The 141,021-nt window shown below is 50.4% G+C and overlaps 8 protein-coding genes and 1 long non-coding RNA gene across 12 annotated transcripts in view; 3 read left to right on the top strand and 6 right to left on the bottom strand.

The window, feature by feature from the left end:
* LOC122370207 (nascent polypeptide-associated complex subunit alpha, muscle-specific form-like) overlaps positions 1–12,943 on the bottom strand; it is a 40,367-nt gene extending 27,424 nt beyond the window's left edge. The window contains exons 1-2 of the mRNA XM_043345607.1: positions 12,683–12,943; positions 7,222–7,318 (exon numbers count right to left, since the gene is read on the bottom strand). Of these exons, the coding sequence (XP_043201542.1) occupies positions 7,222–7,318; positions 12,683–12,688 (103 nt within the window). The 5' untranslated portion in view covers positions 12,689–12,943. The remainder of the gene's footprint in view (positions 1–7,221; positions 7,319–12,682) is intronic.
* Positions 12,944–43,883: 30,940 nt separating this feature from the next.
* LOC122370217 (transcription initiation factor TFIID subunit 4-like) lies at positions 43,884–49,644 on the bottom strand. Of its 2 annotated transcripts, XM_043345631.1 has the most exons (7): positions 49,572–49,644; positions 48,994–49,216; positions 48,393–48,540; positions 47,469–48,139; positions 46,998–47,125; positions 46,198–46,276; positions 43,884–44,697 (listed from the first exon to the last, which is right to left on the bottom strand). In XM_043345631.1, exons 1-7 carry the CDS (start codon positions 49,577–49,579, stop codon positions 44,521–44,523), a joined length of 1,434 nt encoding a protein of 477 aa, XP_043201566.1. In that variant the 5' UTR covers positions 49,580–49,644; the 3' UTR covers positions 43,884–44,520. The 2 variants fall into 2 exon arrangements, with proteins under 2 accessions (XP_043201566.1, XP_043201567.1); XM_043345632.1 differs by lacking the exon at positions 46,198–46,276 and having other exon boundaries at positions 43,892–44,697.
* A 1,119-nt stretch (positions 49,645–50,763) lies between these two features.
* LOC122370218 (exonuclease 1-like) lies at positions 50,764–56,449 on the top strand. 2 transcript variants are annotated; one of them, XM_043345633.1, is made up of 3 exons: positions 50,764–50,831; positions 53,024–53,810; positions 54,179–56,449. In XM_043345633.1, the coding sequence occupies exons 2-3, from the start codon at positions 53,376–53,378 to the stop codon at positions 55,937–55,939; spliced, it is 2,196 nt and encodes a 731-aa protein (XP_043201568.1). In that variant the 5' UTR covers positions 50,764–50,831; positions 53,024–53,375; the 3' UTR covers positions 55,940–56,449. The 2 variants fall into 2 exon arrangements, with proteins under 2 accessions (XP_043201568.1, XP_043201569.1); XM_043345634.1 differs by having other exon boundaries at positions 50,766–50,836.
* A 210-nt stretch (positions 56,450–56,659) lies between these two features.
* LOC122370215 (translation initiation factor IF-2-like) lies at positions 56,660–59,771 on the bottom strand. The gene is made up of 4 exons (XM_043345629.1): positions 59,710–59,771; positions 58,993–59,209; positions 58,353–58,642; positions 56,660–57,029 (listed from the first exon to the last, which is right to left on the bottom strand). The coding sequence occupies exons 1-4, from the start codon at positions 59,769–59,771 to the stop codon at positions 56,660–56,662; spliced, it is 939 nt and encodes a 312-aa protein (XP_043201564.1).
* On the bottom strand, positions 56,724–68,530 carry LOC122370214 (cytosolic carboxypeptidase 2-like). Its single transcript, XM_043345628.1, has 14 exons — positions 68,358–68,530; positions 67,788–67,940; positions 67,175–67,422; positions 66,722–66,871; positions 66,224–66,368; positions 65,208–65,318; positions 62,864–62,974; positions 61,683–61,852; positions 61,093–61,252; positions 60,517–60,744; positions 59,710–59,815; positions 58,993–59,209; positions 58,353–58,642; positions 56,724–57,029 (listed from the first exon to the last, which is right to left on the bottom strand). Exons 1-11 carry the CDS (start codon positions 68,457–68,459, stop codon positions 59,771–59,773), a joined length of 1,623 nt encoding a protein of 540 aa, XP_043201563.1. The 5' UTR covers positions 68,460–68,530; the 3' UTR covers positions 56,724–57,029; positions 58,353–58,642; positions 58,993–59,209; positions 59,710–59,770.
* Positions 68,531–70,036: 1,506 nt separating this feature from the next.
* On the bottom strand, positions 70,037–75,611 carry LOC122370211 (succinate dehydrogenase assembly factor 2, mitochondrial-like). 2 transcript variants are annotated; one of them, XM_043345625.1, is made up of 4 exons: positions 75,369–75,611; positions 73,246–73,472; positions 71,438–71,601; positions 70,037–70,377 (listed from the first exon to the last, which is right to left on the bottom strand). In XM_043345625.1, the coding sequence occupies exons 2-4, from the start codon at positions 73,452–73,454 to the stop codon at positions 70,244–70,246; spliced, it is 507 nt and encodes a 168-aa protein (XP_043201560.1). In that variant the 5' UTR covers positions 73,455–73,472; positions 75,369–75,611; the 3' UTR covers positions 70,037–70,243. The 2 variants fall into 2 exon arrangements, with proteins under 2 accessions (XP_043201560.1, XP_043201561.1); XM_043345626.1 differs by lacking the exon at positions 75,369–75,611 and adding an exon at positions 75,131–75,201.
* LOC122370210 (endonuclease 8-like 1) lies at positions 75,485–81,173 on the top strand. Its single transcript, XM_043345624.1, has 6 exons — positions 75,485–75,776; positions 77,866–78,235; positions 78,380–78,631; positions 78,987–79,305; positions 79,526–79,628; positions 80,208–81,173. Exons 2-6 carry the CDS (start codon positions 77,907–77,909, stop codon positions 80,600–80,602), a joined length of 1,398 nt encoding a protein of 465 aa, XP_043201559.1. The 5' UTR covers positions 75,485–75,776; positions 77,866–77,906; the 3' UTR covers positions 80,603–81,173.
* A 230-nt stretch (positions 81,174–81,403) lies between these two features.
* LOC122370212 (papilin-like) lies at positions 81,404–131,214 on the bottom strand. The gene is made up of 24 exons (XM_043345627.1): positions 131,092–131,214; positions 121,747–121,874; positions 98,363–98,479; positions 98,019–98,120; positions 96,432–96,546; positions 95,308–95,456; positions 93,993–94,907; positions 92,259–92,380; positions 91,693–91,963; positions 91,221–91,412; positions 90,882–91,076; positions 90,447–90,671; positions 89,361–90,021; positions 88,882–89,143; positions 88,467–88,701; positions 87,818–88,024; positions 86,116–86,328; positions 85,698–85,910; positions 85,343–85,545; positions 84,051–84,313; positions 83,781–83,890; positions 83,239–83,494; positions 82,740–82,882; positions 81,404–82,336 (listed from the first exon to the last, which is right to left on the bottom strand). The coding sequence occupies exons 1-24, from the start codon at positions 131,160–131,162 to the stop codon at positions 82,023–82,025; spliced, it is 5,682 nt and encodes a 1,893-aa protein (XP_043201562.1). The 5' UTR covers positions 131,163–131,214; the 3' UTR covers positions 81,404–82,022.
* Positions 99,284–104,243, top strand: LOC122370213. The gene is made up of 3 exons (XR_006254540.1): positions 99,284–99,329; positions 100,452–100,455; positions 104,188–104,243. It is a non-coding gene; the product is annotated as an uncharacterized LOC122370213 (long non-coding RNA).
* Positions 131,215–141,021: the final 9,807 nt, after the last annotated feature.

Raw genomic sequence — 141,021 nt, 5'->3', positions numbered from 1 at the left:
ATACAGTACTGGTGGATGAAAATCGTGATGCAAAATTGACAAAAAATGTGTATTTCAAAATTCCTTAAAATTTATTTTTCTTTTTACCTTAATGCATCATATTGCATATCATTCGACTCGGCTGATGAAGAAGAACACAACGACACCATTTTTGAAGCTCTAGCTTCATTGTCTGTCGCGTTATCTGCAAAAACGTAGTTTGACCCTAGTTGACCTTAAGTGACATGACTGGCTTTGTCTATGATAACATGTTTATTTTCGAAATTTATCTTTGATCTAGGTGTAAACCAAACCTGCTCAGTACCTATTATTTCATGGAAAACAGTGGTTTAGTGGCATTGCTCTCGGCTGGGGGTAAGCTTGGCCACTCGCCCGGGGTTACCCCAATATGCTAATTTTTATTTTAGAACAGCAATATTCGAAAAAAAATGTCATACTTAAGCCAGCCTGCCTCGTCACCCCTCACTACAAACACTTAAACGGTCCTTACATAACATTCGTATGAATATTAGTACTGTATGGTATAGCATTAACAGTGCAACATATCTCACTTTTTAGCTAAAAACCCTTAAAATATCATTTTTGCGCTATAACTTAAACAATATGCAATTTTTGTTAGCCTTAACTTTTTTGTTGGCGTTACCTTAGCTGCCACGCTGAAAGGACAAACAGTTGAGCGTTTTATTGTGAATAATTTAGCCGGAAACGGGGTGGCCGGGCTTCCCCCGCGCCCGGGCTTCCCCCGGCTTCCCCTACCCCCTCCCTGGATCCGCCAGTGTAAGAGACCATTGGAGCTGCAGTTGGGTACCTCAGACGTCAGGGTACGCCCTCAGATGTGTGGGACTCGCATGGAGACCTCTTATGCTATAGTGGACTGAAAGGACCCAAAGGAGCCTGTCTAGGGCTCCCGGAGATAGACGTGGGCCCTCAGGAGCCCGCCAGAGCCCCCAATGAGGGATAAGTGAGGGATACCAAGTGCCTGCAATTGCATATTGCATAAGCCATAACGCCTTTACAAATCAATATATTATGTATCAGTGGCAGATCCAAGGGGGCCACATGGGTCATGACCCCCTTGGTGCCCGGGGGCACCACAGGCCTGTCAGGGGCACCACCGGCTTAGCAGGGGCACCACCAGCCCGCCAGGGGCACCATAGGCCTAGCAAGGACACCACGGGCCTGCGAGGGGCCCCACAGGCTTGTCAGGGGCACCCCAGGTCTGTCAGGGACACCAGAGACCTGCCAGGGGCGCCGCCGGTCTCGCAGGGGCACCATGGGCCTGTCAGGGGCACCAGAGGCCTAGCAGGGGTACCACAGGCCTTACAGGGGCACCACCGGCCTTTCAGGGGCACCTTGGGCCTGTCAGGGGCACCACAGTCCTGTCAGGGCCCAGGGGCACCAGCGGCCTAGCAGGGGCACCACAGGCCTGCAAGGGGCACCACCGGTCTAGCAGGGGCACCAGAGGCCTAGCAGGGGTACCACAGGCCTTACAGGGGCACCACCGGCCTTTCAGGGGCACCTTGGGCCTGTCAGGGGCACCACAGTCCTGTCAGGGCCCAGGGGCACCAGCGGCCTAGCAGGGGCACCACAGGCCTGCAAGGGGCACCACCGGTCTAGCAGGGGCACCACCGGCCTCGCAGGGGCACCATGGGCCTGTCAGGGGCCCCACCGGCCTCGCAGGGGCACCACCGGCCTCGCAGGCATCACGGCATCAAGCAGGGGCACCTTGGGCCTGTCGGGGGCATCACGGGCCTGTTGGGGGCACTTTAGGCTTGTCAGGGGCACCACAGTCCTGTCAGGTCCCAGGGGCATCAGCAGCCTAGCAGGGGCATCCTAGGCCCGCCAGAGGCACCACAGGCCTGCCAGGGTCCAGGGGCACCACAGGCCTAGCAAGGGCACCACGGCACTATGGTTGGAAACGGCCTCACGGATGGCCGGGGGTCAACGCGAAAAAATGTTTTGCCCATAACTTGTTAATGCGTAGACCGACTGCGATGAAACTTTGCATAGGTATACCAGTGTCTTTCGTGCATCATACAGTAACTCAGAAATGACGAGGTCACGTCACGTCACGCGTGTGTGACGTCATCATTGCAAGTATGTTATAAGTCGCCTATGTCTTTCGTTATGTTATCGATATCGCGAGGCATTTTGAACATGTTTTGAATAGGTACTGCTATTACTGAATGGATATTGTTGTTATGCTTTAGGGCGAGAAATATCAACGTAGTGACGCACAGTGTCTTACTATTGGTCATAAAGGGTCAAAAATTTGGAGAAAGAGTATTTATGATTTTTTTAGATTGGGCAAAAAAAGTAAGAAATAAAATGACGAGTAAATGACAAAACATGCGTCAGATTAACCCGGCAGTTGCTGGGGTATTTCCCCATCCGCCGTTTGCCGGGGGGGGGGGGGGCGTTCAACGCCCCAGCCGATAACTCGCGAACAAATAGGCGCAGCGAAACGCACGAGGCGCGGCAAACGAAAGAAGAACGCGACGAGACGATTCACATAAATACTTTAAAGTTGAATTTCGAGGTTACAGGTCGGGTCAAGGTCAGGTCAAACACTTGAAATCGGGCTTTCAGTAGCATGGACTTTAGAACCTCGCCTCGCGTTTCGCGTTTCGATTATATCGTCATCAGTTGGTCCTAAATAAATTCAGTGATCAGTTGGTCCTAAACAATCTGTCACAACTGTCACAACTGTCACAACCCTTCATATAAGTGCTAAAAGAGTGTCAGATCAATGTAGGGGTCAGTCAAAAATAGGCCACTGGCCAGGGTCAAAGTCAGGTCAATCAGGTAAGCACATAACCCCGAAAATTAAAACTGGTACCTATTCGCAGCCCATGCATGACACATGTTTCATGGGTACTTTTGGGCGTAGAACACGATGGTGACATTCATTTTATCATACGAGTACGTGGCTGGTTGAAAAGAAAATCAATTTCAGAAATGCATGCATCATGGTCGTGAAGTAGTCACGAGAAATTGCCAACATTCAGTTCAAGATTTTGGAAACTGTAGAACGATGATAAAAACCATAGATAGCCATTTGATTTGCCATAGTATTGGCAGTGTAATGGCGTTTACAGCATGTCTGTATGTCTGCTCTGTCGGTGGATATCCATATCCATACTCCAGGATATCCATACACGTTTGCACGATATCCATACTCCAGGTGCATGGGCGAGCAGTTACTTCTTACGAGGGGTGCGGAGTCGAGGTCAGAGTCGGAGTCAGAGTCGGAGTCGGAGTCAGAGTCGCCCAGAGTCGTGGCAACGAGCCAGGAGTCGGAGTCGGAGTCGGAGTCGGGGTCGGTCAGGAGCCCGCAGTGGAGGTCGGAGTCGGTCCGAATCGGAACAGCTCCATCACGACTCCGAAACACTGGCAAGGGGTCCGGAGTCGGAGACAGAGTCGGCCGGAGTCATGGCAACGAGTCAGGAGTCGGAGTCGTAGTCGGAGTCAGATTTGGTGCCACCACGACTCCGCAACCCTGCTTCTTACCATCATTTATAAGGATAAGCGATTGCAAGACTGACGAGCCGACCTGGTGCTAACGAAGCGACGGGTAGGTACGCCTCGGGAGATGAAGCTTCACGGACGATTTTGCGCACAAGTGCGCAGTCTGCTTTTACGTTCCCCTTACGCAGAATTGAACAGAGATTTATTCTGCCAAAAAGCTCAATGGAGGTCGATGGAGAACTTTTTGTATGTCCAATGAAACATTAACGTAATTTTGCAAATATTGCTGTGGTGACACTGCAAACAGAATGCAATGCCGTTCCTGATTTTGAACACGCATGGGAAAAAGAGTCACTCCACTCGATAGCCAACATAACAAGAATTATTTTGATATATAATAATCCAGTTTTACAACGTCATGGAGGTACTCCATATGCTATCACCCGCGCGGTTGTTTAAACCTTTGACGGCGCACCAAAAAAGCCACTATCAGAAACTCCCGATTCCACGTACAATAATGGAGACTAAATGCGCAACTAAATAATTTTTTCTGCCCAATTCAAAACATTTCATCAATTTCCAACAGAATGACACCCCAAATATACATATATTCCGAAATTGCCCACGGCCATCCGTGAGGCCGTTTCCAACCATAGTGCACGGGCCTGTTAGGGGCACCTCAGGCTCCCGTGCCCCCCCCCCCCCCCCCCACGGATCCGCCAGTGATGCCACACCACGCGAAACACCGCCAACTACCAGCTGCCGCGCCATAAACACGTGCCAACAACAGTCTTTTTTTTAAGGTCGACTCCGCTCGCGCAACTTTTGACTGACCTTCAATGCTACCATATTGCTTCCATATTATGCTGTGGAAAGCTTTACTTCACCAAGTGGCTAAAAACCTCCATCAAGGTATATTTTCTTAGCAATTTTTCTGACGTTTTTTTGGGGGGGCAAACAGGACACTTTAGGCCTTTGGGGGGGGGGGGCATGGCCCCCGTGGCCCCCCTGGATCCGCCAGTGGGCCGAGGCGTGTGAAACTATGATTGAATTCCTCTCAGGCGCGTCAATCAGACGTTAACGGCGCGTCGCCGACACCTTTTCGCGCCCCTGTCCAACTGACCTCCGCGCCTGGCGCCTCATACGGGGAGCGGTCCGCCAGGGCAGCATAGCAATGCTCTGCGGCTGCAGATGGTACCGCGCGATATACTGTGGGACGGAGACAGACGATAGACATCTGTCGATGCAGTGGCAGATGACAAATGTTTGTATGTACACCCGTGCAGTTATGCACTCCCGTATTAGCACAGCTTTTCTCCGCGCGGGCACTGTCAGTGTCAGGCACTGGAGGTCGCAGAAGGTGCAGGGTGGCCACCGTCCCCTCCAAAGCTCATGACCCTTTAAATACCACGTGACTATCCTAGCAGCACTGACAAAGCCCGGGACACCCGATCATCGGAACTCAGTTGTTGGCGGTTCCTCCCCCACCGTACCCCCAGCCCCAGCTGATACACGCAGCAACTCCAGTCTACAGACCGGATTGGGAATAACAGCACACGCAGTTTATCACCACTGACATGTAGGATCGAATGAGTCATACTGAGCCACTTAGAAAATCATTTGCGGCATTCGGGCCCCTGCACATTCGCATTGCTGCCTCCATTTTACGTCATTACGTGGACTTATATAGCTCGGCGGGTGAAGCTGAGCTTGCCAGCCGATACAGCTGAAACGTTACGACACAACTAATCCCGGACACCGGCCGCCGTCCAATCACAGTATTTCGACAGGCTCAGCGGGGTCGTGGCTGGCCGTCCGTTCAGTCTCGGCGCCCCTCTGAGCCCGGGAGTCCGTCCAGCACAGATCGCGCCCCTCTCAGCCCGGGAGTCCGTCCAGTCTATATTGTGCATCTTTGCCGATTGGGCGTCGGAGAACTTCCGCTCCGATAAGATGCGAGTTTTTTTTTTATAAATGTACCTGTTTGACTGTTTTCCCTTCGTGATGAGATAGCAAAATTGGGGTCCGTGGCCTGCACTTATCGGTTTGGGCACTCACAACATCGAGAATTGCTTTAATTCGGAGATATTTAATATCAAACTTGCAGTTTTCAGATTCTAAGGGGGCATTTTAATGCCCCTTTAGAACTTGTGACGTCAGCGCAGATCTAACGATTTTTAAACTTGATGCTAAAACCATCGTTAAAATGCGGTGGTTTATCATTGAAATCTATAATGTGGCTTATACTGTTTTGCGCGCAACATCTGACGCACTTTCAGGGTGCCAAATTATTGCTTCCAAATGACGTCGTAGGAACAGCGGAGGTCCCAAAAGTAAATAAAAGTAAAGGTCTAATAGGTAGGTATCTTGAAAACCAGTGCATTTTTCGGTGAAATTTGGTAGATATTCATTTTTTTATCTTTCTGAACCACGGGACATCACTTTTATGCCAATCCTTAACTTTGTTAAAGGTGGGAGGGTCCCTTTAACATAAGGATGTATTAAGGCGCAACTGGCCGTAATTGTTAGGTATGTACTAAAGATCCCATTTAACGTAATTATTCGGGTCCAGCGCTCTCTCTCTCTCTCTCTCTCTCTCTCTCTCTCTCTCTCTCTCTCTCTCTCTCTCTCTCTCTCTCTCTCTCTCTCTCTCTCTCTCTCTCTCTCTCTCTCACTCTCTCTCTCTCTCTCTCTCTCTCTCTCTCTCTCTCTCTCTCTCTCTCTCTCTCTCTCTCTCTCTCTCTCTCTCTCTCTCTCTCTCTCTCTCTCTCTCTCTCTCTTTAACGCGACCATTCCCGCTGACTGCATGCCATCTCTTTCTTATCCAACCATCCCTCCGTCCGATAAGTGCAGGCCTGTGTTCAGATTACTCCATCATTTACCACATGCCAACCGTGGAATCACATCTCGATACCCTAATCCTCTGGTGGCAGCCCGGTCAAGGTTAGCCAGGCTCGACTGTCTACATGTCATGATGTGTCAAACACGTTCCCTGCGGTGACGGCTGTTTCGAGCCGGCGTTTCACAACCCGGCAGGACCTGTTTTTCTCGATCACCTTGCAGACTGCAGCCCGCCCCAGTTAGCTCTGTGGGAGGCCTCAACCTCCTGTACTCCTATACCGGATTTAGCGGACGAGTGCAGTAGAAATAAACCCTGCGTATATTGCCTGGAGATTGTTATCATTGCCTTTAATTTGACATTTAAATTTAATGCGTTTTGCGTAACATAAATACCTAACTGTTGTTTTATGTTAAAAGAATCCAATCACAGTTCGAGCACTGCAGTCTTTTACAGGGGCGCGGGAACTACTTTCCGACTGGGGGGCACACCATAATAGAGATTAACCTAGGGTACCCCCAAATCTAGTTTTCTCACCGGTTTTAGGCCACTTATTTTCCACCCCTCGGCTTTTTCAACAAAAAAGAACACATTTGCAAAAAAAAGTGTGGTATTCCGTCTCAAAGCTGTGGGGGCACCGCCCCCACGGCCCCAGAGTTGGGGGGGGGGGGGCAAGCTGCCCCCACTGCCCCCCCCGGCTCCCGCGCCTATGGTCTTTTACTGTCTTGCTGCAATCATGCCTATTAATTTTGAAATAATTAAAACAGATCATATGTATGGCCTGCTGTAAACTGACAATTTTTTTTCGGCCGTCCCGTCGTGTCTCGAGGCATGCCGTCCCCGCTCCGTCCTGTAGATATGTGTGGAGTGGAAACTGGAAATACACAATTGTGCCCATATGAAAGTCGTCTGCTTACCAGGCCGGGAGAGGAGCAGTTCGTCGACGAACTGGTCGATGTAGTCGTACGTGGACGTGCAGGATGCCAAGATCAGTAGCAGACACCAGGCGCGCACCTGTACGGAGCGCCGCCATGTCAGCTAAACACGCCAGATAGTAGATACCGCAAGGTGGGACTGTTTGAGACAGTAGAGCTATTTGAGACAGAAGCCCCGTTTACATAGGAGTTGCCAGATTCACATGCCAGCTCGATCTACTTTCAGGTGTTCGGCCTCCGCCATGTCGACAAATGCTGCGCAGCAAACACAAAATCTAGAAATGTGGTAATGGAGTTCTGGCCACCAAATAGAAAAAGCCTGCCAAGTTTATGATGCTCTTCATGTTATGTAGTTTTGATAATAAACGACGCATGGGCTTCAAATGAATTGTACGTCGTACATTTGGGCATCATATGAGTGGAATATTGCAAAGTTTTTACCCAACATTTAAGCATAAGACTAAGTTGTTTCCATGAAAGCGATGAAAATAAAGCTGATTGTTGAGTTCGATGCACTCCTTGCAGCTTATATTTAGTGGATTGCATTTATTCATATTCTGCATTCATTTATAGAAAGATCAAATATGTAACACCCCTTTTCCCGCTTACCTTCAACCTCTGAGCAGTGACATTTTCTTGATCGATTCAAAAGGCATGGAAACACCAAGCAGAAACTGAGTGCGTAAGATATTTGGTAGCAAGTATCACATACGCTCTAAATGACTTTCTAAGCAGATTCGAGAGTCAGTAATTACCTATTTAATCACGTTGCACTCATTCATCAAGTCAAACAAATACCTAAACCGATTGGTAGCGTCATCTAGGCGATCATAAGTGCCAAACTGCTAGTTGAAGACTTCTATTATAGATGGCACTGCTAGACAAGCCAGAGCATATGCCAGAGGATTTTACCACCGCCGTGAAAAATTCCTAACCAAAGGCGCACTCCGGTCCCCTCAACATAAAACTCCCGATATTTCTCTGACCAATCAGAGTAAGCCTTGCTCGGCGCTGATTTGCTAATCAGAAAATGACGTCATTAGGGAGCCACGGCGTTCAAGCTATTTTGTAGCGGTTCAGGTGATCCACTTAGAAGTCATATTTTGATGTTTTTAGAAAAGTCTGATGAATCCTTTTATATTTTCAGAAAAGAACCCTTAATGCTGTTGTTGATAAACCCAACTTCGCTATTTTTGCCAATAGTAATAAGACAGGAAATAATCTGTTGGTGGGTCTTCACGCTAAATCTACCACCCCCAACTACGTCATCATCGTTCCTAAGCATGCTGTACTTGGTCATAACTTCGTTGCCCAGCACTAGTTAGCCTTGATTTCCACCAATCAGAAAGCAGAGCTGTCTGCCGAGAGACAGCAGTACTCGATATTAGTGGTGGGCCAAATACTTGTTTTCTAAGATGTTTTTCTTTACAGCCTTTTATATCTTACTTTTGTTTATATTATATATCGCTTTATATTTTGTTTTTGTAAGGAATATCTGCATATATTGTGATTTATATAGCTTGATTTAGCTAATATGGCAAAGTGTTTACGAAGGGGTGCAGGGAGATATGGCAGCAGATATGGTGCTTGCAAGTAGTCTTTGTACGCATGAAATAGTACCCTTTTTTCGAGCCGAAAATAACCTATTTATTGCAATTTATTGATGTATCATGCCTGAATTCCGAAAAAGTGCTCCTCGTAGCACTGAATACAGTCACTTGTGTAGTTGCAAAAGGTCACTGGCCAGTTTTGTGATATCTCTAGGCCAGCTAGGGAAATGTCTAAATGCTATGTAAACAGAGTTAGAATGTAGTGGTTTAGAAAAATCGCTATCAAATGAAAACCATTAAATTTTTTTGTCATTTTTGTTCAGATTGGCGTGGAATCAAACGGGGAATTGCCTGAGCAAAAACGACAAATAATTACCTACATATATGACGGTTACCTATCATTTTAGGTATCACGATTTTACAAAACCACTTCATACTGTCTCAAATAGCCCTAATGTCTCAAAAAGCTCCACCTTACGGTACACAATAAGACCATTGGCATCATTCGATATAAATATCAAATATAGTCGACGGTCCGTTTCGATGTTGCTCCTTTCCGGAGCGCCGTTGCAACTTTGAGGAACAGAGAAACAAACACACCACGTAAAGAAATGAGCGGCAAGCGGACCGAGTAACTTTTGTTTATACATAGGTGTTTCCAAGGGTGTTTCCCTCATCTTTTACTAACTAGCCTGTTCCTCCGTAATCCGTTCCACCGTTAGGTAACCCGCACTCTCTTGAGCGAATACTACTGAAATGGGAATTTCAAAACAATTGGCAAAATGAAGAGTGGGTACGGTGCCCCGGCGCACCCCCCCCCCCCTGCCCCCCGTTCCGCCACCTATGATAGGTATTTGTACCTATTATGTATTGTCATACACGAAGCTCATCGGTGTGATCTGGGAGGGCCACGGACAGGACAGCGTGGTTACAGTTATTTATAACGTGCAACACAAATATTAATGTCACGAGGTTACCAACAGTAACCGCGGCTTGCCAGTTGTCACAATGTATACATTGTTGAATAATCGCATAACACAATTACTAAATTTTTATTATACGTTCTTCAATTCTGTTACGCTGAGTTAGTGCATTCTAGTCCAGTTTGCAATAAACTGGTTTGTGTGGTAACCTGTTCTCAGTGCTGACTCAAGACCTTCAACCAATTATAAAAATGCTGTCAAACCTGCCACTGCTGTTCTAAGGTCACATTAATCATGTAGAGTTCTGCACGGCTGCAATTTTCCACAGCCTAGCCGCCCCGCAGCCGTGGCTCCACAGCCACAGCCGCCCACAGCCGTGGCAAACTGTGGGCAGCCAGCCGTCAGCCGGCCGTGGATACTTTCAATGAAATGCTACCAAATAGTATATAATAAGTTGTTTTTAGTTGAAACATATAGCCAAAAGCACATTGCAATGGGCTATAGATTCTCAAGCTCATGAAGCATCATAGGTTAAGTGGTTGTGTATCTGGCTTTAGGCCGAAGGCCTGAAGCCTGATGCGCAACGCATGCCTACACAAGCCCTTGCAAGGAGTTAAGAAAGATGGGTAGGTAGGTACCTACATCAACAGAAAACATAAACAACGAACCAGAATAGAAGCACTAGCAGTGTAGACATCTAATGCCAAATCCTGAAGCATGGTTGTGGGACAGAACAACAGACCCTGATGCTTTTCATTATCAATGTTAGGTATGGAAAATGAAACTGAAGTTGATGGACTGTCAAACAGTGATTGTCTAGTCAAAACTCTTGCTTCTTTCTTACCTTGCATATTTTCTGGGGTGTGATATGCCAGACTTGAAGCAGCCTTCTGGGCAAGTCTCAAACTAATTTGATATGCAAGGCATCAAAACACTAGTGAGCATCCAAGAAAGAAAAACATTCTTCTATTTTGATTTTTCCAAATAATGATCTTCGCTCAAATCCCCAAGGACGTGCGAGCCACAATTACCTCTTTTAATCAAAAATTTTACTTGAGTTTTTAATGGCGTCAATAGCAAAGAAATGGCAACAAATTGTTTTTGTGTCACTATAAACAGCCATAAAAAATATAATTAATAAATAATAATGCTATACAGTTTAAAACTTGCTCTCAAATAAAGATTAAGTATCAAATTTTTACATTTTTAGAAGAAGACGTCATTTTATTAGTAAAGTCAACAGCTCGCGTAAGAAATATTGTGTTCAGGGTTTTCACCGTCATGTGAATTACGTGTTCAGGGTTTTCACCATCATGTGAATTAACCGTAAGTAAGGTTCATGTTCACTTATAATCTAATTCCATTGGCTTCGTTGATCAGCATTTTCTGTTAGCGGTCACTCACACACCAGTTAGAACATAAAGCGCCAGTTTTATATTATGTAATTATGTAACGTGATGTAACGGAAGTTGGACTTGCCGAAAATCCAGAAATACATCTAAGAGTTATTTTAGATAATATTTTATGAAGCATTTACCTGCCTTTACCTAGGCGTGATTTCTTTTTCTATTACCTGAAAGAATTTTTGAATGCTGTCTTCAATAGCTGTAAGGTGCTCTCCTAATGACCAGGTGAGATTGATTTGAGAGGGATGTGACAATGCAACATGCTGCATTTTCTGAAACTGTCAAGCTCTTGATGATGAAGGAACAATTGGTACCTATAATTAGTATTCTGTACCAGAGTGCAAACTCCCCTACAACAAATGGTAAAACCATTACAGGTTTTCAAAGGCTTCACCACTTTCAATGTTGCTGGGCATCCTTTGCATGATTTTTACAGGCTAGACTGCTTATCAGAATGTGAGATTAAGGATTTAAAATTTTATATTGGAGTACTTAAGATTGAGCTTGAAATCTCACAGCCGTGGCCACAGCCGTAGCCGTGTTCTTGGAGATATTTGCAGCCGCCCCGGCCCACAGCCGTGGGGCTGCAGCCAGCCGCGGCTGCAGCCGGCCGGTGCAGACCTCTACATTAATGCCTGTATTACTCCGATCAAAGATGATTTCACTTCAGCCGTGAACCTCTGAATGACACATCACACATATAGTTGATGTTATGCAGTAGGTAGTTAGGTAGCTAATCGAAGCCGGTCGCATGAGATATAATTACATACATGGATGCTGTTTGAAGATAAGCATGATGGACATAAACAAGAATGACAGCAGCATATACATAGATATGTGTAGCAAGGAGGCAAAAGTTTGCGCCCGCTTGGCCACAATACACACTTTTGCCAATATCATCGGCTTTACCCGTTTGGCAAGAGCATAGTCACTGATAGCTTCATCTTCAAAGACGTGGGAATTGCGATGAAGCCAAAACGCCTTTGCGTTTTGACGTCCCATAGTGACTTCTCATATACTTAGAGCATTCATAAAACATTCAATATTCATGCTTTTCTCAGTGCTATTGCACTTTTAGTCATTGGCTGTACAGAAACGATAAAAAAAAATCGATTCTCAATTAAATAGCATTTTTGTAGCGACCGTTTAAATCTTAAAGTATATAAGTTAGGTCGTCTGTAGGTAAGTCTCCAGACCTACAGCACCGGCCTCCATAGCCACAATATCTTTCAAATGAAGTGTTGATCTTATCATGCCTTTATAGCAATCAAATCATTATGCCTACTCGTGACCTTAACCACTCAACGTCACACGACTTGCCCTAAAACGTCTTGTCACAATAATTTGTACCTATATGCTACGTTTCTGCTGAAATGATACGTCTCTCTGATCCTTTGACTGCTAGAGGAACTATGATTAGCGCTTTACACACATTCAATGGGCGGCCGCGATGACATATTGGTCTGGCGTGACGTGCAGGTTTGCTGGGCTGGCCGCCGGACCGTCTGGCCAGTGCCGGTCTCACGTGGTGCCGCCCGCCGTACCGCCGTGACCCCAGACTCACCTGCATGGTGCGGCTGCGCGCGGTCCGACCGCCGGTCCCCGCTGGTCCCGCCGGTCCTCAGTGGTCACCACGAGTCCCCACTGGTCCTCACTCTGCACTGTGCAACGTCTCACACACACACACAGAGCTGCACGGGCGGCCCGTCGCCGCGCACACCTCTGCCCACCAGCGTGATGACCACTGGCGGCCGGCGCTCAGCCGCCGCTGCCGGCAGCTCGACACTTTCTCCCGGCGGCCGCCCCCGTGCGGCGCGCGCGCAGCGTCCGCCGCCCCCGCCTGACCTCGGCTGACCGCGCTGTGGACTCACCCAACTGGGTCATGACACGGCCTGACCCTGCCCCGAGTGGACCGAGCGCGCCCGGCCGCACACCCACGCATACCGCACAAAACCGACTGGCCGCGGGCGCGGGCGCAGTCGGCCAGATATCATCTGGGTCTCGGTTTAATCCGGCGAGTTTGGAGACGGGTTGGCACACTGGGCGTTGTCCCTTTCGTTTGCGATTCTCGGTTGCGCGAGGCGCGTGCTCGCGTGTAGCAGTAGGCGGTTAATGTCCATCGGGCGCCCGGCGTGGGGTAATGACGGATGTTGGGTAACGGTTCGGCGGAGGGCGCCATAGGACCGCCCCGCCGCGCCGGGGGGAAACTCCCGCCGCTCGGGATCCAGACGGATTCACAGCGACAGAGCTGCAGCCTGCACGCATCGCAATCTGGAACTCGTAAGGTCAGACCGTGTTGTAAAGATGTTGAACAAACCTCCCAGAAAGAAAACTTCATTTACAGTCTTCAGCGGCGACAGCAACCTGCATTATGCATGGCTCACGATGTTCAGCCTAATGTCCGGACAGATGTGCGCAGCTAGCAGCGACGTGGTCATAGTTCCAGCTATAGACTGGTCACATCAATCGTGTTTGTCGCAATTCGGCTCCCCTTGCCGTCCCCTTAGCAGTGTTCCATGGCTTCAGGACACATTAAGGGGACAATTTATTGATACCGCTGACGCGAAGACGAACGTCGAACTTCAACACGCAAAGACGAACAGTTGCGCGTCTCCGCTTCATGTTTTCGTCTTAAAACGTCACAAGGGTGCGTAAGAGTGTGCCATGTTATATACATAAGCGTTTGTGGGCGCAAAACGCTTCATGAGTAATGTATGTTCAATGGACTCTAATAGCAGCACTGCGCGAAGATTTCACCACGGGTGTGATGCGTGGGTGCTAACTGCCCCGGCAAAACAGTCGCGGCGGCGGCGGTTGTGCAAACTCGAGGTCCACCACTCCTATCGGAGTCGGGGCCTCTTAGGGCGATATGGTTTCCTATGGGGCAGACCTTATGGGGCCAACTTCCACTGAGGGGAGGGAGACAGCTCAGAGTCGCCGATCAGCTGCCAGATTGCGCCCTACGGAGACGGGAGTCTGGGAGATAAATGGCATGGCTCAAAATTAGGTAGGTATATCCCCTAAGTAATAACCCTCACCAGACAAAGTAGCTCTCTTCATTTACCCCGGCCAGTAAACGGGAGTGGGGACTTAACCCGCGCCCCGCTGGGCTATTCAGTATTCAGCCATACGCGCCCTGCTGGGGGGGGGGGGGGGGGCAGATTCTGCCCACCCCCTGTCTAACTTCCGAACCGATTGTCGTTGAAAGACGGGGAAAACGGCAATCGAAAGCTCTCAACAAGGCAGATCTTTAGAGCCAATTTTTTTTTGCTTAAGTAGGTCAGAGGTCAGGTCAAGGTCAGGTCAAGGGTACAAAATGCAGGTTTCTACAGTATCGGCCTTGAGCCGTAGTTTCCGAAGAATGGACTGAGACTGATTGCCCAAAACGTGTTCTTAGGCCACCAGGACAATATTCGTTGCATACGTCTGTCAAGACAGCCTCAGATTCAGATTCACTTTCAGAATCACATTCGGACCCCCTTAGATTTTCATAAAAACTGGTCCATGGGTACAGTTTTGGACGCTGATTCCAATGGTGAAGTCTGTTTTTCGCCACATATTATACTTTGGCCCCTAGAGGCATTCAAAGTTTTTTTGGGGCGAAGGGGGACCCCCTTAGATTTTCATAAAAACTGGTCCATGTGTACAGTTTTTGACGCTGATTCCAACGGTGAAGTCTGTTTTTCGCCACATATTATACTTTGGCCCCTAGAGGCATTCAAAGTTTTTTGGGGAAGGGGGACCCCCTTAGATTTTCATAAAAACTGGTCCATGGGTACAGTTTTGGACGCTGATTCCAATGGTGAAGTCTGTTTTTCGCCACATATTATACTTTGGCCCCTAGAGGCATTCAAAGTTTTTTTGGGCGAAGGGGGACCCCCTTAGATTTTCATAAAAACTGGTCCATGGGTACAGTTTTGGACGCTGATTCCAATGGTGAAGTCTGTTTTTCGCCACATATTATACTTTGGCCCCTAGAGGCATTCAAAGTTTTTTTTTGGCGAAGGGGGACCCCCTTATATTTTCATTAAAACTGGTCCATGGGTACAGTTTTGGACGCTGATTCCAACGGTGAAGTCTGTTTTTCGCCACATATTATACTTTGGCCCCTAGAGGCATTCAAAGTTTTTTGGGGAAGGGGGACCCCCTTAGATTTTCATAAAAACTGGTCCATGGGTACAGTTTTGGACGCTGATTCCAATGGTGAAGTCTGTTTTTTCGCCACATATAATACTTTGGCCCCTAGAGGCATTCAAAGTTTTTTTTGGGCGAAGGGGGACCCCCTTAGATTTTCATAAAAACTGTTCCATGGGTACAGTTTTGGACGCTGATTCCAATGGTGAAGTCTGTTTTTCGCCACATATTATACTTTGGCCCCTAGAGGCATTCAAAGTTTTTTGGGGAAGGGGGGCCCCCTTAGATTTTCATAAAAACTTGTCCATGTGTACAGTTTTGGACGCTGATTCCCATGGTGAAGTCTGTTTTTCGCCACATATTATACTTTGCCCCTAGAGGCATTCAGATTCACTTTCAGAATCACATTCGGACCCCCTTAGATTTTCATAAAAACTGGTCCATGGATACAGTTTTGGACGCTGATTCCAATGGTGAAGTCTGTTTTTCGCCACATATTATACTTTGGCCCCTAGAGGCATTCAAAGATTTTTTGGGGCGAAGGGTGACCCCCTTATATTTTCATAAAAACTGGTCCATGTGTACAGTTTTGGACGCTGATTCCAACGGTGAAGTCTGTTTTTCGCCACATGTTATACTTTGGCCCCTAGAGGCATTAAAAGTTTTTTGGGGGTAGGGGGACCCCCTTAGATTTTCATAAAAACTGGTCCATGGGTACAGTTTTGGACGCTGATTCCAATGGTGAAGTCTGTTTTCGCCACATATTATACTTTGGCCCCTAGAGGCATTCAAAATTTTTTTGGGCGAAGGGGGACCCCCTTAGATTTTCATAAAAACTGGTCCATGGGTACAGTTTTGGACGCTGATTCCAATGGTGAAGTCTGTTTTTCGCCACATATTATACTTTGGCCCCTAGAGGCATTCAAAGTTTTTTGGAGAAGGGGGACCCCCTTAGATTTTCATAAAAACTTGTCCATGTGTACAGTTTTGGACGCTGATTCCCATGGTGAAGTCTGTTTTTCGCCACATATTACACTTTGGCCCCTAGAGGCATTCAAAGTTTTTTTTTGGGCGAAGGGGGACCCCCTTAGATTTTCATAAAAACTGGTCCATGGGTACAGTTTTGGACGCTGATTCCAATGGTGAAGTCTGTTTTTCGCCACATATTATACTTTGGCCCCTAGAGGCATTCAAAGTTTTTTTTGGGCGAAGGGGGACCCCCTTAGATTTTCATTAAAACTGGTCCATGGGTACAGTTTTGGACGCTGATTCCAACGGTGAAGTCTGTTTTTCGCCACATATTATACTTTGGCCCCTAGAGGCATTCAAAGTTTTTTGGGGGAAGGGGGACCCCAGTCTTGAATATGTTTCAACGCTAACTTGAGAGACATTGCACTATGGTTGGAAACGGCCTCACGGATGGCCGGGGGTCAACGCGAAAAAATGTTTTGCCCATAACTTGTTAATGCGTAGACCGACTGCGATGAAACTTTGCATAGGTATACCAGTGTCTTTCGTGCATCATACAGTAACTCAGAAATGACGAGGTCACGTCACGTCACGCGTGTGTGACGTCATCATTGCAAGTATGTTATAAGTCGCCTATGTCTTTCGTTATGTTATCGATATCGCGAGGCATTTTGAACATGTTTTGAATAGGTACTGCTATTACTGAATGGATATTGTTGTTATGCTTTAGGGCGAGAAATATCAACGTAGTGACGCACAGTGTCTTACTATTGGTCATAAAGGGTCAAAAATTTGGAGAAAGAGTATTTATGATTTTTTTAGATTGGGCAAAAAAAGTAAGAAATAAAATGACGAGTAAATGACAAAACATGCGTCAGATTAACCCGGCAGTTGCTGGGGTATTTCCCCATCCGCCGTTTGCCGGGGGGGGGGGCGTTCAACGCCCCAGCCGATAACTCGCGAACAAATAGGCGCAGCGAAACGCACGAGGCGCGGCAAACGAAAGAAGAACGCGACGAGACGATTCACATAAATACTTTAAAGTTGAATTTCGAGGTTACAGGTCGGGTCAAGGTCAGGTCAAACACTTGAAATCGGGCTTTCAGTAGCATGGACTTTAGAACCTCGCCTCGCGTTTCGCGTTTCGATTATATCGTCATCAGTTGGTCCTAAATAAATTCAGTGATCAGTTGGTCCTAAACAATCTGTCACAACTGTCACAACTGTCACAACCCTTCATATAAGTGCTAAAAGAGTGTCAGATCAATGTAGGGGTCAGTCAAAAATAGGCCACTGGCCAGGGTCAAAGTCAGGTCAATCAGGTAAGCACATAACCCCGAAAATTAAAACTGGTACCTATTCGCAGCCCATGCATGACACATGTTTCATGGGTACTTTTGGGCGTAGAACACGATGGTGACATTCATTTTATCATACGAGTACGTGGCTGGTTGAAAAGAAAATCAATTTCAGAAATGCATGCATCATGGTCGTGAAGTAGTCACGAGAAATTGCCAACATTCAGTTCAAGATTTTGGAAACTGTAGAACGATGATAAAAACCATAGATAGCCATTTGATTTGCCATAGTATTGGCAGTGTAATGGCGTTTACAGCATGTCTGTATGTCTGCTCTGTCGGTGGATATCCATATCCATACTCCAGGATATCCATACACGTTTGCACGATATCCATACTCCAGGTGCATGGGCGAGCAGTTACTTCTTACGAGGGGTGCGGAGTCGAGGTCAGAGTCGGAGTCAGAGTCGGAGTCGGAGTCAGAGTCGCCCAGAGTCGTGGCAACGAGCCAGGAGTCGGAGTCGGAGTCGGAGTCGGGGTCGGTCAGGAGCCCGCAGTGGAGGTCGGAGTCGGTCCGAATCGGAACAGCTCCATCACGACTCCGAAACACTGGCAAGGGGTCCGGAGTCGGAGACAGAGTCGGCCGGAGTCATGGCAACGAGTCAGGAGTCGGAGTCGTAGTCGGAGTCAGATTTGGTGCCACCACGACTCCGCAACCCTGCTTCTTACCATCATTTATAAGGATAAGCGATTGCAAGACTGACGAGCCGACCTGGTGCTAACGAAGCGACGGGTAGGTACGCCTCGGGAGATGAAGCTTCACGGACGATTTTGCGCACAAGTGCGCAGTCTGCTTTTACGTTCCCCTTACGCAGAATTGAACAGAGATTTATTCTGCCAAAAAGCTCAATGGAGGTCGATGGAGAACTTTTTGTATGTCCAATGAAACATTAACGTAATTTTGCAAATATTGCTGTGGTGACACTGCAAACAGAATGCAATGCCGTTCCTGATTTTGAACACGCATGGGAAAAAGAGTCACTCCACTCGATAGCCAACATAACAAGAATTATTTTGATATATAATAATCCAGTTTTACAACGTCATGGAGGTACTCCATATGCTATCACCCGCGCGGTTGTTTAAACCTTTGACGGCGCACCAAAAAAGCCACTATCAGAAACTCCCGATTCCACGTACAATAATGGAGACTAAATGCGCAACTAAATAATTTTTTCTGCCCAATTCAAAACATTTCATCAATTTCCAACAGAATGACACCCCAAATATACATATATTCCGAAATTGCCCACGGCCATCCGTGAGGCCGTTTCCAACCATAGTGCATTGTAACAAATAGTAAGAAAATTAACCTCACTCTCATTCTATCTAAAAGTAAATTCCGGATTCGAAATAAAACAAACTTTTTGAGAAGCTTTCGGCATTGCGCCATCATCAGCTCTCAAGCTGATCTTGAGAGCTGATGATGGCGCAATGCCGAAAGCTTCTCAAAAAGTTTGTTTTATTTCGAATCCGGAATTTACTTTTAGATAGAATGAGAGTGAGGTTAATTTTCTTACTATTCGAAGGGGGACCCCCTTAGATTTTCATAAAAACTGGTCCATGGGTACAGTTTTGGACGCTGATTCCAATGGTGAAGTCTGTTTTTGCCACATATTATACTTTGGCCCCTAGAGGCATTCAAAGTTTTTTTTGGGCGAAGGGGGACCCCCTTAGATTTTCATAAAAACTGTTCCATGGGTACAGTTTTGGACGCTGATTCCAATGGTGAAGTCTGTTTTTCGCCACATATTATACTTTGGCCCCTAGAGGCATTCAAAGTTTTTTGGGGAAGGGGGGCCCCCTTAGATTTTCATAAAAACTTGTCCATGTGTACAGTTTTGGACGCTGATTCCCATGGTGAAGTCTGTTTTTCGCCACATATTATACTTTGCCCCTAGAGGCATTCAGATTCACTTTCAGAATCACATTCGGACCCCCTTAGATTTTCATAAAAACTGGTCCACGGGTACAGTTTTGGACGCTGATTCCAATGGTGAAGTCTGTTTTTCGCCACATATTATACTTTGGCCCCTAGAGGCATTCAAAGTTTTTTTTGGGCGAAGGGGGACCCCCTTATATTTTCATTAAAACTGGTCCATGGGTACAGTTTTGGACGCTGATTCCAACGATGAAGTCTGTTTTTCGCCACATATTATACTTTGGCCCCTAGAGGCATTCAAAGTTTTTTGGGGGAAGGGGGACCCCCTTAGATTTTCATAAAAACTGGTCCATGGGTACAGTTTTCGACGCTGATTCCAACGGTGAAGTCTGTTTTTCGCCACATATTATACTTTGGCCCCTAGAGGCATTCAAAGTTTTTTGGGGGAAGGGGGACCCCCTTAGATTTTCATAAAAACTGGTCCATGGGTACAGTTTTGGACGCTGATTCCAATGGTGAAGTCTGTTTTTCGCCACATATTATACTTTGGCCCCTAGAGGCATTCAAAGTTTTTTTTGGGCGAAGGGGGACCCCCTTAGATTTTCATAAAAACTGGTCCATGGGTACAGTTTTGGACGCTGATTCCAACAGTGAAGTCTGTTTTTCGCCACATATTATACTTTTGCCCCTAGAGGCATTCAAAGTTTTTTTGGGGCGAAGGGGGACCCCCTTAGATTTTCATAAAAACTGGTCCATGTGTACAGTTTTGGACGCTGATTCCAACGGTGATGTCTGTTTTTCGCCACATATTATACTTTGGCCCCTAGAGGCATTCAAAGTTTTTTTGGGGAAGGGGGACCCCCTTAGATTTTCATAAAAACTGGTCCATGGGTACAGTTTTGGACGCTGATTCCAATGGTGAAGTCTGTTTTTCGCCACATATAATACTTTGGCCCCTAGAGGCATTCAAAGTTTTTTTGGGGCGAAGGGGGGCCCCCTTAGATTTTCATAAAAACTGGTCCATGTGTACAGTTTTGGACGCTGATTTTAACGGTGAAGCCTGTTTTTCGCCACATATTATACTTTGGCCCCTAGAGGCATTCAAAGTTTTTTGGGGAAGGGGGACCCCCTTAGATTTTCATAAAAACTGGTCCATGGGTACAGTTTTGGACGCTGATTCCAATGGTGAAGTCTGTTTTTCGCCACATATTATACTTTGGCCCCTAGAGGCAGGAATCAGCGTCCAAAACTGTACCCATGGACCAGTTTTTATGAAAATCTAAGGGGGTCCCCCTTCCCCCAAAAAACTTTGAATGCCTCTAGGGGCCAAAGTATAATATGTGGCGAAAAACAGACTTCACTGTTGGAATCAGCGTCCAAAACTGTACACATGGACCAGTTTTTATGAAAATCTAAGGGGGTCCCCCTTCGCCCCAAAAAACTTTGAATGCCTCTAGGGGCCAAAGTATAATATGTGGCGAAAAACAGACTTCACCATTGGAATCAGCGTCCAAAACTGTACCCATGGACCAGTTTTTATGAAAATCTAAGGGGGTCCCCTTTCGCCCAAAAAAAAACTTTGAATGCCTCTAGGGGCCAAAGTATAATATGTGGCGAAAAACAGACTTCACCATTGGAATCAGCGTCCAAAACTGTACCCATGGACCAGTTTTTATGAAAAGCTAAGGGGGTCTGAATGTGATTCTGAAAGTGAATCTGAATGCCTCTAGGGGCAAAGTATAATATGTGGCGAAAAACAGACTTCACCATGGGAATCAGCGTCAAAAACTGTACACATGGACAAGTTTTTATGAAAATCTAAGGGGGTCCCCCTTCGCCCCAAAAAAACTTTGAATGCCTCTAGGGGCCAAAGTATAATATGTGGTGAAAAACAGACTTCACCATTGGAATCAGCGTCCAAAACTGTACCCATGGACCAGTTTTTATGAAAATCTAAGGGGGTCCCCCTTCGCCCAAAAAAAAAACTTTGAATGCCTCTAGGGGCCAACGTATAATATGTGGCGAAAAACAGACTTCACCATTGGAATCAGTGTCCAAAACTGTACCCATGGACCAGTTTTTATGAAAATCTAAGGGGTCCCCCTTCGCCCAAAAAAAATTTGAATGCCTCTAGGGGCCAACGTATAATATGTGGCGAAAAACAGACTTCACCATTGGAATCAGCGTCCAAAACTGTACCCATGGACCAGTTTTTATGAAAATCTAAGGGGGTCCCCCTTCCCCCAAAAAACTTTGAATGCCTCTAGGGGCCAAAGTATAATATGTGGCGAAAAACAGACTTCACCGTTGGAATCAGCGTCCAAAACTGTACACATGGACTAGTTTTTATGAAAATCTAAGGGGGTCCCCCTTCGCCCCAAAAAAACTTTGAATGCCTCTAGGGGCCAAAGTATAATATGTGGCGAAAAACAGACTTCACCATTGGAATCAGCGTCCAAAACTGTACCCATGGACCAGTTTTTATGAAAATCTAAGGGGGTCCGAATGTGATTCTGAAAGTGAATCTGAATCTGAGGCTGTCTTGACAGACGTTCGTTGCATACAATATCATGTAAAGGTCAAGGTCAAGGTCAGGCCAGGTCACCAAAAACAAAATATAGAAAAGGGCATGTGCGACACATGTTTTATGGGGCATATTATTCATAGAATTCAATAGACACACTCAATAAGTAATATGGACCACATTTGGATGAATTTCAGGTCGAGGTCAGGTCAAGGTCAGGTCAAGTGATATCAAATTTTGAAGTTGGTTAAGACCTAAAAAGGTGTCTTTCTGAAACCGTTTTTCACGGCGAATCGAATGTTGCTATTTTTGTTTCCGTACAAGGTCTAGAACTTCAAAAAAAATCATTAAAAAAATGTGTGTTATGCCGTCATAAAAATTTGAATAATTCCCACATTTTTGAACCGATTCTTCTAAAAATTGGTAGGTATGTAGATGCTTATAGACCACTTCTCTGACATATATTTCGTTTTTTTCCGATACACTCAAAATTTTGGATTTTATAATTATTTTCCTAAAAGTCAGTTTAAAAAAGGGCCAAAATCCAGTTTTCAAAACAAAACCGAGATTACCATTTGATAGACAAAGTAGAATCACGTATAACCTTTTTTGTTACGTCTTAATTCCTTTAAAAATGACGATGTTAGCGGTGTTTGAAGTTTTGCCGTTTTTGAGGCGAAAATGGCGGACATGACGTCACTTGAACGTCATTTTCTAAACAAAAATCCGACGGATTTCGCTCAAATTATCTGGGAACGTGTTAAATTGATGTATGATAAGGTACTGAAAGTTTAACGTCGCTGGCGTAACGGGCTTAGAAGTAATTGGCGAAAAACGGGAGGGGGCAGATTCTGCCTCCCCCCAGCGGGGCGCAGGTTAAAGTACCTACTCGTACATACGTACGTACCTATAGGTATACCTATGGCTCGCACAGGTGGGCTGGGCCAGATGGACCCCACTTCAGGTTATCACAAATATCTCGCGTAAACAGAGGCCGATCGGCGATCGCAACACAACTTTCACCATCCTCGATTTGATCAATTTTACACATGGCCTGAAAATTCCATGACCTTGGCCCTGATGGCTTTTGACCTATGACCTGTTCTAGAAGCCACGTCAGGTCAGAAGATTGTAATTCGACGTAGGTATGTCAGCACATAATCTGCATCAGGGCTGCGAAGTTTACGAATATTTTGGTGACTCCGACTCCGACTCAGACTCCAACTCCGACTCCGGACATTGTGCATATACAACGTCTGTCAAGACAGCCTCAGATTCAGATTCACTTTCAGAATCACATTCGGACCCCCTTAGATTTTCATAAAAACTGGTCCATGTGTACAGTTTTGGACGCTGATTCCAATGGTGAAGTCTGTTTTTCGCCACATATTATACTTTGGCCCCTAGAGGCATTCAAAGTTTTTTTGGGGCGAAGGGGGACCCCCTTAGATTTTCATAAAAACTGGTCCATTTGTACAGTTTTGGACGCTGATTCCAATGGTGAAGTCTGTTTTTCGCCACATATTATACTTTGGCCCCTAGAGGCATTCAAAGTTTTTTTTGGGGGAAGGGGGACCCCCTTAGATTTTCGTAAAAACTGGTCCATGTGTACAGTTTTGGACGCTGATTCCAATGGTGAAGTCTGTTTTTCGCCACATATTATACTTTGGCCCTAGATGCATTCAAAGTTTTTTTAGGGGAACGGGGACCCCCTTAGATTTTCATAAAAACTGGTCCATGTGTACAGTTTTGGACGCTGATTCCAATGGTGAAGTCTGTTTTTCGCCACATATTATACTTTGGCCCCTAGAGGCATCCAAAGTTTTTTGGGGGCGAAGGGGGACCCCCTTAGATTTTTATAAAAACTAGTCCATGTGTACAGTTTTGGACGCTGATATGAAGAAGTCTGTTTTTCGCCACATATTATACTTTGGCCCCTAGAGGGATCCAAAGTTTTTTTAAGGGGAAGGGGGCCCCCTTAGATTTTCATAAAAACTGGTCCATGTGTACAGTTTCGGACGCTGATTCCAATGGTGAAGTCTGTTTTTCGCCACATATTATACTTTGGCCCCTAGAGGCATTCAAAGTTTTTTTGGGGGAAGGGGGACCCCCTTAGATTTTCATAAAAACTGGTCCATGTGTACAGTTTTAGACGCTGATTCCAATGGCGAAGTCTGTTCTTCGCCACATATTATACTTTGGCCCCTAGAGGCATCCAAAGTTTTTTAAGGGGAAGGGGGACCCCATAGATCAGTGGTCGGCAGGTCATTCGGGGTCGTGCCCCCTTTTTGGGCGCCAGGCAGGGCCATTACCCCCACCTACCAGACCCCATTGCTGACACAACTAAGTTTACTGAAATTCCATACCGTCCTGGAACTCTTTGGGTATTTGTGCATTTCCAATGCATCAAATTTAAAACATGACACTTCCTCCACAAAACATTTAATGCCTTTATCCCAGTAGCGGCGGAACACCTTCAATTAAGGGAGAGGGGGGAGCACTGCCGACTTTTGGTCCCATTCTTTCCATGCAACGCCCATAGGGCTAATGTTAAAATGCAAAAATCAAAGGGTGCACGGTGCCCCGGTGCCCTCCCCGTTCCGCCGCCTATGCTATATCCCATTAACCCTTGTACGTATAGGGGCGGCGGGTGGTTTTTCGGTAAAAGCTCACGTAAAAGGCATTGGATCACGACCAAATTGTACCCTCGAGCCAATCTTTTTTTTTCGCCAGCCCGGAAAATATCATGACCTGAGACCAGTTTTACCAACAGAAAAATAACCGCCTGCCGGAATTTTTGCCTCAAGACCGCTTCACATACGGAGCGTAAACGCGATGGGCTCGTAAGCGGATAGGGCTTAACCGTTTACGCTCCATATGTGAAACGATCTTTAGGCAAAAATTCCGGCAGGCGGCTATTTTTCTGTTGGTAAAACTGGCCTCTGGACCCATAATGACCGTTGGCTTATGAGCTTTTCTGGAGATCATCTTGAGCCATAAAATCTCACTTCAAGAAGTTATAGCGGGTCCCGATTTTCTCGACACTTACCTATCATTGCCCTCTTGAATGAGACGGAATGACCAAAGACCTTAAAAATGGGCAGCAGCGGCTTCCTATGGTCACGGGTAGCACGCTCGTCTTTTTTATGCACAGCTCCATATCAGAGTCCGAGAGGCCGCGGGGGTCCGATCGACTCCTCCCCCTTACGTTAGCGGCTGTTGAAACGCCAACAGACGGGCGACGGTTAAAAGTTGCAGCTGCTTTTGAACGACTGTACGGAGGGGTGAGATGGTGAGGCGAGCAGGTACGTGAAAATTGGTATCTAATCAATGTGTGCTGTGCCTTTGGCCTGGGCTAATCTTTGAACCCTGGGATGCAACAGTCACGATGGCTCCATCACTGGAGCTACAAACTCTAAAAAGATAGGCTTTCTCAGAATCCCTCATTACCCCCACCGAAAGGGCTCCATTACCCCCAAAGGGGGCATGCCCCACCATTTGCCGACCCCTGCCATAGATTTTTATAAAAACTGGTCCATATGTACATACAGTTTCGGACGCTGATTCCCATGGTGAAGTCTGTTTTTCGCCACATATTATACTTTGGCCCCTAGAGGCATTCAAAGTTTTTTTTTAGGGGAAGGGGGACCCCCTTAGATTTTCATAAAAACTGGTCCATGTGTACAGTTTTGGACGCTGATTCCAATGGTGAAGTCTGTTTTTCGCCACATATTATACTTTGGCCCCTAGAGGCATTCAAAGTTTTTTAGGGGAAGGGGGACCCCCTTAGATGTTCATAAAAACTGGTCCATTCGTACAGTTTTGGACGCTGATTCCAATGGTGAAGTCTGTTTTTCGCCACATATTATACTTTGGCCCCTAGAGGCATTCAAAGTTTTTTGGGGGCGAAGGGGGACCCCCTTAGATTTTTATAAAAACTAGTCCATGTGTACAGTTTTGGACGCTGATTCGAATGAAGAAGTCTGTTTTTCGCCACATATTATACTTTGGCCCCTAGAGGCATCCAGTTTTTTTGGGGGAAGGGGGACCCCCTTAAATTTTCATAAAAACTGGTCCATGTGTACAGTTTCGGACGCTGATTCCAATGGTGAAGTCTGTTTTTCGCCACATATTATACTTTGGCCCCTAGAGGCATTCAAAGTTTTTTTTTGGGGCGAAGGGGGACCCCCTTAGATTTTCATAAAAACTGGTCCATTTGTACAGTTTTGGACGCTGATTCCAATGTTGAAGTCTGTTTTTCGCCACATATTATACTTTGGCCCCTAGAGGCATTCAAAGTTTTTTTTGGGGAAGGGGGACCCCCTTAGATTTTCGTAAAAAACTAGTCCATGTGTACAGTTTTGGACGCTGATTCCAATGGTGAAGTCTGTTTTTCGCCACATATACTTTGGCCCCTAGAGGCATTCAAAGTTTTTTTTAGGGAAGGGGGACCCCCTTAGATTTTCATAAAAACTGGTCCATGTGTACAGTTTTGGACGCTGATTCCAATGGTGAAGTCTGTTGTTCGCCACATATTATACTTTGGCCCCTAGAGGCATTCAAAGTTTTTTTTGGAGGAAGGGGGACCCCCTTAGATTTTCATAAAAACTGGTCCATGTGTACAGTTTTGGACGCTGATTCCAATGGTGAAGTCTGTTCTTCGCCACATATTATACTTTGGCCCCTAGAGGCATCCAAACTTTTTTTGGGGGCGAAGGGGGACCCCCTAAGATTTTCATAAAAACTGGTCCATGTGTACAGTTTTGGACGCTGATTCCAATGTTGAAGTCTGTTCTTCGCCACATATTATACTTTGGTCCCTAGAGGCATCCAAAGTTTTTTTTTAGGGGAAGGGGGACCCCCTTAGATTTTTATAAAAACTAGTCCATGTGTACAGTTTTGGACGCTGATTCCAATGAAGAAGTCTGTTTTTCGCCACATATACTTTGGCCCCTAGAGGCATCCAAAGTTTTTTTTAGAAGGGGGACCCCCTTAGATTTTCATAAAAACTGGTCCACGTGTACAGTTTTGGACGCTGATTCCAATGGTGAAGTCTGTTCTTCGCCACATATTATACTTTGGCCCCTAGAAGCATCCAAAGTTTTTTTAGGGGAAGGGGGACCCCCTTAGATTTTCATAAAAACTGGTCCATGTGTACAGTTTTGGACGCTGATTCCAATGGTGAAGTCTGTTTTTCGCCACATATTATACTTTGGCCCCTAGAGGCATTCAAAGTTTTTTTTGGAGGAAGGGGGACCCCCTTAGATTTTCATAAAAACTGGTCCATGTGTACAGTTTTGGACGCTGATTCCAATGGTGAAGTCTGTTCTTCGCCACATATTATACTTTGGCCCCTAGAGGCATCCAAACTTTTTTTGGGGGCGAAGGGGGACCCCCTAAGATTTTCATAAAAACTGGTCCATGTGTACAGTTTTGGACGCTGATTCCAATGGTGAAGTCTGTTTTTCGCCACATATTATACTTTGGCCCCTAGAGGCATTCAAATTTTTTGGGGGGCGAAGGGGGACCCCCTTAGATTTTCATAAAAACTGGTCCATGAGTACAGTTTTGGACGCTGATTCCAATGGTGAAGTCTGTTTTTCGCCACATATTATACTTTGGCCCCTAGAGGCATTCAAAGGTTTTTTAGAGGAAGGGGGACCCCCTTAGATTTTCATAAAAACTGGTCCATGTGTACAGTTTTGGACGCTGATTCCAATGGTGAAGTCTGTTCTTCGCCACATATTATCCTTTGGCCCCTAGAGGCATTCAAATTTTTTTTTGGGGAAGGGGGACTCCCTTAGATTTTCATAAAAACTGGTCCATGTGTACAGTTCTGGACGCTGATTCCAATGCTGAAGTCTGTTTTTCGCCACATATTATACTTTGGCCCCTAGAGGCATTCAAAGTTTTTTGGGGGGAAGGGGGACCCCCTTAGATTTTCATTAAACTGGTCCATGTGTACAGTTTCGGACGCTGATTCCAATGGTGAAGTCTGTTTTTCGCCACATATTATACTTTGGCCCCTAGAGGCATTCAAAGTTTTTTAGTGGAAGGGGTACCCCTTAGATTTTAATAAAAACTGGTCAATGTGTACAGTTTTGGACGCTGATTCCAATGGTGAAGTCTGTTCTTCGCCACATATAATATTACATGGACTATGGACTATTATATTACATATTACATGGACTAGTTTTTATAAAAATCTAAGGGGGTCCCCCTTCCCCTAAAAAAAAACTTTGGAGTTTGGATGCCTCTAGGGACCAAAGTATAATATGTGGCTAAGAACAGACTTCACCATTGGAATCGGCGTCCAAAACTGTACACATGGACCAGTTTTTATGAAAATCTAAGGGGGTCCCCCTTAACCCAAAAAACTTTAAATGCCTCTAGGGGCCAAAGTATAATATGTGGCGAAGAACAGACTTCTTCATTGGAATCAGCGCCCAAAACTGTACACATGGACTAGTTTTTATAAAAATCTAAGGGGGTCCCCCTTCCCCTAAAAAAAAACTTTGGATGCCTCTAAGGACCCAAGGGTATAATATGTGGCGAAGAACAAACTTCATCATTGGAATCAGCGTCCAAAACTGTACACATGGACCAGTTTTTATGAAAATTTAAGGGGGTCCCCTTCCCCCAAAAAAAACTTTGAATGCCTCTTGGGGCCAAAGTATAATATGTGGCGAAAAACAGACATCACCATTGGAATCAGCGTCCAAAACTGTACACATGGACCAGTTTTTATGAAAATCTAAGGGGGTCCCCCTTCCCCTAAAAAAACTTTGGATGCTTCTAGGGGCCAAAGTATAATATGTGGCGAAGAACAGACTTCACCATTGGAATCAGCGTCCAAAACTGTACACATGGACCAGTTTTTATGAAAATCTAAGGGGGTCCCCCTTCTCCTAAAAAAACTTTGGATGCCTCTAGTGGCCAAAGTATATGTGGCGAAAAACAGACTTCTTCATTGGAATCAGCGTCCAAAACTGTACATATGGACCAGTTTTTATGAAAATCTAAGGGGGTCCCCCTTCCCCCCAAAAAAATTTGAATGCCTCTAGGGGCCAAAGTATAATATGTGGCGAAAAACAGACTTCACCATTGGAATCAGCGTCCAAAACTGTACACATGGACCAGTTTTTATGAAAATCTAAGGGGGTCCCCATTCGCCCAAAAAAACTTTAAATGCCTCTAGGAGCCAAAGTATAATATGTGGCGAAACACAGACTTCACCATTGGAATCAGCGTCCAAAACTGTACACATAGACCAGTTTTTATGAAAATCTAAGGGGGTCCCCCTTCCCCTAAAAAAAACTTTGGATGCTTCTAGGGGCCAAAGTATAATATGTGGCGAAAAACAGACTTCACCATTGGAATCAGCGTCCAAAACTGTACACATGGACCAAATTTTATGAAAATCTAAGGGGTCCCCCTTCTAAAAAAACTTTGGATGCCTCTAGGGGCCAAAGTATATGTGGCGAAAAACAGACTTCTTCATTGGAATCAGCGTCCAAAACTGTACACATGGACTAGTTTTTATAAAAATCTAAGGGGGTCCCCCTTAAAAAAAACTTTGGATGCCTTAGGGACCACAGTATAATATGTAGCGAAGAACAGACTTCACCATTGGAATCAGCGTCCAAAACTGTACACATGGACCAGTTTTTTTTTAAATCTAAGGGGTCCCCCTTCCCCTAAAAAAACTTTGAATGCCTCTAGGGGCCAAAGTATAATATGTGGCGAAAAACAGACTTCACCATTGGAATCAGCGTCCGAAACTGTACACATGGACCAGTTTTTATGAAAATCTAAGGGGGTCCCCCTTCCCCCCAAAAAATTTGAATGCCTCTAGGGGCCAAAGTATAAAATGTGGCGAAAAAACAGACTTCACCATTGGAATCAGCGTCCAAAACTGTACACATGGACCAGTTTTTATGAAAATCTAAGGGGGTCCCCCTTCGCCCAAAAAAAACTTTGAATGCCTCTAGGGGCCAAAGTATAATATGTGGCGAAAAACAGACTTCACCATTGGAATCAGCGTCCAAAACTGTACACATGGACCAGTTTTTATGAAAATCTAATGGGGTCCGAATGTGATTCTGAAAGTGAATCTGAATCTGAGGCTGTCTTGTGCATATACATACCTAGGTAAAGAAAGTAAAGTTTATGTCGGAGAGCTTTCTATCTTGCCTAATATTGCGTCTGCGCGCTACAAGGCCTTTCATTGTAAATACGTAGATATTTCAAATCATATGCATGACTAAAAGCAGGTTCTAGCTAAGAGGCCGTCTTCTGCCTTTTTTTCAATGAAAACACTCGTCAAAAACAGGGGTACCTACCTATGGCCTTATGCGTTGACAAAATCTGATCTCCAAGGGTCAAAGAACGCAAAAGCCGTTTTCACGACGGGCTATCCGGCGAAAGCACCTAATCTGACCAAATCTGGACCTAACCTCTTTTACAGCAAATATCTTCATTTTATGAATTTATTTCAGTGTTTTAACCCTCGCATGTGTGCGGCGTTTGCCAGCTTCTAATGTGTAGGGGGGGGGGGTCGGTTGGACCCCCCCTTGCCGTTTGGCCCCTGATCGAGCTAGAGCTTCGCGGAAAAAACGAGCGTGTTGCCCGTGACGAGAGGAAGCCGATGATACCCAATTTTAAGGTCCTAGGTCATTGGTTGACCTTCCAGGTCAGGTCAATGACCCAAAGTCGGGAAAATCGGGACCTGTTAGGAAGTCGTAAAGTGTGGCTGCTAAGGGGTTTTTCGGGGTGCTGATCACGAATATCGTGTTAGTTTTGATCACAGATGATGTCTTTAAGCATTTTGACCAGGTCGGGTCAGGTCAGGTCAGGTCAACCAGTAGGGGTCGTGACGGGTATTCGTAGTACGTGTCAACCGCCTCTGACAGCTTCGTAACATGTTACGAAGTCACCAAAACTACTTCGTAAATGTTCAAATGGTTGCTAAAATCGAATTCAGCTCCAAAAACTAGCCTAGAAACATGTAAAACTCGAAAAAGTGAAACGAGGTCACCAAAGGTCCCTGACCTGACCTTCAGGTGACCTTGACACCCACCCTAATGCATGGGAGCAACATCAAATCACATGTTTGAACGTTTGAAACCACGAAAAGCTTGCAAACGCGCGGCTAATGCAAGCCGACATACGCGGAATCGCGATTCCGGCCAAACATGGTCTCGGAAAAGAGGTCACAGGTCAAAGGTCATTGGGGTCAGGGTCATGAAATTTTCAGGGTAGGTGTAAAATTGATCAATGCGAGGGTACTGAAAGTTTCGTCGCGATCGGACGCTTTTTACGCGAGTTATTCGCGAAAAACCATGGGGGGTCCATCCGACCCCCCCCCCCCCCCCTACACATGCGAGGGTTAATCGATGATACTCTGTGATATGACAAAGATGGCATATAAGCAATTAGTGCAACCCTATCAGATAGCTTCTAAGAGATGTGTACACTGCACCTAATTTGACCAAATCTGCACCTAATCTGCACCAAATGTGTACCACATGGCCGTGGTGAAAACGGCTCATATCGTCTAGCAAACAGGCGAAGGGCGTGCCTTTGAGCAATGTAGTGTCGACTCCGAGTCTCCGAGACCTGTTGAGATTCTGTCGTGAGTGATGTTAGGTTACATTTGTATCTTGATGTGTTTTACGATTTAGCCCGGTCGCCGGCTGTGCTTCTCGGCCGACATGTTGGCCGCTGTCTTGCAGTGTAACATTCCCCGCTGGAGAGGGGCTGTGCGGCGCGGACTCGCGCAGTTTGCAAGGCGAGGTCGGGTGGGGTCGCAACGGCGAAGGGCAGTCGGGCAATGGCAATTGTCGCGGCTGAGTGTGTTTGGGCTTCGAATGTCTGTCCGTTGCTGAGGACGTCGCCAGGCTCGTCTGTGGGCAGTCTGTCGGCTTACTTGGCGGCGCATACGAGTGGGCATTTGAGGGGCAAAATGTTCGTCTAGCTTTCACATACGCTTCTTGGCCCCGACCACCGATCGCACGGCGCCGTCAAATATGCAAGCCGTGACCGTCTGACGTGGCCAATTGGCGAGCGCATTTACGGAACTGTCCGGATCGCCATTAAAGGGACTATCCCACCTTTAACATGGGGTTTGAGTTGAGATAGCCAAGTTTGCGGCGAGGTTCAGAAACCACTATCTATCTAGGTTGCAACCCCCGCGGCCTCTTGGTGTTGAAGAAATTCGTTCCCTTCATTTGAAAATGGGCCTTGTACAAGGCCCTATCTTCAACATGGAGCGACCGTTAGTGTGACGTCACCTCGTTTAGTCATTCTGATTTAAATGGGTTTGTTCGCTGAAAAATCGCTTAAAACTTGGTCTGAACTTTGTTGTGGTGCCTACAGAGTAAAAAGAATCAGCTTTATGACAGTAATGTGGCCTGGGGAAGGAGGTAATTTTGGGCTGTGACGTCACATATTTGAAAGTTTGTGTTTGGAATATGGGAAGCCTAAGATGTTTAATGAAAAATAAATGCCAGAACCGCGTTCCTGGTCATCCAATCTATAAAGTCGGGCACAATTTAACTGGTTTTAACAACATTTTAGAAGGTGGGATAGTCCCTTTAATTGAGCGTGCCGTGTACGGGCGCTCTTTGTTACGGCCGTGCGACTAACTTAGAGGCTGGCGCTTGGGTAAAACACTTGTAAGTTGTAGGTGCTGTAAGTACCTATTGCGTAGAACAAGATGATAAGTTGACACGGAATTGGTTCTGAGTCCTGGGCCTCGTTTCATAAAAGGAATTACTTACGGCGTTGCGTTAATTATGCCAGATTTGGCGTATTTGATGCCAATTCGGTTTCATAAAGCCGGAGACCGGAGTAATTCACGCCATCGAAATTACGGAGCTTCATTTACGGCAAATGCTCGATTCCGGACCAATTGATGCCAGTTGGGTTTCATAAAACAACGTAATTAACGCCAAATATTTTATCAACAACAACAACAACAAAACACATTTATTAGACATAAAATGGAAATAAGTAAATAGTCCAGGTGGTGGTGCAAAAGCTGATGCTTAAATCGAGGCACCACCACCTGGTAACGTAAACAGAATAAATGAATATGGTACAATCCAGGGCCGCGGAGAGTCAGGTCGGCTGCCGCGACAGTTTGCATTGATAAGCGGTGATAGCGGGCCGGCGCCAGTCCACCGAGACGGGGCTATATCAGTCTGGAGGTGTTTTTGAGGAAGGATTGAAAGGCAAGGAGAACCTGAGGTGCGTTTTGCTTTGTCGTGTTGTGTCCGTGTAGAAGTGTGTCTAATTTCATGGTGTCTGATTGGTTGTTGAAATCAATGTTGAGGTGTGTGGATACTTGTGCAAATAGTGTGGACCTCGTCAGTGCGTAGTGTGGGCAGTGAAGGATGAAGTGTTTTGTGTTTTCTTGTGTGTAGCCACAGGCGCACTCGGGGCTTGTTACTTTTTGTATAGAGTACTGGTGTGCGTTTAACTTGGACATCCCCAGTCTGATTTGTGTGTGCAAAGTGTTTCCAACCTTAGTTCCTAGTGCGTTGTAGTGTGGGGGCTGTGGTGTGCCGAGTAGTAGTTTAATGCTTTGTTTGAATTTTTTCATCTCTTGGCAGTTTCGTATGTGCGTAGGCAATTGGTTCCAGTGCAGGGATGTTTTGGGAGTTAAGGATCTCTGGTAGCAGGATTTTGTAGTTCGCGGGACTGTGTGGTGGTTTTGATTTCTGAGATTTCGTCCTGCCGTGCGCCCTCTCTCCTCTGGGATCATGTTTGTAATGTAGTTTGGTATGCGAGGTGTATTGTCTATGATCTTTTTGTATAGAAAAAGCCTGTGAATTTTTCGTCTCGTCTTCAAACTGTCCCAACCGAGTTCGTCTCTAAGTTTGTCTGTGGATGTCCGATGTAGTGTGTTCGTCACGAGTCTAGCGGATTTGTTTTGTAGTCTTTCCAGTCTTAATTCGTCGTGTGCAGTGATGTGTCCGTCGTAAATGCAGTCACAATAGTCGAAGTATGGTCGCACGTAGGTCTTGTATATGGTGTTTAGTGTCTGTCGTGGAAGGAATTTCGCAATTGGGTAGAGGGGGCTGAGGGCGATGTTTATTTTTTGAATGATTGTGGTAACGTGGGTCTTGAAACGCAGGTCTTCTGATAGAGTTAATCCCAGATGCTTATGAGTGTCCGTTTTTGATATTAGTTGCCCATTGAATTGAAGTTGAGGTGAAGTATAGTTATTTCTTGTGCTGAATGTCTGAGTTATGGTTTTTGATGAACTGAAAGTAATGGCCCATTGCTGTGCGTACTGCTCAATTGTGTTAAGGTCTTCTTGAAGTGAAAGTCGTGCTTGTGTCATGTTGTCGGGTGTGTATGATGCGTATAATGATATGTCGTCAGCGTAAAATAGGGCGGTGTTTTTCAGTTGTCCAGGGAGTCCGTCAAGGTACAGGAGGGCAAGAAGTGGACCTAAAATTGAGCCTTGCGGGCATCCGGAGTTTAAAGTCATTGTCGTTGAGTATGAGTTCCCTATTCTTACTTTCTGTCTTCGGTCAGTTAGGTATGATTTCAGCCAGTCGAGAGGAGAGCCAGTGATAGAGAAGTCGTTTTCGCACTTGAACAGGAGACCTTTATGCCAAATCTTGTCAAAATATTTTGTCACGTCTAAGTAAACAGCAGTAAAGTCTTGTCCTTTGTCCAGTGATTTGTAGAGGCTGTCAGTCATGTAGGCTAGTTGTAGTTGCGTGCTGTGGTGAGGCCTGTACCCGCTTTGATTGTCAGAAAGAAGCGAATTTTCGATGAGGTGGTCGTATATATGTTTGAATATGATTTTTTCTAAAATTTTAGAGCAGCAACATAGAAGGCTAATGGGTCTGTAATTCTGTGGGTCAGCTGCCGATCCTTTACGTTTGAAAATTGGTGTGACATTGGCTTCCTTCCAAAGATTAGGAAATTTTGAAGTTCTGAGAGACATGTTAAATAATTTTGCTAATGGTTCTGCTATGAGAATTGCTATCATTTTTAATATTTTCGTGGGGAGTTGATCAGGGCCAGTAGATTTGTGTGGGTCGAGAGAATTTAATGCTGACAGTACCTCTTGTTCGGTTACGGTTATTTCGTTTAGTTCGGGTACAGGCCTGGTTCTCGTGTTTGGAGGTGGAAGCGTAGGTGTGTTGTGTAGTTGTGTTTGTGCGACAAAGTGTCTATTAAGGATGGTGGCTTTTTCGCCATCATCTGTCGCTACTTGTCCATTGTGTGTCTCTAGTGGAGGTATTTGTGTGCATGGCCTTGGTCGAATAGCTTGTTTAAGAATTTTGTGGTACTGGTGTGGATTGTGTTTTTGTGTGAGGAGCTGATTCACTTGTCGTTTGGTGTGTATGTCTTTGCAGTCTTTGTTCAGTTTGGTAACAAAATTTCTCTGAAGTCGCCAGGCTTCCCAGTCACAGCTCGAGTTCGTTCCTTTTGCGATTTTAAAAAGTTTGTCTCGTTTTTTCATGTGATATTTCAAATGTCTTGTTATCCAGGGTTTATCGCCGGGTTTAACGTGAATAATTTTTGTAGGAATTGTCTCACGGGCGGCTTCCAAGATTGCTTGTGTGAATTTTTCGGTGGCGGTGTCTATGTCATTGTTAAGTAACTCGTCCCAGTCTGTGGTCTGTATGAGTCTGGTCAATTTGTCTGCGTCGAGTTTGCTGTAGTCCCAGATCGTCCTAGATTGTGTAGGTGAAGTGGATGATGTGAGGCTAGTTGACAGGTAAATGGGGAAGTGGTCCATGTTGCCAAATGAGGACAGAATCCCAGAGCTTGTAACGATATCTTTGTTGTTGGTTATTGCTAGGTCTCTCAGGTTTGCGACTGTTTCTGTGCGTCTTGTTGGTGATGAGATAAGTTGAGTGAGTTCTAGCGTATCTAGTGTGTGACTAAACTTAGTATCAAAAGAGGTGATTCCACTGTGACGGATTAAATGGCTACTGTTTTCTAAAAATATATTTCCAGTGTTAAAGTCCCCGAGTATAAATATTGCTAGTGGTGAAAGCGAGTTGGCAAGAGAAACACTTTCGATGAACCTACAATTGAATTCGTCCAGTCTTTCGGCTGAGAGACCTGGTGGAAGATATACACTACAAACTACTATGGATGTTCCGTTCAGTGAAACCTTTGCCCAGACCCAGTCCTCCCCTTCTAGCTCTAAATTTGCTAGTCTCTTGACAGCCAGGTTTGCCCGCACATATATCGCCGTTCCTCCACCGTCTCTATTTCTATTGTGCAGGTAAGGCGTGTGAAAATCGGGTAATTCATAAAGACTAGGATGCACGGAGTCGTCTAGTTTTGTTTCACTTGTCATTAAAATGTCGATGCTGTTGTGGTTGACAAAAGCCGACAATTCGTCTATTTTTGATGGCGTACTGTTGATGTTCACGTGACATAAGTTTAATTGTTTGATGTTTGGTCCTGGATTTGTCTCGATACCGCTGATGATTAGAAGTAGTTTTGTTATGGGGCACAGTGCAAACAACTCCCATTGTTTAATTGTGATGTGTTGTAAAACATCAAACAATTAAGTTCTTGATATCAGTGGAGTAAACTACGCACAAAAATGTTGCGTGAATTTGAACTAATGTGAAGATTCGAAGCTAATTTTTAATATATTTTATCATATTGAGCCCAGTGAGGAAGAAAGAACAGCCAAAATGAGAAAAAGAAACTGCAAATCTTCTATACCAGTCGCTTTTTGTGGCCACTATCGGAATTTTGTTTATTCGCCGCGCCGCGCCACTTTCGTAGTTAGGCACTTCTGCTTAGCTGGCTTTCTGCTGTTTTCAATATATTGATTTAATAAAGGATGGTTATCAATATCAATTTCGTTTTTTCATAAATAATTTTTAAGATTTAAATTAAACATAATTGTTTTATTATTTCTCGTAAAAAAGTAAGTGTTGACATGAAATTGTAATTTGTAGGACGCTTGATAAATTACGGTAACTACGCAAATGTGCTTAGTTACGGAGGTGTAAACAATTCCAGTTGTGGCTTTGTGAAATGGCTTCATTTGCGCTCCGTAGTTTGAAAGGGTGTGAATTACGGAAAGGTGTAAGTTACGGCAGAGCTTTATGAAACGAGGCCCTGGGCCTCGTTTCATAAAAGGAATTACTTACGGCGTTCCGTCAATTATGCCAGATTTGGCGTATTTGATGCCAATTCGGTTTCATAAAGCCGGAGACCGGAGTAATTCACGCCATCGAAAGTACGGAGCTTCATTTACGGCAAATGCTCGATTCCGGACCAATTGATGCCATTTGGGTTTCATAAAACGACGTAATTAACGCCAAATATTTTATCAAGCTCTTGGCCTCCTTTCATAAAAGGAATTACTTACGGTGTTCCGTCAATTATGCCAGATTTGGCGTATTTTATGCCAATTCGGTTTCATAAAGCCGGAGACCGGAGTAATTCACGCCATCGAAATTACGGAGCTTCATTTACGGCAAATGCTCGATTCCGGACCAATTGATGCCATTTGGGTTTCATAAAACGACGTAATTAACGCCAAATATTTTATCAAGGGCCTCGTTTCATAAAGATCTGCCGTAACTTACACCTTTCCGTAATTCACACCCTTTCAAACTACGGAGCGCAAATAAAGCCGTTTCACAAAGCCACAACTGGAATTGTTTACACCTCCGTAACTAAGCACATTTGCGTAGTTACCGTAATTTATCAAGCGTCCTACAAATTACAATTTCATGTCAACACTTATTTTTTTACGAGAAATTATAAAACAATTTTGTTGAATTTAAATCTTAAAAATTATTTATGAAAAAAACAAAATTGATATTGATGACCATCCTTTATTAAAAAAATATATTAAAAACAGCAGAAAGCCAGCTAAGCAGAAGTGCCTAACTACGAAAGTGGCGCGGCGCGGCGAATAAACAAAATTCCGATAGTGGCCACAAAAAGCGACTGGTACAGAAGATTTGCAGTTTCTTTTTCTCATTTTGGCTGTTCTTTCTTCCTCACCGGGCTCAACATTATAAAATATATTAAAAACTAGCTTCGAATCTTCACATTAATTCAAAATCACGCAACATTTTTGTGCGTAGTTTACACCACTGATATCAAGAGCTTGATAAAATATTTGGCGTTAATTACGTCGTTTTATGAAACCCAAATGGCATCAATTGGTCCGGAATCGAGCATTTGCCGTAAATGAAGCTCCGTACTTTCGATGGCGTGAATTACTCCGGTCTCCGGGTCGGAAACACGGAGGTCCCCAAGCGTTTTCGTTTTAATTAAATGAATCCAATTAGTATCACAACATGCTATAATCCAACTATCTAACATTCCCTGCCAGTAAAATGCAACAGCTTACCATTTAAAGCTGGCAAAATTGACCCCAAAACACCACATGCCTCACCCCTCGCAACCGACGCTGACGCCATGCTGGTTACGGCGGATGAACACAATTTATAAACAATCAAGGCTGCAAAAATATCAGATGCGTTTCGCGTGCACAATTTTTTTATCGCAGCCAGAAATGACAAACAATACCAAGGTTCTCAAATTGTTATGTCTAAAGCGCGGACAACTTTAAATTTGAGAAAAGCGATTATTACTCGATGAAATTCAAAGAGGTGTCCTAACCTAACCTAACCTAACCTAACCTAACCTAACCTACTGATTTTTGCCTACCGAGCTTAAAGAAGCCTAACCTAACCTACTGATTTTGCCTACCAGGCATAAAGAAACCTAACCTAACCTAACCTAACCTAACCTACTGATTCTTGCTTACCGGGAATCCTAACCTAACCTAACCTAACCTAACCTAACCTACTGATTTTTGCCTACCAGGCATTAAGGAACCTAACCTAACCTAACCTAACCTACTGATTTTTGCCTACCGGGAATCCTAACCTAACCTAACCTAACCTACTGATTTTTGCCTACCAGGCATTAAGGAACCTAACCTAACCTAACCTAACCTAACCTACTGATTTTTGCCTACCGGGAATCCTAACCTAACCTAACCTAACCTAACCTAACCTACTGATTTTTGCCTACCAGGCATTAAGGAACCTAACCTAACCTAACCTAACCTAACCTACTGATTTTTGCCTACCGGGAATCCTAACCTAACCTAACCTAACCTAACCTAACCTACTGATTTTTGCCTACCGGATAAGGAAATAGTTACTTGCAGGAATAGATTGCAGGCAATAGTAAATCAAATATTTTCAGGTTAAGTGGTCATGCATCGGGCTTCAGGCCTTCGGCCTGAAGCCAGATACATAACCATTTAACCTAAAAATATTTGATTTACTATTGCCTGTAATCTCTCCTAAGGCATTGCCTTCGGCACTGCACTGCTTCGCCACGAGTTGGCCACCGACGAAAATATGCACAGTACAGGCGAAGAAATGTTGGACGAAGAATGAAAATATGTACAGACAAAAAAATGCACGGACCAAAAAACGAAAATAAAGAAAATGCACGAACGAAAATATTTACGAACGAAACATTTCTGAAGACTTTTTCAGAAAAGTCGCTATCATTCGTCGACAGATCTGGCGCATCTCGTGAGGCGCTTTACCGAAAAAGAAAATTACCGAATTCTCTTCTATTAAAAATTAAAAATACAGAACCGTTATGTAATTCCGAAATTATTTGTGTATATCTATCACTTTTTCATAAAAATAGTACCCCCCCCCCCCCACCCAAAACCCCGGTTTCCCACAGTTCCCCTAGTGTGTTGGGTTTTATGAAGATACTACATTTCTGCGTAATGGTATTTAACAACAATTGACATGTTGACAACAGACCGTCGTGCGGCTCCACCGAGATCGTGGTAAGAATACGATTAGTTAGCTTTTGGTCTTAAAATTATCGATCAGATAACTGGAAACCACATTATTCTTACTAAACATGAGTTTCTCTATAGAATGATGTCTATATTATAGGGATTAACTAATTTTTGAAGCGGGGACCTCCATGTGTACCGCCGGTCTCCGGCTTTATGAAACCGAATTGGCATCAAATACGCCAAATCTGGCATAATTGACGGAACGCCGTAAGTAATTCCTTTTATGAAACGAGGCCCAGCTCTTGATATCAGTGGTGTAAACTACGCACAAAAATGTTGCGTGAATTTGAATTAATGTGAAGATTCGAAGCTAATTTTTAATATATTTTATAATGTTGAGCCCGGTGAGGAAGAAAGAACAGCCAAAATGAGAAAAAGAAACTGCAAATCTTCTGTACCAGTCGCTTTTTGTGGCCACTATCGGAATTTTGTTTATTCGCCGCGCCGCGCCACTTTCGTAGTTAGGCACTTCTGCTTAGCAGGCTTTCTGCTGTTTTCAATATATTGATTTAATAAAGGATGGTCATCAATATCAATTTTGTTTTTTCATAAATAATTTTTAAGATTTAAATTCAACATAATTGTTTTATAATTTCTCGTAAAAAAATAAGTGTTGGCATGAAATTGTAATTTGTAGGACGCTTGATAAATTACGGTAACTACGCAAATGTGCTTAGCTACGGAGGTGTAAACAATTCCAGTTGTGGCTTTGTGAAACGGATTTATTTGCGCTCCGTAATTTGAAAGGGTGTGAATTACGGAAAGGTGTAAGTTACGGCAGAGTTTTATGAAACGAGGCCCTGCTCACATTTGGTCATTGCCTTTTTGATGAGACGAGAATATATTTGGCTGAATGTATTATGTATTTAACCCTCGCCCCGCTGGGAGTACCTACCTTCCCAGGCATCAATTTGACACCTTGACACCAAATTTCAAGTCTTAGGTCACCGTCAAAAGTGGAAATAGCCGCCCGGCTTTAGTTCGCCAGCCTTGTCAATAGATGGCAGTACCACAATATGGGCAGCAGATCGTGCAATTGACGTCAAATTTTCGTTACCTGCTAAGAATTGAATGGCGGATCTTTTCATGCAAGAATCAAGTAAATCGGTCCACAACTTTTCTAGCAACAGAGATGTGAAGTCAAACACCCTGCCAGAGCGGCGGCGCTGCGGCCGGCGCGGCGGCGCCGCTCCGCCGCCGGCCGCCGAATGGCGGCGCTGAACGGTTCCGAATTGGCACTGCACTAAAACCTGTTAACTGCTGGGAATAGTTATTACAGCAAAATTTTCATTCAAGTGAGGAATAACCAAGGGCAGGAAGTATGTATGCTTGTGTGCGTACTGTGTAAGCCAAGAAACTGCATTAGCAGATACTCGCTAATATTAGATCCAGCCAAGTCCAAACGCATCCTAGGGGATGTGTTTCTAATGGGTCAACAATATTTATCGTTCGAGGGCGGATACAGTTTTAACAATACAAAAAATATTTTTGCACAGCTCTATTCCTTGAACAATTCTCTTCAACGCCTCATTCCTAGTTAAGCGAATTAGCCCACCCTGGGGCCGTATTCACGTCGATCATTTTCGTAAGAATTTTCTTAAGTTTGACCTACTTCTTAAGTTAATTTTTTTTAATCACGTGAACTCCGTCGATAAAAACTTAAGAAGTGTCGACGTGATTACCAAATTATACTTACGAAAGAAAATCGACTTACGAAGTCGACGTGAATACGGCCCCTGGTTGAATAAATAAGGCGATTTCGCCACAAGGTCGCGGAAAACCGACCGAAAACGGCCGCGCTCAACGTTAATTTGGGCATGCAGACTCTTAAAAACTCGCATTGGGCGGATAGGGTTTCCCAGGTATTGGCTCCAAAACACCGCATTCGGCTCCCGAATACGTCCAAGTGACCCGCCTCGTTCCTAGTTAAGCTCTAATTAGATCAAGTGACTCATAAGGAGCGAAAAAAGCGACAAAAAGCATGAATTTCCCTATGGCGGCGGGCTGCCGGGTTGCCAGACGGCGCACCGGCTATTTCCCCTTTTGACACCCCATGTAGGTCAGGAGTTATTGAGGTCAAACTGAGGTCATGTTCGAGCAAAAATGAGCAAAAAACATGCAATCTTCAAACGTTAACCAAATCTACAGTTATCAAGCAATTTCAACTTTCTTTATATGATCATGTAGACAAAAAGCGGCGCTATAAAACTGCTATCTCGGATTCTCATGTTGACTTTTTCAACATTTTGGGAAGTGCCTACGGCTATCTCGGGAACCGATAGAGCTACAGCGCCGCAGAAAAGCGCATTCGATAGCCCTTTTACAGACCTTTCTGAGTAATGCTCTCAGATTTGACCTCAGGTCAACGGTTTAGCCTCCAGAGGGCAAAAACTCCAAAAATAGCCGTTTTTACGAAAACATGTTTTTTTCGGTAATAACTTTTGACTCCAAAGAGCCATGACATCACTTTTGCCAGCATCGTGTTTCTCTCGTCGAGACGCGTCGATTGAACTTTAATTTGACCTTGAAAGGTCAACTTGAATATTTGACCTCAGGTCAAGGTCATGACCTGACCGGAAAAAAGTCGTGTTGCGTATCAGTCGATCCGCAACGTCGAGCCGAACACATCTAAGGCGTTTTCAGCTCTCTAGCACGCTTCTATCAGAAGTTATTAGCGAAAAACTGTTAGATTCTCTTCGTGACCTGAGATGACCTCGAGGACATAACGAGGGGTCACTGTTGCCATTTTCCGGTTCAGTGTGTCAATTTTACCTACATCTCGATATTCATGAGAGTGTCTAGAATAGCGTTCGTGCAAAACAGACGCTTTTCAATTTTCTTCCATTGACTTATAATGGAGAGGCCGCAAAATTGACCTGACCATAGGTCACCGATATCAAAATTCCGAGATAAACATTTTATAGATAATGTTGCTCTAATCAATTGCTGTAAGTTTCAAGGCAATCGATCAATCGGTGTAGCTATGACGAGCATTCTTATTTTTTTCTGAGGTGAGGTCACTTGGCGTGACCTGGTGACCTGACCTAAGGCGACCTGGGTCTGAAATATTCACATGTGCGGAAAAGATGCACGAACAGGTGTGCCAAAAACAGCGGCGCTCCGCGCCGCCGTTGTTGAAATATCTGCGATTCACCGCAGGGGGGGGTGTGGTGTGTTCAAACCCCCCCCCCCCGGCCCGGCGCGGGTTAATAAGTTGTATGGATGGAAGGACAAATGGTGATTATCGTAAAAAAAAATATGACAACCTAGCGGCATGAAACTGCCTGCGAGAGGAGGTGGTGACAAAGGAAATCCAGCGCTACCTTTTTTCCAAATAAAATATTTGCGTATGCACCTGGGGGAGAGTTCAGAAGATAACTGCCTGTCCGATATTACCTACTGGCCAATATTACCCAACTTTCCCCTACTTTCGTCATGATTTTTGACGATCTTTCCTGGAAGACCATTGCTCACTCCCGAGTCGGGCACCGATCCGCGCCACCTCTGCAGCCCTCGACACGGGGGCATATAGACGGCACCCCGCCGCGTTACGCGCGCTCGGTACTCGACTTCCAGCCCCCTCGGAGCACAGTGAAAGTACTCATCCGCGGGCCTCCCGGCGTGACGTCACGGCTACGTCACGCGCCGCGCCGCGGGCGGCGCCAGGACGGCGGCCGGTCGGACCGAGGCAGAGCTGTGACAACAGGCCGTCGTCCAAATATCGGTATGTCTTGACGTCCATGATTCAGTGTCCCAGGTCCCACCGTTGAGATGTTGTGAAACATGTGCCTACTTTAGAAGTAAAATATATCCAAGGCTCGATGGTTAGCGATATGACAAAATACAACTTATGCTTACTGAATAACAAGTGCACTTTCCAGGAACTCAGTCCAACAGCCGACTGAACGGGACAAAGGATCTTTATACGCTACGCATTATACAATGGGAATGAAAAGGATCTAAGGTCACCAACACTCGACGGCTCTGAGGTCACCAAACGCTGCGGTTTACCAAACGCCGAATGCCAGCTGCATCACCAAACACTTCGCAGCTGTGCGGATGGGTGTATTGGTTAATGGAGACTGAAAAGATAATTCAATGATCATGCTTATGGTGATAATGTGAGAGGCGGGTAAGAAATGGGGTGTCAAGCACTCACGGTTAAAAACGAGCAATAATGCATGACGATGAGCAGCTCACTGGTAGCCGTGACACACAAATGAAACATTTTGAACAAGGTATGTGCTAAAATTAGGAGCCTTTTACTTATCTGTAAGAACATGTCGATGAAATGATAGCGACAAATATATGACAAGGCCGAATATATGACACAAGTAAAATACTGTCAAGTCCAAAATCACATCTCGCACGCTTATTGCCGAAGCATAAGAGGAGCTAAAGTCTGCTTATCAAATCTTGAAAGCCCGTGTCTTCGAACTGTCATCGGTTGATCCGAATCACGACTAAAGTGATCGGCTTCACGCCGACAAGTTTCTATCCTGAGAAACTTCCTGAGCACAGCTTGCTGAGCTGTGGCGTCACTGTCTCGAAGGTGGCGGCAGCTAGCGCTGAGCGGCGGTAGGAGGCCGGACGGCACTCAGTGGCCAAGGCTCAGCTCGCCAGGAGGGCACTCAGTGGCCGCCCAGCGCCGGGAGGGTGTTCAGTGACCGCCCGGCGCTGCCGCTCAGTGACCGCCCAGGGCCAGCGCGCGGCGGCACCGGTCGGCGGCGCGCCGGCCGGCCGCGGCCGCCGAGCTGCCGGCTCTCTTGGCGGTGCCGGCGCCGGGCGGCGGGGTGGCCCCGGCTCCGTCGGCGGCGACGTCAGCTTCGTCGGGGGTGCTGCAGAAGGCGGGTAGAGCCATCTAAGGGGACAGCCAGAGCGGGCCGCGTGAGCGCCCCGGACCGGGCACACGGCAGAGCGACAGAACGGAGAGAGCAGCAGACAGAGCGACAGACACAGCTATCAGACAGCAGAGAGCGACAGACAGCGTCACCAGAGGTATATGTGGAACATGGATAGCGCTAGACAACAGACGGAGCCAGGGAACCGGCACCAGAGAGCATAGAGCGATAGCAAATAGACAGAGCCGGATAGCGCTTACCAGAGGTCCAGAGTGCTTTAGACAATAGTCAATGCCAGACAACATTGCAACAGTGAAAGACAGTGTCATCAGAGCCAAAAAACACCGCCGCAGACAGCGCCGTAAGACATCACCGCAACAGCTGCGCCATAAGACACCGCCGCACACAGCTGCGCCATAAGACACCGCCGCAGACACCTGCGCCGCAATACACCGGCGGTAGGCAGTGTCTGTCGGCAATAAGGCGCCTTCTCCTCCCGCCGTTATGTCGTACTTCCTTTCAGGGCGGCTCCATCGCTCACAGGTGTCTCATAAACAGCGCCGGCTGCTGACCCGTGTCCGACAGCGAACAGCGCCCCTCATTACAGCGTGCCGGCCGCTGACGGACGACCCGGGCCGAATAGCTAATGCGCCACCAGTTCCAAGTGACATCTAAATAAGCGGCTTTAGAGCGCGCCGTGAAAGGATAGATGAAAAATAGGTCGAACTACGTAAAACTATGGATATTGTTTGCAATGTTAATTCATGTTCACATGATTATTTACAATTATTCGGTCAGCTAGCAACGACGGTCAATTTTAACACGCACCGGTAGACAATCTAGCCTGTACATTCACAAAAAGACTGGTCGGTTGTAGATACCGTTATGCTGCCGTAACAAAAATGCCAAAACGTGTCAGATCAGTACCGTCAGAAGCGGCGTGAGTAAGCGTTATCCCGGGGACTGCTGAACTGAATGAAACGGCTGCGGAATACCTCAGGAGAAGGGAGAGATAGAACGAAACGACTGTCTTGCCTTCCAGGTAAAATTGATAGGTATCGTAAGATACCTATGGTGACCAGCTTACCACAAATGTATTTTATCACGGGATTGCGGACATGCATAGGTGGGGAGAAATGGCTGCCCTACCTCTGTGTGATAGAACCCAATAGGTGGGGAGATATTAGCCGTTTTCACGGCGGCCATCTGGTACACATTTGGTGCACATCTGGTACAGATAAGATGCAGAATTGGTCAAATCAGGTTCAGTGTGTCTCTTAGCAGCTATCAGCTAGGGTTGCACTAATTGCTGATTGCCTGCTTTGTCATATGATCAGAGAGCATCATCGATTAAAACACTGAAATAAATTCATCAAATGAAGATATTAACTGTGAAAGAAATTAGGTGCAGATCTGGTCAAATCAGGTGCATTCGCCGGATAGCCCGTTGTGAAAACGGCTATTATCTGCCGTACTTTTGTGGGGAAGAACGGATAGAGGAGGCCCCCTGCCGTAGGTACCTCCGGTGAGAAGGGAGAGAGGTGCGACTCGGGCGGCGCCGGGTCGGAGGTCACGCTGCTGTCCAGGTCCCAGCAGGATCTGAGGACGCACAGGACAGGGTGGGTGGTAATGGCTTCAGCCGCCGATAGCGTGGCTGGCTGAGATCGACCGCCCGGTGTCAGCCAGCACCGGACCAATATAGCCGGCGGCAGGGGCAGCATTTCCACAGGGATCTCGGAATCCTCGTAAGTACAGCATCAACTCAGATAGAAGTATCAGTTTTCAGGTGCGTCTATGCGCATCTACCCTAACTATGCTCTACAGTGTTGCACATAAAGCCCCTATCCCATAAAATATCTAGGGCGCCGGTTATAAACGTTACCAATTAATTAAATGAGTGGTTATTGTTACAAAGTAACACTTGCTTGTATGCATAATAAGCCACGTCTGCAGTGTGATTTAAATGCGAGCATGTGAGCAAGAGGACGCCCACATAGGTATATGCATTATGCATGCGATGAGCATCGTTGCAAAACGCTTCTACATCGTGTTCGGGGAGATAGTACGGTCATGTCTGTGGCAGCGTCAGTCCGTGTTCCACGCCAGCCCTGCTGCAGGGCCAGGCCGAGCCCCCCTCCCCCAGTCCCGCCGCAGGGCCAGGCCGAGCCCCTCCCCAGCATCGCCGGCTCGTGTCACGCAGTGACAGGGCCAGCCCGTGTCCCCAACTCTGAATTCTGGGTCAACTAGTCCGGCCCAGCCCGGTGTCCCGTGTACCCACATATGGATCCTAGTGAACTGGTCGAGTGTACCGGGAACCCACCTCTGAATCCTGGTGAACTGGTCCAGCTCGGCCGGCGCCGACAGGGAGAGGGCGGCCCGCTCCAGCTCCTGCCAGGCGGACGGTCGCGACTCCGACGCAGTAGCGCAGTCCACCCATCCGCTCGACAGCTGCCAAAGGCACACAAGAGACGTGGGCGGTACATGCGTAATATGGACGGCAAAGACGTGATGTGGACAATAGTTATGTGATATGGACGGCACAGACGTGGAATGGAAGGCACAAATGTGAAGTGTGAACTGTGAACTAACCGTCTTAACGACAAACATTTAAAGCCGTCAAATGACTTATACGAATGGTGCATGCCCACAAAGAGCATGCTCAAGTCCCCTCCCCCCCTCGTACTTTGATCTTCAAACTCCGTGTGTGGGGTTACACCGGCGACAGAATCGTGAATCCCCTGTGCCCCCCCCCCCCACCCCCACCCCAAGTGAGGGTTCTCGTATTTCGTACCTCCAGACTGGGCAGCTCCAGACTGAGGTTCTCTTCGACGTCCGGAAGGGACGCGGCGTCCCCGGCGGACGTCCCGGCGCCGGAGTCTCCTCCGGCCGTCTCCGAGTCTCCTCCGGCCGTCTCCGAGTCTCCTGCTGTCTCCGAGTCTCCTCCTGCCGTGGGCCCTTTGTTTCCGCCATCCTCCACTCCGACCAGTATCGGCATATCGGGCCCGGGCCCAGAGTCCCCGCTGGGCCCAGAGTCCCCGCCGGGCCCGGACGGCGCCGCGGCAGAAGTAGCCGCCTCCTGCGGCGGTGCGGCCGTCGACTCGGCCTCCTGCAGCGGAGCGGCCGCCGCCATGTCGGCCTCCTGCAGCGGTTCGGACGTCGTCGACTCGGCCGCTGCGCCCGGCGCCGCCGCGGTCGCCGGGCTGTCGGTGGCGTCGTAGGCGTCGTGCAGCAGGCTGGCCAGCTCCGCTAGCTGGGCCTCCGTGGGTGTGCCGCCGGCCGTCGTCGTCTGGGGCGAGTCCGGGCTGCCGTCGGCGGCCGGCGGGCGCGCGCAGCCGCAGACGGCCCGGCCGTACACCTCCGCGACAGGCGCGTCCAGCGGGTACAGGCCGCGGAACAGCGTCTTGTACTGCTGCACGGTGAGCCGCGGCGGTGGAGGCATGCCGTCAAACAGCGACTGGATCACTGCCGACAGGACAGGGCAGGTCAGCGCGGTCACAGGGCGCCAGCAGCGGTCACACTCACAGCGGTGGCAGCAACGGCACGGGGCGCGGTCAGCGGCCACGAGGCGCGGTCAGGGGGCGCATGACTGAGTTAGTCAGTCATATAATATAGGCAATAGCCCACAGCTGCGATTCAAGATCAGCATTCAGACATATGTATATGACAGGTACGAGTACCCTCCGAGGCATTGTTCGGCGAACAGGCGACGTCGTACCGTTGTTTTTCATGTCGAGCAGCATGCCAAGCGCCCGCTCCAGCTCCAGCACGTGCTGCCGGGTGGCCTCCAGGGTGAGCGGCTTGGACCAGCGCGTCAGGCTCGGCTGGCGCGACTGCAGCACCGGCCGCAGCAGCGTGTAGCACGCCTGACCGACACGGCACACCGTGTCAGAGGGTGGGGAACGCGGCAGGCCCCCGTGTCAGGATGGGGTGGGGGAGGCACAGAGCGGCGGGCCCGTGTCACCCAGAGAGGAGGCCGGGCACCGCACCCCGTGTCAGAGCAGTGTGGACACCGGGGCTCGCTGTCAGCCAGCGTGTACAGCAGAGGGCAGGAGGTTCGCCGGCCGTGGAGATACAGCGGCGGCCGCAGGTGAGGTCTGGGAACTACAGCGGGGGGCAGGTGCGTCCGCCTGGGCAGAACAGCGGCCATTGAATACCGCGGTACCGGTCTCCGGCCAATGGTCTGCCTCTTAATATCGCCTCCCTTTATATCAGAGTTTTCATCAATGGTACTCAAGGGACCGGTAGAAAATCGCGAAACTCGGCAGAAAAGCTATTAATCACCAATGAATCACCTGTATGCTGGCGCCTATTCCCACCTGTATGCTGGCGCGCCACCTGGCGTCCGACTGGCGCAGTTTGGCGGAGAGGGCGCGCTCCCCGGCCGGGTGGAGAGACCCTCGTCCCCCGGCGGGGTGGAGGGAGCCTCGTCCCCCGGCGGGGTGGAGGGAGCCTCGTCCTCCGGCGGGGTGGAGGGAGGCGCCGCCGCCGGCCCGGGGGACGGACGCCGCCGACCGCCGACCTCTCGACGAGCCGGACACGCTGTAACAGAACACCGACACCAGCTCACCAACCGAGGCCTGCACGGCTCAGCAACACCATTGGTGACCCCGCTTCCGGTCAGCGGAAAAAACGAACATATCGTTTGAATACAGGTATTTTGCAGAACGAATGTATAATGTTCGATTAATCAACTGCAATAACAATCAAAGGAGCCCGGAGCCGTATGGAATATGGATGCAGATTGCAGACTAGAGCCGACTTCATTTTCCTATTTCTTGCCAATGTCCAGTGACTGATTCGATTATGACTTATGAGTCACATATACCATAAGAGGAGATTAACCAAGTTTGAATGGTCGTATCAGTAGTTCCATAAATCAAAATAATGTACCCACCTTGCCATTTCAAAATGTTCTTTTCGAGTACCAATTACCAAAATTTAAGTGAGCAGCCTGTGGGGAAAGGGGGCGAAAGACGTTCTTCCGGTCAATGATGCTATGTTCAATGCTTATCTGCATACGAAAATTAAAACCTGACACACTGAACGGACACATGCCGTGTTGGTTTGCCGCTGGAGTCGTGGAGCAGGTGCAAGCTGCAGAATGCAGAGTGCGGACGATACTTTTTGGTTTTGTTGTGTTTAATTAATTTCTTATGAGGTAAAAATAATAATACGTATACACATATTCCATATATTACGGATAGTTCAGGTAAGTCAAAGCGGTCCAAGTCAAGGTAAGCTGACGCAGTAAAAACGGATAGCAATAAGTGAAGAAAAACGGCACGAACTAGTCTCAGTGTCTACGTCTAGGTCTACTTGGTGTCTAACAACAGCTCCTTTGAAAATAAAATGTATGTAACACGGCGGCAACTACCGTTCAGGTTATGACTGGTTAGTGGTTACACTGATTATGACTAATGAGCAAGCTAATGAGCTTATAGGTTTCGACTTTCGATACGCAACGCCCTGTGACTAGATTCATTGCGACTCAAATTTAGCGCGATAAATAGCAGACAGCACGTTTTCAACGAATAAAAACTGAGTAACAAAGATAGTATTTTGTCTGATAATTTCATTTTAATAATATAAAAATTATTTGAGTAAATCAATTTCCACGTTTTGCATCTAACTAAAAGATATAAAAAATAATTTATTATAAAACTATCGTAACCGCTAGGCTCAGGACGTTCAGGCGACTCAGTAAATTGAGTAAACCGGTAAACATGCTCGCTCATGCGACATGACAGACTTTTTTGGCAGACCATAAATCGCTATAGCTAGGGAAAATTATTATACAGTCGTCTTCATGAAGACTTATTTAGGAAGTCTCAATGGCAAAAACATAGATATACGGGAGAAAAGGGAAGCCAGTGACAGGAAACTGCAAAGGAATTAATTTCAGAGTGAAAAGTGAGTAATAAAACTTTCATAAATTTTAAACTTACTTAAATCACATAGTATTTCCCTAACGACTTTCAATGAAACCTCAGAAGCGCTTTATAATTTTCGCGCTACATGACTGCTGCTAAAAAAAAACAAGCACGGCATTTCTGGTTTCTCTGAGACGAATATTTTGGCGCGCTAACAAGTTAACGGATGAGTGATTGCGGATATAAATTCGAAATTAAAGAATTTCGAATTTTGTGCGATTCAAGTGCGGTACCTGCTCAGATTATATAATGCATTTATAGGCCAATTAACCCGCGCCCGGGTGGGTGTCTCAGTCATGACTTTGACTTCGCCATGGTGAGGGGGGGGGGGGGCACGCCAAAGTTGAAGTAAGCAAGCAAGACAAAGGATAACGCGGTAAAAAGCAATAAATCGCTCGCTATAAGATGTTTCAGAATTATATGGGTCATTTTTGGATCAGGTCATCGCTTAGGTCACTGGAGGTCAGGAAAAGAAGTTTTTGCAAAGACCTACTTGATCCCGATTCTGACAACTTTTTACAAAGCGGCAAATAAGTTGGGAACCACTAGAGAACAACGCCATGGAAAAGTGCATTCAATAGCTCTTTCAAAGGCCTTTCTAAGTATTGTTCTCGGATTTGGTTTAAGGGCACTGTTCCAGATTTAGCCTCCAGGGCCCTGGCCCCTGTTTCACCGGTGATAGCAGCACGCTGCTATCAAATTGCGCGAGCTGACGTAATGTGATGATGTCGTACTGCTGACGTAAGGGGCAATTCTGGCGCACGATTGCCGCAATATTGTTTTTTTCGGTGAAATTTGGTAGATATTAGTTTTGGCTCTTTCTGAACCGAGCGACATCACTTTCATGCCAATGCTAAGAGCAATAGCATGTACAAAATTTATATCTCATAATTTTGATATCGATGACCTAAGGTCAGGTCAATTTTGCGACCTCTTCATTATAAGTCAATGGGAGAAAATTGAAACAGTGACCCAAAATTTGTAGATGTGGGTGGGAAACAATGTCCAAATGAAAATCATTTTCCACTCTCATCTCCAGTTTTCAAGCCCAATTTTCCACTTCCAATTCCACCGAGAAGGAGCAATTGCGTGAATGGTTGTTTTGCATCTGTCACAATTGTAGATAGATTAATGTTTTTGATCATTTTCCCACTCTTTTTGGGCCTTACCTGACCGACAATTTCTCACTCTCATCCTTTTTTTGGTCAGCAGTTTTCCCCTCTGACAACCAAGCAAAAATATGATTTTGGGACACTGAATTGAAATGCGCCTCTTATGGACGAAAGATATTATAAACACTCCCAAACACTGAATTACAAGTGGTTTAGACACACTGAACATGAAAATGGTGTCCGTGACCCCTGTTTATGCCCTGAGGTCATCTTAGGTCACGAATGGTATCTAACAGTTTTTCGCAAATAACTTTTGATAGAGGCATGCTAGAGCGATGAAAACGCCTTAGATGTGTTCAGCTCGACGATACGGATCGACTGATATGCAACATGACCCTTTCCGGTCAGGTCATGACCTTGACCTGAGGTCAAATTTTCAAGTTGACCTTTCAAGGTCAAGTTGTAGTTCATTCGATGCGTCTTGACGAGAGGAACACGATGCCGGTAAAAGTAAGCTCGTTTAAGGCTTGGGTCAAAAGTTATTGCAGAAAAACTGTTTCCGAAAAAAATCGGCTGTTTTTGCAGTTTTTGCCCCCTGGAGGCAAAACCGTTGACGTTAGGTCAAATCTGAGAAAATTACTCAGAAAGGGCGTTAATAGGGCTATCGAATGCGCTTTTCCGCGGCGCTGTAGCTCTATTGGTTCCCGAGTTATGCGTTGGCTTCTTGGAAATTGTCGACATTCGACCTGGAAATCGGCGAAATTTTGCCTTCAATGACCTCTGGTGACCTGACCTTTGACCTGACCAAAAAATGATCGAAGTGATTTCCTCATTATTTTTTACGCTCTTTCGAACGCCGCCTTCCGCGTATCGCTACGTGGCCCAGGAGCCGAGTTAAAAGGGGAGGGTGTTCAAACCCCTCCCCCCAGCAGGGCGTGGAAATCCAGGACCCCCAGCCGGGCGCGGGTTAATGTCGGGTGAATTTTGTGACCTCCTGTCAAAGCCAATGGGAGAAAATTAAAATGTTTTTCTTTTGGCCGAATACACCCTCAAACACCAAGTTTGCGCGCCGCGGTTTTCTGTAGTCTGTAGTCTGCACCTACACACGCAAAAACTGGCGTGGCCAAAAACGCCCCCCCCCCCCACCCGGGTGAAGGGCAAGCATAGGTACCTATATTTTGTGTTAAATAGGGAAGGAATATGTAAAGGATTATGTAACTGTCAATATGAGTGAGTGAGTCAGGGCGAATTTTGTGAATCTGTGGCACTGGCATGAGCTAACATCTCTCCTTTCTTTGTTTCAGACAATGCATTGAGCATATGAAGAAGTTAGCTGCAGTTCTACCTTTGCCACTGAAAATATGAACATTTAAGGGAACGTTGCACGAAATACCTCAACACAGAAACATTCTTCATTCTATACACTGTTTTAGTGCCTGAATCAAATATCAAGGTTCTTTGTGATGCAAGCCAACCTTTTCAAGATTTGAAACTCTGAACAGTGAGACCCTATACCTACATAGTACATACAGAACAATACACCACCACTGGACTGATGAACTTCTGCATGACTGTCCCCTTTTAGCTCCATTTTGGCCACCTACCTCAGACCCCCTCCACCACCAGCCGCCACCATCCACCCCACCCCGCCCCACCATGGGAATCACCGGCCTGCTGCCGTTCCTCAAGAAGTCCACCCGGCCGGCCAGCGTGCGAGAGTTCTCCGGCGGCACGGCGGCCGTGGACGCCTACTCGTGGTTGCACAAGGGCGCGTTTGCCTGCGCCGACCGGCTGGTGCGCGGCGAGCCCACCGACGTGTACGTCCACTACTGCCTCAAGTACGTCAACATGCTGCTGGCGCACGGCCTGAAGCCGGTGCTAGTGTTCGACGGCCGGAACCTGCCCAGCAAGGCCGACACGGAGGCCAAGCGGCGCGAGGGCCGTAAAAAGTACCGCGCCCTGGCCGCCGACCACCTGCGCGCCGGCAGGGACCGCGAGGCGCGCGAGTGCTTCCAGCGCTGTGTGGACGTGACGCCGGCGATGGCGCGCGAGCTCATCAAGGCGTGCCGCGCGCGCGGCGTCGACTGTGTGGTGAGTGACGGCAGCGTCGGAGGCGTGCTCGGTCTCGGATGTGTACAGCGTGGGAAATGGTCATGTTCACATCCTGCTCCTGTAGGTTGCATTTAAGTGGTGAAATATTGAAGTCAGTCTGATAGTTATGGTGGTGCAGTGCTGGTAGATGATAGTTAGTTACCTGCGTATTGCGTAACTCACTAAGTAGGATATAATTGATATGTAGCAGTTAAACCTTTGCCGATCATATTTATCATCGATGACAAAATCGCCATCTTTGTAATTTACAATGATTGTAATTATTGTAATCGGCTCTATGTTAAATACAGAGCAGTTATCCGTTTTCCGGCGGCGTTACTGACGGTGCTTCCCTCGCCGTCCGTCAGGTGGCGCCCTACGAGGCTGACGCCCAGCTGGCGTTCCTGGCGCGGAACGGACTGGCCGACCTGATCATCACCGAGGACTCAGACCTGGTGCTGTTCGGCTGTCCGCTGATCCTGTTCAAAATGGACGCCGCCGGCAACGGACAGCTGGTCGAGGCGACCGCGCTGCCGCTCTCGCTCGGCGCCTCGGCCGACAAGTTCTCGCTGGAGCGGCTGCGACTGGCGTGTATTATCTCCGGGTGTGACTACCAGGCCTCGCTGCCCGGCGTCGGCCTGGGCAAGGCGTCCAAACTGCTGGTTCGCGCCGCCGGCGCCGTCGACTCGGCCGCCGTGCTGGCCAAGCTGGCGTCGTACCTGGGCGTGCGCTCGCTGCCGGTGACGCCAGAGTACCGGGCCGGCGTGCTGCGCGCCGAGGAGACCTTCCTCTACCAGCTGGTGTTCGACCCGCGCGCCCGGCGCCTCGTGCCGCTGACACCCTACCCGCCGGGACGCTCGGCGGCCGACTATCCGTTCGCCGGCGCGCCCATGGACGACGCAGCCGCCTTCCAGGCGGCGCTGGGCAACACGGACATCAACACGGGCGCCACGGTGGACACCTGGAACCCGGACCGGCCCGGCGCCATGCCCGCGCACGCGCCGCACAAGAGCATCTGGGCGCGCGACTTTGTGCCGTCGCGGCGCTCGTGGCCGGCCGGCAGTGGGGGCGGGGGCGGCGGCGGGGTGACTCGGCCGGGCACCGCCGGCAAGGTGGCGCGCCTCTCGGTGCTGGAGACGCTGCAGAAGGCTGCCGCCGCCGTGGTCGAGCAGAAACCCGACGAGGAGGAGCGCCGGCGCGCCGAGACCAGTCTGATGGCGCTGTACGCGCCGCCCGCCGCCGCCGAGACCGAGTCGCAGCAGTCCAGCGGGTACGCCAGCGGGGCGACGGACGCCGAGCCGGCGCTGACCCAGCCGGCCTCCGAGGAGGGCCCGGCCGGCGAGCGGAACCCCGAGCCGACTGTGGTGTCGGCGACTGGTGACGGTGCGCCCGCCGCGGACACCGATCAGTCGCCGGAGATCGGTCAGCGGCTGCGGAACCCATTCCGTGTGCGCGGCCCGCTGCGGGAGCGGCTGGAGGCGTCCGCCAAACGCCAACTCTCGGCAGGCGACGCGCCCGCCAAACCCGTCACCAGCAAGTACTTCACCGCGCCGTCTCCCGCCGCGCAGCCCCCGCAGCGTGCCCCAGTCGTTCAAAGTATGGAGGAGTTTCTCAAACGCCGCCAGGAGTCGGCCGCCGCTCTGGAGCGGTCGCCCAAACGGGCCCGGCTCGAGCCGTCCGCCGCGGGTAAGTCTGCGGCGTCCTCTCCCCCTCCGGCCCTGCCGGCGATTCCCGCGCCGCCGCCGCCGGCGAGGTCGTCCGCGGACAGCTGGTACAAGATGAGCTCTGTGTTCGACCCGAAGCACGCTATGACCGTGTGGGACAGTGAGGTGGACGGGCTGCGAGCGGCGCCGGCCGTCACCGCCACGCCGCGCTCCCCGGGCAAGGAGAACAGTCCCGAGAAGGCGGCGCCGGCCGCGGCCAAACGCTATCTGGGCCGCTCGCCGCCGGCCGCCGCCCTGTTCGGGGTGCGACCCGGGCCGAGCGCCGGCCGGGGGGCGCCGGTCGGGACGCCGGCCGCCGCCCCCTGCCGGAAGGTGGGACTGGCCAAACCGCCCGCCGCCAGACAGCTCAACCTCAAACAGATGTTCGGCTATCGGAAACCTGAGGTGGCTCAGTGGAAAAAGTGAGAGGGGCGGTGGAAGTGACTGTTTCATAATTGGCCATCGTCGTTTTAGCGCCCGTAGGGGAGTTATGGTGTCGACTGGCCAACTCCTCGCAGTTGCTCGGTGCTCTGCTATTCGTATGTACAAAGAGGGACCATGGTGGCTGTGGCCGGGCCGGAGCAGCGCTCCCGATGAAATGCGCCGCTCCAGTTCCCCGTGTTTTTTTTTTTGTGCCGAACGTCCGACTCGATCTGACCAGGGCTTTGCATGTTTGCTGCGTGTCATGCGGGTGCAATTGCCTGTTTGTATCGTGTTTTAACGTGTACGTCCATGTGAAATAATATGACAAACTTGACACCTCGCTTGGTTGTAAGATATCATCAGGACCGGGAAGTGTGTACCATTCGTTTGTAATGTAATGGCGTTGAAGGCCAAGTGTTGTTAAAAGCGTCAGTATCTCTATCCTGGCTCGCACAAATCTTGTTGATTTGTGGACGTACCCGAACGCTGCGTGAAATAAAACGACAGCGCGTATTCTCTCATTTGTGTGAGTAGTATGTAAACTGCATAAATGATGCTGCAACTCGATTTATTCCATTGATTCACTGTTAAAACGACTTATAAAATCATAGCAAATAGTGGCAGAAATCGTCGAGTTACACAATGCACATCTCTATGACTAGTCGGACCTTTAAAAACCAGACACGACTGTTACAGAACCTAGTCCTACGGTTCCAGCCTCCTTCACTTCGATACTTTCGGCTTTACCTTGACCTTTCTTCCCTTCTTCGCTTTCATCTTTTTCTTCTTCACGGTGCCCCCGACACCGCTCTGTTTAGGGAGGTCCTCGCTCAGTTTCAGTCCCCGCAGCGCGGCCGCCTCCCGGCTGGTGGCGTCACACTCGGTGACGTCACTGTCGGCGGGCGCGCTGACGTCGGGCGGCTCAGTGACGTCGGGAGCTCTGAGCGCGCGGCCGGCCGGCTGGCTGAGCCGCAGGGACGAGTTGGGCAGCTGACCGCGGCCGGGCGGCGGCGGGCGCTGGGACGGCGACACGCACAGCCGCAGGGAGAGGCGCTGCGGGCCGGGGGCCAGGCGGGAACCGCCCGACGGACACCTGCCGGGGCACAGCCGGGTCAGAAGGACAGTGGGTATCAGGGCCAGGTCAGAGGGAGAGCGGGTTTCAAAGACTAGTCAGAGCAGAGAGCTGGCAACACAGCAGGGCCAGGTCAGAGGGAGAGCTGGCAACACAGGTCAGAGGGAGAGCTGGCAACACAGGTCAGAGGGAGAGCTGGCAACACAGACAGGTCAGAGGGAGAGCTGGCAACACAGGAGGGGCACAGGGAGAGCTGGCAACACAGCAGGTCAGAGGGAGAGCTGGCAACACAGACAGGTCAGGGGGAGAGCTGGCTTCACAGACAGGTCAGAGGGAGAGCTGGCAACACATATAGGTCAGGGGTAGAGCTGGCAACACAGACAGGTCACAGGGGGAGAGCTGGCTTCACAGACGGATCAGAGGGAGAGCTGGCAACACAGATAGGTCAGGGGGAGAGCTGGCAACACAGACAGGACAGAGGGAGAGCTGGCTTCACAGACGGATCAGAGGGAGAGCTGGCTTCGCAGATAGGTCAGGAGGAGAGCTGGCAACACAGACAGGTCAGAGGGAGAGCTGGCAACACAGCAGGGTCATAACTCATAGGGAGAGCTGGCAACACAGACAGGTCAGGGGGAGAGCTGGCAACACAGACAGGTCAGAGGGAGAGCTGGCTTCACAGACAGGTCAGAGGGAGAGCTGGCAATACAGACAGGTCAGGGGAGAGCTGGCAACACAGACAGGTCACAGGGGGAGAGCTGGCAACACAGACAGGTCAGAGGGAGAGCTGGCAACACAGACAGGTCAGAGGGAGAGCTGGCAACACGGACAGGTCAGAGGGAGAGGTGGCTTCACAGTTCACAGACAGGTTAGGGGGAGGGCGAGCAGCAGGGCCAGGTCCGTACGGAGGCTACGTTGGAGGGAGAGGGTATCAAGATCAGGTCGCAGTGGAGAGGGCGGCACAGCCAGGTCCATAGGGACTACGGAGACCAGGTCAAAGGCAGGGCGGGCGACACAACCAGGCCCGTAGGGAGGCCAGGTTAGGGACACGGCGGGCATCAAGATCGAGTCAGAGGAGGGTTGATCCGGGCCAGTGATCGATTGGGGAGCGAGCACAACTGAAAAAACAAGTACTGAATCACGTACAATTCGTCAACTCGCAGAAAGAAACAAACGGTTTCTCCAAAACCACAAGCGATTTCCTTCCCAAACAATCTGAGTACCCAGCACTGCTACCCTAACAGCAGACCACATGAGCACCTTGCTCCGGCCGCTGCAGCCTGTGACTGGTTACCTGTGCGCGCTGTCGGGCTGGTTACATGGCATAGCCGCTGTCTGGCTGGTTACCTGTGCGCGCTGTCGGGCTGCAGGCTGAGAGAGCGGGGCCGGCAGGGCGGCGGTGGCGGCGCCAGCAGCGGCGACCTGCCGGGCGAGGCCGGGGCGGCGGCGGCGGCGCCCTGTCCCAGCCGCACCGAGCCGGGCCGCCCGCCGGACGGAGTCGGCCGGACGGTCGGTGACACGGCGGGGGAGACGGACAGCGGGGTCAGACTGGCGGCCCGGGCCGACACGGGACTGCGGGCCGCCGGCCCGGACGGCGTCTGGACCGGCCGGCCGGCGGCCGAGCACGCCTCCCGCACCTGGAGGCACGGACAACAGTGTGAGAGGGAATTTAGGACGGTGAAACAAAGGGTCCGTCTTTACGTCAAAATGGTTACCTGATGACAGATATCAGAAGCAAAAAGCGAAAGGGCGGTATATCATAACATTATCAACCTTGACCGAAAACGTTCAGGCAAGTGCCTCATACAATTTTTGACACCAAATTCACGACGTAAAATACAGAAACATGAAAGTGGGGTCGAATTGACAATTGACATCCCTCCAACGAGATGTTTCGATGTTTTTCACGTAATGTAACGCAAAAAGCCAAAGTCAAGTCGCAGCCCTGTTCCCAAATCAGCACTCAATCAGTGGAACCTCGACCCACCTGGAGCACGAGCCGCGGCGCCGGCGGGGAGCAGCCGCCCCGGTCCCCGCCGACCAGACTCCGCTCGCTCGGCGGGCGCAGCGTGATCTTGGTCAGCGTCTGCTGCGGCTTCTCACGCTTCTTCCATGAGAGCAGCGACTGGAACTTCTTGCTGCGCCACTTCTTGCTGGCTTTCCTCGTCTTGGAGCTGGAGCCCGCCTCGTCCGAATCCTCCGCACTGAAACGGCAACAGCGGGGCGTAACATCAAGGAACAGCGAGAGGTCGCCAGCAGAGCTGCACTCCGTGCCGGTCGGGTCGTTGAGGGACAACACTAGTCTAGGCCTAAGAACAAATTGCATGTGGACATATGGACCGCACATAGACTGCATTGCACATGGACAATTTAGTGATTCGAGCTTCCTGGGCAGTGGGCACGATGGGAAAGAACCAAGAGAGCTCGGACCCATAAGTGAATGGCGTCTAATCACCCTGCGGCACAACAGCTCTGTCGGGTATTGCAGGTCGGGTTTTCGAGGATCAGCAGGGTCCGGAGCCGCGAGGGCCGTTCCTGAGGGTGGCGGGCTGTCGCCAGTCGGGCAGCTATGCCGAGTGTCGGGGTCGCGGACTAGCCGCCGGTCGGCCGGGTCCGTGGTACAACTGGTACAGCAGGATCAGAGACTGCTGAGCTCACTATCCCGTGTCGGGTTGTCGCGGACCACCCGCCGGTCGGCACCCACCTGGACGAGTCGCTGCCGTCGGCCGGGTCCGTGTACCCATACTGCTCCCGCAGCGTGTCCATCACTCGCTCACGGACACGCTCCTGGCACGTGACACACGCCGCGTCTGCGGGACCGCCGGGGGTAACGGTCACGTGACAACCCTGCCCGGGAGCTAGGTCTGACACTGCATAACAAGGAAACTAGTAAACGAGATGAGACATGGAATAGGGTTCACTTATTTTAGAGATCAGCTTTCAGCAGTGAAAGGTGATCAGCTTTCAAAACATTGTTTCGTTAGTATTTAAGTACAATTATATTGAAACACATTCATTCGACAGCATGAGCAAGTACTTACAGAAAAGTCATCGTCCAGACGAGGAAAATGTAAAAGGAGAAAGAGTTTAGCATTGCATTCCATTCAATGTCAAAACACAATAATATAATGGCAAACCGGTACTACGGCGGCAAACGAAATCATCGCACCAAATGTTATGCCATTATTTACACCGGTCCCCTAGAGACCTCGCATTCTCCTTGACGGTATGTATGTATGTATGTATGTATGTATTGACACCAAAAGCCTTCCACATATGGCGTGGCGATTACGGCTTAGTACTTGCTCATGCGGTGATGTGTCCACGCAGCTCAGCAGCACGTCTTACCCACCACTGCACTCTCCCGCATCCCGTTCACTGTCCTCTCCTTACTCTGCCCCCATTCCACCCACCCCACCCCCTACCATCCCCTTAGCTCACCGTCCTCTTTACGTCCGCTCTCCCTGCACTCACGCCTCCTCCCCTCCCCTGTCCCCTCCCCCACACCCACCTTAACCGGTGAGGTATCCACGTAGTCGAGCAGCGTCTCGCAGAAGCGCTGTCCGATAAGCTCGTAGTCGTGCGCGCGGTAGTGGGTGCCGGCGCGCGCGCGCAGACTCGAGCCCGCAGAGCTGGCCTCCAGCGTGTAGGCGTTGGTGATGCCCATTGACCACATCACCACCCGGCCGGTGCCCTCCTTCGACTTGTGCACGCTGAACTGGCAGCTGTCAAAGTCGAACTGCAACGACAAACGAGGTCAACACCTCACTCGGTCACACTTTGATTCTAGTCGATGCTTTTTGCATTCCCTTGGTGATATAAGTACGTTGAAAATACGCGGCTATTTTCAAATGTGCAGATATTTCGTGATAAAAAATAACAGAGTAAATACTAAAACCTCCCTTGTTTTCCCAACCTACTAAGCGTTAACAAGCACTGCACGCTTCTATCGTAAAACCCTGGTCATGACTCGCTCCGCTGCAGACCTCTTAATTTGTCAGGATTCATCAACCACGACAAAACAACTTCCATACTATTGTAAAGGTCCGAATCAAACACACACCAGCGTTCACCTCGCGTCACTGACCAGGTTTTTGGCGACCCGGTCGAGCAGGAATGGGAACACCTTTTCGGTGAGGTAGCGACTCGAGTTGCGCCGGTTCTCGCAGCCGTAGATGAAGGCGTTCTGGCGCCGCGAGTGGCCGTGGAAGTCACAGTACACGGTCACACCGGCCTCCTCCATCAGCCTGAGACAGTGCGGAATGCCGACAGCTTAGTGGTTAGACACTCTTATGGGGAACTTTACACAGAATGAGTCGGAATAAGACAAACAAAAAATGTAATGTTAGGCAAGCAATTATAAAACGAATCCGTATAAGAGATATCATTCATGCTATGAACAGTCGGGAACACTTTAAAAAGTCCTGAATCAGCGTTAACTCCGATAGATCTGATTAGAGGTAATGAATTTAAATATGGGGTACTCTAACGTGCAGTCAAGTACAGTGTACACTTCACACCTCACCGAACACACGAATGGACACTTCGATCAATCGACAGTCATGAGCGCCCAAGAGGAAACCCTCTCCACCTCCTACAGGCAGCTGGATGTGCCACAGAAAACAAACCTCACCTTCTGACGAGTAGCTTGACGTGCCTCACAGCACCCTCACCCACCTCCTGACGAGCAGCTTGACGTGCCAGACGGCCGGGTACAGGTCGCGGTGGGTGTGTTTGAACTGGCGGTTCATGTCGCGGCCGGCCAGTGAGCAGCGCGAGTTGCCCACGATCACGCCGTCGGGGTTCAGCATCGGCACGATCTTGAACACGAACCGCTGGCGCAGCAGCTGGCGACGGGCGGGGCAGGGTCAGAGGGGGGGGGGTAAGTCCGGGTCACAGCGGGGTCAAGGGTCAGTGTGGGGTTGGCCCGTGCTACAGCAAGGTCAGGTCAGTCCATGTAGCAGCGAGGCCAGCTCGTGTCACGACGAGGTCAGCTAGTCAAAGAGGTCACAGGTCGGCACGAAATCAGTTCGTGTCACAGCGAAGATATTCAACACGGGTAGGTGACAGACAGTCAACGACCATCGGCGCTACGCGATGGTCATGGTACCCGGCCTAGTTTCTAAGCTAGGAAGTATCAAACTGATAAACGGGATACGCAAAGAGTTATGACCAATCCATTGTCAAAGGGCTAGCAGAGCTGACATTGACTGTCCGACTCCCTGAGCGCCTCCTATCGGCGATATATGGATCCGCGCCATCGCTGACTGGTCCGTAACCAATCCGCCCACTAAGAACGCCGGGGTCAGGTCACGGCAAGAAAAGGTCGGTCAGCACGGCCGGTGAACTTCCAAGGCTAATCATTGGTGTCCAAGTTCGGCCCGGTTATGTTTTGTTACTTTGCGTCCGGCTGCAAAAAGGAGCGCTATCACGATCGCCGGAAATGGTGGTGACCGTCTCAATAAGGCGGTCTGAATCGGTGCCTGGCACGGCCATATCGCGAGTTAGGCCATGTCAGCCCACAATGGTACTGTCCAGCTCTGATGCACTTCTTGCACGGTTCTGGTAGGACGGCCGAGGGCGGGGCCGTGCATTTGCACCATGACAGCTAACGACACCCACTGGACAACAAAGGGCAGCGAATGGACAGCGTCCGCAGTACCGACCGGCACAGGGCACTCAGCCGGACACATTAAACCAGTTGCGACGCCTCCTGAGCGCTAAGGCTAAGCCGTCACGCCAGCGCCAGATAAGTAGAAAGCGCAGGCTTCACTGGCCATGAGTCACCTGATAAGGTCACTGTGAGCCACCGGGTCACTGACCTCTGTTGGGTCACTGACCTTTGCCAGGTCACTGACCTCTGCCACTCTGTTCCTGGACGTGAGGAAGCTGAGGATGCCGCGCATCATCCAGGAGGCCTGCGTCTCGGCGGGGTGGATTCTGGCTGTCAGCACCACCGCCCTCCGACTCTGCAATTGGGCAAAACGAACACAGCCGGTCACGACAAACCGCCAGTAAGTAATGTATGCACGTTTTAACATGTAGGTGTTAGTACTCGCAATGCTCTTAGTGAGGACATGTCAGCTAACGGTCGCTCTAACAACAATCACCCGAGGACAGAACAGATAGCCTACCTACTGGTACATACTAATAATTCTGGTCTGACGGTATGTGATTGTGATCTATGTGTCTCTGCAGCACGTGTCGGCTAGATACAGGAAAGTAGCAGGTCACTCACCAAAGACTTACAGGAAAGACATGTCGATCAGTTAGGTAGACAGTAGACACAGGCCACGGTGACGTCTGGTGGCTATCAAGGCTATGGGACAGCGGTCGTAAAGCACATGGATACAGAAGATTACACCACTAACACACAGCAGCCTGACAGAACCTAACCTTCTGTGAATGTCTGCCACATGGGCGGCGGTCTTTAGCCTGAATCATAGCAAATAGAACCGAGGTTCTTGGCATTTGGATAATAGTGGACATTTTCCCATTAGTGGCCTAGTCTAAACTAGATGGTCGAAATGCAGAGAACGTGCGTCAAACTAAAACACTGGGATTACACCACAAACCATGGTTAGTTGTATGGCTAATTTTTACTTCTTATTTATCTATGGTTACAAATTACTTTTCTAGTTACTATGCTCTTTCTTTTCTAACTTTGCAAAGTTCTTTCCAGTTTAGAACCTTATTTGAAGCTTTCATTATCGTTAATGTCAATTTTATATGCATTATGCGTCTTCCGGACTGCACATTTCCCAAAAGCCTCATAAGACATCCAAATCACTAATCCCTCCACAAATCAGACGAGCACACGTGATTATCTTATTATGGCTGTGGTCGCGGACTCATCAACGGCCTAAAATATCGTAGTCTATCCCCAAATAGCGTTGCCCTCCGACCCGTTTCCCGGAGCTCCTGTAATCGCCGCCGCCGTCACGCACGGCCCCTGTTTGCTGGCGTCTCTCCCTCTCGGGGAGTCAGACGGGTTCGGCGGCTCGGCCCGGCCCGGATGCCAATTACCGGTCCCAGTTTGGTCAATGATCGGAAATACACCGCGAGTCGGCGGCGGGGAGCGACACGGGGCCGACATCGACCAAACCGACCTCCGAGAGCCCCGTGCGCGCTCTCACCGCACTCCAGAGCGAACGGCGCGCAAAGGGGCGGCCGGACACGGAAACGAGCGACGCCGCCGACTTCCTTAATGGCCGCGGTCGGACTCTTCCCACATCTTCCCCCTCCCCCCAATGTCCGCCGCCGACCTCCTCAGCCACCACGGCCGGACAGTGGCGGCCGGGCCGAGTGAGTCGGCCTCGGTACGGCGGTACGGGGTACCGCTGTGACCCGCAGCCGGACGCCCGTGACAAGTACAGCGAAACCAACACGACATATGAGAAGTTACTGTCTGAAGCGTTGTCTGCAGACCAAGCCTCTGCCCTGCCCGATCCGACCTCCTGCCGCGCCGCCCGGTCCACCGCTGGCCCCGCTAACTGCATGGGTCGGCGTGCGGCGCTCAAAGTCACGCTGTGATTTGTGTGTGGACAGTCCTGTCGGAAATGGCGTGCCGCAGACGTGCTTTATGGAAACGCTAACGCCGGTCCGTAAAGGACACGCGAGTCACATGCATGATGCATATCGCGTACGGCATATGACCTACACCGCAATCCGTGGCCATCATCCACAGGTTATAACGTGTCCACATAGAAGTACCTAATGTAACCATAATAGTAATGGACCGTAGTAGATTTTGTCTTCGTCACAAAGTTATTTATGGGAGGTCACAAAAATACTAATGATTTACATTTGTGTTGTATGTAAGTAACAACATTCAGTTAACTACTTAGCGCAAAAGTCCCGAGACATCGCGAAGTATCAAGTATCTCGATGACCGAGTGTGTGCTGTCAGAAAGCTGACGGGTCCGCAAACCTACCTTTGAGGCCGGCAGGTCGGCGGCTTGTACCTGCCTGTACGGCCGGCGGTCGTACACAGTTACCTACCTTTGTGGCCGGCGGGTCGGCGGCTCGCACCTGCCTGTACGGCCGGCGGTCGTACACAGTCACCTACCTTTGTGGCCGGCGGGTCGGCGGCTCGCACCTGCCTGTACGGCCGGCGGTCGTACACAGTTACCTACCTTCGTAGCCGGCGGGTCGGCGGCTCGCACCTGCCTGTACGGCCGGCGGTCGTACACAGTTACCTACCTTTGTGGCCGGCGGGTCGGGTGATGTGATGGTGAGCAGGAAGACGGGGTTTCCGGCCAGCGAGCGGCACAACACGCGCTGGTGGCAGATACTGGAGATGTACGGGTCCGACTGAAACACGAGAACACGAGCCAGAGATAGGTCAGGCGAGGAGGGCACACTGTCAATCCAAGGTCACCGCACGGGGAATATACTGAACGAGACAGGGTTAGGTAGAGCACAGCCAATGAAATGACACCTGGGCTGATAGTATGGATACTGACTAATTCGTGATCTTAGTGAATACAAATGCACAATAGTATGACAGTGAGCGCGTGATTCCAAGCACAGAGGCATTGCGTGGTGTATTCTATACTGGTATCCATAATCCGACCACACACTTTTAATGAAATCATCAACGCATTATTGTCTAAACCGCCCCAGCTTGTCTGGCATTCGGTCGTTTGGCGATTCGGCGGACCCGCTGTGTTTGATGACGAGGCACGAGCAATGCGGCACAGCATAGTTTCAGGCGCTGAACCCTGCTGCCATCTAGCGGCAGGATTGTTAGTAATGAAACTGCAACGACATCGCTTCCGTCAACGTCTGCATTCTGCTAGACGGCACCTAATGTAGTCGGCATGCTCTGACGACGAAACTGACCACTGACGCGTCCTATGATGTGCGACTGATGGAGGACGACCAGTGACCAATAGCCCATCCTAAAGCCAACACTGACCGGGGCTAACCACTGGCATGGCCTATGACGCGCGACTGATGGGGGCTAACCGATGACACGTCCTACGACCAGCGACTGGCCGAGGCTGACCGGTGGGCCGTAGACCGTCCCACAACCGACCTGTATCTACCGCAGGTGGTCCGGAGCTGACCTTTGTTTGTTTTGTCATTTGTCTGCACGTTTGTTTGTTTCTCAATGACTGACCTGCATCAGCCGGAGGTGGTCCGGTGTCTGTTCGTCTGTCTGTCTGTCTGTCTGTCTGTCTGTCTGTCTGTCTGTCTGTCTGTCTGTGACTGACCTGCATCTGCCGGAGGTGGTCCTGCAGCGCCGAGAAGGTGTACGGCAGCCCGCTGGCCAGAAACACCGTGTCGTTGTCGTACGGAAACTCCAGCGTGAACGACAACACGTACGACTGCTCGGTCGTCTCCTGACCGTCCACACTCCTGCCGGCCGCAGAGCACGCTTGGGTAACGGCAACTACTTAATAAGGCTCCTAATGAAACGATGGGCGCGGCTTTGCCCTTCTCGTGTTCGGTGTTTCAGTTTCACGGTAAGTTGTAGAGGGACTTTACAGCTCCCAAATATTAATAGTAAATGCGACACGACCATCCGAATACGCACGCTAAGCTAACGAATCATGATTCAAGTAGCCCATTCAATTAAATAATGCAGACCAAAAGTCCACAGCACACATTCAGCTCACAGTCTGAGCATGCGTCAACGCACACGGGCTCGGAGCAGCCGAGCCCGGCAACTGTGCTGACCCGGTGACCTGCCAGGGGCAGTAGGTGCTGACCTGGTGATCTGGCACGGGTAGTAGGCCAGCTGGTCGCCCACCCTGCGCCACCCGGTGCCAGTTCGTTGAGCGGCCGCCACCGAGTACATCAGTGGCTGCTGACCGGAGGTGTAGAGCGTCCAACAGCGCGAGAAGTTCGTCACCGAAAACCTGACCGAGAAACGACAGGTCAGGATCGGCTAAGATAGTGACGGTCATAGGGTGACGGTTAAATACGCTGGAGGGAGGGCAAGGGGCATGTTTTAACCGTTTTAACCTTAGGTCGTTTCCGATGTTCTAAAACACTGGGAATTTCAGAATCAGCTACCGTTAACAACTACTATACGTGTTACGAGGTAAGAACACCTAGCCTATACAGATAAAGAACGCCTATAGACTCCAGATTCGCCCTCTCAAAGACCTCATAAGTGACCTATAGAGCTCCCTCCGCCCATCCACAGACCTCATGCCTACCTATAGAGTTCGCCGGCGCGCGTGTTGCGTATGCGGAAGTAGAACCACTGCGTGTGCCGCTCCGTGTAGAGGTCATTGCGCATGCGCAGCTCGTAGTAGTTGCCGGAGACGTGGACGGCCTCCTGCAGGTTTCCGGACTCGAAGCGCGACTCGAACTGGAGCACGCTGTCGGGCTCGTCGGCCGGCGAGGAGGGGTCGTCCTCGGCGGCCGACGGGTCTAGCAGGCGCTCCGGACACGATCTGCTGAACTGGACAGAGGGACAGTGGGGTCACACACCCCCTGGGTGGGCGGGTCTGAACTGGACGGGGACAGACAGCGAGGCCGGCACGCAGGGCGTGAGCTGACCGATACACGGCACAGTTGGTATGCAGCAGTGTGACGTCGCAGCGCTGCTATCCTTGAAATACCGTTCAGTTTTGAAATTCACTAAGCCGCTTGACAGAAATCATCTGAGCCAGCAAACTTCCAAGAAAAACAGCAGCGCTGCAAAAGCCCTTAACTTCATAGTTATCACTGGAACGGGAATGACAGTCACGTCTAGCAGGAGAATGAACACCTCGTGAGTTCGACCTAACTCCACTTCCCGTGCCCCGGGTCCCACCGCTCACGTACGGCACGACTGGTCTCGTCGGGTCTGTACTGGAACACCACCCTGCCGAGCTCGTGGCCGACCGGCGGCGGCGTCGGCTCGTCGCCCTTGGCCACGTAGTACTGCTCGCGCTCCGAGGGGCTCTCGCTGAGGTGGCGGAACGCCTCGCAGACCACCTGACGGCGGACGGCACCGTGGGGTCACACCGCTGACTGTCACAGCACCATCGGGTCACATTCAGCCGTATCTCCGGCCATGGCACTGAGTGCGGCCACATTGACGGCTATCACTCTTAGCGATACTGAAGTTAACATACCTAAGTGGTGACATTTCCTAAAAGCGGGTTAGACAAGCTACGAGCATAGTTGATACTCAGAACTACACTGATATTTTGTTTTTCTGACGACTATCCCCGGGGTGGGTGACACCGGGTCTCAGCTCGTCTCGCCCGTCTACAAGCCACTCGGAGTACCTGAGCCGGTCCCTGCTGTCTGACCTGGCATTCAGAGCGACTGAGCCCGTCCTGTCGTCTCACCGGTCTAATTGGACCGAAAGGGCCTAACCCAACAAAACAAACAAACAAATCGTCTCACCTGACATTCGGAAGGCCAGCGGGGCGGCAGGTACTTGGGCGCGTCCCGGCCGCCGCTGGCCGTCTCCCGGGTCCGGCCGGGCCGCAGTCCGCGGGACGTCATGTCGTCCAGGCCGTGACAGAGCAGCGCGCCGGATTCCCCGTCTGACGGGCCGTGACGTAAAACAGACAGATGACAGGTCAGCAGAGTGGTGCGGCCTCTTCTTCTGATGGGCCAGTGACGTCAAACAACAGTCATGGTCAGCAGACACAGAAAATGATACAAACACCGAGAATAGCTCAGACGAAACAGAAAACACCTCGGCAGACGCAGAAAAAAAAAACAGCTCAGGTGAAGCACTTGCCACTTACAGTATGAAATTAAGGAAGAACGTGAGGATAACGCTTCAAAACTAATCTAACACGCAGCAACTGCAAAATACAAATCATATGCTGATGGATGAGTGCAACACGACCTGACACTGCTTCCTATTGGTCCGTGGTTTAGTTTTTCGCGTTAGCCACGCACACGTACTGGTGAGTGACAGGGTGGGATGGATACGGCCGTGTTATCTGATGGAAGGCTCGTCACACATTCATAGCTGCTCACAACAAGATCAACAGTACAACACCCGGCACTGGCGGCCAGGCGGGACAGCGTGCGTGGAGGGCGCGCGACGCGACTGATAACGCAGTCAGTGTAAGTACTGGTGAATTCATAGACGCTAACACTGCTGTGCGATCGCTATACTCACTAGTCAGTACAGCTGCGGTGAAAGGACTGAAGGACATATAACGGACTACCGTATAAAAAACCTCTCCCATCCATCCATATTCCACACATCTCATCATTTCTTACAAGATACAGCCATAAAGTAACGAATAAGCCACACCAGGCAGATAACATCCACTCAACCACATGCAAATAAGCACGTCTGACTACCCTCCCCGACTACCGTGCATACCTGCGGCGCGCGGTGCGCTGGCGTGCCAGGAGAGCGTCTGCGGACCCATTCCGGGGACGGCCGCCGGCGCGCGGCCACGGCCGAACACTGCCGGCTGGTGGGGCGGCCGGGCCGTACCCTACCCCACCGACAGGGCGGCCGGGCTGCCCCGCCGACGGAGAATCGATTAGGGGAGGGCCAGAAAGGTGCAAGCATGCGATAAAATAACAACACGGAACTGTGGGTTTACAGATCGTCCAGTGTAGCTGAGAGGTACACTTCTTTCATGGGAAATTACCGCAACCATTAACCAACGCCCATTTCAATCAGTGGCGGCCCACAGCCGTGTGTGCTGAATCAATACATTATGCCGTCCGTCACCCGGCTTGGTTCTAATGACACCTGGTCAGCCCTCCGTCACCATCACGTAACAAGGGCGACATCGATACTAATGTGGGCCCAGCGGCGGCTGCCCGCGGCCCGGCTCACTGACACAGGTCGCCACGGGCTGACCCATTTGACCTAATAACAGCTCGGTCAGCAGCCTAATACCAACCTAATGACGAGTGAGCCAGCGACGCAATACTGACCTAACGGCTGGGCCAGCGACCTGATACTGAGCTAACGGCTGCGTCAGTCACCTAATGCCAACAAAATGGCGGCTGCTCGCGGCAGGAATAGTTGATTGGGCCAAATGATCAGCCAATCTCGTACCAAGCTTAGAGATCATCAATCACTTTCCCTTAATACGACTCCGGATAATACGATATTTTATTTGTTTCGTTCACTCCATACAATGTAAATATGTGATAAGTCACAAAGAAATAGTTCACATACGAGCTCGTAGCTAAGACTTGTACCATGTATACATTGACGCGAGCTCGAAGCACCTTGAACCTAAACAGCAGACCCTCGTACACAGTCCACACCTCATCAACTTAACTTAGCTCATTCGACTTTTCTCTCACTGCGCCTTGTCCTCGAACTTTTCGTAGAGGTCCGGCTGGGCTATCCGGCTCTCCCTGTCCTTGTTCTTGATGAACTCCTTCAGCAGGGTCATGATCTCGCCGTCAAACTCGGCCGGGGTTTCTCGGACGCCTGCCGGAGGGGGGGGGGAGAGGCGCACGTGTTAGAGACCGAGGGGAGGCGGCACACGTGTCTGAAGAACGACACGCGATTAAGCATGGATGGGTCGTGTGGGGGTAGCACCTGAGTCAATCTGCCACCTGCCGCGCAGACAGCAGACACCAGACACCAGACGACAGACACCAGACGACAGACACCAGACGACAGACACCAGACACCTGACGACAGACACCAAAAAGCAGACGGTGGAAACCAGACAGCAGACCCCAAACAGCAGAAACCAGACACCAGACGGCAGACAATAAACACCAAACGGCAGCGGAGACCAGAAGACAGACAACAGACACCGGACGTAGAGCTCAGGGGAAGACACTCAACTTCACACAGCTGACACGTCTGGTGGTGCTAACATGACCAATCGCCAAAACACGATCACAAACTAGATAGATAACCGCAAATAGTCTTTCGGGGTTTAAGGTCAACTCTTCAATTTTTGCAGGCACGATAAAAATATGAATCGATGAACAGGAATATATTTGGCCCCGGGTGAAAGTTCGACATCGAGCCTTGCTGGATGGACGGCTTCAATTCTCACCAGTTCCTCATTAGTATCTTAGTCGCTGAAGGGTTGGGGCTCTCGCCAGTCGCTGGAAAGATCATTTGCTGAAATTTTGTCCGGACGGATGAGTGGGTGGCTTAGGGTCAGAGTGCCACGCAAGGCAGTGCTTGTTGCAAATGACCCACCGACCAGCCTTACCCGCGCCCGGCTCACCGATTGCATTTTTTAGCGAAAGTTTAACGCATTACAGGTACTGTAGATGGCGACATCGGGCCCAGCGTCGGGATCACGCGGAGGTCTGGAGTTTGGGTTCTCACCCGTCATTTGGTACAGGGCTGGGTTTCTCACCATTCGCGTAGCCCAATAGCAGAATATGTCCTAGTCGTTGGACGGCTGGGGTTCTCACCAGTCGGTGGTAGGTAGGGTTCTCACCGGTGGCCCAGTAGAATACGTCCCAGTCGTTGGACGGCAGGGGTTCTCACCAGCCATTGGGTAAGATACTAGGGTTCTCACCGGTGGCCCAGTAGTAGATGTCCCAGTCGTTGGACGGCTGGTTGATGAGCTTGTCGTAGGCGTCCAGCTGCGTCTCGGTCATGCCGGCCAGGTAGCGGCTGGCGAAGGTGCTCAGTACCAGGCCGTTCTCCAGCATACCGCGCTTCCGAGACTGGTACAGCAGCCTGCAGTGAAGGGGAGACTGGTGAGGAGACTGGCACAGCCAAGGTTACATACCTATATTACAAAGGAACACAGCAGTTTCGATAACGGGAGACCTGGTGACAAGACGACTGACCCAGAAGCCTGGATCAGTCGGTCCAATGCATATCGCCGAGGTCAGCTTAGATCCACTGAGTGAATACGACAGCGACGGCATCAAACCAGTGCTAGAGAAGCGTGTATCAAAGTATGCAGGAGGTTAGTGACGGTTTTTTTTTTGTCGCTGATCCACAGCAGATATGCCGGCACGGCGTGATGACGCTTTATCGACTTCCAGTTGCCACATATCAAGGAATTTGTCGTGCGCCACCCACGATTTTTCTTTATTTTTACCTGCGGTGATAAATTTCAGACCGCAGCCTGACGAGGGCCATCTGGTCGCTGTGTGCCCACTCATTTGGACCATATTGGCTTTCCGTGTACTCTGCGAGCTGACCGTTTGCTCTCGGTGCCAGAGTTACACCCACCGGGTACAGCCGCGAACTTCTGAGGTCGAAACCTCATCCATCCCCAAAATCCATTTTCTCATTGAATTTCGGCCGCTAACTTCCGTAAAAGTAAAACAATTAAAAAAATGCTTCCGTAAAAGTAAAACAGTTTCTAAAAAAAATCGAATAAACGCAAGAAAGCGGAAAATAGGGAGATCCCTGTCTACAATATTTGACTGGGAGACGCATGACTAGAAAGCAGATCATAAGACATCGACAATTATGTGTACTAGTGCACAGACAACGGATTGATTTCTTTGGACAGCTCTGCCCCAATCGGAACCGATCCAGCAACCTATCCAATCACCGTTCCCGCTCTAGGAAGAACCTAGCGCTCCTGCAGGGGCGCCGCCACCAGACCTCCCTCCTTGCAGAGTCACACCCTACAGAAAGAGCGACGTCGACCGTTTGCAGCAAAGAACCGGCTTGGCGTCCGTGTCTAGCTCTGGCTCATCAGCGCGAGTACGGTGGCTGGTTCACACCATTGATGCGTTAAGCCGGACCTGCCGCTCGGACGTGGCAGCATGGAGACTGGAACGTTTAGGTATAGTTTTACCAGTGTAAGGTACAGCTTTACTTCGCTATTTACCTTGTCAAAAACGTCACTGCCGGACTTCTTAGCCGCAACCGTGTCCGTAGCACCGTACTCTTGTGCGCCGTAACAGCGCGGGAGCCAGGAGTGGGAGTTTAGGCGGGAAAACAAACAGAGTTTGCTTCACCATACTTTCCCTTGATTTGGGAGGGGAGAGTTGTTTGGAACAGAAATCACAGATTATTGAGTTGAAAGTCACTGAAAAGTGGGGGCCAGGGCCCAGGTCACCGGCCATTTGGGCCGGACGGAGCCTGGCCCTTAGTTGCTACGTCTCTACACGTGGAGCGTTTGGTCTCCGTGTCGCACCCACCTGGAGCGTTTGGTCTCCGTGTCACACCCATCTGGAGCGTTTAGTCTCCGTGTCACACCCACCTGGAGCGTTTGGTCTCCGTGTCACACCCATCTGGAGCGTTTGGTCTCCGTGTCACACCCACCTGGAGCGTTTGGTCTCCGTGTCACACCCACCTGGAGCGTTTGGTTTCCGTGTCACACCCACCTGGAGCATTTGGTCTCTGTGTCACACCCACCTGGAACGTTTGGTCTCCGTGTGCTCGTCCGCCCTCGGCTGGTACTCGGGGATCCACGGCTCCTTGATGCCCTCAGGTTCATACAGGCCGGAGTCGGAGCCGCCCGGGGTCGACGTCGAGGAGCAGCGCATCGACGGTACCAGCACGGCTGGGCGGGCAGCAGGCACCAGACGGCCCAGGGTCACGGCACACCTCCAGCTCAGAGACATTGCTCACAGACTGACAGCCTGTAAATGTACACATGAAAGTGGTGACAGGTGAGGTCAGCAGGGTGGAATGACCCATATTGACCTCTGATAATTATTTGTTTAAGCATTTTTGGCATTTTAACCCTCGCATGTGTGCGGCGTTTTCCAGCTTCTAATGTGTAGGGGGGGGGGGTCGGTTGGACCCCCCCCTTGCCGTTTGGCCCCTGATCGAGCTAGAGCTTCGCGGAAAAACGAGCGTGTTGCCCGTGACGAGAGGAAGCCGATGATACCCAATTTTAAGGTCCTAGGTCATTGGTTGACCTTCCAGGTCAGGTCAATGACCCAAAGTCGGGAAAATCGGGACCTATTAGAAAGTCGTAAAGTGTGGCTGCTAAGGGGTTTTTCGGGGTGCTGATCACGAATATCGTGTTAGTTTTGATCACAGATGATGTCTTTAAGCATTTAGACCAAGTCGGGTCAGGTCAGGTCAGGTCAACCAGTAGGCGTCGTGACGGGTATTCGTAGTATACGTGTCAACCGCCTCTGACAGCTTCGTAACATGTTACGAAGGCACCAAAACTACTTCGTAAATGTTCAAATGGCTGCTAAATTCGAATTCAGCTCCAAAAACTAGCCTAGAAACATGTAAAACTCGAAAAAGTGAACTGAGGTCACCCGAGGTCACCAAAGGTCAATGACCTGACCTGACCTTCAGGTGACCTTGACACCCACCCTAATGCATGGGAGCAACATCAAATCACATGTTTGAACGTTTGAAACCACGAAAAGCTTGCAAACGCGCGGCTAATGCGAGCCGACGTACGCCAAATCGCGATTCCGGCCAAACATGGTCTCGGAAAAGAGGTCACAGGTCAAAGGTCATTTGGGTCAGGGTCATGAAATTTTCATGGTAGGTGTAAAATTGATCAATGCGAGGGCACTGAAAGTTTCGTCGCGATCGGCCGCTTTTTACGCGAGTTATTCGCGAAAAACCATGGGGGGGGTCCATCCGACCCCCCCTACACATGCGAGGGTTAACTGGCATTTATCATTTATAAAGTCACAGAAAAGTTTAATATACCACTTGAAGAAATTGCAGTTGATATGAAAACATACAGGAACCAATTGAGCCAGCCACTATCAATTTCCACATCAGTTGTTACTTCTTTGGATTACCTATTGGCAAAATTTGGGGGCCTGGGAGTACCTCAATGCAAAAGCTTCAGGCAGCTAGTATTAACTAGTCCCTGCTCAAATAAAATAATTGATTTTTTTAATAAATCAAGCTAGAATCTTTGGAATGGAGAATCGACTAGCCCACACTAAACAGAGCTTGTTACATAGACCCCAATTCTACCATCCAATTCGGACTCTGTTCAGCCACTGATTTTATCAGCATGCCTTCAGTTTTTCCCATATAGGGAAGTTATTGATGACACTTCTTGGCCTCTCATTGGTCAAATGAAGAGATGTGAATTAGACCAATGAGGAGCAAAGAAATAGCAGTATGCCCACAGGCTGCTGATAAAAAACTGTGACCGAACGACGGACAGCACCCTGGGTAACAGGAGAATTAAGTTGCTTAAGTTTAATGTGCTCATCCAAGCAGGACACTGCCTGTCCCACTCAACTGACTTCAACTGGCTGTGGTAACTGAGTGCTGGAGCGACTCCGACCAGCGCTCCTATTTGTATTACCAGGAATCCAGAGCTCTACCAACTGAGCTACGGGACAGGCTATAAGACAACCTGTAGAAAAGCTGAATTAATTTTCAATTTAAAGTTGAATTGGCAGAAAACCTCAGCTGTAGGCATGCCATTTAAATTCTACTTTGTCAAATATCAATGCATAAATTAAGCATCAAAAAATGCAAAATAAGCAATAGAAGCTCAATGCTCTACAGTTGTTCTAATGAAACTCTGCCTCGGTACCTACCTCTCAAATATAAATATAACGATAATCAAGAGTCAAGGCTATTTTCGTTCAGCAGACCTCTTCTACACGATAGAAGAACAATACATTGACATTACGTAATGATCTCAGACCCAAAACAAAGTTCCGCATATCGCATTTTTGTTCGAAAGCAGGAAGTGATGAATTTGTGCTTCTTTCGAAAAGCGCGTTGCCTAGCAATCAGCTTCGATATTCGGAAAAGTAGCGAGTTGCCTAGCAATTTACAAAGTAAATAAACTAACAAACAAATCATTTGAAACAAGTTCGTCATAAATGTCCTGCACATTATGTAACTTGCACGCGTGGGCTGTTGTTATGTAATGGAAATTCATCTTGATCTCCTGTGTTATCATCTCCAGTCAGGTGTCTGATTGGCAGTTTTCCATACAGGTAAAGACTACGGTACTGTAGCTATTTTTGTTCTGGTTGTACGATGAGCATACAAATATATATATTGATCAAGCTGAGACAGATAGCTACCTACCTACCTACCTAAGCTGTTACAATGAAAACGGTCTTTTGAATTGTGTCAAGGCAAAGGAGGTTGTAAACATCATATAATCTTTATCCAGTCAGGGCTGTTCATGTGCCCTGTGTGAGGTCCGACCGTACACACCACTACACAGCCTCCAAGCTCCGCCCACTGCGTCCCTACGTCAGCCTTCCGTCACTGCACAGGGCCGCTGTGGCCGGTCAGGACTGGCCACACCCCCACGCCTGCTGGGCACACTGCAAACACTGCACGCAGCAGTGTGCGGTGCCTGTGAACACCCCGTAGTAATGGTACTTAGCAGTAACATGATCCAGTAGGTAACTACAAACCAACTGACTGAAACCTATCATGGGTATCTTTAAGGGTGCTGTGTGCTGCAATGCCTCTGCGGAGTGACGGCTCACACTGGGTTCCAAGACCTGAAGATCAAGCTTGACCTGAGACTTGAGAGTGTTATGTCACTCAGTCAACTAGTCCACATCAACCCATGATAGTTGTGCACCAGCTCCTGCAAGCCCTTCAGTTTCACTAAGGTCTCACTGGACTTCTGGAGTTGGGGGCCAAACCAACCTTTCATTGCCCCACATTAGCATTTTAAGGGCTCTCACCATGCTCTCAGATTCCTCCCAAAGTCCTATGCTACCTTCTGAGGGCCTGACAGTTGATACTAGTTCCTTTTAGCCTCCTCTGTGTTTTGGGACCTTTTTGTTATTGACTAGGTTAAGGGCTTCATGTTAGCCTTTAATGTCCCAGTCTGTCATCCAAGAGTCTCACAGTCACACCAGTTTTTGGTTACCTAAAAGGACTTCACAGTTCACTCCATCCTTAAAGTGCCTTTGGGCATTAGGGTTTAGAGTCCAATGGAGGCCTGTTCTCAGGCCTCATGAGGACTATAGGGGATCATTTCAGCTCCTGATGCCCAATGGTTCCATGCCAACCTTTCAGGGGCTAAGGGAACCTCATGTGATTGTTTCAGAATGCCAGGGGTCCCATGGCCCACACAGATTGCTTGGGGCCCACGCCAGCTTCTGATGGCCTTTGCTGGCTCATAGTACTGTCCTTGCTTTAGAGAGAAACATGTCAGCTTCTGGGGTCTTGCACTGAGCTCTGGAGCACACACTGGCCTCTGAAGGTAGGTGCCTCACCTCACCATCCTAGAGGAGGTATAGTTGATTTGAGGAGCACACATCAGTACCTGAGGGCCCCATGCCAGTCTGAATATCTTGTGAAGTCGGTCTCGAAAGACCCTTCATTCAGCACACTTGGTAAGACAGTAGAATGCAGCCCTGGGTTGCTCGACATTCTCTCGTCGAGGCAATATCTCAGATTAACAGGCCCGTGGCGTGTCCCGACGATCAAAGTTTCGCACAAGTCTGAGTGTGCCACGGTGATTTTGGGGAACTCATACCGACCCGAGAGGACCTCAAGCCAGTCTAGGCGGTCTAGAGAGGTCATTAATCATGTGATGGCGGTCGGCTCTGACCATTTGCCGTAAGTGTGGCACGTAAACCAAGGAAGGTACAATTTAAATCCCATCTCGGCCATTTTGAATAATTAGTTAAGAAATTTCGAAACCGGTTCAGTACTTCGTACAAATGGTTGAGTTGGCAGCTGTGAGCCCTTGTGTCACACTAACCACGGCTGGCTACAAATGGCGCCATGAACATGCTATCCCACTTTGAACTCTTTTCATGGGTATTATCGGTACAATATTTACCTTTTAACGGCACTAAGCGATACCATCCACACACTCCGGTATGATAAGCTCTCGCCGTGACCATGTTTCGCGCCTGTAACATCTAGTGGTGGAGTAGGTATCATCGTCTTAACCTCCGCGTTATTGCGACTGGAATTTGGGCTATGTAGTTGAGCGGTTAACTCACAAAATGCGTTGAATAATGAATATGGCTATTATTGACGGTATTTTGCCGAATAAGTTTCCGTAAAGTTCGTAATGTAAGCTGACTGGCATCGCTGTTGTTTCAGTTTCACGTCCTAGGAGCATCAATCCAGACCTCGTTTGAACCATGCCCGAGGGACCTGAACTTCACTTGTCCTCACGGTTTGTGAAGAAAGTCGGAGACGCTCGGCAGTTCGCGGGGAAGATCCTGGAGAGGCTGCCGGCCAACCGTGCTCCGAGGCTGGACGACCTGAACTCCCGGCTGGGCGCCGCCGCCCGGTACACGATCACCTCCTGGTCGCGAGGGAAGGAGCTGATGCTGGCCATCAAGCCGCTGGACCTTCCCGAGACGAGCAAGTACCGGCCCGAGGAGTGGAGCATCCGCTTCAACTTCGGGATGACCGGGTGCTTCAAATTCACTCGGACCGACGAGCTCCCGAAACACGCCAAAGTTTGGTGAGTTGTGTTAATGTTAAGATTGATATCCGTCGAAACATCGTTATGGATTTACTAATGCTGTGTAGGTCATGTTGCACTGTTAAAAAGATAGCGTATGCATTCAAGTGACGCTGTCCTGACGACTGGTCACGACTCCCGCAGTTTCACCGCGGTCGGAGAGCCGGCGTGCACTCTCAGTTTCGTGGACATGCGCGGCTTCGGCCGGTGGACGCCGACCTCGGACTGGTCGGACAACCGCGGCCCGTGCATCCTCCAGGAGCGTGACCTGTTCCGCGCGCACGTGCTGGCCAGTCTGGAGGCCAGTCCGTTCAGCAAGCCCATCTGCGAGGTGATGCTGGACCAGCGCTACTTCAACGGCGTGGGCAACTACCTGCGCGCAGAGGCACTGCACAGGTGGGAATGGTGGGCTGTGGACGATGAACTGTACAGGTGGGGCGGGTGGGTTGTCTGGATGGTGAGCTGCTTGGAACAATGTGAAAGTGAATTTTAGGTTTTGGTGAGGCTGTCTACTGAGAGGCGAGTCCGCTGTTTTTCGTTTTTTTCATCGATGTTGAGAAATAATGCTAATGATTATGAAAAATATTCTTGCTCTTCGTTACACAGTTATGTACACTGTCAATATTGCCCATTATCAGCTTTTCACTCTAACCAGATTCGTCATGCACTCACTCGGTGTTACCGGGCTGCCCTCTGATTGTCACAGCTCCCCCGCCGCCCACTGACCCCGTCGGCCCGCGCTGTGCCGCAGGCTGGGTGTGGCGCCGTTCGCTCGCGCCCGCGACCTGCTGGCGTCGCTGCCTGAGCGGCTGGAGCCGGGCCGCAGCGACCTGCTGCACATGTGCCACCAGCTGGCCGCCGAGGTGGTCGCCCTCGGCGGCGGCAGGCGGTACGACGTGCCGCTGGACGTGCTGCACGAGCTGCTGCCGAGGGACGGCGTCAAGGAGGAGGGGGTGGAGCAGAACGGGCTGAAGAAGGAAGTCAAACGGGAGAGCGCGGTACAGAACGGGTTGAACAAGGAAGTCAAAGAGGAGGGAGATGAAGGAAAAGAAGAAGTTGATGCCTTCGAGGTGAGTGTCGCGATTGGGAGCAGGACTTTGTGACTGCTTTTGTGTTTTGCGAAGACGTCGTGAAATGTAGACGTTGGCCCAAACGGTAACACAGTAAGGCTCACCCAACCAGCTGAGGCAGTATCACTTAATCCTGCCTGTATGCTAGCAGACTCATTTCGCCTTTATTTTCGCCTAGTTTATAGAGGCGCTGATCATGGTGTTGCCCCTCGTGCCGCAGGAATGGCTGCAGTGCTACTACCAGCCGGGGATGAAGAACCTGGTGGACCACCAGGGCAGGACCGTCTGGTTCGCTGGCAGCCCGGGACCAATGGTCCCTAAAGGTGAGTGGGACCACTAGGGCAGGGCTGTCTGGTTTGCCGGCACCCGGTGCCCGGTAACTAAAGGTGAGCGGCACTATCAGAGCACCCGTGGGCCTGCGACCGATGGTCTCTGAAGGTTAGCTCGGTCACAGCCCGGCCCGGCCAGTCAGCAGTGCAGCTCACTGGTATGTGGTCGTATATGTCTGGTGTGACAGTTGGCACGCATTCGCCATCTTACCCAATTAGAGTTACCCAAAAATACCTACCTACTCTCATATATTGACTCGTATAGAATCATGAACAAACGTGGAATCCAGTACGGTTTAATTACAGGAATAATGCCGCTAATGTTCAGCAACAGGATGACCGCCAAACTCGTGGCGTGTAATTGTACATTATTTGACACGCCATGCAAAATGCAAATAATTTATTTTGAAAGACTTCTTCTACTACTAACACTGCATCAATTTTAGCTTGTTGAACCCAATGAGAACACGTTTCGAAATAGTATATTTGCCTTTCTTTTTTCGTCACTGAGTAACTGTTCTGGGACAGAGCTGCACTATTAGAATTCAATATATTTTCTTCTTGCACTCACAGCGAGAAAACAGCGCCACGAATCATCAAAAAAGGCAGATAAACAATCCGTGAAATCGGAGAGCTCCGACGAAGGAAGCTCGCCGCCTGAGAAGCGTGCCAAACGGGCCCCCCGCAGAGGGACCAAGGCTGAACCTGTGGAGGACCAGGCTGTCACAGACCGGCGGGTCAGTTCACGAGGGACGGCTGGGAAGGAGTCCGCCGAGAGAACAGTTAAAGTGAAAAACGAAATAAGCCGAAAAACTTCCACCGCGTCTAACAAAGCCGCTGGACGGAAAGGTGCGGGTAAGAGTACGAAGTCGCGATCAGCTGTGGTCGCTGTCCTTCAGAAGACCGAGAGGCCTTCGCCAGGCCAGAGGAGGTCCAAGAGGATATCGGCAGCTGCCAGGCAGACGTAGTCTGTCTTCCGTCGACAAATCGTTCCGAATTCCCGAGGCAGAGAAAGTGTCAGTGATTGCTCCTTATTGTGGTACGTTTACCGCACATGTAATTGTGTTTTGAAACGCTTGCTCATTGCGTCATCTATGTGTTTTTAACGTGAACAGGTACAAAAGACGTTTCATAGGCATCCTGTAACACCTGTGCTCAGGTGGAACACAATATAGTGAAGTGTTTCCCAGCATTATCATCCCATAGGCCTTCATTTTCTGGATACCGTTGGTCAATAATGGTTATAATTATTCGTGCGTATAATCCGTCGCTGCAAAAGCGCCAATGATGCAAAAAAGATATATTTGATTATTTTGTTCCGGGTTAGTTCTCTCAATCCATTTTCCCTAAAAAAAACATGTACGGTGTGAATGAACCTGAATGAGCGGTTTCGATTGCTGAGGTTGAGTGCTCATGTAAAATGTGTCGATGCCTACGGAATCATTCTGCTCAATAGCCATAAATTTCATACGATTTGGTGTCATCAGCCTTCAGAACTTTTACGGCGCCGCTCGCTGCTCAGTGTAATACTTTGTTTTTCTGTCATTTTTTTTCTTATCTACTATTTCATCGTCTTTTAGACACCGAGATAATCTAGACTGCCGAGTAGTTTTAGTCACACCCGGGCTTTTTTGCAGCCTGTTAGTGATATTACAATGTGCAGTTACGGTGATTTTGATATGATGGTACTTTTCTAATAAAAACAATATTTAGATAAAAAACGCTTTTTGTGCGGATGTTTCCGTCGTTCCTTCAACTGAATCCATCAGTGAACGCCAATAAGGTACATTTATTAATTATCTGCCATCTGAACATATCTGTACTGAATCTGTCCCGAGCCGCACACAACACTTGCACATAGCGTCAGATGAGTAAATCACCCCACTAACACAGGGGTGATGAATTAATGAACATTCCACACCACTTAGATACTGAGGGATACTTGCACACACGTTGGGTGATCTGCTAGAAATCGTTGCGATCGTATGAGAATATGTACAAGAGTTGTTTCGCATCAACACGACTGCGGTTGATATGCAGTGTGTTCTCGTGCATGCATGCTACTCATCGGAGTACCTACCAAGCTGAATGAATGAAAGGCAGCGTGATATACCACGACATCGTTTGTGAGTTGTGAGTCGTGACTGGTGAGTATGGTCGGAATGCTATGACGACGGAACTTCGTCCATGCCCACTAATGAACACATCAAAGGCGTGCTGGCGGAGCGCGATGAGCAAAATGATACAAAGCACGATTGAAGGGCGAGCCAGTGGAGCTCCAGCCCTTCTGAACTTGAGCCGAACGCGCTGTTGGGCTCGGCCGGACGATCGCCACTTGTCTCTTGGCAGACATCAGCCATTAAACATCAGCACCCTCCCCAATCCCGCTCACGGCTCGAGCGTGGTGACCGAGGTGACCTCGGCCTCAGCCTCTGTGGTGCTGACCAGCGCCATTTGCTCTGCGGGCGCCATTTTGTCCATGATGAGCCGGAGCTCGGAGAGCATCTGCGCCTCGCCGAGCTCGAGGCTGCGGCTGCGCGAGTCGCACGCGCTGGTGCAGTCGCGGAACTCGAGGAAGTTGTTGGCGTTGCCGTCGCAGCCGGTGTAGATGAAGGGCCGACAGCGTCGCTCCTCGGTGTCGTAGTAGTAGCGCAGCACGCGCGACAGACACGAGCCGGCCATCCGCGGCAGGGCGCACAGCGCTGTCGGCGCAGGGAACGTCAGTGGTGCACTGGGTTGTGGGCAGTGGTGGAGATACTCTACAGAACTACGTTTAGCTCTCACCGCGAAATAGACCGGGAAAGGGGTGAGTGGTCGATCTACCCGAGCTCTCGCCGCGAAATAGACCGGGAAAGGGGTGACTGGTCGCTCTACCCGAGTGACGAATTCACGTAACCATGTCAGCTTGTAACATACTCACGTCCAGTGACTATGCACTTTTGCATCCCTGACTACCTACCAAAGCCTTCTCTGATCTCACCAAGTCACCATTGCTGGGTGATCATGAATTCCATGAGTTATCTAACGCCCAGCTACCATACGCCCAGCAGGCGTATGGATTCAGTCTATGCTCTATGATATCGTTATCCTACTCGCTTTGCTCACCTCTGTCGTCCGGGGACGGCGGGGCGTCCACCTCCGGACAGCGGTCCTGGCAGTCGGCCATGCTGAGGAAATTGTTGGCCGTTGCTAGGCAACCGGTGAACGTGAAGGAGACGCACCGGCCCAGCGCCGAGTCGAAGAAGAACCTGCGAAAGAATCACGAGGTTAAGGTGGAGATGTCGAGCTAGTCGGTGGTCGATGTGTCATAGATGGTTCGCGGATTTTCTTTAAAACATTGTTTGTTCGATCTTGCCGGAAAGAAATGCAGTCCCTCCACACAGAGTAGTAACGTCCTGTCCGGTTAGTGGGCACAGCAGTAGCCGTAATGACTAACTCTCCTCCCTGTGTGGCTCACCTCTCCTCCCTGGTTAACTCACATCTCCTCCCTCACTTGTCCTTCTGGTCAGGCTCACCTTTCCTCGCCGTTTGCCTCACCTCTCTCCCTGTGTAGCCCACCGCTCCTCCCTCACCGACTCATCCCTCCTCCGGCCGTTTGTCTCACCTCTCCTCTCGGACGCCGCAGTTGACGCTGCCGTCCTCGACCGGCGGCAGCAGGCACACCTCCTGAGCGTCTGTGGCCGCGCCCACGCCGCAGCTCAGCAGGCACGCCCGCTCCGTCACAAAGTTGTTCTCGTTACCGCCACAGCCTGCGTACCGGAACCGGCGGCAGCCGCCCAGCAGCGGATCGTAGGCGAACCGCTCCATGGGACGGCGCACGTCACACCGCCGGCCAGGGTCGATCTCCAGCAGACACTGGTCTGAGGGGGGCGGCGAGAGGTCAGCGCTGGGACCTGTAGGGCACTTCAACGGCATGCAAATACTGCATTGTCAGGAGTGAATATTTGGATGGAAAGGTTTAGATTTTCATGATAAACTGACACGCTATTTTTGTTTGTTGCTCATTGATCAATACTGAGCATAAACAACCATGAACCCACTTAGTTCAATGGCGAAGAAAATAGCGGGTCTGTGAAGTAATCTGAATGAACGGCCGGCTGAACACTGGACAGCTCACTGAATGATGACTGTTCGGTATGCGAGTACCTTTGGGCTGGCAGGTTTCTCGACACTCGGCTCGCGTCATGAAGTTGTTTTCAGTCTCCTCGCATCCAGTGTACGTGAACGGAATGCAGAATCCCCGGTTGCTGGAATACCTGTAAAAGAGATAACATTTTATGTCACCTGCTGGGCTGCTGGGTGCTCAATGCTCATCCTGTGGCGTTCCTCGTTCTGACTGCCTTCCCGTCCCTGGTCCTGATCTAGCCCTACTCCCGGCCCTTCCTGAACCCAGTCCAGACGGCCGGCGCCACTCACGTGTATCGTTTGCTCTGGACGCCGCAGCCGCCGGCGTCGGACGGTTTGCGTTCGGCCTCCTGCCGGCAGCGCTCGGGCACGGAGGGCCCCGGCGGGCTGTGGCCGCGCCGGCGGCACGTGTCCGTGCACTGGCGTAGCGTCAGGAAGTTGTTCTCGGTGGCGCCGCAGCCCGAGTAGCGGTAGGCGCGGCACACGCCCGTGGCCGTGTCCCAATAGTAGCGCTGCTCCTCGCGCCGGCACGGACGGTCGCCCGTCTCCGGCGGCTGCCGGCGGGGGAGAGGGTTACATCGGCACTGTCGGTCGGTATAGGGGCGGTGAGCAGGTGGGAGAGAGGGTACAGCGTTCGCTACGGTCGGCACATTCGTTGATAGTTTTTGCAGTTGGTGATGGTCTGAATTCATATTCGATTCGTACCGAGACTATTTGCCTTACTGCACAGTCCATCCTTAGGCTTTTGTGTGCACTGTCATCCATTGGCCGCCGAACGAACTAAGGTGTTCCCCGGCACAGTCTACCTCACAGGCGTTTACATGTGCTGCCATCTAGTGAACACTGAACATACTACAGATGCCGTCCGGCAGTCTACCTCGCAGGCAGTTACATGTGCTGCCATCTAGTAGACGCTGCGAAAACTATAGGTGCTCCCCAGCGTCACCTCGCAGGCACTTACATGTGCTGCCATCTAGTAGGCGCTGAACAAACTACAGATGCTGTCCGGCACAGTCTATCCTACAGGCGCTAACGTGTGCTGCCATCTAGTAGACGCCGAACAAAATATATGCGTTATCCGGCACAGTCTACCTTACAGGCACTTACATGTGCTGCCATCTAGTAGACACTGAACAAACTTTAGATGCTGTCCGGCACAGTCTACCTCCACGGCGCTTTATTGTGCTGCCACCTATTGATTTTCGAACAAACTACACACGCTTACAGGCAGTCTGCCTCCGAAGCTTTGATTCGTGCTGTCATCTATTGGGTAGGAATGAGATACAGCTTCGCTCTCGCCATAAAGCGGATGGAACTCATCACTAAATCGGTGTTTCATGGTCGGCATTCATTATTTCTTTACTTTTCCATCGTTTCAAAGAAGTCATTTTTGTCTACTAGCCGTGCGCCTGGGACGGCCGTCCCGGGCTGCTGGTCACCCACCTAGTGACACAACGCGTTCTCGGCAGATTGTCCGTCTCTCGGCACGTCGTCACCCACCTGGTTGCAGATGTTCTCGACGGGTGATCTGGTGACCCACCTGGTTGCAGAGGTCGTTCTCGGTGGGTTGTCTGGTCACCCACCTGGTTGCACAGCTCGTTCTCGGCTCGGCGGTCGGTGTCGCAGCGCTCCAGGCAGGCGGCGCGGCTGGCGAAGTTGTTGCCGTTGCCGCCGCAGCCGCCGTAGCGGAACGTCTCGCAGGTGCTGCTGGTGGGGTCTCTGTACCAGCGCGTCTCGAACCGGGTGCAGCGGCCGGCGTCCGGGCGCAGCGTGCACACAGACGGGTCTGCCGGGGGATTGGTTCATAATTGTGATTTCTCGACGCCATTTTTCAGCAATTTGTGACCTTTGCCACAAAATGTGACAGCATTTTCAAGTATACTCTATCGTGTAGCATCACCAACCGCTCCGCCCCAGCTCTCTGGGCCCCCCACTTACCTTGTCTCCCGCTGGAGCCGCACTGCTCCTCGCACTCGGCCACGGTGGAGAACATGTTCCTGCCTCTGTCGCAGCCGAAGGTGACGAAGGAGCTGCACCGCTGCTCGGCCGCGCTGTAGGTGTACATGACCTGCCGGTCTCCGCCGCGACAGCCGCGGATCGGCTCCGGCGCGGCGCGACAGAACGCCGGCGTGTCGCCCGTGTCCGGAGTCTCTGCGGGACGACCGGCCGTCAGAGGGCACGATTAGTGGTTCAATTATCTTATCAGATTTGTTTCAAACCGGCTGATAAGAAACAAAGATTTGTGGATCTTTTTTTAAGTTTGCATTGCCATGGCTAACAGGTAGGCTGACGTCGATCCATCGAGGTTATTACGATCCCCATCAATGACCCGTTTCCCTTCACTGGTATATCGCACCTGTCGGGTCGCGCGGGTCGCAGGTCAGCTCGCAGCCGGCCCGCGTGTCGAACAGGTTGCGCGTGGTGCGCTCACAGCCTACCGACTGCATGGACAGACAGCGGTCGGCCGAGCGGCTGAAGTAGTACTTGGTCTGGCGCCTGCCCGGCCGGCAGTTGGACAGACGCTCCGGCTCTTCATTGCAGAACTGCGGACGGTCGTCGGTGTCCGGCTCTGTGAGACACACAGCGAAGGTGAGGGGTTGACGGAGAATTGTAGAGTGAGCGGCACTTTTACACGGTTGGCAGTTACAGAAAAATATGCCAATTTTTATCCAAAAGTTCTTAACCCGCGCCCCACTGGGGGGCTATTTATAGCCCCCCCCCTCCCGTTTTTCTGCAATAACTTCCAAACCGCTTGACGTATCGACGCAAAACTTTCAGTACCTTAGGCTGCATCAATTTGACACCTTGTGTCAAAATTTGAACTTCGTACCTACTATAGGTCGGCCGGAAATGACGTCAGAGTGACGTCATGTTCGGCCGATTTCGACGCAAAATATTGAACCACGGCAATCGCTCCCAAGAGCTCAGTTTTTAAGCTAGATCCAATTTCTTTGCATGAGTGGACTCAGAATAGACTGCGCTATCAAACTGCTATCTCGGATTTTCAAAATTTTGAAAATTTTGAAAATTTAATATAATAATATCCAAAATTTATATTTTTACGTTTTTTTTTTAAAAAAAAATTGACTTTTCGAAAAAACCGGAATATATGTGATAGACCGTATTATTATGACTAACTCTAGCAAGTTTTAGCTAAATATCTTCAAAAATGGCCAAGTTTTACGCATTATTGCAAAAAAAATCACAATTAGGTATTAATTTTTCAAATCAATTTTTCAGCACGTATTTGACATCGTACGCCAATATAAATAGCACCATCGTGTTCCTGAGCTCAAATTGCATCCAATAGACACCTTTTTTGTTGAAAAATTTTAACTTCAAAATTTGACCTTTTTTGACCTGAAAGTGACCTAACATAAGCTAAATTCAACTCAAAATGACCTCGAATGACACAGACGACATCAAATTCGAAATCTCTGACCTAAATGGACCATAAAACATGTGTCACGTGACCGACGCATGATATAATATTTTCGTGACCTGTGATGACCTGACCTTGACCTGAAAATCAAAGTACAAGTTTGGTACCCTCAGGGTAACTAGAGCATCTGTTCCCGAGTGTGTGATCCAAAAATGAGCCTGATTTGACTTGTAAGACGGCGGCCAGAGCCCAAAACGTGAACAAGCCAAAATGCTAATAATTTTTACTTTGACCTGACCTGTGACGTCATCGGTGACCTCGAGGTCAATGAAATTAGGTTTCGCTCGACAGTTTTTCCGGGGCTATCAGACGATGTTTGAATTTTGACGATCGGCCCAGTAGTTTCGGAGTTAGGAGGGGGGGCTATGAATAGCCCCCCCCCCCCCCAGTAGGGCGTGTTATACGCAGACCCCAGTGGGGCGCGGGTTAATTGTTGTTTTTATGTTGTTGTTGTTGTTTTATTTTTTACAGTGAACTGCCATTCCTGTGATATTATATCTCTTTTTTGCATTGAAATGTCGTATTGTTAAGCCCCCCAAAATGTTAGCGACAACCCGATGACAGGCCATCGACAGACCGACCTCAACGACAAACGGCCACATCTTCCTTCACTCACCCTCCCCGCTGCCACTGGGCATGCAGTCGGCCATGCAGGCGCGCCGGCTGGTGAACATGTTGCCGCCGCTGTCACAGCCGTCGTACAGGAAGACATCGCACGTGCCGCGCTCCCGGTTAAAGTAGAAGCGCTGTTCGGTGCGTGCACTGGGCCGACAGCCGAGCAGGCGCCGCGGCGGCCGGAGGCAGTACTCTGGGGTGGTGTCGACTGCAGGGGTGGTGCATGGGTCAGTTGGGAAGCTCAGGGCAGGGATCTGGCGCCGCGGCGGCCGGAGGCAGTACTCCGGGGTGGTGTCAACTACAGGGGTGAGTTGGAGGTCAGATGGGGAGCTCAGAGCGTCTGACAGGGTGGACGGAGGCAGTACTCCTGGGTCATGTCGACTGCAGGGGTGGCCTGCAGGGGTCAGATGGGCTCAGAGGTTAGATGGTGGGAGCTCAGAAGAAACCATAGGACTGCTCTAAAACATTGAGCAGTGATGTACTGATTCGGTTTTTAACACGATTGAATGCGAGCAGGGATGCTCTTCAGACAGACAGTATCAAGCTCATTTTGGTGACCCGTTAATAATCAGCTATGGTATGCACAAGCAAACGTGAGCTAGAAACGCACGGCACGCGCGCTTTATTTGACTGACCCCTCCGTCACTCACTGGGCTCGGTGGCGTCGCCGCACATCTGGCGACACTCCTCCTCTGTCTCGAAGTTGTTGCCGTTGCCGTCGCAGCCCGAGTAGAAGAACTGCTGGCAGCGGCCGGCGCTGAACGCCCAGCGCCGCATGCGGGCCTTACAGGCGCTGCCGGGCTGCACCGGGAGACGGCAGACGTCCGTGGCCGGTCCGCCCTCCCCGCTGTCTCCGCCGCCGCCGGAACAGGCTCGCATACAGGCCTGCCAAACGGGTGTCAGGGTGAGAATAGCCCGCCGGTTTGGTCCTTTTGCATTCCAGAAAGCTTTCAGACTCGTGTCAGAATGGATATAGCGATCAGTGCTGTAGTTCTAAACATACTCTCCAGGTAGCTAACTGAGGTTGGGGAGTTGTGGCCAGGATCCCGATTCCAGACGTCTCACCTCTCTGGATGAATACTTGTTGCCGCCGCTGAGGCAGCCCCGGTCGGTCAGTGTGAGGCACGTGTCCCGGTTCGGCACGTAGAAGTATACCGTGCGCCGCTCGCCGGGTACGCAGTCGAAGATGGGCCGCGGCTCGACGGTGCAGCTCGGGTCCTCGGGCCGCGGTGTGGTCGGCTCGGCGCGACAGGCGCGCTCACACTCTGACCGGCTCGAGTACATGTTCTGACCCACCTCGCAGCCGTAAGAGTCAAACGACTCACACCTGTGGGGAACGGAACGACGAGCAGTTGTGAAGAAAAGACGGGGTACCTCTATGTTTCTGATTGAGACTCAGACGTCAACTCATTTGCTGAAATGACACTGGCTGTATGAGTTCTTTGGCCGTTTTGGTCGGAAGGCGATGCAAGCCCAACAAACTCAGATTATGTATCATCAGCGATTTCATCAAGGTCAAGCACACCTGCCGCCCGCTGCCCCACCTGAGCGTCTGCGCGTTGAAGGTCCAGAGGGGCCGGGTTCGCTGGCGCGGCTCGCAGAAGTCGTCCTCAGCGGGCGGCTCGAGGCACGTGTCGGGCACATCGCCGGCGTCCTGCAGCGCCATGCCGCGGCACGAGCTCAGGCAGTCGCGCAGCGTGGCGAAGTTGTTTGCGTTGCCGCCGCAGCCGCCGTACTCGAAGGGCTGGCAGCGGCCGGCGCGCTGGTCGTAGGCCCAGCGCCGCTGGCGGCCGGCGCACTCGCCCCGCTCCGCCGGCAGCTCGCAGACGGCGCGCGCCGCGAACGGCACGGCGCACTCGTCCCGGCAGGCGGCCGCCGACAGGAAGCTGTTGCGCGCGCCGCAGTCGCCCTCGGGCCGCGCCAGGCAGCGCGCCGCGCGCTGGTCGAAGTAGAAGGAGCGCACGGCGCGCTGGTCGCGGCGCGGGCTGTCGCGGCAGGCGCCGGCGCCGGGCGCCAGACAGCGCGCCGGACGGTCGGCGGCCGGCTCGCAGCGCCGGCTGCACTCGGATAGCGTGATGAAGTTGTTGGCGTTGCCGGAGCAGCCGCCGTAGGTGAAGGAGCGGCACTGGCCCCGGGCAGGGTCATAGTAGAAGCGCGGCATGCTGGCGAAACAGGGCCCCACTTCCGGCGGCAGGGAGCACACCTCTGCTGGCAGACAGAGAATAAGATGGGGTCAGGCCTATCTGCGAGGCTGATCATCAAATCAACCAGATCCATTCAAGTGCGTGAATAGACAATAGACTAGACATGTTGAATATTTAAGTATTTCTGTATTTAGAAGAGAAACGGCTTTTTGCTCATGCTTTAATCGACACAAAGATCCGAACTTAAGAAGCGCTGACTTCATCTGACGTTGCGGATGACTTTTTTCTGCTCCGGTGCATTGTCCGGCCGTTCTATCTCCATTCCAACCAAGTAACGACTCTCAGCATCAAACTTCTAGCGAGCCATCCATTACACCCACCCAGCCGCTCCCGACCCGAGCCCCCTGTGCCCCGGACTCGACTGACCGTCGGTGGACGGGTCGGTGGACGTCTTACCGTTTGTGGACGGGTCGGTGGACGTCTTACCGTCGGTGGACGGGTCGGTGGACGTCTCGGGGGTGGTCGGCTCCGTGCCGGGTGACTCGGCCGGACACGACAGCTCGCACTCGGCGCGCGTCTCGAAGTTGTTGTCGTTGCCGCCGCACCCGCTGTAGATGAACTGCTGACAGCGGCCCTCGAACTGGTCAAAGTAGTAGCGGAACACGCTGCCGGCGCAGGGGCCCACCAGCGAGCGCTGCCGGCAGACCTCACCTGCGGAAAGGGGACAGAGGGGTGTCAGGGGACAGCGGAGGGGTGTCAGGGGCCCGCACTCCACCAGTAGGCAGGAGAGAGGCTGTCAGCCTCACTTGCGGGCGGGGTACAGAGGGGTGTCAGTGGTGTTGTCACTGAGCCGGTCATTCCATGTGCATGGAATTGCGCCGTGCCACTGCACCTCTTCAGGCACTCCCTGCTCTCACTCACTGGGCACGGGAGAGGGCGCGGTGGGCGTCGTGCCGCTGCACCGCTCCAGACACTCGCCGAACGAGGCGAAGTTGTTGGCGTTGCCCTCGCAGCCGCCGTAGGTGAACCGCTGACAGCGGCCCGACGACGGATTGTAGAAGTAGCGGTCGATAGCGCCCGAGCACGGGCCGGCGTCCATCGGCATTGTGCACATGTCTGAAAGAACGGGAAAGATCGTCAGCCAAACTGATGCTGAGCTGCCTTTAAAGCTGGCTAATGAAAGCTTAGAAGTGCAGCTTTGTTGAGTCCGCCCCTTCCTTCCTGCTCGCTGCAGGCCGCCCAGTGTCGCTGGTAGCTCACCGCCGTTGCCCTGCTGTTCGGTGACGCCGCGGCAGAGCTCCAGACACTCGCGTCGGCTGGAGAAGTTGTTGTCGTTGCCTCCACAGCCCGTGTACTCAAACTCCGAACAGGTGCCCGTCTCCGGGTTGTAGGTGTAGCGGCGCAGCAGGCCCAGGCAGTTACCGGGCGAGGCGGGGGTCGCCAGACACACCTCTGTTGAGCAGGGGAAGAGTCATAGTCGGTCACAGCAGGCTCAGGCAGTCACCAGGCGAGACTGGGATTGCGACTCGACAGTTGAGGTTCAGACTGCCTTATCATGCGTTTTCCTTTAGACTTTTTACCGACGGGGGCGATGAGAATATCTGCTGATCTGTCAGGCTGAATTCCTGACAGGCTGAATCACTGATAGCATCATAGATAGACCTGTCCTGTCTTCCTGTAATACTAACCTGTCTAGTTCTGTCACTGACCTGTCTGGCCATCCCCCACTAACCTGTCTGGTTGACGGCGCCGGCCGGGCAGCTGCGCTCACACTCGCGCAGCGTGGCGAAGTTGTTGTCGGTGGCGCCGCAGCCTCCGTACAGCAGTCGCACGCACCGGCCATCCGCCACGCTGTAGTAGTAGCGCACAATGCTCTCCGAGCAGGCCCGGCTGTCCGGGTGAACCGGCGGCGCCGAGCAGTCGACGGCCGACTCCGGCTCCGGGCTCTCCGGGCCCACACCGCGGCACGTGCTCATACACTCCCGCATCGTCTGGAAGTTGTTCTGCAGCGGGTGGAGAGCGGCGCTGGTTAACGGAATGTAATGTGCATTTGTGAATCTGACTGCACCCATCTGACTTCGAGTATGTATTTCAAAGTTAAAAAAAAAAGAATGTGCCAGAGCAGAGCTGACATAAGTTCACTTAACAGTTAACATTCATGGATCTTTTGATTGCCGACTAGTGAGGTTGCAATGGTCCCTTGGGCTACTCCTATCACTGACCAAACTCCTTCCAGAATAGGAGTCCGTGCGCAGGCTGTAGACTGCCGCGGCCGGATCAATCTGTGTACATACGTACCGCGTTACCGCGACAGCCGCGGTAGATGAGTCGCCGACACCGGCCCGAGTCCGGTTCGTAGTAGTAGCGGTCGATCTGCGCGTCACATCGGCCCGGGTCCGGCACCAGACGACACACGCGCTCTGCCGACAGACGGGCGCCGTGACGTCAAAATGACGTCATCTCGGTGAGCGCCGCCACGCGAGGTGAAGCGAAGCAAAGCAAAGCCAAGCGGAAGAATTGAGTGGTTAGGCGTTCAAATAAAGGCAGAAATAAACGGTGTGGGTGGTGAAACGTTGAAACTAAAGGTAGATGCTACTACAAGCAGTTAACTTTTTGATATAAAGACGAGATTGATCTGCTTAAACCTTCTTAACAGCACCATGCTTATATCTGAAAATGTACAGGTCTCGCGGGTTTTAGCGGTAGGTTTTGCACCTAGAAAATTTAGTGTACTTCAGGCTGTATCTTCGTCGTCTTAACTCTCGCCCGACGAGGGGGGGGGGCTGATGCAACCCCCCGCGCCGCCGAATTTGGCATACCCTCTGGGGCAATATTTTCGCACCTTTCCTGAAAATTTGAAGTCCCAGTCTTTTCAGGTCAGGTCACCAGGTCACAAATATTGGTACAAGGTCAGGGGAAAATTGGACTAGCTTAGCGACAACTGAATTCCAGAGGTCACTAAAATTGGTAACAAAGTATATCATTCGATGCGCACGGACGTCCTGAGTTCACTGGTGCTTTTATTTTTGCTCTATCTTTACTAGGTAAAAAGTTATAAGCGAAAAACTTTAAACATGTTTTAGCAAAATCTTTGCACTCTTACCCCCCCCCAAAAAAAAACCTAAATATTGACTTAGAGTCACCAAACTTTCACAAGGGCGAGATCTCCTATGGATTCGCCTACCCTGTAAATTTGGCGTTTCTAAGTGCCATAGGAGCCAATCGAGAGGAGGGGTCGTACCAAACCAACCCCCCCCCCCCTCACCGTCCGTGTTATGGAAAAGGCCCTCGCCTGGCGAGGGTTAAGCTTTTATGTGTTGAAGATGCGATCGACTTGTTGGTTCACAAGCCGGCCATAATCGTGTAAAATGGCTTCATCGTAGATTGATTAGTTTCTGAGATATAACCGGAAGTGTAAAAGTACAAAACCATACTGCTTAATCTCGCGATAGCCGTACAATAGCTTTTCTATAAGCAACATGGGCCTGTCAGAAGGCAAAATCGTGGCTAAGTACCGGTAAATAAGCCATGCTTTGTGGGAGTCGCCATTCATTAAAATGCTGAAAGATCGCCCTTCCTGTCCGCGCCGGATAGGCGGATAAGCATCGATAAGCATCACCCACTTCAAGTTGAGACCGTGTAGATCGAAACTTATTGCGACAACTCCGGCTTACCGTGCATGCATACCGCACCTTTGTCCTTTACACATGCATATTGCCAGGCTGTTACATGACGAGTGAACGGATTTCTCCTCCATTTCACCGCATGCATTAGTGAACATCACGGCTTCCGTCGATGACATTCCTGTCCCACTGTGAATTCCATGAGACAATCAGTCCATGCAAGCTGAAGAAAGCGTGCAAATGTTGTCGACATCTGGAAAGAAGTACACCTCAGCCGATTAAAACAGATGTATCATTCACAGCAGGCTCTTCTTCCTCCAGCTCACACCCTGTGACCGTCAGGAGACGGGTCTCCTGACGGCTGAGTCGCAATGTGCGGTGCAAAAGCCAGCAGTGTGGCGGTGCTTACCCGCGCTGAACAGCTGCAGACCAAAATTCATCAGCAACGCACCTGCCGGCTGCTGGGCCGGGCCGCTCAGGCAGGCGCTCTCGCACTCAAACACGGTCCGGTAGTTGTTGGCCGTGGCGCCGCAGCCGTCGAAGATGAGCCGCTCGCAGCGGCCCGTCGCCTCCGAGTACGAGTAGCGCTGCAGCTTGGCGCCGCAGAAGCGTGAGCCCTCCTCCTTGGGCGGGCCCGAGCACGGGTCGGCGCGTGGCTCCGGACGCCGCCGGCCGCACGACTCCGCGCACGCGCGCCGGCTGACGAAGTTGTTGGTGTTGCCCTCGCAGCCGCCGTAGAGAAACTTGCGGCAGCGTCCGACGATGGGGTCGTAGTGCCATCGCACCAGCTCGGCCTTACACGGGCCGGCCATGGGCGGCAGGCTGCAGACGTCTGTCTGAGGGGAGGCGCCCTCCATGCGGCGGCCGCGCACCTCCAGGCCGCTGAGCACGTCTGCCTCCTGCTCGGGGACGTCCTCGGGAGGCGGGCGGCACGCCGACACGCAGGCCGACAGCGTGACAAAGTTGTTCTCCGAGCCGTCACAGCCCGAGAAACGGAACGCCCTGCAGCGCGCCGTGGGCTCGTCGTAGTAGAAGCGGAGGACGCTGGAGCTGCACGTGCCGACGAGCTTGGGCGCCCGGCAGGTGGCCGGCAGCGGCGCCAGCGAGGCGTTGCTGCTGCAGGTGCCGTGGCAGTCGGCCAGGCTGAGGAAGTTGTTGAGGTTGCCGCCGCAGCCGCCGTACAGGAAGCGGCGGCACGCGCCCCGCTCGGCGTCGTAGTAGAGTCGCGGGCTGTCGGCGCCGCAGGAGCCCGGGTCGGCCGGCAGCAGGCACGGGTCGTGGTCCTCGTCCTCAGGCATCGACTCCCGCACCCGCTCAGCCATCGCTGTCGGCAGAGGACCGTCAGCGTCAGCGGCCACCCTCGGACCTCCCAGTGGGCGAACTCGGGCTAACCCGGCATCGTCTCCCGCACCCGCTCAGCTATTGCTGTTCGCAGAGGATCGTCAGCGTCAGCGGACACCCGCACTCTCAGCGGACCAACTGTTACGTTCTGGGCGTTCATTAATTTTGCTTTATAACGAAAACTTTTTTCAAGCGCAGCATTGTCTATTCACTAAACAATAAACATTGCCTAAATTTATATGATAATACAGCTGAATCAATGCCTTCTTATCATTTAGTTTGATCTAATGACTGCGGTCGTTTACCTCTCCTGACCATTCGTCACGTAAGATGCATTCCTGACTATCCCTGGGAAACAAAAGCTCCTCACGCAGCCACTTTACCATGGTGGAGACCGCTGCGCTCGGGCAGCTGCTGCGGCGGGTGGACGGGGAACAGCGGCCGGACGCCCTCGCACTGGATCTGACAGGCCAGTTGGGAGGTGAACACGTTTCCGTCTGGCTGGCAGCCGGTCCACTCGAACGGCCGGCACCTGCCGCGCGTGGGCGCGTCACCCACCGAGGTCACATGGGAGGTCATCGAGGGGTCACAGCAGGTCACAGGAAGACAACGAAATGTCATGGAAGGTCACTGAGGGTGACAGAAGACTACTAAGTCACATGGGGTCTAAAGGGTCACGAGAGGTTACATAGGGCCTCACGTAGGGAGGGGTTCCCAGAAGTCACAGAGATCACAGTGCTCAGGAGGCCATCACGGTCACGGAAGGTCACCAGTGGGTCACTAGATAACACCAAGCGTTCATTAGAGGTCACAGTAGTCACGGGAGACGACGGGAGACTGCGCATTCCGAACTCGCTCGACGCTCGGTGTGTTTGCCGACTCACGGCAGTTACGCCGTACCGTGACGTGCTGGCGGAGTTGATGTCGGCTGAGGTCACCGTGCATCCCCAGCAGTGTGCAGCGCGCCACCCCGCCCCGGTCCGGGAGTCCCGACCACCCCGTGACGGTCCCACCGTCACGTGACGGCCGGCGTCACACTCGTCACGGCTGCGCATCGTTCGCCTCGGCCGCGCCGTCATTGTCTCGCCCAAGGCCGCCACTGGGGCGTACTGCCGTGACGGTGCAGTGGTGGCAATTGGTCGGGTCATTGCGTGTGATGTGGTGGGTGAGGTCAGGTTACTGCCTATGGGGTGGTCAGGTCAATGAGTATGACGTACTTGAGGTTAGGTCACCCCGTATATTGGTTTGAGGTCACTGGTTGCAGGTCACGGAGTCTGGGGTGGGTGAGGTCACTGGTCAGGTCACGGAGTCTGGGGTGGGCGAGGTCACTGGTCAGGTCGCGGAGTCTGGGGTGGTTGGTGAGGTCACTGCGTCTGTTTTAGTGAGGAAGGTCAGGTCACTGATCGGTCTGTGGACTGGGGTACTGACGTGTGCTCTCAGCCCAGGTCAGTGTTCTCTCGGCCCAGGTCAGGGCGCTCTCAGGCCGTACCCCGCCCCGGGTACTCACAGGCCGCTGCTCCGGTCGAAGGCGTACCGCGGCTGGCCGTCGGTCTCTGCTCCGGCCGCACAGGGGCCATCCGGGCGCGGCAGCAGACAGCGCGCGGCTCTCTCCGAGCTGCCGCCTGCAGCGGGAGCAGGGAGGTCAGGTCAGGTCACTGAGGGTCGTGTGCCGGGATCTGCAGTGTGTTGATAGTATGATCGTATATCATTATTTGATAATAGATCGAATATTGCAACAGTACGCGAGTAATGTAGCCGGCGTGGCAGCTCGCTTATGAAAATTTTGCCAATCACCTCAATTCTCATGAACGCAAACCACGCAGTTGATAGTTGTGCGTTGTTTAAACTGCGAACAATGCTCTATCCCGCGGTCAGTCCGTTATGATAGTTCCGCCAGCCTGCTGCTCAGTTTAATTTTGGTCCGGGTTGGACCGAGGTCGCACTGGTGGCCGCCCCCCCCCCCCCCCCGGATTCGGCGACTGTTTGTCATCTAACTGACGTCAACTCAAATGGCCGCCAATTTAGGCACCTATCGCTGGTGATTTATGTGTTGTGGACTGGCGGGCTGGCGGCGGTGGCGGAATAGCCAGGCTGTTACTCACAGTTGTGACAGGTGCACGGATCCATATTCAGACATATAAGGCGGATATCGGGGAGCGCGCGTGATCCCTCTTAGTGGCAATATGCGAGCCGCCGGTAGGGGGGGGGGGGAGGACTCTCCCGGCCAAATCAGTTCGGACCTCGAGAGTCGAGACCACTGTGAGTCCGCTGAAGTCGGTGTCAGCAGTAGGAGCACTATCCCGTAAGGGTGTACAATGTACATACTTGTTTTCACAATTGATCGAGGTTTTATCGCACTGACGTGGAAGCCTCTGACACCGTTTTGAGACCTCTTTGACGTTAGTGGTCTTTTATCAGTTCGAGCCTCTCGCTGGGCAAGCTAGTAAAGAGTCACCTCAAATAGGCATGGGCTCTATCCGATAAAGATAGACCCTCAACGCAGGTCGAGACCCCCTCAGGCACATAAATGGGACCCATTGAAACCGCCCTGGATTTTCCTTGACCATGGTTTGGTGTGGGACTGTATACCCAGCGTTCGGTCCTTTAGTGCGAGATTTTCATACTCGCTATGGGTTCATTTCACGATAGATTTATAGGTCATACGTCTCCTGCACAGAGGTTCTCTGAGCTCGCCTCTGCTGCGGGCGGGGTCGGTGACGGAGTGGGGTCGGTTACGGCCCTGACTGCAGTAGCGTGACATGCACGTACAATGTTGATGGACGGTGTGCATCCCTACACCTGCTGGAAACTAAACAGTCCCACCCTGCGTGTCCGGGTTCCACCTGCTGCGCGGCCAAATCACGGCACGACACGAAAAGCACGAGCGAACCGCGTACGAATCGCACCTACCCGAGGCATGCCTTGTTATTAAACGCGTTTGATGCACCTGTTCCATATTCTATCAACAGGTAGCACATCTTTGCGTGCCGGTAACTCGTACACTGCTCAGCTTACGCTATGTGAGTTTAGGGGTTGGAGTGATCGTTATGCCGTATATGCGCTTCACAGTGAGTACATAGACGGGCGCGCTTACTCAGTGTGACGTTCAGCATGGGCAGGATCTCGCCGATGCGGTACTCGCAGACGCTCCTGCACTCGGACCGCGTTCCGAAGTTGTTCGAGTTGCCCAGACATCCTGAAAATGATTACGGGTACATACGGGATATTATCGGCATCATTTGTTAGTGTGCATTTCGCTTATTACAAAAGGATAAATGGTGAGTGACAAAGTAGTTTAATAACGATGTTTTGGTCCTGAAACGGGAAAATAAACGATAATTCAATGTCTTTCATAATTATTAATTAAATAACCAGCGTTTCACGGATATTTTACATTGAAGTCGCTCGCAGAAGATACACAGAATCTGATCGGCTCACCTCCGTAGGAGAAGTCTCGGCACTCGCCGACCTTTAGGTCAAAGTGCCAGCGGCGACTGCGGTCCCTGCAGGGCCCCTGTTCGGGCGGCAGCACGCAGGACCAGGCCGACTGGACGTCTGGGGGAGGACGGGCACCGGCGGCGCGTCACCAGCAGCGACGACTGAAACGGCATTCAGGCTAGCTAGCCGTTCTCTGATTAGATTCGTTGGGTTGGAATTGGAAATGCATTTTACGAATAACTACTGGTGAATCAATGATACATAATTGAGGTCTCGAATGGCTTTGTCAAGTATCGCTGACGGGTAAGCGGAAGGCTACTGCCCGGGTCAGGTCACTGTAAGGGATCAATGCGAGGCTACTGACCGGGGTCAGGTCACTGTACTGGGTCGATGCGCGACTACTGTTGTGTTAAAGTGTATGGCCGCCGCGCGGGCAGTGTACGGCGCAGCCGCGTAGTTGTGACGTCACACGACGTCACGGACCGAGCGCGAGTAGCCGGCAGAATTCTAGAACTTGCGCGGCGCGAGACGGAGACAGCCTTGTATATATATATATATATATATATATATATATATATATATATATATATATATATATATATATATATATATATATATATATATTAGTATATATATATATATATATATATATATATATATATATATATATATATATATATATGTGTGTGTAAATGTATAGGGCTGTAGAATACAGTTGGCTCAGATAACTCGGTGTGTGCAGGTCAGAGAGAGAACCAGCGGTCGGCCCGGAACGACCAGACAGAACATGGCGCGGTCGGTTCGGCTCTCTATCTGCATTATCTCTACCTGAGTTTTACACTGCATCAGCAAGAGTTCGAAATGGAGGGAGACGCTACCGGACAGCCAGACACCGCGGAATCGAAGCCCACGGACATTCAGCTGCTGGTGACGGCGATCTCCCAGCAGCTGGAGGCATCTCAGCGCCGTGAGGATCGCGTTGTGGCTCTACTGGAGCAACTGTGCGTTACGAGCAGTCAGAGCGGGCGACACCATCGCACCGATGATCAAAATGACGGCACAGCAGCTCATTCAGCTGTTTCCGGCCGTTCATCGGATGCTGAACCCAGTGACACGGACCATCCCCGCACGAGTGTCGTGGCCGGCGGCGGCGTGCCGCCGCCCTGCCCCGTCCGCGCAGCGACCGGTGCCACGCCGGGGCGCGGTGACCTTGACCGCGACCTTGCCGCGCCAGCCGGCGCACGGGGGCCCGCGGGCGCCGAGGGGTCGGCCGGTGACCCCGAGAGGTCACGCGCCGGGCCGCGCCTGCCGGCCGCGGGGACGCCCGCCCCGCAGCTCAGCTCATCAGCGTCGCTGAGGGAATTTGAGGTCTGGCGTTCGAAGTTTGAAGGTTACAGTCTTCTGGTTGGACTGGACAGCATGCCACTACCTCAGCAGCGTGCAGCACTGTTTGCTCTGCTGGATGACGACTGGTCTCGGATCGTCCGGTTCAGCATACCTCTTCACGAAGACGCTTCAATTCAAGACATCATCACTGCGATGCAGCATTTTCTACGCCGACAGCGGAATGTCATTCTGGACCGGCGAGACTTTGACTCCAGAGTTAAGCAGCCGGGAGAATTGTTCGACGATTTCTTCTGCTCACTGAAAGAAATCGCCGCGTTCTGCGATTTCTGCGCAGCCTGCGTCGACGAACGTCTGCGAGATAGAGTCGTCGTGGGAGTCCGCAGCGAAGAAGCTCGACGGCGCCTGCTCGAAACGGCTGATCTCACACTACAGTCAGCCGCCGACATCTGCCGAGCTGCAGAGAATGCAGCCAACAGCAGATCAGCCATCGCTGGCCCACCCTCCTGTCTCCAAAAGATGTCTGAGTATCGGAGACGGCGTCAGGGCGGCCGTGGCGGGCGAGCGAGCTCAGTGACCCGACCTCAGGGTGCAGCCGCCCCCACCAACCGCACCGGCAGCCGAGATCGGTGCTCGCGCTGTGGTGCCGCCGCCCATCGAGAGGGCCAGCAGTGCCCCGCCTCTGGACGCACCTGTTTCAAGTGTGGAAATAAGGACCACTTCTCATCGATGTGCCGCAGCCGAGGAGGGTCACAATCAAGACGGCGAGTTTCATCTATCCGTCTCCGCAAGTCGAACTCTATGCCGGCCAACAGGTCCCAGCGCCTGCCAGACATCCACGTTCGAGGCGTAGCAGCTCGTTCCTCGCCCAGAGTCCTGCTACAACTGCATCGACAAGATGGCAGCGTAGAAGACACGACGTGGACGCCAGACACTGGAGCCGAGACGTCAGCAATATCTGCCAGATTTGCCAGGAAGATGGGACTCCAGCCGTTGCAGCCTGCAGCCAGCAGACTCATTGGAGCAGACGGCAAGGAGATGGACTGCATGGGCACCTGTAGCGTCAAGCTTCAGCTCGGAGAAGTGACCCGTGCGGTCGAAGTTGCGGTCGTGAGGCAGCTGAATGGCCCACTTCTGTCATGGCACGATTGCATCTGCCTGGGGATTCTGCCCAGCACGTTCCCGCAGCAGATTTGCGCGGTGGAACGCCAGCCAGCTACGAGGTCAACCACGTCAGGGCGCTCCAAGGATCGAGAGGAAACAAAAGGAGATGAAGCCGCCCAGGAAGACGGCAACCCACCAGGGCCGTCGGCGGCTGAGTCCAGGCAGCCACCCGTCTGGATGCCACGCAGCCCGGCGGCCACAGGCCATGGCGTGCCGACTGCTGCTGAGCGGCGCGAACATCTGGAGGAAACGAAGAAGGCTTTCCCCAAAGTCTTCGACTCTTCTACTCTTCGAGAGATGTCGGGCGGTGAAATGAAGATCGAGCTCACAGAAGATGCCGTTCCGTTTGCCATCTCTGCGGCTCGGAACATCCCGTTCTGCTGGCGTGAGGAAGTCAAGAAGCAGCTCGATGACCTCCAAGAGAAGGGCATCATAGAACCGGTCTACCATCCGACTGAATGGTGTCATCCACTGGTTCCAGTCCCCAAGAGGTCGGCGGACGGATCAGTCTCTGGATGCAGACTCACAGTGGACTTCACCAAGCTGAACAAGTTTGTGAAGAGGCCGACACATCCTGTTCGAGGGACCCACGACGCCGTTGCATCAATCGAACTCGGCGCTCGCTTCTTCACGAAGATAGACAGCAAAGCCGGCTATCACCAAGTCCCGATAAGACGAGAAGACCAGGACCTGACGACGTTCATGACGCCCTGGGGGCGTTTCCGCTACCGACGCGCCGTGATGGGCCTCATCTCCAGCGGCGACGTCTACAACCAGCGTGGAGATCAAGTCCTGGGTGACATCCCACGAACATGCAAGGTGGTGGACGACGTCCTGGCCTGGGACAACGACTACAACGAGCACATCAAGCACGTCTGGAAGATCCTGCAGCGATGCAACGACAACGACATCTCGTTGAACGGCGACAAGTTCGTCTTCGGCGCCGATCACGTCGAGTTCTGCGGATATGAGATCAGTGCGGACGGCTACAAACCAGACCAGAAAAAGACGAGGGCGATCGCAGAGTTCCCACAGCCGGAGTGCATCACGGACCTTCGGTCGTTCCTGGGTCTCGTACATCAGCTCGGCGCGTTTTCGCCGGAGATCTCTGCAGCTGCTGAGCCTCTTCGACAGCTTCTTCGTCCGAAGAATGCATGGGTCTGGTCTGAAGAGCACACCGCCGCCTTCAACAACGTGAAGAAGCGCCTGGTGTCACCGCCAGTGTTGGGATTCTTTGATCCCACACGACGAACCGTGCTGGAGACCGACGCCGCCAGACTGAAGGGCCTCGGTTTCTGCCTTCGTCAGCAGGATGATCAGGGCCACTGGAAGCTCATTCAGTGCGGCTCCCGCTTCCTGAGTGAGACGGAGTCTCGCTACGCTACGATTGAAGTGGAGCTGCTGGCGCTGACATGGGCGGCGAAGAAGTGTTCCACCTACCTCAAGGGGATGCAGAGCTTCGAGGTGCTGACGGACCACCGTCCTTTGGTCCCCATCCTCAACAAGAAGTCTCTGCAAGACATCGAGAACCCCCGTCTGCAGCGACTCCGAGAACTGCTGACGCCGTACAACTTCACCGCCACCTGGCGCAAGGGAGCACAGCACCACGTCCCAGATGCCCTCTCCAGGCATCCTGTGGATCCACCCAGCTCATCTGATGAAGACGTGACGCTGCAAATTGGAAGTCTGGTCACACGGATTGTGGCTGAAGCTGAGGGCGAAGACGGAGGAAGACCCTCACCGTTTGAAGACGTCACACTGACAGCGATACGGGCAGCATCTGAACGCGATCCTGAGCTTCAAGCCCTGAAGGACGTTATCATGAATGGGTTTCCAGACCAGAAGGCTGACACCGACGCTCAGGTCCGCCCGTACTGGTGTGTCAGAGACCAGCTATCTGTTGATGACGGTCTCGTCATCTGTGGTCATCGACTCGTCATCCCAAGATCGCTCCGCAAGAACGTGCTGCAGAGCCTGCATGCGTCACACCAGGGCGAGGTCCGCACGAAGACGAGAGCAAGGCAGACAGTGTACTGGCCTGGTATCAACCAGGACGTCACCAACGTCATCAAGACCTGTGCAGCGTGTCGCACACACCAGACGGCACAGCAGAAAGAGCCTATCCTGCAGGAACAGACACCATCTCGTGTGTTCGAGGCAGCATCCGCCGATTTCTTCCAGTACGCCGGGCGTACCTACCTGGTCTACGTGGATCGTCTCTCTGGATGGCCGTGTGTGAGTGACATGTCACACCAAGCCACTGCCAAGAATCTCATCACAGCTCTACGCGAGATGTTCAGCTACACCGGCGTTCCAGTCGTCCTCCGAACTGATGGTGGACCACAGTTCACTGCCGGTCTCACCAGACGCTTCCTGGAGAAGTGGGGTGTAAAGCACCATATCATTCTCGTCACCCCACTACCCGCAAGCGAACGGTCACGCTGAGGCAGCGGTGAAAGCTGTGAAACGCCTGATCAAGAAGACCACAGCAGACGGACGCCTGGACTGCGATTTGTTCGCAGAAGGCCTGCTCGAGCTTCGGAACGCGCCTCGTTCCGACGGCCGTTCAGCTTCTCAAGTTCTCTTCGGGCACCCGCTCCGTTCTACGGTTCCTGCCCACCACCGCGCGTTCGACCGGCGCTGGCAGCTGCTCGCCGATGAGTGCGACGCGCGTGCAACAGAAGAGAAGCTGAAAACGGCAGAGAGGTACGACTCTACCGCTAGGTCTCTGCCCAGCCTCCGGATGGGTCAGCAAGTCCTGATACGAGACGCCCACACTGGACTCTGGGACCGGACTGGCGTCATCTGCGGAGTCGGCAGCTTCAGGAGCTTCCTCGTTCGGCTCCCGAGCGGACGGCTGTACTGGAGAAACCGCCGTTTTCTCCGTCCTATCCGGCCTCTCATCACTGAACAGCGGACGACGTCACACACGCCGTTGCCAGAGTCTCCAGTACAACAGCAGCGACAGCAGCCGCAGTCGCAACAGGAACGACGACAGCCACCACAGCCGCCGAACCGGCAGCGGTCGTCGCCACAGCCAGGGCAACAGCACCATCCTCAAGAGCCGCGGTCACCACCTCTTCAGGAGCGGCCTCGACGGCAGCCTCATCAGCGGCAGTCTGCTGGCTCACCCCGACAGCGACAGGAGGATCTGTCCCAGCCGACGTCAGCTGAGGGTCGCCCTATCGCCGAGACCAGCCCCGTGACCTCCATGGCCTCCCGTCGGAGCACCCGCGTGCGTTACAGGCCCCAACGTTTGCAAGTACGGTGGGGCACGTGCTCATACTCGTGAGGGGAGGGGAGGTTTCGTGTTTGAGTGATGTGTGTATTGGTGACTGTTCTGAGAAGGTTGTTTTGTTCTTGAGAGGGGAGGTGTTGTGTTAATGTAGAGGTTTGTAGCGGCCGGCAGCTGCTGCCACCTAGCGGCACGGCCCGGAAGTTGTCGGCGCGCGCCGGCGCGGCAGGCGCGGCAGGCAGTCGGCTGGCGGGCCGCGAGCCGAGAGGACGGGGACTGCGGGGCTGCCGATGTGTGTGTACAGTAGGTCTACTAAAAAAGTCCCCCGCTCCAGAGGCGGCCGGCCGGCCGAACCCCCGGATTCCAGCCCCGACTCTACTGCGCAGGTTACGCGACACGGGTCAGGTCGCGGCGCCCGGCGAGTGGGTCAGTTGGCGGCGGCCGGCCGTGGAGTGAGGACGCCGTGTGTGGGGCGCAGAGATGCCGCAGTGCAGAGGAGGGGAAGATAGTGACTCTGCACGATGCCGGAAATGATGCCTTTGTGATCTAAATTAAACACATGTAGACGCAGTGCATATCCTCCCTTGCCCCATTCCTATTTTATCATAATCCTTCAATAATCAATCCGTGATGACCATTTAATGCAAGCAAGCAAACAAAACAACCCGTTTAGCGGCGACATCATCTCGGATAAAAAGCGACAGTGATGATTGGAATAGACTAAGCGCGAGGGCAAATCGAGGGGTATATATGTATCACACTATCACATACCGAGCATTTTATTCCCATCTAGCAAATCAATATTGGAGATCTTGTCCAACAAGTCAGCGGCCGTTCTAGACACAGATGAATACTTTGTTTGCGGTCGCATCATTATCTGCAATAATTCAAAGCGAGGTTTAACCCTCGCCGGCCGAGAAGAAGGGATGGATACCGCCACCATGTTTTTTTGCGGTAGCTCAAAGCACACTGATGGTAGAAGGGTGACATTTCATATGCCTTACATTTGATTCAAGCCGGATCATTTGACATCAACCACGTTTTCAAGTCACGTCACTTAGCTATGACGTCTTAACCCGCGCCGGGTCGGGGGGGGGGGGGTGTTTGAACCCCCCCCCTGCAGTTTCCGCGCCGCCGTTTTTGGCACACCTGTTCGGGCATCTTTTCCACACATGTGCAAATATTAGACCCAGGTCGCCTTAGGTCAGGTCACCAGGTCACGCCAAGTGACCTCACCTCAGAAAAAATAAGAATGCTCGTCGTAGCTACACCGACTGAACGATTGCCTTGAAACTCTCAGCGATTGATGAGAGCAACGTTATCTATAAAATGTATGTCTCGGAATTTTGATATTGGTGACCTAGGGTCAGGTCAATTTTGACCTTTCAAGGTCAAATTATAGTTCATTCGACGCGTCTCGACGAGAGGAACACAATGCTGGCAAAAGTAGTGTGATCGCTCTTTTGAGTCAAAAGTTATTGCCGAAAAAACACTTCGTAAAAACGGCTATTTGGGAGTTTTTGACCTCTGAAGGCTAAGCCGTTGACCTGAGGTCAAATCTGAGACATTATTCAGAAAGGTCTGTAAAAGGGCTATCGAATGCGTTTTTCCGCGGCGCTGTAGCTCTATCGGTTCCCGAGATAGCTGTCGGCAGTTTCCAAAATGTTTAGTCAACATTTTACCTTTGGTGTCCTCTGGTGACCTGAATTTTGACCTGACCCAAAAAATGACTGAAATGTTTTCGTCCTTATTTTGGACGTTCTTTCGATTGCGCTTACCACGTGTCGCTATGTGGCCCAGGAGCCGAGTTAGAAGGGGGGGGGGGGGTGTTCAGACATCCCCCGGCCCGGCGCGGAATCTCAGAGCACCTGCCCGGCGCAGGTTAAGTAAACCTCTGCACGGTTGTCGGTTATAAAATGGTGCAAATCCGCAATGCACTTAGTGTCATATGAGCATAATGGGGAAATATGGAAACTGTTAATTTGGCGTCGGAAATTATTTAAAACTATACCTCAAGCACATGAAACGGTGACTTCATTCATTCTTGGCAAGGTCTAATGCTTCACTTTTGCATTGTTCACCTTGCGTGACGTCATTTATGACGTCACTGGGGTCATAGGAGTGCTTCGTCAATAACTCCCGATCAAAATGAGCTAGCCAGTCGGGACAGCCATCAATGGACTTTGCAAGACTTGCCAAATCAAATGTTATGCAACATGTCCTCCTTTCAACAGCTTCGTGACCTGTGTTGCCCTAACATGACATTGACCTGAGGTAAACATCCTAAATTGTTTCACCTAAACAAAAAAGCATATAAATCGACGCGTCTGAGAACAGAAAACACGATTGTATCGAAATGACGATAATTAGACCATTTTTGCGAAGTTATTTACCAAAAACCGATCTAATGCCTTGGGGCCCTTGACCTGCCCTAAGAGGTCACTGATATTTTAAAATGTGGTACCAGTCGCTGCGTCACGTAACGACGCAATTGCTCGTTTTTTTCGCGAGGATCTAGCAGCTAGCTCAATTATAGGAGCTAAACATGGGGTTGGGGAATCGCTACCTTCTCATTCACTATTAACCCGCGCACCGACGGGGGGGGCGGATATCCGCCCCCCTGAGGTTTTTCGCGGATAGCGGGAAAACCGCGGCGCGTAGCGCCGCGAAATTTGGTATGACTATTCTCTCATCAATTTTACACATGGTGTGCAAGTTTGAACCTCCTAACTTTTAAGGTCAGGTCACCAGGTCACTTTGAATGACCCAACCTCAAGTCACTTTTTTGCAACTTTGTCACCGTGCCAGAGCTACAGTAGATGTCGGAGGCCTTTGAAAGTCGCAGGATGTTATTAGGTCATTAGTAGCTACAATTTGTATATCTCGGAATTTTGATGTCGGTGACCTAAGGTCAGGTCAATTTCGCGACCTCCCCATTATAAGTCAATGGGGGAAAAATCAACTCCCTGTTTTTACCACTAAAACGGGTCGGAATGGCCCCATATACCATACATGACTTCACATACGATCAAACTTCACTACCTTGAGGTCTGTTTTGCTGTTGGGCAGCTGTAAGGTCATGTGACGTCATCAAAGGTCACCAAAGGTTTTTTGCCAATAACTCCTTACAGGAACAAGATACAGCCGCGCGGATGGTCTCATTGTGTTCAGCTCGTCAAGACGCATCGAATGATATACATGATGACCTCGAGGTCACGTGACCTGAGGTCAACCTTTGACCTTGACCTTTCGAGGTCAACATATATATCATTCGATGCGGATTGACGAGAGGATCACGATGATGCCCTTAGTTTGTTCCTATCTTGACTACTTCGAAAGTTATTCGAGAAAAATCCTCTCCATATCTAGCGCCGCCATTTTGACTTTTTCGACCCCTGTGACGTCATCTTTGACCTGACCTGAAAATGACCTTAGTAAAAATTGTAGACCTTGTCCGTGCGTATCCGATGCCGTTTACCGCTTGTCGCTATCTTGCTTCGTTCTCGAGATCTCAGGGGGGGGCGGTCATCCGCCCCCCCCCCCCGTCGGTACTAAGTTGGCGCAGACCCCCGTCGGTGCGCGGGTTAAGCCGGGATAGTGCTTGCAATTTTTGTTAAAATCTAGCATTTTAAGATTTCAAATGACCCATTTTTCCCGCCCAATTCTTTCAATTCAAGGTCATAACACCAGGTCACGTCAAGCGACCTTACCTCAAGGAAAGTTCCTGCTGCTCATTATGTCTAAATACACCGACTAACCGATCGCTTTAGAACTTTCAGCGATTTCAATGGGCAACAGTATATGTATTTGAAACGTTAACTTTGCAAGTTTGACATTGTTGACAGAAAGGCCAGGTCAATTTTGAGATCGCTCAAGTCAATGGGAAAAAATTGAACTGCGCTTTTTTGGACGGAACGCATAATAAACACTCTGAAAACATGTGGTGCTTGATGAGATACAATACTGAATGAGAAAATTGTTTGTTTTGTTGGGAGCCATCTTTTTCGGTCTGAAAAGGCCCTTGCAGAGCTATGACATTGCTCTGGTGTAGTAATTGGGTTGTGCGAGCCAGCGCCAGTGATCTGCGAAAGCGAGACTGTTCCCGTGGGACGATTGCCCTGTCGGGACGGTCCAGCCGTCTCCCAAATGGTCACCCGAAGAGGATTATGTGTCCTGGACTGGAATGGATCCGACATCAACTACAGGTTGGCTGGTGGGGTGACCTCCAGTCCAGAGAGGGAAGCATGAAGACTAGGGGCGATGCGGATTGGTTTTTTCCTGAGGATAGCGAGGACGGAAGAGTCCCTTCCTTATGTATCTCAGGCTGTTAAATCTCCTAAGCGTTTTTTTTCTCGACATCGTCAAGGTGTCATTAATAGAAACATGAAATCCGGGAGGATAAATTAGATATAGAAATTGTGGCCAACAGAACATTATCAGTTGCGTTCAACACATTCGTAAGCCTGATCACACACCCAGCTTACATATGAGCCATGTAATGATTATTTTTTTATAGACATGCTAAGTTATGAAATCATCTGAAGTGTTTGTTAAGTTCCACGATACGGATCTAATATCCTGGTATGCATCATGACCATTTATGGCCAGGTCATGTCTTTGAACATAGGCCAAATTTTTCAAATGACCTTTAAAGATAAACTTTTGATTCATTCGAAGCGTTTTGATAAGAGGAACACGAGGCTGGTAAAATTAATTTCATGCAAGTTTTAAGCTAAAAACTTTTAAGTGTTTGTGAAAAAGCAATTGGTTTTCTTGTCATACCAATGGTGGCAGTTGCTGTTATTTACGTGCTAAGCCGTTGACCTTAATTAAATCTGACAATATTATTCCGACATAGCAGTAAACGAGCTGATTGTTGTGTTAGGTTAGGCTTTTTCAGTCGATTTCAGAGTGGGAAGGATTACAGGAATTAAGGGGAGACAGGGGGCCTGGGCGGGAGTCCTGGACCTCATGCTCCGCTGGGGCCGAGCCCATCACGTGGGTTGGATTGCCCTGACGCATGGATAGCCCTGGGCGGTGTTTCATGGCCCCGCGCTGCAGCACGCTGCGCTGCGCTGCTGCATTGTTGCGGCGGTTGTTATGAATTCGGCTCCACGCTAGCGTTGCGAGCTTCCGAGTCTGTTGATGTTTCCATGGAAATTGGAAACCCAATGCACCGGTGTGCGCAACGCACCCTGTCCAAGCAAAATTTTACCATCGATGACCTCTAGTGACATGACCTCTGGCTCTGACCCGATCTAAAATTGGCTGATGTATTTTTTTTTCTTTTTTCTTTGCTACTTTTGACGCTACTTCGAATACCACTGAAATGCCCAAAGCTGAGTGTGAGTTATATGAATGATGCTCAATCCCCATTTCCCCTTCAACAGGGCGTGAGAGTCTAGGCATTCCTGTGGGGCACGGGCTAACAATGACTATCTCATAATCATTGTGGCCATGATCATCTACTGCCATTCTTTAACACCGGTTTCGCTGCGCTGAGCGGCAGCCGTCCCGTTTGTTGGATTCTACAGCTGGCTGGCGGAAAGCGTTACCGGCCGCCCGTCCACCGCCCGCGGGCCGGACCGAGCGGTCCCGCTGACCCCACCTGACCTGAGCCCGGCGCGATATGGGACAGGCAGACGGGGGTTCCGCTCAGCGAAGGCAGCGCCCACTGGTGCTGGGGACTTTTTTAATAGACCTACTGTACATAGTATTGTGTGAAAGTGAAAATACAGAAGAAACGTTACAAATTGGCGCGGTCGGTAGGACGCCACGACCGAAAAACCGGAGCTGGTGAGCCAGAATCACGGTAAGGTAGCTGCGACCGGCATTTTGATCGATGTTTTCGGCGGAATAGGATATCGTGTAGTGTAAATATTACGGTCGGTTTTTGTCAGTTTGAGGGAGAAATGGATCCCAGGTTGATTTTTATGTCAAAGGCTAAACCCTTTACCGGTGCAAATGGGCAGGAATGGCGCCGCTGGCTGAACCGTTTCGAGGCACAAACTGTTACCTGGTCTGCCGCGGAACGTCTGCAGTGTTTGCCGGCCCTGCTGGAAGATGGGGCTCTGGACCTATATGCGTCGTTGTCGGCGGCTGCCCAGGCCGATTATGCACAGGTTGTCGAGGCGCTGAGTGTGCGTTACGGCTCTGAGGTTGGTCCACTGCAGGCACAGGCGGAACTGGCACGCGCGATGCAGACACCTGGGGAGACAGTAGCCGATTTTGCCGATCGTATCCGTCATCTGGGACGCGCCGCGTATCCAGACGAGGGCGTGGGAGACGCCCCGGTCGAGTTCCATTTGACGAGCCGTTTTCTGTGCGGACTGCGTAACGAGCAGCTTCAGAGTCAGCTGTGCAGCAAAAATCTGAAAACGCTGTCAGCTGCAATTTCTGCAGCCCGAGAGCTGCAGACACGTCACGATGCGATGCTGGCAGTCCGGCAATCGGCTGCGGCGGCGGCTGGCGCCGTTGCAGTGGCGGCTCCTGCTGCTAACTCACAGGAGGGCGCAGTCGCGGGTCCCGTGACGGCGCTGCCGCGCGGTCGGGAAGTGGTTTCAGTCGCCGGTGACTTACCTGCCGCGGGACGAGGCGGCGATGAGACGGAGACGGATCGGGTGCGGGCGCTGGAGCGCCGCATGATGGAAATGCAGCAAATGCTGCACGAGCTCGACACGTCTGGCCACCACGGCGGGCAGCTGGGGGGCAGACAGTCTAGTCAGCTCGCCTATGATCAGTCAGCGGTGGCTCTAACGACAGCCGCGACCCCGGTCAACCTGCGCTGTTATAACTGCGGCCAGATCGGTCACACGCGGCGCGCGTGTACGGTGCAGGGAACCGCAGGTAGAGGCCGCCAGTCCACCGAAAACGTAGGCCGTTGCTTTGGATGCGGTGAGGCTGGGCACATGGTGCGTAACTGCCCGCGCTCGGCTCGGCAGTCTGCTACACCACAGAGACTTCCGTTCTGTCTCGGCTGCGGTAGGGACGGGCATTGGCTGGCGGACTGCCGCATGCTCCCAGTCCCGATGGACCAGCGGTCGCATACCGGACCAGTGCAAAGCAGCCGCCACGAGCCCCAGTACACCGGTCAGGAAAACTGATGGCGGCCGGTGCTGAGGGACAAGCATCGGCCCGGCGTCCATCAGGGTCCCAGATCACGGCGTTGGTGGTCGAGGTGCAGTTGGGAACGCGGCGAGTCTGGGCCCTGGTGGATTCCGGGGCGGACTTCACGATGATTCGCGATGGTCTGCAGGAGCATGTCCAGCGGGAGCTGGGGTGTCGGCTAACGACGCCATCCCAGACGGCACGAGGGGCGGGCGGTGAGCCGCTTCACATCACGGGGGTTGTTCAAGACCTGACAATCGAAATCCAGGGAAAGACATTCGCTACTCCCAGCGCGGCAGTGGTCAAGGGACTGATGTACGAGCTGGTCCTGGGGCGTGATTTTTGCTGCCGTCATGGCACTGTTATCGATGACGAGGCGGGAGTGATCAGACTGGCCGGGATGTCAATTCGTCTGCCTCCGTACAGCGCCATTCGACCCAGTCGGGCGAGAGTTCTGTTGGCCGCCACGACGGTGGTGCCGGCGCGGTCAGTCATCGTCGTCAGAGCTTCTGTGGTACCAGTCAACGGGAAGGTGAGTAACCCGTGTGCGCTGCAGGGAGTGATCGAGCCCAGTCACACGGCGCTGAGGGAGGACCTCCTGATTCCGAGGGAGGTGGTGACTGTGGATGGTAATGGCACTGTTCCGATACAGCTGACTAATGTCGGTTCCCACGAGGCCAGATTTCTTAAGGGCAGCGATATCGGGACGCTGTACACGATTCTGCCGGGAGGTGACAACGAATTCGATCTGAGTGAGGATGATGGTCTTCACGCCGGCGCTGTCACCGGTGGCGGGTCGCCGCGGTGCAGCGACGGCGACCAAGGCGATGATGATGATGTTCCGGCATCAGTCACAGCAGTCGACGTGGACGGCTCCGACATGTCTGAGGATGGCAAGTCCCGGCTAAGAAGCCTGGTGTCGGAGTACCGGGACATATTCAGTCAGCACCCAGGCGACATTGGACGCACCCACTTGGTGCAGCATCGGATTGACACAGGCGATGCCACTCCGATCCGGCAGCCGGCCCGCAGGATACCGACGTCAATACGAGACCAAGTGGAGCTGCAGAAGGAGCAGATGCTGAGGGACGGGGTGATAGAGGAGAGCACCAGTCCATGGTGTTCCCCCGTCGTCCTGGTGCGGAAGAAGGACGGCTCTTTTCGCTTCTGTGTAGACATGAGGGCGGTGAATGGAGTCACGAAAGGAGTGGCATACCCTCTCCCTCGAGTTGATGACGCGTTGGACTCAATGGCCGGTGCGCAATGGTTCACCACCCTGGATATGGCCGCTGGTTATTGGCAGGTTGGCATGAGCCCGGAAGACAGAGAGAAGACGGCCTTCACGACGGGACGGGGTCTGCAACAGTTCCGCGTGATGCCGTTCGGCCTAAAAAACGCCAGTGCGACGTTTCAGCGCCTAATGGAGCTGGTGCTGGCAGGGCTAGATACGAAAACGTGTCTAGTTTACCTGGATGATGTCGTTCTATTCAACAGAACTGAGAACGAACACCTGGATACACTGGAGGAGGTCTTCGGGCGGATCCGGCGTGCAGGCCTCAAGCTGAAGCCAAGCAAGTGTCACCTAGCCAAGAAGGAGGTGACATTCCTCGGCCATCAGGTGTCGGAGGAGGGCATCCGTCCCGACCTAAGGAACGTCGAGAAAGTGCTCACATGGCCGGCCCCAGTAACCGATGATGAAATGAAAAGTTTCCTCGGCTTGTGCGGTTATTACGCAAAATTTATCGAAAACTACGCCGAGGTCAGCCGGCCTCTGAGGAGCGCTGCACTATCTCCGGGGCGATTGGACTGGACAGCCGAGATGACTCACGCCTTCAACCAACTCAAAAGTGTGCTGGCGTCACCTCCGGTACTGTCGCTGCCGTCGTTCAAAGGGACATTCGTGCTGTATACCGATGCCTGCAATGGCTCTGTGGGATCAGTACTGGCAGAGCGGGTCGGTGAGACCGAACGGGTCGTTGCGTACGACAGCAAGGCGCTGACGAAGTCCCAAATGAAATGGCCGACCTATGATAAGGAGCTGTGGGCCATAGTGCACGCGATTCGGAGATTCCGACAGTACACCGTGGGTGCTAAATTCCTAATCGTGACAGACCACAAACCCCTCGCAAACATCCCACAGTCCATCGCAGTGGAAAGGGACGGGACCGGCAGACGGGGGAGATGGGCAGTGGAATTGAGCACATTCGACTTCGAAGTGGCCCTGAAACCGGGAGTCGACCACGGGAACGCGGACGCGCTGTCGAGACGCCCAACGGGGCTCAAGGAGGCGCTTCCAGACACAGCAACAGCGGTAACTGCCCTCATCTCAAGCGAAGATGCTGGCGTGGACAGCACCCGAGCCGCTGACACGGCCGTCGCGTCGTGGCTCTGTGCCTTCGTTATGGCCATCACCATGGTGATCGCGAAAGCCGCTCTCACCCCGGCCGAGGACAGGCAAGATGACGGATCTGCAGCAGTCATGCGGCGAACCGCGCGTGATGACGGCTCCTCGGGCATCAGTCGGGTCGAGGGCGGGCCGCCCAGTCCCGACGGTGGCACCGGGGATGCGTCACGCACAGGGGCGGTCAATGCTGTTGAGCAGACGATCGAGGGTGGAGCAGATCCCATCGGAGACAGAATGGACACGGGACAGGACATTCGTCGCGCACAGGAAAACGACGGCGTGCTGCAAAAGATACGCGGTTGGTTGAGTCGCGGCGAGCAACCAAAGCCGGCCGAGATGGGAGAGTGGAAGCAGGTGCTCAACTCCCGATGGTCCGAAGTAAAGGTCGTCGATGGGGTGGTCGGAATCACGTCTGGGGACACGTTTCGGGCGGCTCTGCCAAAGAAGCTGCGGCATGATGTCATGGCAATGGCACACGACCACGTCACGAGCGGGCACTTGGGGCGTCAACGCACCTCGTTCCGTGTCAGACGCCGGTTTATCTGGCCCGGCATGTACGGAGAGATCCGTGCGTTCTGTGAGGGCTGCACCCTCTGCCAGAGGAGGCAGCGGCCAGCCCCGGCCAAACGGGCCCCGATGGTGACAGAGTTGACCTCCAAACCATTCGAAAGAATCGCAGCGGATATCACTGAGATGCCGACGTCACTCAGAGGAAATAAGTGTGCCCTAGTCATAATGGATTATTTTTCCAAGTACGTTCGGATTTACCCAATGGCCAACCAGAAAACAGAGACCGTCTTGGAGGGCCTCCTTGACTGGGTCCACGACTTCGGGGTCCCGGAAAGGCTCCACTCCGACCAAGGCAGCCAATTCGAGTCCCGACTTTTCCAAGCGATATGCGAGAGACTGGGCATCAAAAAGACACGCACTACTCCGTACCACCCCGAGAGTGACGGCATGGTTGAGAGGTTCAACCGCACACTCAAGGATATGATCAGCAAGTACATCGACAAAGAGGGGCTGCACTGGGACGAGGAAGTAAAGGCGTATGCGATGGCGTACAACTCCTCGGTGCACAGCACCACGGGCTACACACCGTACTTCCTAGTGCACGGGTTTGAACCCCGGATGCCCCTGGATGCAGCATACGGTCCACCTCCTGAAGCGGTGCCAGTGCGGAGCTACTTGGAAGATCGGCTGCGGGTCATTCGCGCCGCGTATGAGCGAGTACGGAGCAACTCTGCACGCGCGTCACAAGAAGCCTGCAAGAGGTACAACCAGAAAGGGCGAGCACATGCCTATCAGGTGGGAGACAAGGTCCTGGTGCGCGACTTCACAGCTTCAGCAGGCGGGAAGCCAAAGCTGGGCCTGCCTTACAAGGGACCGTGGACGGTTGTTGGTCACATCGACGAGCGGAACAGCGGGGTGGTCTACAGGGTTGTGGGGAGCGATGGGAAGACCCGGGTGCTTCACCACAACCACCTGAAGCCGTTTAAAGAGAAACGGCAGCGGACCGGCGGCGAGAGGACCGGGCAAGACAGAGAGGCAACAAGAGTCCGCCAGGCCGCCCCTACGCCCCGACCAGCAGATGAGCAGGGCGGAGGTCGGTTTGCGGACGACGAGCGGAGTGGAATTCCTCAGCATCTGCTGCTCTTCCAGTATCGTCCTCCGGCGGCAGGAGCTCCTGGGGGAGTGGGGGAGGGGAGAGCAGACGAGCCTCCTATCTACGGCCCACCCACTCCGCGTTTCACGCGGGCTGGCCGTATGTCGCGGCCGGTCGTACCATATCAGGCGGGTTCCGCTTTCTAAGGGGTGTGCAGTATCGCCTGAATGTCCGCGGTGTATTTTGTATATATTCGCCAATAACGCGTCGTTTGATTTCAGACCTGCGGGAAACATCCGTACTCGTAACCTGATCCCATGGCCGAGGGGGACGACATCCTGCAGCAGATCTTGGGGGAGGACGAGTGGGAGACCATCCTTTTTTCCTTCAACATGGCCCCAGGAGATCAGGGCGATGCTCCGGCGTCGCCGCCGCACAAGAGGAAGGCAATAGAAGGGTCGGAGAGCTCTCCAAGGCGGAAGGTTGCCGACGGGACCGCGGTCCGCGATGGTCCGCCGAGGGGGAATGGCGGGTCGCCAATCCCCTCTCCGGTGGAACAGGAAGGGTCGGAGAGCCCTCCAAGGCGGAAGGTCGCCGACGGGACCGCGGCCCGCGATGGTCCGCCGAGGGGGAATGGCGGGTCGCCGATCCCCTCTCCGCTGGAACACCCAATGAGACCGTTGGATGATACGGGGCGGCCCTCCGGTCTCATAATCGGCGATTCTATTGTGCGGCATGCCGAATTTGCCACTAATGCCCGTAACTGGCGAGTGGCAGTATGGGTGCCGCCCGCTAACATCGGCAAGCATTGGGCAGGATGCCTGAGCAGCGGGGCATTGATCGACGTGGTTCGTGCATGGGCTAATACCAATGAAGTGTACCCGGCAGCCATAGCACTGTGGCTCGGGGGTAACGATATTTACCCCCGCAATGGACCACCCAGAGAAATGAGCCAGGAGCTGTGGTCGGCAGTGACCGCCCAGGTGTCAGAAGTGGCCACCATTGCACCCGTCATTCTTGTGGGTCCGACGCCGCGGCCCTCGCGGGATGGGTTGACTGCCGAGTGCGGGGCGGCCAAGTGGGAAACCACGGCTGCGTTCGACCTGGAGAGAAAAATGGTACGCTGGACCCGGGAGTTGAACGGCAACGTGTCGGTGACGTGTGTTGGGCGATGCCTGACCGAGCGTCGTCGCCGCGGGAGAGAGTCAGAGTACCTCCTGACAGCGGCCGCGGCCGCGAACTACTTCCAGTCCGACGGCATCCACCTGACTGCGGCCGGATATCGGAAGATAGCCGCACGGCTGCCGCCGTGGATGGCCCCGCGGCAGTGAGCGGGAGGGATATGTGTGCTGGATAGCGGAGTGGTGGCGCTGCTCCACCGCTGCAACGAGCACACTTGGTAACACGAACCTGAGGGCGTGTCGCGCGGCTGCGTGGTGATATGCGACTAATTACCTGAGCGGGCGGACGCCCAAGGGCGGCACTGTGTATATATTAGGCTCTGGCTGTCCCGGTCTGTGGCGAATTCGCTGGAGATTCGCCCCGGCGCGGTGTGAATTTGTGTTCGACGAACACAAATTGTATTGTATTGTGTTGTGTATCGTGATTGCTCGCCGCTGACCCGAGGGACACCGGAGTGCGGACTTGGTTTGCGTATCATCGTGACGCTCAGCCGGGCGTGGCGCCAGGCACCCGTGCTGCCATTTTCGCTATGATTTATTCGTAGATGTGTGCGGCGTGCGCGATTGTAGGTCTGCGCTTGAGGCTGAGGCCGGGGCGGGTGAGCAGGGTATGAGGTTGGTTTGTCGAGTGCTTACCGTGGCGTAGATCTGTTCGTCATTCATGTGATAGTGTGCCGCAGGGGAACGGTTGAGTGGTGTCACCCGGGTTGCCGTTACGTACAGATGTAGGTACTTTCCCTGTCAAGGGGGGAAGGGTGTAGAGGTTTGTAGCGGCCGGCAGCTGCTGCCACCTAGCGGCACGGCCCGGAAGTTGTCGGCGCGCGCCGGCGCGGCCGGCGCGGCAGGCAGTCGGCTGGCGGGCCGCGAGCCGAGAGGACGGGGACGCGGGGCTGCCGATGTGTGTGTACATAGTATTGTGTGAAAGTGAAAATACAGAAGAAACGTTACATTAAGGTGTATGGCCGCCGCGCGGGCAGTGTACGGCGCAGCCGCGTAGTTGTGACGTCACACGACGTCACGGACCGAGCGCGAGTAGCCGGCAGAATTCTAGAACTTGCGCGGCGCGAGACTGAGACAGCCTTGTATATATATATATATATATATATATATATATATATATATATATATATATATATATATATATATATATATATATATATATATATATATATATATATATATATTCGTGTATTTGGGCAGGATATTCTCATTTATACAGGTTTCGTTGAAGACCAAGGAGCATTGAGTTTTTGCAAGTTTCCGGTTAGTTCGTTCGATTGTTCGAATGAGTTTCTTGGTTTCAGAAGGTAAGTTAAAAATTAATTCTCCAAAGTTGCTCATCAATGTCAAGTTACTTGGTTACAAGTGACGTTTCGGTTTATTCCAGTAAACCATTTTCAAACATAACACATTCACGTATGACAAGTGTAAACATTTTCATCGGACATCATTTGAGAAATATGTTAAATGCAAATTATCACGTGAGTTTTGGCAGGGTCTTGCTACGGTAGTTGCGTCCCACATAAAGTACACTTCACATTCATCGAATAAATCAGGTCGATCAAAAGAATGTTACATCAGGCGAATACAAGCTGTCACGACATGAGTGCATCTTCCTCACTACATGTAAACGTCTTTACAGCCCTAGTGTAACGCAAGAGTTATGTTGTTTGTTGAGCTGTGGAGCGCGTTGTCTGATGAGTAATGCCTCTAGTATCCAGAGCCGTGTTCTGTTGTGTTGTGTTTTGATGATGGTCGTGTTTTCAGTCAGAAGCTTTCTAGTGATAGTTGTCTGGTGTGCTTGCGTCATGTGTTGTTTTGGTGCCCCGTCTCTAAGGTGCATAGTGAGACGCCTTGACAGTGATGTGGTTGTAGCGCCAATGTAGTTTATTTCACGAAGCCTACAATCTTCGTATGGACATGAAAATTCGTAAACTACATTGGTGCGTTTGAGCTTGTCTTTGTTGTCTTGCATGTTGTTTCGAATGAGAAGGCTGCTTGTTTTGCAGTTTTTGTAAAAGATGATGAGTTTCAGTTGGTCAGTGGCATTTGTACAGGTTATGTTTTCCGAGACAATTTCTTTGATGACTTTTTCGTCTACTTTGTACGAGGGAGACATGTGGTTACGATAATAAAGCGTAATGCTATTTCTGGAACGCTCTTTTGGGGTCATCTTTTGGTTTGTCTCTCTATCAAGATGCTGCTTAATTTCTTCGTCTACTTCCCTATTGGAAAAGCCATTGTTGACCAAGATTTGTTTCAGCCTTTCAAATTCCACGTGTAGCAGTTCCCAAGAGGAACAGTTTTTGACCGCTCTCTTGATGAAGGCTCTGATAACGCTTGTTTTGTATCTCGCTGGGCACTCACTTTTGCCATTGAGACATTTTCCAGAGTCTGTGGGTTTCCTGTATACTGATGATTCAAAGTTCATTCCTCTTACGTTAACCATGATATCTAGGAAAGGTAACTTGTTTTCAACACTAAGTTCGTAAGTAAACTTGAGCACTGAGCTTGTCTCCATTTTCTCTATAATATCTTTAAGGTGGTCTACGTCCCTAACATCAACAAAAATGTCGTCGACATATCTGCAGTATATATGTGGGCGAATGCTTTCGTCGCTGAGAACCTTGCTTTCGATCTCAGCCATATAAAAGTTTGCAAAAAGGGGTCCTAGTGGGGAGCCCATTGCTATGCCGTCCTTTTGACGGTACAGCTGTCCATCGGGTCCACGGAAGGGAGATTCAGTAGTGCATGCGATTAGCAGTTTTTCTAGAGTGATTTTAGAAAGTTTAAGGGGCGCAATGTTCGGATTGTTGTAAACTTTATCTAAGATAATGTTGATTGTTTCATTCACAGGGACGTTTGTGAAAAGGCTCTGTACGTCTATTGACGCTAAAATTCCATTTGGACGTTTGGTTCGTAAGATATCAACGAATTCATCAGTTGACTTGACACTATAGCCGGCTGGTAGGAATGGCTGAAGAAGATCGTTAAGCCGTTTCGCTAACATGTATGTTGGGGTCGGTACTTGAGAGATGATCGGTCGAAGGGGTTGGTTTGCTTTGTGTGTTTTGACCTTCCCGTATGCGTATCCTGGAGCGTACTCACCTACTATCTTTGTGAAATGGATAGCCCCAATGACAGCGTTTGCGCTTGTGATGATTCGATTCACTTTGGCTTTGAGTGTGTCGGTTGTATCTTTCGAGATCTTTTCAAATTTCGTAGTGTCGCCCAGTATTTCGTTCATCTTGTCCAAGTATTCATGTTTGTCCATGATGACATAAATGGCCGATTTGTCTGCTTTTTGTATCACAATTCTATCGTCTTCCCGAAGTTCCTTAGCCGCTTTGTGTAGCGATCTAGAGATGAGTTTGCTTCTACAGCGACTACGTACTTTAGAGCTTTCACCGACGAGGCGGTCTTTGAAGTTTTGGTCGACTTGTATTTTGTTTTCTTTTTGAAGCTTGAGCACATCTTGATACAAGACTTCAAGTTCGGCTTTCTTGTCGAGGGGGTCATATTTACTTTGGTAATGGCAGTTCACACCAAGGTTAAGAATCTGTTTTTGTTCTTCGGTAAGTTCGATCGATGATAAGTTGATGTAGCCATCTGTTGATTCAGGTACGCTTATTTTCCCTTCGTAAAGGTATGATAGTTTCTTTACTATCTTTATCTTGTTGCTATGTTCAGCATTATGATAATTCGCTTCAAGTTCCTTTTCTATTTGTTTTCTTGTTGAGTCATCGATGTGGCATTGCTGAAGCTTTCCATGGAGTTTGCTTTCCAAATTACACGTGGAATTTGAAAGGCTGAAACAAATCTTGGTCAACAATGGCTTTTCCAATAGGGAAGTAGACGAAGAAATTAAGCAGCATCTTGATAGAGAGACAAACCAAAAGATGACCCCAAAAGAGCGTTCCAGAAATAGCATTACGCTTTATTATCGTAACCACATGTCTCCCTCGTACAAAGTAGACGAAAAAGTCATCAAAGAAATTGTCTCGGAAAACATAACCTGTACAAATGCCACTGACCAACTGAAACTCATCATCTTTTACAAAAACTGCAAAACAAGCAGCCTTCTCATTCGAAACAACATGCAAGACAACAAAGACAAGCTCAAACGCACCAATGTAGTTTACGAATTTTCATGTCCATACGAAGATTGTAGGCTTCGTGAAATAAACTACATTGGCGCTACAACCACATCACTGTCAAGGCGTCTCACTATGCACCTTAGAGACGGGGCACCAAAACAACACATGACGCAAGCACACCAGACAACTATCACTAGAAAGCTTCTGACTGAAAACACGACCATCATCAAAACACAACACAACAGAACACGGCTCTGGATACTAGAGGCATTACTCATCAGACAACGCGCTCCACAGCTCAACAAACAACATAACTCTTGCGTTACACTAGGGCTGTAAAGACGTTTACATGTAGTGAGGAAGATGCACTCATGTCGTGACAGCTTGTATTCGCCTGATGTAACATTCTTTTGATCGACCTGATTTATTCGATGAATGTGAAGTGTACTTTATGTGGGACGCAACTACCGTAGCAAGACCCTGCCAAAACTCACGTGATAATTTGCATTTAACATATTTCTCAAATGATGTCCGATGAAAATGTTTACACTTGTCATACGTGAATGTGTTATGTTTGAAAATGGTTTACTGGAATAAACCGAAACGTCACTTGTAACCAAGTAACTTGACATTGATGAGCAACTTTGGAGAATTAATTTTTAACTTACCTTCTGAAACCAAGAAACTCATTCGAACAATCGAACGAACTAACCGGAAACTTGCAAAAACTCAATGCTCCTTGGTCTTCAACGAAACCTGTATAAATATATATATATATATATATATATATATATATATATATATATATATATATATATATATATATATATATATATATATATATATATATATATATATATATATATATATATATATATATATATGTATATATATATATATATATATATATATATATATATATATATATATATATATATATATATATATATATATATATATATATATATATATATATGTATATATATATGTATATATATATATATATGTTTACATATATATATATATATGTAAATGTATAGGGCTGTAGAATACAGTTGGCTCAGATAACTCGGTGTGTGCAGGTCAGAGAGAGAACCAGCGGTCGGCCCGGAACGACCAGACAGAACAGCTACTGCCCCGGGTCAGGTCACTCTAACGGGTCGGTACGAGGCTACTGACCCGGGCCACTGTACCGGGTCGGTGCGAGGCTACTGACCCGGGTCAGGCCGTCTCTGGGTGCGGCACTGACCTGCGTCGGCGCGGGAGCAGCTGAGCTGACACTCGGTGACCGACCGGTAGATGACGTCCACGCCGCACGAGTCGCACGGCTCCGGGTGGCACGCCTGGCTCCGCTCGTCGCAGTAGAACTCTGCCGCCCTGTGGGCCGCCGCAGGTCAGCGAGGGTCACCGGGATCAGAGGAGGCAGAAGTGCAAACGTCACGGCATGTAGACAATGATGTCATAATAAAATGTTTTACCGAGTCTATTTGACTGCAAAAAAATGAGCAGCTCACTGGTCTTCACACGGCTCACGCCTTGTATGGTCTGCAATTAAAGTGACTCGCGTCTCTCCAAACCTTTATACTTCGTACCCACCGAGTCGATTTTTACCTGTCTCAACCCTATACTAGCGTGCACCCGTTGATCCAATTTAGTGCCGGCTGAATAAAATGCATTGACGCCAGCTGCTATCGCCCCTCGATCTGGCGCCTCATCATGTGCCCACCCCGACCTCACCCCACCCCACCCCGACACCCCCGCTCCGGGTCAGGGCCGCGTGATGCCAAGGTAATAAATACAGCCGACCCATCCGGCTATTGTGAACAACACACTGCTCTCACGACAGTCACCACCCACTGTTATTTTCAACACGAACGCTTGCTAACGTTTGCCTGTCAACATTGCATTTTGTTCGTGTGCACGCAGTGTAAAGGTGGTAAAGCACATATAATTACAGATCATATACCGATAATTTTGCTATCAGGCCAACGCTTAGGTCACTTGAGGTCACCAAAGGTAAAAAACTATGGCGTAAGGTTTTCACGTTTTTGACAAATTGTCATGTGAATTTAGCGTTTAACGTGAACCAAAAGAGCTAAAACGTAGCGGAAAAGCGCAATCGATAGCCTTTTCGAAACCTTTTCGCTAATATTTGCACAGATTGACATCAGGTCAACTGTTTGGCCCGCTACCCCTCTACCGCTACCGCTACCTGTAATGTAATCCGAAACAATATTTGCCCTGCAACAACTTTTGACTCATTCTCAATCAATATGTTGCATTTATTTTCCCACCACCGTTTGTCTCCTCAAGACGCGTCTTATTTGACCTTGGAAAAGTTTACCTTGATAATTTGACCTAAGTTCGAGGTCATCACCTGACCTAAACATTTCACTTGCATACCAAGATCCGTATTTTTAGTTATACACATTCCAGGTGCCTTCATCGCTCTACCATGTTTCCATCCAAACTGATTGGTCAAAAACTTCTGGTGATCTTTCATGATCGAGTATGACATTTCGAGTGACACTGGCTGTGCTACATCCTGTTTATGGCATACCTGTGGGAAGAGATATTATGGTTCTAAAACTATCTTGCGTTTTTGACGTGTTTGTTCAGTGCAGCTCAGAAGGGGCGTGAAAACTCCCCCCCCCCTCCACACACACACACGCATACGGGCACGCCACGATGTGTGGTGATCGGAACACCGCCCTGGGGAAGCTTGATACGGTATATACCTTCAAACAGCTCTCAAAATTAACCATTACCTCTACCATCAACTAAACTGGCCATGTGCTGCCTTCCATTCTGTTACGAATAACAGCCGTCAGTTTTATGGCCAGCTTTCCCTGCAGGGTTCAGTACGTCTCATTAGCAAATGTGTTCACTGGGATCCATAGTCGCCACTTGCACGGCCGTCCGCCGGTATATTGTCTTCACTGCGCGGCTCGTTAAGGTGCGGGCCGGGCCGCGGAATTGTCTGCTGTATCGAGCGGCCGTCACCGAACCCTGCTGCGCACCTGGCACCGGCCCTCGTTCAAAACACCGTCCGGCCTTGGAGCCGCGCCCGAGACGTCCAGAACTTATCGAATAGCCGGACAGCCTGGGGCGATATAGGTCAGCTCACTACAGCAGCGGGCTCGGTAACAAAGGCCAGCGTGGCGGGGATGATAGACGGGCGTCTGAATCCGTGGAGCCTTTTATGCCTGACCTTTGACTTTGACCCGATTTCCTTGCTAAAACAGGGAATTGTATGATCGTGTATCATGGTGCATCATTTTGTCATTTTGTAGTTTGACAAGATCTTAATTCTCAGGAAGTGTTCACAAAAATATGCGCCCAATCATATAGATTCTCCTTCCCGCTGAGCTGATACAATCACCATGCAACTGCTTTTACGTGTACCTACCTATCTCCCACAGTAGCGATGTTGGTCACCACACCATGTATGTATTCAGTCCAGATTCAACCCACATTCAGTCCACTATTTCAGATTCGGGATACCTCGGTTCGACTTGAAACTCGCACACACAGAGCCCTTGTGTTAGGAAATGCGTGGCCTAAACTATTCGGTGGTTCCCCAAGTCGTTTGAACTAACATCACATTTACCTCTTAAGGTCAACCCGTGACCCAAGTAAGGTCCGGACCAGTTGGCAAAACTAGCACAGCATGTCTTTAATAAACGAGTAAAAAAAAGATTGCGATCCAAAGCACATCTTTCGATAGCCCATAGACCGAAATAACTTATGAAAACACTTCTGAACAAGATACGTTTGACCTGGGCAGCGCAAGATGTACCTACCTAATCGACGCACTATAAATCGACGCACGGCCCCAGATGCAACCGAAATTCGGCCGACATAGCAGGGCCCTTCCGCATAGAATACGTGGCCCAAACCAGTCTGTGACTTTCCTTGGCCATTTTGTTTATGTAGAGATGAGATAGTTCAGCAAGAGTCACGACCCTTATTTGCTCCGGAGAGTGTGGCTCACCAGTGGAGCTATAGAGCTCAAAACATGCCACCAAATGAATCAACGCGACTTGAAGCTATTTCCCATTGTCTGATCCGACTCCCACCAACTCACTTCAGCCACTAATCCAGGTCAGGGAATAAAGTGATTCGAATTTTTAACAATTAATGCTACCCAGTACCCAGGTCAAAAAAGGTCACATATTGGCCTGCTGATTTTAGAGAAAGTTTATAACTGTCTATGGGCTTTGAACAAATGCAACTTGGATCGTAATTATTCCTACTTGTAGGTTCAAAAGCTGTTGCACAAATGTTTTTGTGACCTGACCCGTACGTACATGATGTTTAGGTCATAAGGGGACCTTTAGATGTTAACCCGGCACCGCCTGGGCTATTTCCGTACCCACGACAGCCTGGGGGGGGGTCGGATCCGACCCCCCCTGTTATCTCGAGAACCAATGGTCGTATCGAGCCCCGCGAGGCGGCGTTCGAAAGGTCTCTACGAGACCTTCCCAAAGCACTCTTAAGATTTTAAGATTGAGGTCAACTTTCGGGTCAAGGTCAGGTCAAAGGTCAAATTCAGGGGTTTTGCATGAATCGGCTTACGGACAGCGGAATCGATAGCTGCTGCTCGAAACTCACCAAAAATGACCTCAAAGGCCTAGTGAAGGTACCATGTGCGTATAGGGGTCATACTAAGTACAGGTCAAGGTCAGGTCAGGTCACGAAAGGTCACGGTTTTCACTTTCTGCTACGTGGGCGTGCGACACATGTTTTATGGCTTATTTTTCACGCCGAATCCGATGGTAATGGTTATATGTGACCCCAAGTCACTGTGCTGGTGATAAATGTGCATTGAAAGCATAAAAAATCGTAAATACTATACATAACTAAACGAGGGCTAAGAAAAAAAGTCAATTTTTCAACTTTTTATTTTTGACATAAAAATGCACTTTTCTAGACGAGCTTTGTCCCAGGAATCTAGTGGTGCCATTTGTTTTCACATGCGATGTTCAGAAGTGCCTCTAATTCACGAAAATGCTTATGACGTCACCATGCCCTATGCATGTTGGAGCTATTTTTTACAATTTGGGGGTCAAAAATCAAGATAGAAAGTTGAAATTTGGGGCATCTAATGTTCTAATAGAGCTCTACAACATATATTCCGGTTTTTTGGAAATTCCCAAAATTTTGGATTTTATTAGCTGTTTTCCAAAAAATATAGCTTTTTGAATTTTTAGGGGTGAAAAACGCATTTTATGGAAAATCCGAGATAGCCATTTTAAAGAACTCGTTGAGCTGCGTCTTTTGATGTCCTTAATTTGCAATTTGCTTCAAACCCTGATTTTTGGCGATTTTTTAAACTTTTACCACTTTTTGACCAAAAACGCCATGTAGTTACATCACTAAAATCGATATATCTAAAAAAAAAAATATAAATTTTTTCCTAAAAATTGCACAGGAGACGTCAAATTGATGGGGGAGAAGGTATGCCAAGTTTCAAGTAGATAACGAAAGGGGTTCATGAGACATTTATGGGCCTCCTGACAGGTATGGTTGCGGTTGGTGGCAGGCCGTAGCCAGGCGAAGTCAGCGAGGGGACCGGCCGTGCGCGGCTTTGTGCGCACGTTAAACTTTGGACTCTAAATTCTGCCATAGAATCGGAATTGCGCGATCGGAGGGTAGAGGGCAGGGTCATCGCAACAAGCTTCGCTTAGCGGTGGCTCTGTCCTTGTGAATCCTTCCCATCAAAAGGTTCGGACTAAATTTAAAAAAAGTTATTCAAGAAAAACGGAGGGGGGGGGGGTCGGATCCGACCCCCCCCCCCCAGGCGGTCGCGGGTTAATTTGATAATGAATGAGTAGCTTCAGTTCATGGCAAGTCTTTTGGTGGAAATTTCAGCGATCTAGTTTCTTTGAGTGGGTCACAAACGTCTGTGCAAATTGGTGGTCCCTTGGTTATCTTTGTTAACCGTTCCAGGCTCTACTATGCGTTTCAGACCCTGTGGAACAGTCCTTTTCGGCTATTTCTCGTTGTATATGCGTCTGATTTTAACCAAATTTTGGCATTGGCAGTTTGAGATCCCTACCTAATTTTTATCAATATGGTCTATTAACAAAAAAGGAAAAATAAAGGCACTTGTCATTGACTGATAATGTTAAAGTCGTCAGCACCCTGCTTAGAGGCTGGCACAGGCTGGGCGCTGTCTCCCCTCTGATTGGTCGTGACGCTAGCACACTGCGGCTTGGCTCCGCCCACTTGCGGTCCAGCCTCGGGTCATGTCGGCGGCAGTCGCAGTCTGGCCGGCCGGCGTGCGGGCCGCGCGCGCAGCGCAGCGGTGTGCAGCACTTGTTTGCACGTCATGAACTTTTAATAAGTTGTCCTACGACAAATAAAGACGGAGGAAGAAAGAAAAAGGAAGAGGTGACAAAGTGACAATGAGAGAGACTAACGGTAGACGGTGGCTAGTGGACAGCAAACAATAAGCATAAACGCTAGAGCAGAGACAGGAGACAAAGACGGTAGACGAAAGACAGAGATAAAGATGGTAGACCAGAGACAAGTGACGGGGATAGAGATTATAGACGATAGACTGACAAGGGGGAGTGATGGATGGGAGATCATCAACTCTCGATATTACATATATCTACATTTTCAGATTGAGTCATAGATACTATATTTGCCTGTTTTATCGTTTTTCGGTCCTAAGATCTATCAACAATGTCCTTAAAGTATTGTGGAAATATTATGGAAAAATTGAATATTTTTACCCCAAAAAATAATTAAATTTCATTCTTTAACCCGCGCGGGGCTGGGGGGGGGGTAAATTTTACCCCCCCTCGCGAATTTTTGCGATATCTCAAAAACGGCGGCGCGCAGCGCCGCCAAACTTTCAGTACCTTTTCTTACATCAATTTGACACGTTCCCTGAAAATGTGAGCGAAATCCGTCGGAAAATTTTTGAGAAATTGATGTTTTAGTGACGTCATGTTCGCCATTTTCGCCTCAAAAACGGCAAAAGTTCAAACGCCGCTAACATCTTCATTTTTAAAGGAATCAAGACGTAACAAAAAAGGTTATACGTAATTGTACTTTGTCTATCAAATGGCTATCTCGGTTTTTTGACAATTTTGTATTTTGGCCTAATTTTTTTCAAAAAACTGACTTTTTTGGGAAAATCATTATAAAATCCAAAATTTTAAGTCTATCGAAAAAAACGGAATATATGTCAGAGAACTGGTCTATGTGCACCTACATACCAAGTTTTAGAAGAATCGGTTCAAAAATGTGGGAGTTATTCAAAATTTTATGACGTCACGACACACAAATTTTTTGAAAAATGACTTTTTTGGAAGTTCTAGACCTCGTACGGAAACAAAAATAGCACCATTCGATTCGCCGTGAAAAACTGCATCACATAGACACCTTTTTAGGCCTTAACAACCAACTTCAAAATTTGACCTCACTTGACCTGACCTTGACCTGACCTCGACCTGAAATTCATCCAGAGGTGGTCCATATCACTTATTGAGTGTGCCTATTGAATTCTATGAGTAAAATGACCCATAAAACATGTGTCGCACATGCTCTTTTCTATATTTTGTTTTTTGGTGACCTGACCTGACCTGACCTGACCTTGACCTTGACCTCTGAATGATATTGTATGCAACGAATATTGTCTTGGTAGCCTAAGAACACGTTTTGGGCGATCAGTCTCAGTCCATGACTCCATTCTTCGGCAACTACGGTGCAAGGCCGATACTGTAGAAACTTGCAATTTGTACCCTTGACCTGACCTTGACCTTGACCTCAAACTTTAAATTAAGTACATGTTTTTAGTAGTTCGTGATGAGAGCTTTCGATTGGCGTTTGAATTTTCCAAATCGGACCATTAGTTCGGGAGATAACAGGGGGGGGGGGGTAAAATTTACCCCCCCAGCCCCGCGCGTTCGGCTGGAGACCCCAGCCCCGCGCGGGTTAAAATAAATAAAAACGAAATGCAACTTGCAAGTACGGTACGTTTGTGGATATCCTCAATTAAATAAGGCCATTAAATGTCACATAAGTACCTAAACACAATCCAGCAGATTCTGTCTCGTTACTCCTTAAATGCATCAGAGCCTGTAGGATGCAGGACAGCGGAGAAGCTCGCTATAAATTATTGAAGACAATTTTTTTTTGTAGGGAATAACATTCTGGAGCTTAATCTGTAGTTTGAAGGGGTGCTTATCGTTTTATACATACATCGATCTGCATTGCATTGCATTCTTCATCCTTTTCTCTCCGCGCGAGATACGATATATATTCACGCAAGGATACCTGCGTTAGCGCGCGTCTTGTTCCAGTCCGCCAGAGCTCCGCACCGCCCTGACCCCGAGCGGCGAATGACCGGTCTCGGTGTCGCGGCGCAGTGGGCGGAGCTTAGCTGCGGCCCAACAGCTGACGCTGCTACGCCGTGCTAGCCTCTACCACGGCGCAGAGTTTTCCGATCAATTTTTACCTTTACAAGTCAATGACAAGTGCCTTTCATTTTGACATTTTGTTATAAGACCATATAAGTAAAAATTAGGCAGGCCCTTGAAACTCATGTGTCAAAGTTTGGTTGAAATCAAGCATATAGGTAACGAGAAAGAGCCAAAAAGGACTGTTCCAGAGGGTCTGAAATGCGTAGTAGGTCACCAGAGGTCACCAAAGGACAAATTTATCCGATGTCCATGCCAAATGGTAAGAATTTTCAACAAACCGGCGTATAACTGAGAAACCAATAGGGTAAGGTGCCTAATTAGCGACCCTTTCCGATTTGCGACCTACCTCCCTACAGAAGAACTGGCAGCAGAAAACGGGGTAAAAACATCGTCAAAAGGTCAGCCATACTTTGGTCATCAAATTAAATTGTTTTACGGTTGTCGATGTTTTTGGTGGGACGTTTCAGGTGATTTTAAATAAAATTGACGAGCTTCTTATCCAAAACGTGTGTGTTTGGGCCCTCTCTGATGAAAAGCGATGCACATTAGGATGATGCACCTTTTTTATTCTGAATCGACATTCCTTTTTCAATTGATTGCCGTTTTCCCATAGTGAATCGTTTAACTGTGCACAGTATGGCGGTTAAAAATGTGTCGCAACTCATATTTCCTATTTGCGCCTGACATGGTCGCAAATAGCTCAAGAAGGGAAAGAAAGGGGAAAAGAGAGAAATGAAAATGAGGTGTTGCTGAAGATTGCAATGTGTGGCAGGGCATGTCAAATGTCGTCACCGACTGCAGGGGTGCCGAATTCAGCGCGGACCTCGAATATCATACGAGATAGCCCGCAAAATTTGGGTTTCCGCCTTCTTTTCGCCTTCGGTGCATCATGTGATCAGTTTTTACTTACGTAAATGTGTTGGATAAACGTTCCTGTTCGAGTGATTGAGTGCTTTGCGTATAGGTTACATTTTTGAAATCATATTTCATCTTTTCAGGCGTCGAATTTTTTGCCATTTTTAATATGGGGAAACCCATAGACTTATTAGCGACCCTCCCCGGTCGCTAATCGGGAAGAGTTCCCTATTAGCGTTTTTTGCAATGGTTTGCCAAAATGCTCACTACAAATAAGTTAGTGAATATTGGGGCAGAAAATGACTATATTTTAATAGAAAAAGGAACGATCTCTCCGAAAATCAAGCCAGTAATACAGTGGCACCCACAGAGCGTGAGCAGTGACGGTTCAAATTAAGGGGGTCGCTAATTAGGCACCTTACTAGTGCCCCGGAAAAGCGCATTTGATAGCCCTGTTGACGCTTTGTCCGACTTATTCTCTCAGATTTGACCTAAGGTCAACGGGTTTGCCTCCAGGGCCTCGTTTCATAAAGCGAGTCCGTAACTTATGCCGGTTTTTAGTCTTGTATTGCAAGTGCATGCAATGCGATAAATTTATTTCCCCTTCTCCCTTCTGTTCTTGCTTGCAAGATAAATAAATTCAACGATTCAAACTAACGTCATCGCTTCACATGCACTTGCAATACAAGACCAAAAACCGACGTAAGTTACAGACTCGCTTTATGAAACGAGGCCCAGGTGGGAAAATCTGACAAAATAGGTCATTTTTGTGGAAACGGTTCCTTTGCAGTAACTTTTGACTCAAACCTTGCACGAGCTCACTTTTACCGGCATACCTAGTGTTCCTCTCGTCAAGACGCGTAGAATGAGTTACGTTTTAGCCTTGTCATATCAAATTGAGCATTTGACCTCAGGTCAATGTCATGACCTGAGGCAAAGGTCGTGCTGCATATCAGTCGATGCGTATCGTCGAGCTGAACAAAGCTAAGGCGTTTTCATCGCTATAGAGCTTTTGGCGAAAAAGGTTTGCATACCTTTCGTGACCTGTGATGACCTCAGGAACATAACCAGAGGTCACGGGTGCCATTTTGCGATTCAGTGTGTCATATTCAGTTTGTACCTTAGCGTTTAAAAATAGTTAAAATGACTTTCGTCCAAAAGAGGCGCCTTTCAATTTTTTCCCCATTGACTTGTATCGGAGAGGTTACAAAATTGACCTGACCTTAGGTCACCGATATCTAAATTCTGAAATACGCAGTTATTTTGCCTGCATGAAGGTTCATACGTCGCACGACACTCACCTGACGGCGTGTCTGGAGATGATCAGTGCCGTCACCAGGGCAGCTGCGACGGCGGCGGTGGCGGGGGCCATCACTGCGCTCCTCTCTGTCCGTACCGTACCGTCCGTACTCCGTCCCGTACCGTCCCGTACTGCGGCGACTGTCGGCGGCGACGCGGCGCCGCGCACTGAGCCGCGCCGGCCGCCGGCGGCGGTTTTACCCGCCGGCACACACCAGTGACCGCCGAATAGTCGAGGGTGCCGACGGCAGGGGCGGCGCGGTGGCGCACCTTTCACCCCCCCCCCCCCTCCTCCGCGGAGTATTTAGGAACTACCTACCGGATGTGCTCGACAGCTACATGTAGCTAAAACGCCTGATTTTTACATATCCTATGTGAGATTAACTACCACTACGAGTAGAACGTTTCAAGCAGTTCATGCTAATTTATTCGAAACTTTAGGTATGTTCCGACCTAGGGATCAATGATCATTTATTTTCGATATAGGGATCAAAAACAAATGGGAAAGCTATATAATTTATGAATATCATATCAAATATTAACATGTCATAGAAAGCTATGATAGTTTCCATATATAGTTAGTTTATAGTTTATAGTTTCCAGATGTATTTTGAATTGAGATATGGTATGCAGCGTTAATACAAATTTCTTATTTCAACAAGATACAGAAGCGGCTGGGAAAAAACTAATAACTACTCGAGCTTCACAGGTGTATGGCTGCATGGTCCAAACAAATCTGTTAGGACCATGTAGTGGTGTCTGGAGATGGAGTTATCTGGAAAAGTGATCGCCATGAATACGGGTGGAGGTTAACCTTCCAGGTGGTGGGGGTGGGGGGGGGGGCAGTTCCCCCTTAAGTTTTTTTTCGATATATCTCCAGAACCGCTGCGCTGATCGTCTTCAAACTTTCAGTATCCTCCCGTGAATAGCTTTTGCACATTGTGACAAAATAATTTCCAAAGGGTATGATAGGTTGGCCGCTAACGAAGTCGGAGCACTTTGACGTCATTTCTGCCATTTTCGACCAAAAAAAAGGTTTCGCGGGAAGAGCTGTCAGGCCTAGAGATACAGAAAAATGTTTCGGACAGAAAAGGTGTAGAAGTAACAGGGCTACCAAATTGCTATCTCGGATTTTTTGAAATTTTAGGATTTTGACCCCTAAAAATAAAAATATACCTATTTTTTAGTATAATAGCCGAAAAATCTAAAAAGTTTTTGAATTACGAAAACACCAGAATACATATGATAGTCCCTACCGCCTTCTATCCATATACCAAATTTGAGATCGATACGTCTATTTTTATCCAAGTTATAGCAAAAAAAAACTGTTCAAAATTGATGACGTCAAATTTTCAAACTCAATTTTTAGCAATTCTAGACCTCGTAGCGCAAAATCAAGACCACCATTAGACTCCCCGTGACGAGCTGCATCGAATCAATATCCATTTTATGCAAAACTATCAACTTTGACCTTTGACCTTTTTGACCTGACCTTGACCTGACCTCCACCAGAAAGTGACCTAAACCGTACCTGATGGTCTTATACCTAACCAACACCATTGAGATGGAAATAAAAAATTGGCCATAAAGCATGCATCGCACAACCTTAGTAAAGTTGGGTGCATTTGCTGACCCTTGTTGGCCTGACCTGTGACCTGACCTGGTATTATCAGTGACCTCTAATAGCAACATATGTACCTACTGGGCAACTGACGCCGTATCACTGATTTTCAACAAAATGCGTTTTACTCGGTGTTATAGCGCATTCCCTAGAAGACCCGTGAACGGTGAAACTTTTTATCTTTGACCTGACCTGTGACGTCGTCGGTGACCCCGAGGTCAATGAAATTTGGTTTTGTCCAGTAGTTTCGGGTATAAGGGGGGTCAAAAAATGCCCCCCCACACACACACACACACCGCGCGGAAGGTGACCGGGAGGCCCACCGCCTGCCGGGAAAGCGCCCTAAGTGCACTGCTCTTCGTGAGAAGGTAATGAATTTAGCTAGCTGACCGGAGAAGCTGAGCTCTACATATGTAAGTGGCAAAGAGCAGTTAACTTTTACCGTTATTATGACAAATATGTGTTTAGAACTCGCAGAAAATCATGTTTCTGCCTAAAAAAATCGAATAATCGTTGACAGCGCTCACCAAACCTACGCCAGTATTTTGACCTCAAGGTGCCTGTTCCCCTGGAATGTTCTTAAAATCAAGGAAGCAATAGTGCTATAAATACGTTTTCTCTCTCAATAATTATTATAAATACGGTTCTCTCTCATACGTTTTGCCGCACTAAACACACGATCGGGGCACCGTCTCCCTGAGCAATGAGCATGGTACGATTATTTACAATTATTCATGTTATTGCTTTGCAAGGACTGAGGTATGTAGGTACTTACATACCAGGTGCACTTATACATAAGTGGACACGGGACCAGTGGTGGCGGAACACCTCCCATTAAGAGAGGGGGGGTACTGCCAACTTTTGGTCCCATTCTTTCCATGCAACGCCCATAGGGCTAATGTTAAAATGCCAAAACCAAAGGGGGCACGGTGCCCCGGTGCCCCCTCCCCCCGTTCCGCCGCCTATGCACGGGACAGTGCCAACGTCGTTGGCCCAACGAAAGAAGGTGGTCCACCTAAAGTGCCTTATTTTAACCCTCGCATGTGTGCGGCGTTTGCCAGCTTCTAATGTGTAGGAGGGGGGGGGGGGGGCGGTTGGACTCCCCCCTTGCCGTTTGGCCCCTGATCAAGCTAGAGCTTCGCGGAAAAAACGAGCGTGTTGCCCGTGACGAGAGGAAGCCGATGATACCCAATTTTAAGGTCCTAGGTCATTGGTTGACCTTCCAGGTCAGGTCAATGACCCAAAGTCGGGAAAATCGGGACCTGTTAGAAAGTCGTAAAGTGTGGCTGCTAAGGGGTTTTTCGGGGTGCTGATCACGAATATCGTGTTAGTTTTGATCACAGATGATGTCTTTAAGCATTTAGACCAGGTCAGGTCAGGTCAGGTCAGGTCAACCTGTAGGCTTCGTGACGGGTATTCGTAGTACGTGTCAACCGCCTCTGACAGCTTCGTAACATGTTACGAAGTCACCAAAACTACTTCGTAAATGTTCAAATGGTTGCTATATTCGAATTCAGCTCCAAAAAACTGGCCTAGAAACATGTAAAACTCGAAAAAGTGAACCGAGGTCAACCGAGGTCATCAAAGGTCAATGACCTGACCTGACCTTCAGGTGACCTTGACACCCACCCTAATGCATGGGAACAACATCAAAGCACATGTTTAAACGTTTGAAAGCACGAAAAGCCTGCAAACGCGCGGCTAATGCGAGCCGACATACGCGGAATCGCGATTCCGGCCAAACATGGTCTCGGAAAAGAGGTCACAGGTCAAAGGTCATTCGGGTCAGGGTCATGAAATTTACAGGGTAGGTGTAAAATTGATAAATGCGAGGGTACTGAAAGTTTCGTCGCGATCGGCCGCTTTTTACGCGAGCTATTCGCGAAAAACCATGGGGGGTCCATCCGACCCCCCCCCCCCTACACATGCGAGGGTTAACCATGTTTACATTAAAGGTAGTGTGCCAGCTTTCTTGGACCGTATGGAGTTAATGGCCCAGATAAGGAGAACCGGATTTTTAGAACTTATCCATACCTTCAAAACTCGTGGAAACGTCTTAAATGCTTCAAATTTTGAGTACCCCAGTGCGAAATTCGCCCCGACGGGTTGTCGGTCGTACCCCAACCACATTTCACACCACTATGAACAATAAATGCACACACTGAAATCGCTATTACCGATATGCTCATCCAATCAAGTTTCGATAAACCCGTTCATCATCATCTCCTGCGGTTTCGAACACGCCTGTTAGGTGGCTTCTGATGCTCGTCGAGGTCGGAATTTCCAAATACGCGTGGTGCGTCGGGCCGCGCGCTCTGACTTCGGCCAAGAAAAATGCGTCAGCTGATCATTGTCATTTCTGCCACTTGCGTGTGGTGAAATGGGGTCATAACTTATAAGACGGCTTTTTCATATCAATTATTTTACATAAAATCATATTTCAAACCATAAATAGTGTTCGACAGCCAAATAAAAGAAACAATACCAATACGGGCTTACAGTTTAAGGCTCGACATTGTGTTGTCTACGATTAGACAGCTGATAACTCATTCCCGTACGTCGTATGGTCGTAACACTATAATGACCTTTGCTTATTGTCACAAGTGCGCCGCATTCGCGATTGTTGCCCGACGCCTGTTTGCAGGTGAGCCCACTACAGTTGTTATACATATCTAAAAACCGAAAAACTTTTAGGCGAAAAAGGCACTATTCCAGGCCCATTTTTGATTTTTTTTGCGATATTAGGTAAAAACAGAAGCTTCTTATCCTAGGAAAAATAAAATGGGAAATCTTTCAAAGGTGGCACACTACCTTTAAGCGAAGTGCACTTGGCAAAAAGCAATTGCCAAAATTCCTTCCTGTCATTCATAGCAAATGAGGCACCCGTAACTTAGCTGCCTTTTGTTCTTGGTTATCACAGCAGTCCTACCTCTCCAAACAGATTGCTGTTTCCGCCTGCAAGCATGCGTGAAATCAGGTAAAGCCGCGTTCCCACTACGACCGTTCAACATCGTAAATTGCAAGAACGGGAGCAAACGGACGAGATCGTTGATCTAGAGACTTTTCTAAAAAAGTTGAACACTTCCCTAGATCTGGTATACGGGGCAAGATGGGGAAACATCGTGAGACATCGGCAAACGGCTTGGACAAAGCCAGTTGAGAGGAGCGATGATGAAGGAGGGATCGGCACAATAAGCTATTGTAAAAATAATGTTCAAAATATAGGTAGTTGATGTGGTAAAAGATCCCATGCAACTGAATGAATGATGAAATTAGAAAACCTTTTAAATTTATTAGCGTGTTGAAAGTACGCGAGCATTAGAAAATATATCAACAAAGCCAGCGAAAAGCATTCACAGCTGTGATAACGACAATCTATTGACTTTTGAAGCGAAAATGTGTGCAGTTGATATAACTCATTGTGGTTTTGCTGTGAATACCTTCGGGAAGCGGTAACCGATAAATTGCAAGTTCCGATGATTTCCTATCAGTTTATTATGGCAATCCTCGATAAAACATTTAGCAAGTTGAAGCAGGCTGCAATACAACTGAATTTGTCGACACAGGTTCAGCGATTTAGGTATACGAGTACCTACAAGTACCTATACGGAGCAGGCATTCAGCTTACAGCAGTGCCACAGCTCATGTCACCATCGTCATGTGACTACGCCATCTCGTCAGGCGATGCTAGAACTGTATAAAGGCAATTATAATATCAACTGAACAGACGAGAAGCACTTATGAGTTTAGCAAGGAAACTGACGCCGTGTGCTCAATGAAGACAAGCGAGTGTATTCGAGCACAGTTCACAGCAGATGGTGGCAACTGTCGACGTTTGTCTGACAGCTCTGCAGTGTGGCGTGGCATCACAATGCAGCGGTCTTTCAGAGGAGAGCTTGGCCTAAGCGTTTGAGATCCCAGGCCTATCTACCTGAATCTACGATGCAACTCTTGGTAGCTGGCGCGCAACCGGATGGCTTCTTTATCTGTCTCCGAGATTCTGAGTTGCGGAGCGGTGCTACGAAAAGAGGGAGATCAGAAGTACAAGTCGCACCTGTTCTGACTTAGCGAGGATCATTCGCTCAAGAGTCGCATGCGATGTGCATAACAAGGCCAGACAGCCCGATGACAATCACATGCTTCGCATGTGGTAGTCCCAATCACATGTGGCGCGATCCAGATGGCCTTGATCCAAAAGACACTGTGATTTGTTTGAGCCTCGAATAAGGCCCTCAGTGACGATCCGACGGCGGAAGCTGCGTGTGTTGAACGAGGAGTGGTCGGCCGCTTGAGGTCATAAGTGAGCGACGACGCCGGTGGCCACGATGGTCGGAAACTCTGCCTTTAGTTTCACAAGAGCAAGTGCTGCTACGACATGTATCGCTGTCAGATGATGTAAATAAACGTTTGTTATTTGCGCCGCATTTGCAGTGGCGTGAAATTATTTGTAGGATTCTTATTTCCAGGCGCTGATGGTAGGTAAAAGAATAAATTGCACTAGACCTACGGTAAATCTGCCGAAAAGTTAAGTTATTCATCGCCACTTAGCGCTCGCCTTATACATCTACATATGTATATAATTATAGTTATGTAGCTTTTATCCGCAAAAATGCACCACCTTTCATGCCTTGCTGCTTGTCTTCTCACTTTGAATATCAAGAAACTTCCCAAAAATGGCTTCCTGCTCTATGCACTGCCTAAAAATGCTTATTAGTGTCATTTAATATCTGGACAAACCTTCAAGAACGTTCAAAAAGTTGAACACTGTTCAACTTTTTGGCGACCTCACCAACCAACCAACATGGGGAGCAAACTTTCAAAACCTTACAAATGCCTCCACCCGCAAACACGTGTCAAATACCCGGTTCCCACCACCACCGGCAGAGATCGTAAAAATGCATGCTGTGATTTTGCCGATCTTGCCGGTTTTCTCCCGTTATTTTACTTTACGATGTTGAACGGTCGTAGTGGGAACGCGGCCTAAGGCACCCAGGAAATGGGCGTCATTCTGTGATTCTCCGTGACCCTGAGGTGCGCCGCAGTCTGCCCGCGGCGCGCATACGTCGCCGCCACCAGCCGTGACCGACCACGTGACCCCCGCGCCACCCCACAATGGTCGGTCACGTGACCGTTCGGCCGTCAGTGTTCACTGAGCAAGTGACTCGGGGTCGGCCGGCCGCACGGTCACGTGACCTGCGGCGGAGCGCTTGGCCGGGCAAGCGGCACCGGAGGACATTGGGTCGGTTTCGTCAGGGTTTTTGTCGCATCTGCCGTCCTTCGCGCGGTAATCACGGTTAATTGTCGACCAGTCGATGCGCCGTGACAATGGGAGGCACCGTTTCGGCTCGGGCGCTGACGGTCGAACCGCTCGGCTCTGACGGAGTGCGCGGCCCTCCCCCTCCACCATCACCCATCTACCGTGGCGGCGGCCGACCTCACGCACTTATACGTTACAGTTCCGGTTACGAATATGATAGTCGTTCCCGATGACACAATGTCTTTAGCTAGAGGTAGGCACGTAAAGACATTCAAGTGATAGTTATGATTACAGAACGTATTCTAGAATGCGTGAACACGTTATGTGTGATGTTTGTTGGTGTTTTGGCCGAGAGCATCGGCGGCGGAATCAACATATGCGCGTTATTTATGATGCATCACTTCAAGTTTGCCTGGCTAGCCAGCGTCCTCCTGGGCGTACCCGAAAGGAACGATTGATCGAATGCTATGGATTGGAAATGGTTTACAGAAGAAAAGGATTTGTAATCATTTTTATGTATTTGGGTAGAAGCGCCGCTGAGCAAAGTCTCGCGCCGCAGCGTTCCTCAGTCCCGTCGCGTGCCTCCCTCGAGTCACGGCCCGTCTCCGTACTACATGGAGGGTAGGCTGTCCCGCAATACAGCGGAGACGGACGGCACAGTCGCCCCTGGTCGACCGGCCAGCCCGCGCTGCCGGCGTGCGCCTCCGACGTCCGTCCCCGTGTGGTTCGTGAGCGACGGCAGCCGATAGACCGTGTCAGATATTATGCTAAAGCACAAAGCGCATTTTGGCATGTTCCTTTACGACATTGTTTCGCAAGCTGAGATCTGGAGGCTGAGGAAATGGCGAAGTTCTTCAACCAGTGCGTGGAGATTTACGGGCAGCGAAGATCACTGTAAATACGAAGCATGCCTGCGTCTGTCTGTCTTTGCGTTCATGTATTACCCCAGTTCGGGGTGCAGCGCTGAATCTGCATTCTTTCACGGTGTCCCGGCTGTGTTGTAACAGCACCCGAGTTAGCCAACGGAGGGAGGCGGGCGCAGCTCAGGCGACATTGGTCAACGCCAGTCGTCGCCACGTGCCATGACACCCCTGCACCGGGGCGGGCAGTGGCACGGTCGGCCGACACGCTGGGGCGTCACGACTCGCGACTCCGTGACGTCGGCCGCCGTGACGGCCGCGGAGGATCGCCGGCGTCACGCCCAGGGCAGCCGTGACTCGGACGGAGGGAGGATCGCGGTCCGCGGGGGCGTCATGACGCCCAGGGCAGCCGTGATTCGGATCGCGGTCCGCGGGGGCGTCATGACGCCCAGGGCAGCCGTGATTCGGATCGCGGTCCGCGGGGGCGTTATGACGCCCAGGGCAGCCGTGATGCGGAGAGGATCGCAGGCGCGGCCGATGGTCGGCGGTGTGTCTAACGATGTCTGTAGGCGATGTATCGGGCGATGTGTGTAGGCGATGTGTCTAACGATGTCTGCAGTGCAGGCGATGTGTCGGGCAATATAAGTTATTGTGGTAAATCGTTCAGTAGATAATGTATCGGCCGATATAGGGTGATGTGTTCGATGATGTCTGTAGATAAGGGTGGTATAAGAAGGCGATGTTTCTAATGATGTCTGTAGATAATGCATAGTTAGTATCGGGCGATAAGAGTAGGCGATGTTTTTAACGATGTCTGTAGATAATGACTAATGAGTGAGGCGATATACGCAGGCTATGTGTCTAACCATGTCTGTAGATCTTGTAGCGAGCGAAATCGGCACGCGATGAGTCTAACGATGTCTGTAAAGATACCGAGCGATGTCTGAAGGCGATGCTTGCAGGCGATGTGCCGAGTGATGTCTATTAGGTCACCTATAGAGGTCTGTAGGTGCCGAACGATGTCTGTAGGCCTGTAGGTGCCGAATGATGTATGTAGGTCTGTAGGTGCCGAGCGATGTCTGTGTGTCTGTAGGTGCCGAGTGGCGTCGAAGGTCTGTAGGTGCCGAGCGATGTCTGTAGGTCTGTATAGGTGCCGAGTGATGTCTGTAGGTCTGTAGGTGCCGAGCGATGTCTGTAGGTCTGTACGAGTATAGGTGCCGAACGATGTCTGTGGGTCTGTAGGTGCCGAGCGATGTCTGTAGGTCTGTAGGTGCCGAGCGATGTCTGTAGGTCTGTAGGTGCCGAGCGATGTCTGTAGATGATGTGCCACATGCCTGTTGGACGATGGTGTATGGCGACACGTGCCAAGTGATGTCTTGTGGGATACGATACACCGTGTTAAGTGTTAAGCACACTATACATATGATGTTCTTTCAAAATTAGCGTCTTCTCCCTCAATATTTTATGAGATAAACACCATTGTAACAGACGATGAGGGTTTTTACTCCTTCCAGGGTTGCTGTGCTGTCGTATGACTGTGCCATTGATTGCACAATAGTTTTTAATCATTAATGCATGATATCCCTTTTCATCATGATAACGATGGCTTCTAACCACATATTCAATATTGCTCCAGAACTAGCATTCTGCAGACTGCATCGACTGCTCGGTAGACATGCACCCACCGTGTGTGTCCGCATGAATAATTTCTTGCGACTCCTGCATCGTGTTTGAAGTTTTAAACGGCATTTCTCTTCCTAATCCAAGAATACGAGGAATCCGCGTCAGTCTGTTTGAGGTGATACCCCTCTAGCTGAATGCAGTTCACGCGCTCTCTCGCTCTGCCTTACCCAACATCCCCGCCTCTGTCACCCCCCCCCCCCGCCATGCGTGCGTGAATTTCACGCCAGCGCCGCCACGCAGAGATAGGTACCCGATTAAATTGCGCGTCGCGCTGTCGGAAATGAAAGGTGAGTCAGGCGCCCACTGTGAGTGCCGGGGCCCTGTGACCGTCCCTGCCCCCAACAGTAAGCAGTCTTGGCGGGGAGTCCGACGGGAGGCCGTTTATAGCTGTTACAGTGTTAAGTAAGGTGAACACCTATGACCTAACATTCCATGGAACGATGCTCATGGAGGGAAATGTTCGTCAGTTGGTGTCGATAAAATAGGACTGCAGAACGGTGTAGCAAGTGCT

The sequence above is a fragment of the Amphibalanus amphitrite genome, unplaced genomic scaffold (assembly GCF_019059575.1).
Source record: "Amphibalanus amphitrite isolate SeventyFive unplaced genomic scaffold, NRLGWU_Aamphi_draft 001109F_arrow, whole genome shotgun sequence".
Lineage (NCBI taxonomy): Eukaryota > Metazoa > Arthropoda > Thecostraca > Balanomorpha > Balanidae > Amphibalanus > Amphibalanus amphitrite.
The sequence above is the reverse complement of the archived record's forward strand: the minus strand, read 5'-3'. Positions and strand labels throughout refer to the sequence as shown.

Bases quoted from the DNA above. Each gene is read 5' to 3' on its own strand.
- LOC122370217 (XM_043345631.1), bottom strand. The intron at 47,126-47,468 runs GTACGAAATACG...TGCCTTTGGCAG, and splicing joins TGGAGCTGCCCAGTCTGGAG to CTGTCGAGCGGATGGGTGGA. The intron at 44,698-46,197 runs GTACCTACGGCA...CTGTCCCCTTAG, and splicing joins TCTCTCCCTTCTCACCGGAG to ATGGCTCTACCCGCCTTCTG.
- LOC122370218 (XM_043345633.1), top strand. From the start codon at position 53,376: ATGGGAATCACCGGCCTGCTGCCGTTCCTCAAGAAGTCCACCCGGCCG. The intron at 53,811-54,178 runs GTGAGTGACGGC...GCCGTCCGTCAG, and splicing joins CGCGCGGCGTCGACTGTGTG to GTGGCGCCCTACGAGGCTGA.
- LOC122370215 (XM_043345629.1), bottom strand. From the start codon at position 59,771: ATGGACACGCTGCGGGAGCAGTATGGGTACACGGACCCGGCCGACGGC. The intron at 59,210-59,709 runs GTGGGTGCCGAC...TTGCCGTTTCAG, and splicing joins GACGGCAGCGACTCGTCCAG to TGCGGAGGATTCGGACGAGG. The intron at 58,643-58,992 runs GTGGGTCGAGGT...CCGTGCCTCCAG, and splicing joins CGCCGCGGCTCGTGCTCCAG to GTGCGGGAGGCGTGCTCGGC.
- LOC122370214 (XM_043345628.1), bottom strand. From the start codon at position 68,459: ATGACGTCCCGCGGACTGCGGCCCGGCCGGACCCGGGAGACGGCCAGC. The intron at 65,319-66,223 runs GTCAGTCACAGA...CTCGTGTTTCAG, and splicing joins ACCACCTCCGGCAGATGCAG to TCGGACCCGTACATCTCCAG. The intron at 61,253-61,682 runs GTGGGTGAGGGT...GCACTGTCTCAG, and splicing joins GTCAAGCTGCTCGTCAGGAG to GCTGATGGAGGAGGCCGGTG.
- LOC122370211 (XM_043345625.1), bottom strand. From the start codon at position 73,454: ATGTCTCTGAGCTGGAGGTGTGCCGTGACCCTGGGCCGTCTGGTGCCT. The intron at 71,602-73,245 runs GTGGGTGTGACA...CCTTCACTGCAG, and splicing joins ACGGAGACCAAACGTTCCAG to GCTGCTGTACCAGTCTCGGA. The intron at 70,378-71,437 runs GTGAGAACCCTA...CCCCTCCGGCAG, and splicing joins CATCTACTACTGGGCCACCG to GCGTCCGAGAAACCCCGGCC.
- LOC122370210 (XM_043345624.1), top strand. From the start codon at position 77,907: ATGCCCGAGGGACCTGAACTTCACTTGTCCTCACGGTTTGTGAAGAAA. The intron at 78,632-78,986 runs GTGGGAATGGTG...GCTGTGCCGCAG, and splicing joins CGCGCAGAGGCACTGCACAG to GCTGGGTGTGGCGCCGTTCG. The intron at 79,629-80,207 runs GTGAGTGGGACC...TTGCACTCACAG, and splicing joins GGGACCAATGGTCCCTAAAG to CGAGAAAACAGCGCCACGAA.
- LOC122370212 (XM_043345627.1), bottom strand. From the start codon at position 131,162: ATGGCCCCCGCCACCGCCGCCGTCGCAGCTGCCCTGGTGACGGCACTG. The intron at 98,121-98,362 runs GTGAGCCGATCA...AATCATTTTCAG, and splicing joins CCGAGACTTCTCCTACGGAG to GATGTCTGGGCAACTCGAAC. The intron at 92,381-93,992 runs GTAAGCACCGCC...GTCTGTCGGCAG, and splicing joins TCTGCAGCTGTTCAGCGCGG to AGCGCGTGTGTCGTCTGGTG.